This window comes from Plecotus auritus (genome assembly GCF_963455305.1).
Source record: "Plecotus auritus genome assembly, chromosome: 8".
In the NCBI taxonomy this organism is placed as follows: domain Eukaryota; kingdom Metazoa; phylum Chordata; class Mammalia; order Chiroptera; family Vespertilionidae; genus Plecotus; species Plecotus auritus.
In genome coordinates this window covers 28849911-28972197 of record NC_137782.1, presented here as the reverse complement: position 1 = coordinate 28972197, position 122287 = coordinate 28849911, and the positions used below count along the sequence as shown (strand labels likewise).

The following is a 122287-nucleotide window of genomic DNA, read 5'->3' as shown; positions in this document are numbered from 1 at the left end:
AATGTGCTGCTTCCAGGCAGGCAGACCTGTCCCCCCTCCCGCCGTGACCCACATGCTGTGTAAAGGGCTTCTCCAGCAGGACAACCTCCCGGCCCTGATGCCGACTCTCAGACACTTCCAGGACCCCTCTGTGCATGGGGAGGCCCCCAACACTGCCCTAGAGGCTGCACCTCTGCTGTCAGTTCTCCCACTGCAAAGAAAAGACCCACCTGGTGCTTCCTGGGCATCCCCGGTGTACTTTCACCCAGGCCACCTCGGGGGCACAGGAAGGTTGGCTCTGCCCACCGACCTTGGGACAGGGAGCCCAGGGAACAAGCTGCAGACATGGAGGTTCCCCTTCACATACAATTCAGCGCTGCCAGTGAAGATGGTGTTTCCCAGTGAGCTGGAGGCTGTGTGCTGGGCTGAGGGGACCCAGGAGACGGGGCCATCATGAAGCAGGACTTGGGAGAGGAGGCCAGGAGAGAGGGTTTCAGAGGCCCATGAATCCCAGTGAGGTTCACAGGCCAGCGGCTGGCATCATGCAGGAGCTTGTTAGAAATACTGAATCTCAGCATCCACCTCAGAGCTCCTGAGTCAGAATCTAAATTTTAATAAGATCTCCAGGGATTTGTGTGCATGTTACAGTTTTTAAAGATATATTTTTATTGATTTCAGAGAGGAAGACAGAGAGAGAGAGATAGAAACATCAATGATGAGAGAGAATCATTGATCAGCTGCCTTCTGCACAATCCCTACTGGGGGTTGAGCCCGAAACCTGGGTATGTGCCTTGACTGGGAATCGAACTGTGACTTCCTGAGCCACGCCAGCCAGACTGCATGTTACAGTTTGAGGAACACTGGTCTATACACCCTGCCCACCCCACCAGGGTGCATGGTCAGGCCCTGACCTCTCAGAATTTTTTAGGTTATTCTTAGAAATCCTAAGAGATCTTGCCCATTTCCCTCTGGGTGAAGTGTGTTTTCCTTCCTTTGTCTGAATGCAGACTTGATGTGTAGACATCAAGGGCAAAGGGCTGGTGGTTGGCTCTTTGACAAGACCCAGGCTCTGACTCTGACCAAGATGGACAGAGACAGGGCCATGGAGGGGACAGTGGAATCCCCTGGGTCAACCTAAAACCCATCTTCCATGCACACCCTCACTCTATCTGGCAACATTTGGACAGTCATCCCTGATAGGGATTCTTGTTTTTTTCTGGATCCATGAGCACTTTAAGCTGTATACCTTTTTTTTTTTTTTTCCAGAAAACATGTAGATTTGTATATAGCCCCAAATATGGCACATCACCAGGAGGTAGGCAGGAGGGTGAATTTCTGTCTCCAGGATCTTCAGACTTCCATTAGGATGGTGGTGACAGCCGTCTGAGGTGATGGAGTCTGATGTTTACTGAGAGGTTTCTATGCTACTTCATTAGAGAGTGTAAGCACTTGCCGTGAGAGCCAGAGGCCGAGATAAGACCCGAGCCCTGGCCATCAGGCTCCTTGAAATCCTGGGAGGGAACTGTGGGTTTTGTGGATGAGATTGCCGCTGCAGCAACAGCTACCGCGTTCTCCGGTGTAGATTTGACAATGGACATGATTCTAAGTGGACCTTTCTTATAATAGCACTCCTTGTGGGAAATCTATCCAAGGAACGAATCTTAAAAGCAATGACACCTCTGGGCACAGGAATATCCCTAAGAGCCTTATGTGGACACAAAAGGGGCCTCACTGAACCTGACCAGCTCAGGGGCCTGTATGGTGGGCCTTCCAAACTCAGAGGCCAAAAGTGACCACATAGGATGGTCTGAACATTAAAATTCCCAACTAAACATGAATTGTGGCTGGTAGTCCCTCCTAGGCCTATACCTTCCTCGGTAAAGGTCAGTCTCTACCTGAGTGAGTCTGTATTCTCTCCTTTTCCCACCCCCAGGACACCAGAGCTGGGGAGCACAGAACCCCTCGCTGTTATCTTATTCCCCGCACACCATCTCTATGTGCTGTAAGTGTTACTTATTAACTATCCTGTAAGACAAGTGTTCCTCCATTTTACTTTTTTTTCAATCCCTGAGACTTCCCCACTTTGCTCTCTCCCACCCCTTAATGTACCACCAGTGTATTTCACGTAACCCTCCCACGGATCCTCCTTTTATTGTGACGTATAACATAAGCTGCAAAACGGCCGATCTCCAGAGCATTTTCTCAACCTGTTGAGATGTTGCTTCCCAGCAATTATCAATTTGGCTCAAATAAACTCATAAAAATTCTCTGCAGGTTTATCGATACTTACTTGCCATAGTGAGCAGGTTTCCAATGAAGCCCACCCAGAACCACCCTGTGGGCCTGGTGCTAGGGACCAGTAGGGGCCCATTGTGTCCCACAGGTTCTCTTGCTTTGCAACAGGTGAGGTTTTCTTGGAATTCTGGACCTACCTGTTTGAAGGAGGCCCTGACTTTATTTGAGCTGTTCTTAAAAAGAAAATTCTCGCCTTGGCAGGTTTGGCTCAGTGGATAGAGTGTCGGCCTGTGGACTGAAGGGTCCCAGGTTTGATTCTGGTCAAGGGCATGTACCTTGGTTGCAGGCACATCCCAGTGGGAGGTGTGCAGGAGGCAGCTGATTGATGTTTCTCTCTCATCAATGTTTCTGGCTCCCTATCCCTCTGCCTTCCTCTCTGTAAAAAGTCAATAAAATATATTTAAAAAAGAAAGGATGAAAATTCTCAAAGTGGCACTAAAGGACAAGTGTTGAGATAATTCAGCTAAGGATAAGGGTCAATTGAGATAATCCAGGGATTAGGGGGGGAAAGGGTGGCTGGTTTTCATTTTGGCTTTTTAAAATATATATATTTTTATTGATTTCAGAGAGGAAGGGAGAGAGAGATAGAAACATCAATGATGAGAGAGAATCAATGATTGGCTGCCTCTTGCACACTCCCTATGGGGGCACAACCCAGGCATGTGCCCTTGACCGGAATTGAACCTGGGACTCTTCAGTCCGCAGGCTGATGCTCTCTCCACTAAGCAAAACCGGCCAGGGCTGGTTTGGCTTTTTAATTGGAATTGCTTACGAGAGTCTGAACAAAATCTTTTTTCACCTAAATGAGAGTCTGTACTACTTCAGCTTTGAAGATAAGGGGCATTTACTCCCTCTAGCTCAAATTTCGGGTATTCTTAGGTGACTAAAAATCTGTGTGGAGGCGTCCAAGGATACCTCAAAGACTCGCAGGACCCCATAAGGAATTCCAACACAACGGTAATTAAATAATTGACTCCTCTGGGAATGCGCACACGAAGGCTGGCCACCTAGCGCTCTGAGTCCTCATGGTTGTATTACACAGCTGAGGAGAGAAACCAAGACACGTACGAGGGCTGGAGCGACTTGGAGGTGACAACCCCGTAAGCAGCACACTTCAGCCTACTATACAATATCCCTGGAATTATTCAGACTCTGCGGTCTCAAAATTATTCAGACTCTGCGGTCTCAAAAGATGCCTCCAAGACCGTCAAGCCCTCAGCCCCCATTAATACTCCTGCAATGTAGGAAGCCTTTACTTGCAAGTACTTACAGAAATGGTAAGATTTAACAGAAGTGATAGCAACTTCAGATGGCCGAAATGGAGTTCTTTGACATTTAACGCCCCCGGCCGCCCCCTCCCCCGCCCACCCATCCACAATAGGGGGAAAAAAGCAGCTCTAAACTTAAACTGATGAATGGGAGGTTTCCCTCAATTAGCAAATAGAAGCCTCTGAAACGAAGCACAGAGAGACTTTCTTACCTCCGGGAAGTTAATAACAAAATTGTAGAGACTGGCTCTGAACTAAAGAAGGTTCCAGAAGCTGCTCAGTGCCAACACCCCACTTTTCCCTCTTCTCCAACGCCTCCCTGTACCCTTGACTTCATTGTCTAGACTCGCTCTCCCCCGCTTTCTCTCTCTTCTCTATGCCTCCTCCACTGCAGCTCCCTCTTGACCTAGGGGAGACTCAGAATAGAAAACCAGCCGCCTGGCTGGGGGTTGAAAGCAGTGGTAGGGCCAGGCCCCAGCCCCCTGCTGGCAGGTGTCTGCCTGGCCCACGTTCCAGCCCCCCATGTCCCTTCCCCCACCCCTAGCTCCCACAGCGGCAGCAGCACCAGGGGACAGCTTTCTGCTCAGCCCTGACTGTGTGTCCCTGCCTCAGTCTACCCCTCAGGCAGCAGCAGTGGTGGTGACGACGGCCAGAAGTAACTTGGGAGAGCAGCCATTCTGAGCGTTGATGGCTGGCTTGTCTCAGCGACCACCCAGCATGTACGGGTGTGTGAGGCCAGAGAGGTCAGCTTGTGTCCAGAACGTTCCGTGGAGACGCATCATGGAATTTAACCTGGAGATGTAGTTTCCAGGCGAGAGAAATGCACACACAGGCGTGTTCGGTGCAGCACTGAGAGGAGCACAGAGAACTAGGGATGCCCAGGTGTCCTTCAGGGAGAACACGTGCTACCCGGGGAAGCGGTGTGCTGGATCGCCACGTGCCACCACGGCGGGCCTCCTGAGCGGGAAAAGCAAGTCACAGAGCATCATCAAAGGACAACCCGTTTGTTTAAAAAGAAGAGGAGAAACAACTGTTTATGTGCTGGCCTCTGCCAGCACGGTGATGTTTTAAAAGGTAACTCCTGCCTACAATCTTAAAAGAAAAAAGGAGCTTAAATCTTGACTAAAGTTTCTTTTTTAAAAAAATATATTTTTTATTGATTTCAGAGAGGAAGGGAGAGGGAGTTAGAAACACCAGTGATGAAAGAGAATCATTGACCTGCTGCCTCCTGCACGCCCCCTACTGAGGATGGAGCCCGCAACCTGGGCATGTGCCCTTGACCAGAATCGAACCCAGGACCCTTCAGTCCGCAGACTGACGCTCTATCCACTGAGCCAAACTGGCTAAAGCTTGACTAAAGTTTCTTGACAAGGCATCCATTTAAGACACCCAAGCCTCTGAACTTTGTACAGATCTTTCCTAGAAGTTGGCAAAATACAATCTTTGACTTTAGTTTCTAAGTTCATACTCTCAGGAGACCCCAGGTGTTTTCCCCAAAGCCAGCCTGTCTTTCTGTGTCTGTCTGGCCCCGCTCTGCCCTTCCCCGTGCTGACACCTCAGCACCCCTGCCCTGCCCACCCTGCACCAGGAAGGTGCACTTGAACGCCTAGGAGGATGGGGAGGCCGAGGCGGGACAGCTCCTTGCAGGTTCTGTCCTTATGGATGCATGGAGATTAGGGATGGGTATTCGAATAATCCTTGGCAGAGTGACCAGTGGGAATGCTGGCAGACAGGAGAGGAGCGGACCGCTCCCTCTTCCGCAAACACTTGTCACTTGATGGTCAGAGCCAAGCCAAGCGCGTGCGCTGCAGTTCCTCTACTGCACTGCTCCAGAACTGCCACTTGGGGGCGTAGTTCAGCTCCGCATTGGTCCTCAGCTGAGCCCCTCTGTCTTCCCCCCTTTAGGATAGGACGAGCAGATGCAACACACAGGGCCCTGCGGGGCGGGGATGTTGTGTGCCGCACCCGGGGCGGTAAGAGGAGCTGCCCTGAGAATAACCGAAAGACGGGAGGTGACTCCGGAGTCCACAGGAATTTCCCTTTCCTTCTCACCGCTGCAAAGGCCGCCATTGTGTGAATTTCCCAGTCTATTTAGTCAGTTCTCTACAGATGGGCATCTGGATGGCTTCCCCTGAAATAATGCTGCCATGAGTTGTCTTGTGTAGACTTCATTTTGCATTTTTGCTATTGTATCTTTGGCATGAAAAATTGAAAAGCCAGAGAATAGGCTAAGACGGAAAATGCAGATAGAATTTTGCTAGGCATTGGTAAATTCTCCTCCATATGGACTGCCTCATTTTCTGTGCCCTCCAACAGTGTAAGAGCATTAACACTTGGTGATATAAGTTGCAATTTTTTTTCTAATTTGCCATTTGTCTTTTTACCTTATTTGTGTGTTTTGGGACACACAGCTTTGTGTGTGTTTTTCTTATGTGTTTAAATTGTATGTTTGGTCATGAAACAAACCTCAGTAAAATTGAAAGCATTGAAATCATACAAAGTATGTTCTTTGACCACATGGAATGAAATTAGAAGTCAACAATAGATGGAAATTTGTGAAATTCACAAAAATATAAAAATGAAATAACATGCTCCTAAATAACCACTAAGTTAAAGAAGGAGTCACAGGGGAAGTTAGAGCATACCTGCATGAAAACAAAAACACAACACACTAAAACGTGGAGGATGCAGCGAAAGCAGTGCTTACAAGGAAATTGATAGCTATAACCACCTATATTTAAAAAGAAGAAAGATCTCAAATCAATAACCTAAACTTCCACCTTAAGAAACTAGAAAGCCAGGCTCAGGGGTTGAGCATCACCCAGGAGCCAAGAGGTCACTGGGTTTGATTCCTGGGGTCAGAGTTGGAGGCACAACCCCCAGTAGGGGGCTGTGCAGCTGGCAAACAATCAATTAATGATGTTTCTCTCTCTTCTTTCTCTCTCCTTCCTTCCTTCCTTCCTTCCTTCCTTCCTTCCTTCCTTCCTTCCTTCCTTCCTTCCTCTTTCTTTTGTTTCTTTTCTTTCTTTCTTTCTTTCTTTCTTTCTTTCTTTCTTTCTTTCTTTCTTTCTTTCTTTCTTTCTTTCTTTCTTTCTTTCTTTCTTTCTTTCCTCTTGTTTAAATATTTATTGTTGAAAGTATTACAGATGTCCCCCTTCCCCCGCACCATTGCCCCCCTCCACCTGGTTCCTGTCCCACCCCAGGCCTTCACCACCCTGTGGTCTGTGCCCATAGGTGATGCTTAATCTCTTCCCGCCCCTCCCTCCTTCCCTCTGAGGTTCATCAGTCTGTTCCATGTTTCCATGTCTCTGATTCTATTTTATTCATCAGTTTATTTTATTCATTAGATTTCTTTTTTTTTTTTTGCTGCAAAAAGCTTTATTGTTTCATTTGGTCCAATGCATGGGAGAGGGCTTCAGGTGGTTAAAGAATGGCTAGTAGTTTTGGGGAGAGGCTCAGGTAAAAGCCAGACACAGGGAATGCAGAGGGGCCTCTCTCTCTTTTTTTTAATTTTATTAATTTCTTTATTGATTAAGGTATCACATATTTGTCCTCATCCCCCCATTCCCATCCCAAACCCCTCCCCACACATGACCCCATCCCCCTGTTGTCCATGACCACTGGTTAGGCTCATATGCATGCATACAAGTCCTTTGGTTGATCTCTCCCCCTTACCCCCACCCTCCCCTACCTTCCCTCTGAGGTTTGACAATCTGATCGATGCTTCCCTGTCTCCGGGTCTGTTTTTGTTCATCAGTTTATGTTGTTCATTATTTCCCCTAGATGAGTGAGATCATGTGATACGAGAAATACACTATAAAGAACCAAAAATAAGACAAGCAATAATGGTTATGCTGAGAGGCAAATGAATCAGTCTGTAGTGAGTTTCTTTCTGGGCCAACAGTTCTTTTGAGTCCCAATTTCAATGTCAAACAGTTCCTTATGTGTACATGTCAGCAATGATATTTCAGTTCTGGATGGTGGACAAATGGTGGTAATGCAGGTCCGACCCTCTCTGGTTTGGTCCTAGGCAACCTGCCGCGATGCACAGCTGCTGACTGCTAGTATGGCAAGGCGTCGTCAGCGTCTTCCATCTCTGGACTGTTTCTCTTCTGTCTTCATGGCTGGAGCAGTCCTGTCAATTCCTCTCTGTTGCAGGAATCCACATGGTCTTGGAGTTGTTTTCTGAAAATATACCAACATATTCTCGACCAAAAGTTAATAAAGGAATCTTTTCTATAAATTTGACTTGGGGTCCTTTTTCATTTTTTGCCCAAACGATTTTCCTTTGGCTTGTTTTGACACCATGTGTGTTTTTCATGGGTGTCTTGCTGTTAGCATTACAAATGAAAGTTAATTTTCTAAAGTAAAAATTTTCTAGATGTAATTTACTTACAGGATATTTTTCCTTACTTGATATTCTTCTACTATCCCCCCTTTTTTGATTTAAATATTAGGAGGCTTTTGGAAATTTTATAATGCAGTCTTGATAGCTTAAATTTTAATTTTTTGCACTAAAATATAACTGCTTTAGGTTCATTACATGTTACACAATTTTGCCATGAGATGAATTACCAATAAAAATTTTAGTTAACACTTTAGGAACAGCTTTTTGTCCAGTACCATTAATTTTTCTAGAATATTCACTTATTTCACTTAGCCAGTTTAAATTAGTCTGAGAACTTGACTACTATTTTACTGTCAAATTTAATACTCTAACAACAATCTTATTTTACCCTGTAACTATTAGTGGAAAGGATTATTTGCTTTCTTGAGTAGGCCCTGAGCATTCCTGGTGCTAGGTTGGATTTAGATATCAAAAACCCACTTCCCCACACCATGGCTACAAGACAACTCAAACAAGTCTTGTTGCAGTGAGAGGGCAGCTGCTGTTGGCCAAGTCTCTGTCCGTTGCCTGGGTCCCGATTAGATCTGGGCATGGGAAGTGAAGCAGCCATGGGGGCAGGAGACCTCCCTCAGAAGGGGTGAGGGTTCAGGCCCCTGCAAAGTTGGGGGGATGAGGGTCTGTGCCCCACCTCTGTTGACCCCCAAGTTCTCTCCTACTGGCCCCTCTGCGACTGTGCCTGTCTTAGGTTGTTCCTTCCCTGAGGAATCTTACCCGTCTCTGGCTAACCAGCCATCCTCCAGGGCCAAGCAGGGTGATGTGAGGTTCAGTTCTGTCTCCTTGGTAATCTATGCCCCCGTGGCCTCCATGCCCAGCACCTGCCTTGGGATCCCCTCGCCTGCTGGTGGGGCCCCGGCACTAATCACATATCTTGGGGAACCCAGGTTTCTTCTCCAGGGAGGGCCCAGCTCACCCCACTGGGCGAGAGACAGATCCATGGTACCAGCCACCACGAGGCTTCAACCTCAGCATGAACAGAAAGCACAGGCAACAGCTGTGGGCAATTGGATTGTGAGAAGAGGGTCCCGCTTGGCCAAAAGGGCAAGAGAGGCCAATATAGAATGCTCTGGTGCCTTCCAGAGGGGCCTCTCAAAGACCTCTGGGCTCCAAAGGCTCCTGGTCATGCCTGAGGGTGAGCCTTTGGAAGATACTGGCCCAGCCCAGCCTGGGGCCGGCAGCCTGCGGAGGTGAGTCAGATGTCGCTCATCTTCTTGATGAGTTTCACCTCCTCACCAGGAAGTGGTTCTGCAGGAGCCACAGGATGAGGGGCTGTGCGGGCAGAACCCAGGGCCCGCAGCTCCAAAGGGCCTGGTTCAGGTGCCTCTCCAAGGCCAGGCGGCTGCCATGGTCCTGAGATTTGCCCACTCATCTTGGGGGGGCTGCAGCGCGTCCTGGAAGAGAATGCGGCCGCTGCGCCGGTTTTGCAGCTTTAAGATGCTCAGCGCCCTCATGCTTCTCCCCCAACTCGCAGAAGAAGTGGCCCAGGCCCCCACTATGTTCATAGCAGCACAATTCACCATAGTTAAGATTTGGAAAGAGCCTAAATGCCCATCAGCAGATGAGTGGATTAAAAAACTGTGGTACATCTACACAATGGAATACTGCGCTGCTGTAAAAAAGAAGAAACTCTTACCATTTGCAACAGCTTGGATAGAACTGGAGAGCATTATGCTAAGTGAAATAAGCCAGTCAGAGAAAGATAAATACCACACGATCTCACTCATTTGTGGAACATAATGAACAACATAAACTGATGAACAAAAACAGATCCTGAGACAGAGAAGCATCCATCAGATGCTCAAACCTCAGAGGGAAGGTAGGGGAGGGTGGGGGTAAAAGGAAGAGATCAACCAAAGGACTTGTATGCACGTATATAAGCCTAACCAATGGACACAGACACCAGCGGGGTGAGGACATGTGCGGGGCGGGGGGGGGGGGGGCTTGTGGACGGGGGGGTGGGGAATGGGGGGATAAGGACATATATGTAATATCTTAATCAATAAAGAAAGAAAAAAACCATTTAGAGTTCACTTTGACTTTTTCAGTCTGTTCATTGTTCATGGGCTTTGAGATGTAAGTTATCAGTGTCTGCACTTAAGTTTGTGATGTGTTATGTCGTGTGGGTAATGCTGTTTGCCTAAAATTAAGATCCTAAAAAAAAGAAGTGGCCCAGGAAGCCCAGAGAGAGGTAGGTGCAGGCGGCCGGCAGATGCAGGCTGGCCAGGCGGTTGACCGCAGCCTCCACCTCCGTGGAATAATTCTGACGAATTTGGGAGCTCATGGTTGTTCGGCGATAAGGAGTTAAGGTAGAAAAAACAAAAAACTCAGTTGGCTGATCCCGGAGGTGGTTCTGAAGGCGGCGACTGGATGAGACGCAGGAGAGAGGCCGGAGGCGGGAAGAAGGGGCGTCCCTGGGTCTGTTCCGTCCAGACACTGTTGAAGCAAGAGACAGAGCTGGCTGGGACCGCCGAGGGCACTGCTGTTCATTAAATTTCTTGTTCGTTTATTTTGAGTTTTAGATTCAATTGTTGATAGGTATGTATTTATTGCAATACCGGTTTGGTGGTGATGAACTCATTTAGCTTTTTTTGTCTGTGAAGCTCTTTATCTGACCTTCAATTCTAAATGATCGCTTTGCTGGGCAATCATGTGTCTCTCTCTTGTTGATGTTTCTCTCTCTCTGTCTCTCCGCCTTCCTTCCACTCGCTCTAAAAATCAACGGAAAAATATTCTTGGGTGAGGATTAACAACAACAACAAAAAAGAGATAACTCTTGTATCATCAATAACCCTCATTTTATTGCTTATCTTTTGACATTTCAAAGGAATGTTATTACAGAAGGAGGAAAAGGATATATGAATTGTTGAGAGAAGTTAGAAAACTCGTTTGTCCCAATAAGTTGGTTACTTCTGAATGAGGAAAAGGAGACAAACTGAGACGGACAAGGGACGTTGTGGAAGGTTTGTGGGAAAGGAATCTTGTAAAAGGAAATTTATGTGTGAATGATGCTAGAAACCAGTTATGGGAACGTGTTTACCTCCTAACCCAACAAGGACTATTAACTATGTGAATTCAGAGGAAAGCTGAAGTAGCTATAAAAACATGGCCTTGTTTGTTGTTGTTGTTAATCCTCATCCGAGGATATTTTTTCCATTATTTTTAGAGAGAGTGGAAGGGAGGGATGGAGGGAGGTGGGAGGGAGAGGGAGGAGAGAGAGAGAGAGAGAGAGAGAGAGAGAGAGAGAGAGAGAGAGAGAGAGATGTAAGAGAGACACAGCAATTGGTTGTTTTCTGAGTGCAGCCCGGCCAGGGCTGGTGATTGAAGCTGCAACCCAGGTACGTGTCCTTGACCAGGAATCAAACCTGAGACCCTTTGGCGTGCTGGCTGGTGCTCTAACCACGGATCCACACCGGCCGGGACCATGCAATTTCTTCTTAATGAAGTCTACCATTGACAGTGTGTTTTTGTTTTGTTAATCCCTAGCAGAGGATATCTTTCCATTGATTTTTTTTAGAGAGCGTGCAAGGGATGGGGAGAGACACACAGAGAGAAACATTGATGTGAGAGAGACATATTGATTGGTTGCTTCCTGCAACCAGCCTGGGGATCCAGCCTGCAACCAGGTACTTGCCCTTGACCGGAATTGAACCCAGGACCTTTCAGTCAGTGGGTTGATGCTCTAACCCAGCCGTGGGCAAACTACGGCCCGCGGGCCGGATCCGGCTGTTCTATCCGGTTCTCTTGCTCTCCCCTCCGCTCCTTTACTTTGAATTTATATTAGTTCACACAAACACTCCATCCATGCTTTTGTTCCAGCCCTCCGGTCCAGTTTAAGAACCCATTGTGGCCCTCGAGTCAAAAAGTTTGCCCACCCCTGCTCTAACCCCTGAGCACTGGCTAGAGCATTTGACAATGTGTTTTATTCAAACGGTTATTAACGTGAGCCCTCCTTTGTATTTCTGCTCCAGGGCCAGCAGGTGTCAGTACTGTGCTGTGCTCCCCACCACTGGGGCCGTGCCCAATGGTACAGTGATCTCTACCCAACAGACAGCAGATCCTTTGTGGGAGGTCCTCCTTGGGGGACTGAAGGGAGCATCAGGGCTGAAGTGCAGGAGAGGGATGGAGACAGTCGCTAATGGCTCTCAGCACTGAGTTGGTGAGGGCAGTGCTTAAGAGGCCGTCTCTAGAGCCAGACTGCAGGTTTTTTTTTTTTGTTTTTTTTTTTAATATATTTTTATTGATTCCAGAGAGGAAGGAAGAGGGAGACATTGATCAGCTGCCTCCTGCAGGCCCCCTGCTGGAGTTCGACCGGAATCAAACCTGGGACCCTTCAGTCCACAGGCTGTCGCTCTATCCACTGAGCCAAACCAGCTAGGGCTAGACTGCAGGCTTTAAATCGAGCTGTGTGGCCTTAGGCAAGGTTATTTACCTCTCTAAGCCCCAGGTACCCCTCTATAAAAAATGGGGTGTGACGAGGATAATAGTACCTAAACTTCTGGTGTGGTTGTGAGAATTAAAGAGGAAGATGTGTGCAGAGCAAATGCCTTGCACATTAAGAATCCAATAGATGGTTATTACTATCATCATTAATTTGCTGCCAGGTGCAACCACAAAAATGAGAAAGGCTGAACAATGGTTGAAATGGCTAGACTTGCAGAGGTCCTCAAACTTTTTAAACAGGGGGCCAGTTCCCTGTCCCTCAGACCATTGGAGGGCCGGACTATAGTTTAAAAAAAACCACTATGAACAAATTCCTATGCGCACTGCAGGCCCGGGACGAGTCAGCTGCTAAGCAGGACAGGCAGCGGCACCGGGCGGGCCGGATACATGTCCTCGGCGGGCCGCATGTGGCCCGCGGGCCGTGGTTTGAGGACGCCTGGGCTAGAGCATGTAAAGTGATCAATAGGGAAGGCCAGCAGGAGGGGTGACGCTCTCTTTCCTCCTTTGGGAGAGCGAGAGCGGGGAGTTAGACCCGAGGAGTCCAGGAATGTGGAGCTTCAACTCAGAGCCCTTTGAGCTCCTGTGGCCTTGGGTTTGAGGCCTGGCACCTTCCAGAACTCTCTTTGAGGGAAGTAAGTGCCGAGGGCAGGCCTGGAGGGGAAGCGGGCCTTCAGGCAGCAGCGTCCTCTGCGCAGAGCAAGGCAAATGGAGAGGGCAAGTGCCAGCAACCCAAGAAAGCACAGGAAACGAATCCGCTTGAATTGGGCGTTGTTCTGTGACCACCCTAGAATTTCCATTAAAAAAAGATCCCTGCGTTATTTCACCAGAAATTAATTGAGTGTCTGGTACTGAGCTCTAGCTGGGGAGACGCACACAACAGTTACGGTTCCTGCCTTCACGGGCTTGCTTTCTAGCCGGGGAGACGGGCCTCAGACAGACCCCTGCCGATGGTGCTGGGCTCTGGGGAGGCACGGAGAAGGCAACTGAGGAGTTAGTGCTTGGCCCGAGCCCTGGAGGAGAAGCCAGCCATGGCACAGTCTAGGGAGAGAGCATTCCAGGCAGCGGGGACAGCAGGGCCAGAAGCCCTGAGGTAGGAGCAGGAGTGAACTCTAAAAAAGTCAGGGCTCTTCAGTGGTTCAGTAAAGTGGGAAAATGAAGGCAGTTTATGAATTGATGGGAAAGGGGTGAGACTAGGGCAAGAGAAAGCAAGGGCACACTGGCCCCATCAGCATCTTCTCTCTTCCTCTTCATCTCTGGTAGCCAGGTCCTTTTCTCCACTTCTGCAGAGCATGGAAAGGTCCAAGGCATGACCCTGCCTGCTCTAACGCAGGTGTTTGCAGTTTGCACCACGCCGTTCAACTTATAAACAGGAGCCTTGGGACATGAGCTCCTCAGAGACCAGCACTATGTTCTGGTTGATGGTCCCTCCTCCCAGATTGGGTGGTGTGCTCTGAAGACAGAGTCTGGGTCTGAGTCCCAGCTCTGCCACTTCTCACCTCGGTGATCCAGTTACACGGCCTCAGTGGGCCTCTCCGGGCCTCAGTTTCCTCATCTAAAAAAAGGGGGTCTAGCTTGGCCACGGTGGCTTAGTTGGCTGAGCGTCATTCCAAGCACAGAAGGGTTGCCTGTTCGATTCCCGGTCAGAGCACATGCAAGGTTTGCAGGCTCGATCCCCAGTTGGGGCGTGTACAAGAGGCAACCAATCAATGTTTCTCACTCACATTGATGTTTTTCTCTCTCCCTTCCTCTCTCTCTAAAATCAATAAAAAAATACTTTAGCCAAAACCGGTTTGGCTCAGTGGATAGAGCGTCGGCCTATGGACTGAAAGGTCCCGGGTTCGATTCCGGTCAAGGGCATGTACCTTGGTTGCGGGCGCATCCCCAGTGGGGGGTGTGCAGGAGGCAGCTGATCGATGTTTCTCTCTCATCGATGTTTCTAGCTCTCTATCCCTCTCCCTCTCTGTGAAATATCAATAAAATATAATTAAAAAAATATTTTAAAAAAGGGGGGGTCTAATACTGCTACATACTCATAGAGTTGTTTTCACTTAGTGCCTGGAGTGCAATAAACCAAAAAGTGATATGAACAGCCTGCTCATTGTAGTGCCCGAAGGGCAGAACGTTAGCACAATCCCTTCTGCACCAAGAGTTCCTGCAGCTTCCATCGCCTGCCCACTGGCCTCGCCTGCTGGCAGTGCTTGGTTTTTGCTGCTTTTCCAAAACCCTGAGCACTCTGGAGAAGAAAACCAATATGCCATTATTTGAGCTAAAATGCACGTAAGCAAACATATTTACTAGAACACATGGGTATTTCTCTTCTTTAATTTTTTTCAATTACAGTTGACATTCAACATTATTTTATTTTTTAGTAATTCTTTATTGTTGCCCTGGCCAGTTTGGCTCAGTGGATAGAGTGTCGGCCTTCGGACTGAAGGGTCCCGGGTTCAATTCCGGTCAAGGGCACAAGCCTGGGTTGTGGGCTTGGTCCCCAGTGTGGGGAGTGCAGGAGGTGGCTAATCAATGATTCCCTCTCATCATTGATGTTTCTATCTCTCTCTCCCTCTCCCTTCCTCTCTGAAATAAAAAAAATATATATTAAAAAAGTAATTCTTTATTGTTGAAAGTATTATATATATCCCCCTTTTCCCCTCATTGGCCACCTCCAGCCCGCCCCCACCCCCCTGCCTCACCCAGGCCTTCAGCACCCTATTGCCCATGTCCATAGGCCACGCATATATGCATTCACAGTCTTTGGTTGATTACCTCCCACCCACCCACCCACCCTCCCCTGCAAATCCTCTGAGATTCCACACTGTTCCATGCTTCCATGTCTCTGGATTCACTCCATTCATTGGTTTATTTTGTTACTTACATTCCACATATAAGTGCGATCATGTGATACTTGTCTTTTTCTGATTTCACTTAGCATGATACTCTTATTTCACCTCCACGCTGTCTCAAAGAGTAAGAGATTCTTCTTTTTTACTGCTGCATAGTATTCCATGGTATAAACGTACCACAGCTTTTTTATCCACTCATCTACTGATGGGCACTTGGCCTGTTTCCAGATCTTAGCTATTGTAAATTGTGCTGCTATGAATATAGGGGTGCATACATTCTTTCTGATTGGTGTTTTGGGTTTCTTAGGATATATTCCTAGAAGTGGGATCACTGGGTCAAACGTTAGTTCCATATTTAATATTTTGAGGAAACTCCATACTGTTCTCCACAGTGGCTGCACCAGTCTGCGTTCCCCCCAGCAGTGTACTAGGGTTCCCTTTTCTCCACATCCTCACCAGCACTTGTCATTTGTTGTTTTACTGATGGTAACCGTTCTGACAGGTGTGAGGTGATACCTCATTGTGGTTTTAATTTGCATCTCTTGGATGATTAGTGACTTTGAGCATTTTTTTCCTGTCTCTTGGCCATCTGTATGACCACTTTGAAGAATTGTCTATTTAGGTCCTTTGCCCATTTTTAAATTGGATTGTGTGTCTTCCTTTTGTTAAGTTGTATGAGTTCCTTACATATTTTAGATATTAACCCTTTATCAGATGTATCATTGCCAAATATGTTCTCCCATACAATGGGTTCTCTTTTTGTTTTGTTGTTTTTTTTTTGCTGTGCAGAAGCTCAATATTACTTTATATTAGTTCCAGGTCACATGAGTATTTCTTAGAATAAGTCAAGATAAATTATTTAAGCAAATTTGAATTAGGTTAATGAAGAGGATGCTACAGAAGCTTTATGCAAAGATTGGGAGTCTCTGGAAAAAATGAAAATTGACTATTATATAAAACTTTCCTCAAAGACTCAATTGTCAGTTGAGCACCAGATAAGGTCAGCTTTTGTCTGGAAATAGGCATTAAAAAAATACTAAAATCATTTTTGCCAGAATCCTTGGGGCAGCCCCATCCTTTCGTCTTTCCTTTTGCTGTGGGCATATAGTTGCATTTACTAAGCTGGAAACTCCCAAGAAATGACACAAATAATTAACCAAGGACAACTCAGCGGATTTCTTAAACTGGACAACAGGCATGTTTACACAAGTTTGCAAAAATTACCGGGAACCATTCTGGTCCTTTGAAAATGGAAACTTTCTTTTGCCTAAAATGTGCCCCAGTCTGTTGGCAGGGCACAAATGCAGTACAATGCTGAAATTATCTTTCAAAATGCTTAACTAAGTAGCACTTTAAATCAAGTTGAGCTGGTCCTTCCCCAACCAGGGACCTCAGCATGTTTTCCTCCGTAAAATGGGTAAGCAGAAGTGACTGTTTTTAACAGGAAGGACAAAGAAAGCTGAAAGTATATGGCACAGATGGCTTGTAGGCCCCACAAGACCAAGCTGAAGAAGCCTTTTTAGACTTAGAAAAGGAAGTCACTTCAGTTAAGGTCTTTTAGACCTTAGCACTATTGACATTGGGGCTGGGCAATTCCTTGTGGTGGGGCTGTTTAGCACTGTGCCCTGAGGACAGAACTGGAAACCACTGCTCTAGATAAAATAAAGTCCAGGCTCTACCTGCTCTGGCGAGATGCTCTTTAGAAGCCTTTTCCAGAGAGAGCTGTCCTTCTGTAAGCCTTCACCGGGAGCTCCTGAAACGTAGTGCCACGGAGAGAAGCTAACTCCAGCGAGTTAATAAGGATGACGTGTTAGTGGAGCATTTTAAGTACAATAATGATTTACAACTTTAGAGTATTTCAGAAAGAATGGATTTTGTATTCAGAGGCAGTGAAGCCAGGCCTCGAGCTTACTGTCTTCATATGTGGGCATCCTGGGTGAACCTTAGAATTGCTTCCCACTCTGACCAGCTGGCTACCCTGCCAGTCTCCCTCTGCAAGCTTGCCCTCAATGCCAGCAAGAGGGGATATCTGTCTTTTCTTGGGAACGAATACACTAATCAAACTAATTAATGAGTGACAGTGGGTTCAAGAGATAAATAAGAATTGTCTCATGACTGGATTTCCCCCCCTTTTACTGGGTGGGGGGTGGGAGAAAAGGGGAACCGTACTTGAAAAAAAACTCCAAACCCGTAATTAATATTCTCCCATTGTTTGACTGGTGTGGCTCAGTGGCTGAGCATCAACCCAGGAACCAAGAGGTCACCAGTTTGATTCCCAGTCAGGGCACATGCCGGGTTTGCGGGCTCCATCACCAGTAGGGAGTGTGCAGAAGCAGCCGATCGATGTTTCGCTCTCATTAATGTTTCTATCTATCCCTCCCCTTCTTCTCTAAAAAGTCAATAAAAACATATTAAAAATATTCTCCCATTATTAAACTACAAGCTATAGCTACCATAAGAACAAACTAACCCCAAACTATGGCTTGATATACATATGAATTACTCCATGAAAACCAGCTTTACTTTTTAAAACTTTATTGATTTACCACCTGATTAAAGCATGGGATATTTTAACAGTATTATACATAATATTTTTACATAGAAAACTTTACATAGCATTTCATATTATATAATTCTGCTTATTCTTTCAAAAATGTATACATCCATTGGGCAAGGAATGCTTTTCATTAAATTACCAATATTAAATGCACTTAATCATCGTGTATAGATTAAACAAAAGTAGCTATTAACGTTTAGGCATTGTAAGAAGGTAAAACATGTATTTTGCACGTAAATAAATATTTGATATGAGATAAAATTTTTTAAAAAATTAGAACACTGAGAAAAACGACACCTTTGATGAGTATCTTTTTATGACAGCAAGGATTTCCAGATATATTCATTCTTTTAAATACTCAGCTTTGGTTTCTTTGTTTCCCAAACTACAAAGCTGCCGATAGCAAAACTCCAAGATTTCATGTGTGTCCAAGCTATGTTTACCTTAACACAAATATAGAAACAGAATTCAAAAAATGCAGTATTGAAAATCCAGCTTCTGTTTAAACCAATACCAGTTGCATCCTAACAACAAACATCTGAATGAGATGGTCATTCTTTTGTCAACAGGTTCCTTTAATAACTATTAAAGACTACTAAATGTATAGCCATAATCACAAAAGAACCACAAAAGAGTTTTTTTCTTTTTGTGTTTTGTACAAAAGTCACCGGTCAGAGGAAAATGTTTGTTTCCAGATATTATTATACAATTTCCATGATGTATATTCTTTGGTTGTATGTGAGGAGTACCAGGGAAAAAGTGTGTTTGATTCTAAAGATACATATTTGAAGTGAAATTTCCCATCTGTTTGTTGTTAAGATACCAAAGCTGGTGATTTCTATAAAGGACAATGAAGAAGAACAAAATTGCTCAAAGCAGCAGTATTGTAACAAAAACTTCTCTGGAGACCCAGCACATACAATCAACACGTAAAGCATTCTGGGAAAGAAATAAGGCCTTGGAAATGCTTCCCTCTTCTCCTTGGCTTCATTAGTACATGGTGTCCTGGCCCGGCGCGGTGAGCCCACACACCCTTCTCACTAGTGTTTGAGTGGCACCAGCCACGTTCACCACGAGACAGAAGTGGAATTTAGGCTGAATGGCTTATTACTGGAGGTAACGGATTTCCTCTGTAGGTCACGGTCTGAAGACAAGAAAAATTACCCTTAATGGTTTTACGTCCAGTTTTTAAAAGTCCATGCTGGTACAATTCAAATGCCTCATTTAGAAAATGGAATTGTTTAAAAGACAAAGTTAAAAAGAAATGGAAGCCTGAAGTTTCAGCATGTAACAAAATGTACTACACATTTCTTACTCTGCAAAAGGAGGCAAAAATTAAAGAGAAGGCAGGAATATACTGGAAAAGTCTTGCAGTCACTGTCGATGAAGCAAATGTCATATGACAATCTCAGAAGGAAAGGAAAAATCTCAATCAGGGATGCAGCTGTACCGAAAACGTAATGAACATGCATGTTCCCCATTTATGCCTTTAGTACAAATGTCGATGGAGATGACAGACTTGTTGGGGCTGTGACAGACCATAGTACCAGGAGTCAGTCAGTCTAAGAACGGAGCTCCCACGTTCAGTGCCAAGATGTAACGGATTCAAGACAAGCCAGTCCAATATGCTCTCCCGTGTCCCTTCCTGTTATATAGCTCCTCGTAAATGTGTGTAAATAACGTAAAAACATAAACCTGCTTTTTTTCTTTGGTAAAGAAATGAAAACACTTTTGGGGAAAGAAAAAAGTAGACAGAGTACTGCTGGCCCAAACCAAACATTTCTCAAGGCTGTTAAAAAGAAAAACATTTAAGAAATGGGTTTCTCAATAAACAAAAGCACCAGAAATCCTTCTCTATCAAGAAAAAAAATCTGATTTTATAGATAGGTTCCCAACTTACTAACTTCTAAGGCACCAGAGTTGACATCGATACAACCCAATTTACAGGACTAAAGGGCGTAGGTAGAAGTCTGAGTGCTTTAAGAACTCTGCGTAACACTTTTTCTAATGCTGAGTGCTGCTCTAGGGGAGCAGTGGGCGAGAGGGCAAAGCATGAGGCGAGTGTGCTCTTTCTCACGGACTCCGAATAAAGTGAACTTCCAAATATACTGCTCGCAGGCTTTGGGCCGACCGGTACACTGCCCGCTTTTACATAAGGTGCATCAGAATCCAGTTCTACTGCAGCTAAGAATATTGCACCATCATTAACATAGAAAGGGCCTCAGAATTGAACCTTCCAAAGAATTCAGTTCCTGGGCTCAAATTAGCAGAAGCACTGGGCACATGTTGCCTCCTGCAAAGGTCACAGACCAGCTGTGCTGGCCCCGCAACAGCACAGGTCTGCTCTGGCTGACCCGCACACGGGCTGAGGAGGTTCAGAGCAACCGTCTCCCCCACAGCCACTGCCCTCTCTGGAGGACCTTTCACTGGGGACTGTGCAGAGCAGGGACACTAACAATTGGTACACTCACTATTCTGAGGTAAAAATAAAAGGTTTACTCAAATATAAACTAACTCTTAAATTACTACTTCATATATTAGATTTCAATGTGTGAGATGGACAATGTATCCTGGAAATTTAATTTGATACCCATCCACCACAAGTACTTACTTCAAGGAAGGCTAATCATCTTCATTAAATTTTTTCTTTTCCTATAGACTTTTTCTCCCCAAGTTACTAAGACAGGCAGAGCCAGGAGGCACTACTTTTCTTTAACCTTGCACGCTCTTCTAACTTAATCACTAAACTCTGCCTTCAATCAAATCTTTAATAATGTTTTTGTAAAATACTTTAAAAATCACTCAGACATAAACAAAACAGGGAAACACCCTCCTTTTGTCCCCTACATCTCCCCAAACTAATCTATTGAAGCTGACTCACAACTGACAAACATTCGAACTTGTCTAACACACTCAAACAACAACAAAACCCAGCATATTAGGTGGCACTCGGCCGTTACAAGAAATTTTATTAACAGACTCTAATAGTCACGAACCGATACAGCTATGTCCAGTATTTTAAAGGAGAGCGACTTCCTCTGACAAAATGGTTGCAGTCAATCATGGGACGTCCCTAGAGAGGACAGCATGTGCAGCGACAGGTCTGACCGGCAGTTCAGTCAGTGGAATGGAATGACGGAGATGAGAGAATCCCCACCTGCTGTGCTAACTGGGTCTGCAACAGTTTAATACAACACCACACGCCCTATTCAGGGACGCTGAGGGACCAGCGCAGAGGGCAGCTTTATCCAGACCATCCTGAGCTCCAAGATGCCGACTCCTTGTTTCTAGGATCTGCCCCTTCAGGAGAAGTGCCAGCAGCAGAAGTGCGTGGCGAGTGTTCTGCGGCAGCAGGGCCGGGGCTACCACGCTGGTGACAGGCTGCCTGCTGCCTGTGCTGGCTCTTCGGGGATCCATATCTGATACACCACACCTATGCGCAGGAAGAACTTGCGCAGAACCGCCCGGAGCTCAGGGATCAGGTCAAACTGCATGATCTCACACAAGTAGGGGTAGTACTTGGAAGCATGTGCTTTAAACTTGAGGTGGGAGAGAAGGAGAGAGAGTACATTAGACACAGAACTACGTTTTGGCACTCGTGGTACAAAAGTGTTCACCTCACTCTGGAACTTCTTGCAATATTGGTGCTTTTTGCTATTAGAAAGTTGGTGCAAAAAATTTGCCAATTAAAACTTCTTTTCATTATATTTAACTCCAATCACAAATTTAGGGATAGCCTTGCTACAAAAGGCAACTTCAGTTTTAGTAAAACAAGTTCCCAGTGCTAGACCAGTGCTGTCCAATCTCAATCTCTTCCAACACAGCCTCACTGAAGACCAGCACAGCGCTGAATAGCCTGCATGTTGCTATGGCTTCAACGTCAGCCCTTCCCAGCTGGGCTCTGTGAGAGAAAACCCAATTACCTAAGGCTTCCATCGTCTGTAATGAACCAACCTCCCCCATCATGTACATGCTACTAGCTATGCAACCATCCCTGGAAGAGTTGAGAAGATAGTTACCTCGCACTCTGAGTAAAAACCCACCCAAACCTATGTCTAGTGGAGACAGTTTATTTGCTTATACCTTTTCATCGTTTATTTTGAGGGTTTTTGTTAGGAGTAACAGCAGGAGACTTGTCCAGGCCTCCCGATGGCTTTCAGAGTTCACGGTGATGAAGTAGGCGAGAGCCTCACTGCACACACTGGAAGAATCAGAAGGGCACACGGAACGAGAGATGAACAGCTCACGTTCTACTGAGTGGAGAATGCCTTATTCTCACAATGAGTATTTACCACGCACCTGCTCTGGCTGTGCCATCTTGAGCAAATCTGAGCCTCAGTTTCCTCAGCTGTAAAATGGGTATAAATAACTATACCACACTCAAGGGCTGTTGTGAAGATTAAATGGACTACGTATGTTAAATGTTAGCTAAGCTCAGACCTGGCACATAGCTGGGGCTCAATCAGTGTTTGCAGTGCAAAAAGCATGAAAGCTTATTATCCACAGTTAATTATAACCTGCCTTTCTCTTCTCAGATCACATACGATTGCTAATACTTAAAACATGTTATGCTAAAAACATTTATGTATCTTCTTTAGAGAAACTTTACACAACTATGTAGGTAAATCTGTTGGGTTTAAGTTGAAATGATTAAATTTCTGATTAAATTTCTTATCAACTGGTGTGCCCTTTAATCCTTTTATCAGTTTATGACTTGTTAGTTATATACTCTCATTGTAAGAAGCTGAAAAGTGCATAAAAGTAAAAAGGAGGAAAATATCCATAATTCTACTGTCCTGAGGGACACATGACAATATTTTGGCATAGTATTTCCTTCCAACTTTTTTGTTTATGATTAAAAAAAAACCAAAACACTGCTGAAAATCCTAAGTATACAACATAGTTTTACATCTGCTTTTTTTGGGTGAAACTTACTGATTTCCACATCAGGGAAAATATTTTTTAACAACTTTATTTTTAATGGCTGCATATTAGTATTCTATTATAGATTATACCAGGGGTGAGCAAACTTTTTGACTCGAGGGCCACAATGGGTTCTTAAACTGGACCAGAGGGCTGGAACAAAAGCATGGATGGAATGTTTGTGTGAACTAATATAAATTCAAAGTAAAGAAGCGGAGGGGAGAGCAAGAGAACCCTCCGCTCTTTCGGCTCCGCGAGCCAGTTAGAACAGCCAAACGGGCCGGATCCGGCCCGTGGGCCGTAGTTTGCCCACGGCTGGATTATACTGTAATTTAATTTCACAGTTGAGCTGTTTTAAATGTTTTCTTTTTATAAGTAAGCCAACAATTAATATTACGTGTGGGAATACTCATTTCTATATTTTAGAATTTTCTTAAGTAGATCCTGTCACAGTGGATTACTGATGCAAAGGAGTGAACTTCTTTAGGTTCCTGATTTATAACGACACCTGATTTCCAGAAAGGGCCTGTCAGTACAGCCTGACCGGGAGTGCTGAGAGCGAGTCTTCTCACATGGATGCACGGGGGCAGCAGTGCGTACTGCTGGTTTACATTTTATTTTATTTATTTATTTTTTAAAATATATTTTATTGATTTTTACAGAGAGGAAGGGAGAGGGATAGAGAGTCAGAAACATCGATGAGAGAGAAACATCGATTCAGCTGTCTCCTGCACACTCCCCACTGGGGATGTGCCCGCACTGCTGGTTTACATTTTAAAGGAGTAAATGGAGCCAGGCCTGCACGGCTCAGCAGTTGAGTGATGACCTATGAACTGGGAGGTCACGGTTTGATTCATGGTCAGGGCACATGGCTGGGTTGCAGGCTCAATCCCCAGTAGAGTGTGTGCAGGAGGCAGCTAATCAATGATTCTCTCTCATCACTGATTTTTTTCTATATCTCTCGCCCTCTCCCTTCCTTTCTGAAATCAATAAAAATATATTAAAAAGAAAAAAGGTGTAAATGGAGGCTCTGACATAGCATCTTGCTCACAGTTGCCCAAGAAGCTGGGTGGCAAAAATCTACTTTTTCTGTCTGGGGAGCTCTCAATGGCGTCCCACTGTCTCCCCATAGTCAAAGTAAGTGCATTGTGGCATTCGTATGATTCTAATACATTCCTCTTGGAAAGAAGAAATGATAGGATGTTAGGGCTGACAGTGCTCGAAGGAGAACCTAGCAAGGACTTCACTCCAGCCCTGCTGACTGAGTGCAGGGTACTTTTCACTGCCCCTGTTTCTGTACCCTGAGAAAATGACAAATTAAAGAAATTCGGCCCTGCCATCTTCAGGGCATTAAGGAAAGTGAAAATGAAAAGTCACCAAAGAGAAGGAAAAACACAAAGGAAAACACTTTGAAAGGACATCTGCGTATAGGTGCTTCTCTCCTACTCTTCCCAATTTATGGTATTGTGGTGGTGCATTTTGTGTATCACAGATAAGAAATTTAATCAGAAACCAATTTTCTTACTTTAAGAGTCGCTGCTGTATTTCTCCCCAGGAATCCCTGCGGTTCTCATCGACATACATTCGAAACAGGATCCTCAGACAACAGGCCAGGCTGCTGGTTTCTTGTTTTAGAAGGTTGGGTTTAGACTTGCCTTTAAAACCTAGAGATCAGATAGTCACTGAAATTGTGCACATTCTAGGTTACTGCTGAAAATCATCTGGGAATCTAATCTAATCTAGTAAGAAGTACCCAAACAGCTCACATTCTTTTTTTCTTTTTAATGTTTTTATCGATTGTAGAGAGGGTGGCAGCTTGCATTCTTAATATGACTCAATTGTGATACCAGGCAAAGGCAGTCTGGACAGCTCACCTGTGCTCTGTGTAAGACACACTTCGTTCTCACTGCCTGCTCTCTCCTCCCTTAGACTCTGCTCACTGGCTGGTGAAGCCATTTGTTTCAGCTTCTCAAGATTCTAGCACATTGCAAAAATGTTTCTCCCACAAAGCACGGTTAAGAACACATTTTCTTAAACAAAGCAGTACCAATCAACCACAGAGATGTGGAACCCACTCTCAGAGGCAAGACCTTAATACAGGCAAAGACAACACATCTAGATATTTTAAAGTCATAGAGGAAAATGAGATTTAAAAATTGTGAGTTAAAATAGGCATTTGGGGATTTAAGTAACGGTAATACAAAAATTATATAAAGTATCACTATTGTGCAAAATTAAAAAAATGAGCCTCCCACCATCACCCCAGGATTTATGTACGTATTTTTGGAGGTGAGGAAGAGAATGGACCCCTAAAAGCTTCAGAAAATGTATGAATACTTTGTTTCTCCTAGACTACTACACTTATTGTATCATCATATAACCACATAATTTTAATCTAATGTAAAATTTTTTTATTTACTACATCAATTCAATTCTCTTTCAACTTGTTTTTCCATCAAAAACTTACTGAGAATCTCTCACAAGCCAGGCAATATTTCTGGTACTGCGATAAAATCTATGCAGCAATTCCTTTCTTTCTCCCTCAAGCATGGAAACAGTTGGTAAGTTATTCCAGCTATGTGTACAGTATCAGGAATCTCCCAAAGGCTTTAAGGTTTTAGGGTGATGACCACTGTGGCCGCCTGTCCTATCAGCTGTGTGTCCTTACCTGCTCGCCATAGGACAGTTCGCTGCTCGTAATTGGAGTTGAAGGCTTTTGAGAATGAATGGGACTCCTGCAAGCAGTCCAACAGCTTGAAGAGGTGCTGGGAAGACATGCACTTATACATGCCCTGATCCTCCGTCTCTATATGGATGTCTGCATCCAGCGTGTCTTGCTAGAGAGGGGAGGATAGAGAGCTAGGTAAGGAAGATGAAATGGTTTTGAACATGGTAATATCTGGTATAGGGAGTTATACTCTCCAAAAGTCCTATCCTCTGTGTAAGACAGATTGCATTTCTCAACACCCTGAACTACTTCCCCTGTAGACTCTGCTCACTGTCTGGTGAGAGAATATTCTGAGCTCTGGCACAGTGGTGGGCTTTGCTGGCCAATGTTAAGTTTGGTCAGTATTGCCTTTATGGCATGAACACTGTATATTTCTCCAATTATTTCACTACAGGAGTGCATCGTTCTCTTTTTATTTTATAAAGAAATTGGAAAATGGCAAAATCAAACTGTAGTATATGTGACAGAAAGTGTAAGTCTCAAAATATACTCCCTGAAAGACAGAAATTATTAAGCAAAGCCTAACTGGAATCTTTAGCTTCATCAGGTGATCAATGAACTTAACCATTTAACTGCCACGCATCCAAAACGGAAACCCCCGTGTCTATAGACGCTTATAGTGAACAAAGGGTTAAGTTCAACAACTGTGTTTTCCAATGTGAAGAAAACAACACATAAAAACACTTGTGAAATGCTAGAAACTTTTATTGAACACGATGCCTGAGATGTGAGATGTAATCAGGGATTTTATATCCCTTGAGCCTTCTTGGAATGGACCCCATCCTCCTCATAAGGCAGAGGTTCCAAGAGGACAAAAGGGGCAGAGTTTGCAATACTCTCCAAATTGATCTATAGAGTCAACGTCTTATCAAAATCACAGCGACTTATTTGTAGAAATTGACAAGCTGTCTTAAAATTCATATGAAATGCAAGTGACACAGAATAGCCAAAATATCTTGAAAAAAGAAGAACATTGGGGAGCTTGCTTCCTGGCAATGTCATCAGTTTGGCTCAAATAAACTCATATATATATATATATATATATAAAGCACAAAGTTTGAAGACTCATATTTTCCAATTTCAAAGCTCAATAAAAAGCAGCAGTAATCAAGACTGTGGTAATTGGCATAAAGGTAGACATAAAGATCCATGTAACAGAACTGAGAGTCCTTATGAATCTATCTATAATAATAAAAGCATAATATGCTAATTAGACTGGACAGCTGAATGACATGCCGGACGAAGCCACTGCCACAGCTGCAAAGACTGAGCCCCTTGCACAAATTTCATGCATCGGGCCTCTAGTATATATATATATAAAAGCCTAAGCGACTGTCCGACCGTCAGCTATGACGCACATTGACCATCAGAGGGCAGATGCTCCAACCGTAGCTACGATGTACACTGACCACCAGGAGGCAGACACTTAACGCAGAAGCTGCTGAGCGACAGCAACTTTGCAGAGTGCCCTCTCGCACTCTGGGACCCCTTGGGGAATGTCCGACTGCCGGTTTTGGCCTGATCCCCGCAGGCCAGGCCGAGGGACTCCATCTGCTGGAGGGGCCCCGTTCATGCTGCAGATGCCCTTCGAGCCCTGGTGCTGCCCCAGGTGCTGCCGGCCAGGAAGGGACTGCAGGAGGTTGGGTCCAGGGTGTGTCTGGCCCATCTTGCCCAGTCCTGCCCTGCCGGCCACCTTCTAATTAATTTCCTTTCAATGTGCACAAATCCATGCATGGGCCTCTAGTATAAATATAAATTCTTATATTTATGGCCAAGTAATTTCCAAAATGGGTATCAGAATAATTCATTGGGGGAAAACAGTCTTTATAACAAACAAGAGGACCGGTGCATGAATTTGTGCACTGGTGGGATCCCTCAGCCTGGCCTGTGCCCTCTCACAATCCGGGACTCCTCGGGGGATGTAGTAGTGTGCGAAGTGGCAGGCGGCTGCGGGGAGCCTGAGCCTGGGCCGGGCGCTGCTCCCGCTTATCCCAGCCCTGTGGTGCCTGCCTCCGCTGCTGCTAGGCAGCGCTTACCTGGAGGTGAGACAGGCACTGCCACAGCTGTGCTTGCCAGCCGTGAGCCAGGCATCTGGTACCGTCAGTGAGCTGAACGGCGCTCCCACTGTGGGAGCACACTGGCCACCAGGGGGCAGCTCCTGCGTTGAGCGTCTGCCCCCTTGTGGTCAGTGCGCGTCATAGCGACTGGTCAAACGGTTGAGTGGTTGACCAGTCACTTAGAGTTTTATATATTTGGATGGTGCTAGGACAACTGGATATCTATGTGCAAAAGAATAAACATACCCCCCCCCCCATCTCCCATCATAAAAAAAAATTAACTCAAAACTGGATCAAAGACCTAAATAAAATAATAAAACTCTTTAAGGGAAAACATAGGCCTAAATCTTTGTGACCTTGAATTAGACTTTATAAAGGAGAAAATACTTGCAAATATATGTCTGATAAGGGCCTAGTATCCAGAATATATAACAGTTCTTACAATTCAGTAATAAAAAGATAACCCTATTTAAAAGTGGGCAAAGGAGCCGAAACCGGTTTGGCTCAGTGGATAGAGCATCGGCCTGCGGACTGAAGAGTCCCAGGTTCGATTCCGGTCAAGGGCATGTACCTTGGTTGCGGGCACATCCCCAGTGGGAGGTGTGCAGAAGGCAGCTGATCATTGTTTCTCTCTCATTGATGTTTCTAGCTCTCTATCCCTCTCCCTTCCTCTCTGTAAAATATCAATAAAATATATTAAAAAAAAAAAGTGGGCAAAGGATCTGAATAGACCTTTTCCCAAAGATATAATGCTCAATATCATCAGTCATTAAGGAAATGAAAAGCAAAGTCACAATGATACCACTTCACACCCACTGGGATGGACCATAATAAATTTTTTAAAAGACAGTAACCACCATTGGTGAGGATGTGAAAAAACTGAAACCTTCGTACACTGCTGGTGGGAATGTAAAACAGTGCAGCTGCTTTGGAAACAGTCTGTCATTCCTCAAAAAGTTAAACTTAGAGTTACCATATGACCCAGCAATTCCACTTCTAGATATATATTCAGGAGAATTAAAGACATACATCCACATGAAAAATTATACACAAATGCTCATAGCAGAATTATTCTTAATAGCCAGACAATGGAAATAGCCCAAATGTCCATCAACTGATGAATGGGCAAACAAAATGTGGTGTACAATGGAGTATTTTTCAGTTATATATATATATATATTAAATACATTTTTATTAATTTCAGAGAGGAAGGGAGAGATAGAAATATCACTGATGAGAGAGAATCATTGATCGGCTGCCCCCTGCATGCCCCCCACTGGGGACTGAGCCCGCAACCCAGGCATGTGCCCCTGACTGGAATTGAACCCGGGACCCTTCAGTCCACAGGCCAATGCTCTATCCACTGAGCCAAACCAGCCAGGGCTACTCAGTCATATTTAATAATAATAAAGTACTGATACCAGCTGCAACATGAATGAACCTAGAAAATATTATGCTAAGTGAAAGAAGCCAGACACCAAAGCTCACATATTATGATTCCATTAATATGAAACAACCAGGTTAGGCAAATCCACAGAGACAGAAGTAGATTTGATTAGTGGTTACCAAGGGCTGGAGCCAGAAGGGAATGGAAAGTGACTGCTAATGGTTAGGGCATTCCCTTTGGCAGTGACAAAAAATATTCTGGAACTAGACCATGGTGATATTTGTACAACTTTGTGAATATACTAAAACCACTAAATTGTACACTTAAAAAAAACAACAGCCTTTGAATCACAGATGTTTTGTTCATCAGTAATTATAGTACTTAATTAGGTGATTTCCCATATGAAACTATCTTGATTCTGGTTTCTCCTGAAAATTGGAAGACCGTCAAGACTTGCCTCCCCTACAGCAGCACCACTGGAGCTGGGCGTGACTTCAGCTCCAACTGGCCTGGAGCTCTCCGTCAGTCTCACCCAGCCTGCTGCAAGCACTCACAGGATCTGCTAGCCCCTGAGGCACTTAAGTTTGAAACCCATGGTATAAGGTTACTGTCCATATTTTGGACACTCAATTCTCTATTTCCAAGAATACTGGTGTGCATAGAAGATTGTATATGTAAAACAAAACGTGAACTTTCTCAAGGAAAAACTGGTATTATTATCCACATATGTTTCCGTCAGTTATTTGTGGTTAAATTATATACCAATTATGATAAGTAGTCCTGTGATTAATAACATTCAAGGTGGGGATGGCATCTGAGCAGTGGTATGCTGATAAATTGGCTCTCTGGGGAATAAAAAGAAAAAGAAGCCCTGATGTTTAGTATTTGCTGATTTCTGTGGTGTAAATACTTCCATCACAGCCAATTTGAAGCTACCATTATTTTTAAAAAATATATTATTATTGATTTCAGAGAGGAAGGGAGAGGGAGAGATAGAAACATCAGTGATGAGAGAGAATCACTGATTGGCTGCCTCCTGCAAGTCCCCAACTGGGGAGCGAGCCCACAACCCAGGCATGTGACCTTGACCAGAATTGAACCCAAGACCCTTCAATCTATAGGCTGATGCTCTATCCACTGAGCCAAACCGGCTAGGGCCAATATGATGTTGAACATGGGGTTGGGAAAAGACGAGCATGATGGGCCCTTGCAAACCAGTACCAGCTGGTTCCAGCACACCACTGAACCTGCACAACTTCCCCAGGGGCAAGGATGCCCTTCTTGAGGCCTGCTTTCATTACCTGGGCAGCAACCATGTGCTCTGCATCTTCTTTTTTGCTCGTTGCCGGGTAGAACACGATGTTGTCAATGGCCTGTATCAGTTCCAACTGGACCACGCACTTGATGAGGAGGCTGGCAAACAGTTTCTGATCTACATTAGATGATAAAGATTAACCCTAATAATGACTCAGCCAGTATTGGATAAATATTCACTGAGCTCCTACTATGTGCCAGGCACAGTTCTTGATGCTGTGGCCTAACAATGAATAAGCAAGATAAAAATCCCTGCTCCCATGGCAGACACAGACAACAAACAAGGTATTTAAGTGTATGATAGAGTATGTCAAACAATGAAGACATATGTAGGGGTGGGGATAAGGTAAGGATGGTGCAGGATTGGTTTGAAAATTTAAGCAATGTGGTCAGGAAAGGCCTCTCTGAAAATGTAGTATCTGACCAAAGACCAAGACTTGAAGAAGGAGAGGAGTCAGCTATGAAAGTCCAGTATCCTCCAGTCACCGGGTGGGCCATCTTACAGAGCAGCTCAGGACTGTGCCCTAGACACAGGAGGCCAGACTCTCCAAAGAGGTAGTATCTGGGTCTTGAGGGGTGGGGCTCATTTAAGTTCTTAGTTCTGGATCACTTTCTGTCTGCCCTGGAGGCAGGACTGCTTTCTGCATTTCCTACTTCTGAATCCCTCAAGAGTCGTGCACCCCTTCTGGTGGTTATCTATCTTTGACTAGTTAATAATTCTTTTTTTTAAATTTAATAAATCTTTATTGTTCAGATTATTACAATTGTTCCTCTTTGTCCCCCCAATAGCTCCCCTCCACCTGGTTCCCATCCTACCCTCTCTGCCCTTACCTCCTCCGCACTGTCCTCATCCATAGGTGTACGCTTCTTGTCCAGTCTCTTCCTGCACCCCCCACATCCCTTTTCCCCGAGAATTGTCAGTCCACTCCCTTTCTATGCCCTTGATTCTATTATATTCACCAGTTTATTCTGTTCCTCAGATTTTTAATTCACTTGATTTTTAGATTCACTTGTTGATAGTCAATGTATTTGTTCATAATTTTTATCTTTACCTTTTTCTTCTTCTTCCTCTTCTTAAAGAATACCTTTCAGTATTTCATATAATACTGGTTTGGCGGTGATGAACTCCTTTAGCTTTTTCTTATCTGTGAAGCTCTTTATCTGACCTTCAATTCTGAATGATAGCTTTGCTGGGTAGAGTAATCTTGGTTGTAGGTTCTTGCTATTCATCACTTTGAAAATTTCTTGCCACTCCCATCTGGCCTACATAGTTTCTGTTGAGAAATCAGCTGACAATCGTATGGGTGCTCCCTTGTAGGTAATTAACTGTTTTTCTTTTGCTGCTTTTAATATTCTCTCTTTGTCTTTTGCTCTTGGCATTTTAATGATGATGTGTCTTGGTGTGGTCCTCTGTTGATTCCTTTTGTTTGGGGTTCTGTGCGCTTCCTGGACTTGTAAGTCTACTTCTTTCACCAGGTGGGGGAAGTTTTCTGTCATTATTTCTTCAAATAGGTTTTCAGTATCTTGCTCTCTCTCTTCTTCTGGCACCCCCATAATTCGGATGTTGGTACGCTTGAGGTTGTCCCAGAGGCTCCTTACACTATCTTCAAATTTTTGGATTCTTTTTTCTTTTTCAGCTGAGTGTTTTTTGCTTCTTTGTATTTCAACTCTTTGACTTGATTCTTGCGGTCCTCTAGTCCGCTGTTAGGTCTCTGTATAATATTTTTTATTTCAGTCAGTGTATGTTTAATTTCTAGTTGGTCCTTTTTCATATCCTTGAGGGTCTTGCTAAATTTATCAGCCTTTTCTAGGAAATTCTTGAAAAACCTTATAACCATGGTTTTGAACTCTATATCCAGTCATTTGTTTTCCTCCATTTCTTTCATTTGTGATCTGTTTCTTTGTCTCCACATTTTCGCTGCTTCCCTGAGTTGGTAGAGTAGCTTTGTGTGGTAGGTGTCCTCTAGGGCACAGTGGCTCAGCCTCCCCAGTTAATCTGAGGTGGACACTCTTGGTGCACCCCTATGTGGGCTGTGTGCACAGCCTTGTTGTAGTTAAGTCTTGACTGTTGTTGGTATCACTGGGAGGAACTGACCTCCAGGCCAATTGGCTGTGAGGATCAGCTGTGTCTACGCTGGGAGAACTTCTGTGCTGGAGACACTCTTATGAGACAAGACTTGCAAAATTGCAAAAGCCTCTGTGCTCAGCTTGGAAGGGGCGGAGTTTCAGGGCGGAGCAGACAGCCCTGGTTTCCCGTCAGCCCTGCCCTATGAGGCCCCTGGGTCTCAGTGTCCCTCGGTAATCGCTGCAAGCACTTCTGAGAGAAAGCCGCCATCGAGTTTCGCACGCTAACAGATAGTCCAGTTTCTCCCTGAATGAGTTGGGGTTCCCAGAAACTTGCCCGGAACTGGAGTTCAGCGCAGTCTGGAGTTTCTGTCTCCCTCCTGCTTTAGAAAGCCAGTCGCGCCCTCAGACTCCCGTGTATTCAGCAGTCAGTCCTCTCTGCGTGCGCGCGCCTCCAGACCTCTGCCTTCTGCAGCTCCCGAGTCTCAGGGCGCTTTCTCTTTTCCTGACAGTCCAGATTCCCCCCGAATAAGTCTGGTTTCCCAGCGTCTCGCCCGGGACTGAAGTTCAGTGCAGTTGGGAGCTTCCTTCTCCCTCCCGCTTTAGAAAGCCAGCCATGCACTCAGCCACCCCGTGCACACAGCCGCCTGTCCTCTCCGCATGCGAGTCTCCGTACCTCAGCCTTATGCAGCTCCTCTGAGTCTCAATGTGCTTTCCTCTTTTCTTCTGGTTGTAGAATTTCCACTCAGCCAGCTTTCCTGTGGTTCTGGATGGTGTCCGTTTTGTCTTTTAGTTGTAGTTTTGATATTGTTGTGTGAGGCAGCAGTTTAGGTGTTTACCTATGCCACCATCTTGGTTTCTTCAGTTAATAATTCTTTATGTTGAATTTTCCCTGTCCAAATTACTGGTGGGGTTTTTGCCTATTGACTAGACTCTGACTAGTGTTGCAGCCATCTTTTCTTCTAAATTCCTGGGCTCAGGGGCAGCCTATGTCAGGCACTTTATAGGTGTTAACTGACTTAACTACAGTAAAAGTATAGATTTCTATTCAACTTATTGTTATAGAATCAGAATATGGAAAACACTAAATGAAGTGTTTAGTGACAGCAAATAAGGAGGATGGGTCATCTTCAAGATTTTGAAAGTGGCTATGAAATTATTTAAGATCTCCGTGCAGAATTCACTTTAATTAAAGAGGAATATAGTGGAGTTGCAATGTTGTAACGTACACCAATTCAATTATGCATCTTTGACCAAGGAAAGAAAACAATACAAGCAGTGTAAGAGATTCTCCTGCTGCTCTGCTCACTGAGCTGAAGCCCAGAAGGGAGGCTGAGATGGGAGTCTGGGAGGAACCAACACTGCTCCTTGGAGGGATGGCAGGGTCTTGAGTCCCAGGAGTCTCTCAGGGTATAGAGGTTTTGCTGCACTGACTGTGGTTCTGCACTTGCTCCCCATCCACAAGCCAGCCCTTTCCCTGGAGTTGATGAGGCAACAGTGCTCATGCTCTCAGGGACACGGGAGAAACTGGCTGTGCTGCAGTTACTGGGAACAGTGCATCAGTCTCCAGCATGGTGCCTTTGTAATGCATTTCAAGGGGGGTTAGTTTTAATGCTTTCAAAAGATAATGAACACATGGCTTTGTCTGCTGTGCTGTTCAGAAGTTAATGGCAATGCTAACACCTACAGTCTGGCATGTTGAGAAGAGGGTGGGTATGTTAGGAAGAAACACAATGGGGCACATAACTTTAAAAAGAGCAGACTCACATCAGAACAGTTCTGATTTCTCAGTTAGCCAAAGTGTGTCTGAATCACAACTCTACTACATATTGCAGGTCATGCCATGGGTCTGAGTCCCAGACCACACAAATGCAGTTTTACCACCTCAGAGGACTAGCATAAGGGTCACACACATGAAACACACTGTACAGTGCCTGGCTCATAGCAACTGGTATACCTATTTTTTTAAAAATGACAGACAGCAAAAAACACCAGAAGCAACACCATAAGATACAAATTGGTAAAAGTAATTTGAAGCTAATATCCAGAAAAGGGATCTTTAGCACACAAAGAGCTCCTCCAAGCCAATAAAGAAAAAGAGTAAGAATCAATACAAAATGAGCAAAGATTATGAACAAAATAGAACTGGTTCTTAAACACATTAAAAAATGGCTCAGTCTCACTCATTATTAAAAAGCTGCAAATTAAAATGACTCCAAATATACCAAATATCACCTAGGTGTTTCCAGAGATCATGTAAACAGGTATAACCTTAATGGGCAGCAATCTGGACTTATCTGCCAAAATGGCAAATGCACTTATTAGTTAACCCAGCAATCCAATGACTAGGAATTTGGGCCATATGGTAACATAAATTCATAAATGATACACGCTAGGTGATTCATGCAGTACTGACTGTAAAAAAAAACACAGTGGGAATAATACACATGTCTTTTAGTAGGGACCCAATTACACAAATAACATCTACAGCCTGGAATAATATACAATAGTGTAAAAGAATGTGAAAGCTATATAGGTACTGATTTTGAATGAGTTCTAAGATATATTAAGTGAAAAAATAATAATGTATAGCCTTCTACAATTTGCATCAAGAGGAGAGAATTGATACATGTGTATATACAGTATCTATATGTACATATAATATACCTATGTATCTGTATCTATCTGTCTGTCTATGTGTACATACGTATTTGTGTGTTATGGATATGCACTTCTTGCATATGAACAAATGTCTCTGGAAAGGCACCTAAGAAATGGGTGGCACTGCTGGCCAGACAGGAAGGAACTGGCAGACTGAGGCACAGTGTGGAAAGGCTTATCATGTTTACCCTTCTGAATATCTGAACCACGTAAATGTGTTACCTATTTAAAATAAAAAAAATAAAAATAAAAAAGTGGCCTTACTTGCGTATGGTCTCCCTTTCCAGCTCTCATCGGTGGGGTTAGAGAGCTGGCTCTGGCCTCTCTCAGAGGCATTTTTATCTATGCTGCTTAGCGACTGGCGGTCCAGATCCACATCCTAAAAGTAAACCAGAGAGAAATACAATGGTCACTTCTCTTCATCTGAAATTCAGCAGCTGGGCAGAGCGGTGCCTGTTTTAACACTGGGGCTCAACTTAAATGTAAGTGTCTTGCTCAGCTTGAAGTACAATTACACTGCATGCTTAAAGTGATACTTCTCAGAGGCTGCACAGGAGAGATTACGGATTTCAATGATTTCTTCCCTCCATTAAAACTTCCTATTTTCTCATTCCAATTTAGAGGGCATTTCTCGACATATGATTTAACAATGAGCATGACCAAATTTTAATGAGATCAAATTAAAAAGTAAACTACTGTAACAGCTCGCCTTTTTTCCTTTTTAAATTGACTACAGAAGAAGACAGAGTTTAATAGTTATGTATAGTGTCATGGGGATATTAGATTTATTGGGGGGATTACTTTGTAAGTTATATAAGTGTCTAACCACTATGCTATATACCCAAAACTAATATACTATTGTATATGTTGCCCTAGCCGGTTTGGCTCAGTGGATAGAGCGTTGGCCTGCGGACTGAGGGGTCCCAGGTTCGATTCCGGTCAGGGGCATGTACTTTGGTTGCGGGCACATCCCCAGTGGGGAGTGTGCAAGAGGCAGCTGAATCGATGTTTCTCTCTCATCGATGTTTCTCACTCTCTATCACTCTCCTTTCCTCTCTGTAAAAAATCAATAAAATACATTAAAAAAAAAAAAGTTATAAAATGAAAAAAACCACACACACAAAAAAACAACCAGAAAGTTTAAATAATGGGCTTCATTGTTAAGTTGCTATATCCCAAATGCCTTTTGAAATCTAATGCCCTTTTTGATATTTGGGAATAGATGTTAATATTACGAACACTGCCTGGCCGGTATGGCTGAGTGGCTAAGTGTTGACCCATGAACCAGGAAGTCACGGTTCGATTTTTTTGTCAGGGAACATGCCCGGGTTGCAGGCTCGATTGTGTGTGTGTGTGTGTGTTTTTGTGTGTTTGTGTGTGTTTGTGTGTGTGCGTGGTTCCAGGAGGCAGCTGATCGATGATTCTCATCATTGATGTTTCTCTCTCTCTCCCCTTCTTTCCTCTCTGAAATCAATATAAAAACACATTTAAAATAAATTAAACACTTGTAAAATAGTTGTAAACCAAAGTATTTTAAAGTGGGGCTTGAATTAGAACTTTATGTGGCTGCACACAAAAAACAACTACTACTTTGTAGTCTGTATAACTTCTGTTATACAGCTAATGTATTGTTAACGTTTAGTAAGTGCCAACATGCTGCAGCTGATACTAATTAGTCCTTGCTTAGTTGGAAAGCCATGTATGAAAGTATGGCATTACAGAACATTTTTTCTATATAAACGATTAATCCTGAAAACAAACAAATAAACACCCCCCCCCCCCAAACAACAACAACAACTACTACTTCATTGGTGGAGAGAAAAAGTACTCTTTATTTAGGAGGATAATAAACAAAGATAATTACACTCAAGCATTTATAACAGTGAAGTATGGGAACTGACCTGTCCAACAAGGGAGAATTCATTAAATAAATTATAATAATGTGCAGCTACTACATACCTGCAATATGTAGTAGAGTTGTGATTCAGAAAAGGCTGTTCTCAGAGAATATTTAAAAATATGGGAAAATGCTCACAATGTTAAGTAATACATTATGTGCCAAGTAAGCCAAATTCCAAATATGTGGGTTACGTGAGTGCAATCACATAAAGAAAAAACTAGAAAATTTTTGTGTTTTTTATTGAGTGAGGTGACTTATTTTCCTAATATTTTTCTACACTTTCGAAAAACTGTGTTAATGAACATATATCGTTTTTAGATCTTATAACCATTTTAACTCACTTCCCATCAGGAAAGCATTAACTCTTTGGGCTGCTAAATCTTTTACTATAAAATGAGAAAAGAGAACCAAAAAGAAATCTTACCAGATGTTTTTCTGATGAGTCTTCCTCCATTCCTACAGGCCTCCAGGTCAGCAAACTTGAGAAAATGCAAGAGAAGGAAAAGGATCACTTGAAAGGCAACGCGGAGATCCAAGACTCCACTGAACACACAAACAAATAACGATAATCACACTAACACTTACACATGTGGGATGGTTGTTTTGAAAATATCCATCATACAACTGCACGTTTTATCCCAGACATCAGGACTGAATTTCTCTCCATTGGATATTACTAAGTTTTCTAAGCAATTTGTACCTGATCGAGCCAATTGCTCATTATCTGCAAAATAAAATAATATCTATCATTAAACTTCAACTGCTCTCTGACAACCAGATTGCTGATGCTTCATGTTGTGAAGTGGAGACTACGCCATTGGTGGGTTTATAGGCTTTTAATTAATGCAGCATTGCTACAGATAGTATTAACATTTTTATAGTTCAAGTGGGGGAGAAATTATTTGTCATAGCTTTACTGCTAGGGATCGAAAGAAGGTCAACATTTTGCTACCTAATTAACTGGCTTCTTGTATGAGAAATGGTAAAAGAAAATGGAAAATATCTGAACAGTGTTTTTAAAAATGTAGTCATTCGGCCGAAACCGGTTTGGCTCAGTGGATAGAGCATCGGCCTGCGGACTCAAGGGTCCCGGGTTCGATTCCGGTCAAGGGCATGTACCTTGGTTGCGGGCACATCCCCAGTGGGAGGTGTGCAGGAGGCAGCTGATCGATGTTTCTCTCTCATCGATGTTTCTAGCTCTCTATCCCTCTCCCTTCCTCTCTGTAAAATATCAATAAAATATATTTTAAAAAAAATAAAAATAAAAATGTAGTCATTCAAACTCTGTTTTTCCAATTTTTGCCATATCAGTATCAACTGCTTTATCATTTATTTTAAAAATGAATCACTTTTTGAAAAGCTTAAATTAAGCCTCATCTTACGAAGCCAACACTATCTAATGCATCCAGATCTAATATGCTATGTGGGTATTTTTCCTAATACACACTAAAATAAACACCTAAGTACTAAAACAAAAAATGTCCATCGATGAAGCTATTGATCTTGACTCCCACAATACATTTAAAAAACATTTTATCATAAAATTGTAAACAGACAAAAATAGAAAAAAATAGCATAACTTACAAAAAGGCACATCTTTTAAAATATAAATACAGACCACCTTAAAGAAATATAAACTGACTTGGTTGAGAGGTTATTTTTATGTCCTAATTAAAATTTTAAAAATACATTTTCACTAATTAAATTAGGGGTGGGGAACATCCAGCTTGAGGGCCGCCTAAGGCTGGGAAAATCATTTGGTCGGGCCCTGCCAAGGCATTAGGGTGAGTTATTAAATGTTTGACCAAATATAGCAGCTAATTTTTAAGCTGATAATTTTATATGGCCTGCAAATGATGTTATAAATATCCAAATGGCCCTTGGCAGAAAAAAGTTTCCCCACCCTTGAATTAAATGATATAGTGTACTCCTTGGCATTATCGCCATGCTTTTATATGTGGAAAAAATTAGTCTATCATAAAGGACTATGTCAAGATAAATGATGCCTAGAGACATAGAATACCTTGTTTTACACACCACTGCAACTGTGCGAATACATCAGAAAGAAGAACTTCATTCAAAGCTTCATAAAACTGGGTAAATACGTCACAAATAGCATAAAGTGCGTGATTACAAGTTGTTGTCATCCACTCAGATTTCTGGAAAAACAGTACAAAGATAATGTTTAAAGACCACTCTGTCCCATACATCATTGACAAACTATTCTGAAAAGCAATCTAGCATTGTGTATCAACAGTCATATCAGTTCACATCCACTGGTGCAGTAACACTTCTAGGAATGAACCCTAAAGAAATAACCAAAGATTTGTGGGTGAGCTTTATGTTTACCACACTGGTATTTATACAAACACAGATACAAACTAATGTCCAGCAATGTGCGATTAAATTGAGTACATCCATTTGACAGAACATTAAACAAAGTGTTACTTACAAAAACTTTTAATTATTTGGAAAAAATGAATATAAGGTTATGCTAAATACACCATACATCAAAAATTTAAATATTAAAAATGAGTAAATAGGCATCTTTCAAATAAGATATAAAAATGGCCAACAGCCTCAGGGCAAGGTAGTCAACATCACTAAACATTAGGGAAATCAAAATCAAAACCACAACGAGATGTCTCCTCATAGCTGTTAGAATGGCATTCATCAAAAAGACAAGAGATAAATGCTGGAGAGGATGTGGAAAAAAGAGAACACTTGTGTACTGTTGGTGGACTGTAAATTGGTACAGCCACTATGAAAAACAGTATGGAGGTTCCTAAAAAAAAAAAAAAAAAAAATAGAACTACCATATGATCCAATAAATTCTACTTCTGGATATATATCCGAAAAAAGTATTTGAAGAAATATCTAGCCCTGACTGGTTGCTCAGTGGTTAGAGCACTGGCCTATGGACCAAAGGGTACCAAGTTTGATTTCCAGTCAAGGGCACATACCTCTGTTGTGGGTTTGATCCCTGGCCCTGGTCGGGGTGCGTGCAGGAGGCAACCAGTAGATGTGTCACTCTCACATCTCTGGCCTATCAAATTAATGATTAAATAAATTACGAAGAGCTGGAGTGGGTATGGGGAAGCGGTAACACGCATGCATTGCTGGCAGAAGTGTGAAGAGCTATAAGTGTATTTGGAGGTCAACTAGAAGTATGTACCAAAAGCCTCAGTGATGTGCAAGCCCCAAATCTGGCAGTCAGACCACTTCTCCTAAAAGCAAACTGTAGCTGCAAAAATGTTCATTTCATTGCTGTCTAAAGGAAAACTGGAAACCATTTTCCATGGACTATGGAACATCCAGATAGGACTGTTTTGCAGTCCCTAAAAACGTTGTGGAGGACAAGTTGCGGTTGTAGGAAAAAACACATTAAGTTAAAAAAGCAGGTCCCCGTATATGATAGGATTCCATTTTTGTTAAAAAAAAGAAAAGTGTATAACACACACACACACACACCACACACAGCATATCTGAAGGGGTTAACAGTGGTAACTTGTGGAAGTTTTGAACCGTGGGTGCTTAAATTTTTTATTTGTTTTTCTGTTTTCCAATTTGTTTTATAATGAAGAAAAATTTTAATTGCTTTAATGTAAGATTAGAAAACTGTATCTATGCTATGACCGGGTCCATTCGCAACCTTATTTAATCTATATAAAAGACAAGAGGGAAACTTGCCAAAACATTAACTAATTTTGCATTGATTTTAAATGATCAGTTTCTTGTATTCTTAATATTCCATATTAAACATATGTTCCTTTTATATCAGGGGGAGGGAGGGAATGCTGTTCCTAAAAGAAGGTAAAGAAGTTACTCTCCCATCTTAAATCTTGAGCTAGAATGCCTTCTCCTCAGCCCTCTACCTCCAGGGGAGAAATACCAAAGACAACGAGAAACATCTCACATCTTTTATAAAACGGCCTAATGTTTGCTGACATTATCTGACTGCAACTTCATATTAAAAACCCTTTTAAATGTGTTTTTGAAGGGAAAGAGTCACTCCACTTTTTACTGACTGTTCAGAAGTTGTCAAGTGAACCAGTCAGGTGCCCTGCTGATCTGGCAGGTACGATGCCTCGGGGCCAAAAAGGCAGAGCGTGGTGATTAAGGTGATTAAGTTCCTCTCACTCGTCCTCAGACAGGGAGGGTTTCTTATTTATTTATTTATTTAAATCTTTATTCAGATTATTGTAATTGTTTCTCCTTTTCCCCCCCATAGCTCCCCTCCACCCGGTTCCCACCCCACCTTCTGCCTTTACCTTCCCCCCACTGTCCTCATCCATAGCTGTATGATTTTTGTCCAGTCTCTTCCTGAATCCCCCCATACCCCTTTCCCCCTGAGAATTATCAGTCCACTCCCTTTCTATGCCCCTGATTCTATTATATTCACCAGATTATTCTGTTCCTCAAGTTTTTAATTCACTTGATATTTAGGTTCACTTATTGATAGATATGTATTTGTTGTTCATAATTTTTATCTTTACTTTTTTCTTTTTCCTCTTAAGAATACCTTTCAGCATTTCATATAATACTGGTTTGGTGGTGATGAACTCCTTTAGCTTTTTCTTATCTGTGAAGCTCTTTCTCTGCCCTTCAATTCTGAATGATAGCTTTGCTGGGTAGAGTAATCTTGGTTGTAGGTTCTTGCTATTCATCACTTTGAAAATTTCTTGCCACTCCCGTCTGGCCTGCATAGTTTCTGTTGAGAAATCAGCTGACAATCGTATGGGTGCTCCCTTGTAGGTAATTAACTGTTTTTCTCTTGCTGCTTTTAATATTCTCTCTTTGTCTTGGCATTTTAATGATGATGTGTCTTGGTGTGGTCCTCTTTGGATTCCTTTTGTTTGGGGTTCTGTACACTTCCTGGACTTGTAAGTCTATTTCTTTCACCATGTGGGGGAAGTTTTCAGTCATTATTTCTTCAAATAGGTTTTCAGTATCTTGCTCTCTCTCTTCTTCTGGCACTCCCATAATTCTGATGTTGGTACGCTTGAAGTTGTCCCAGAGGCTTCTTACACTATCTTCAACTTTTTGGATTTTTTTTTCTTTTTTCTTTTTCAGTTGAGTGTTTTTTGCTTCTTTGTATTTCAATTCTTTGACTTGAATCTTGTGTTCCTCTAGTCTGTTGTTGGGTCTCTGTATATTTTTTATTTCAGTCAGTGTATGTTTAATTTCTAGTTGGTCCTTTTTCATATCTTCGAGGGTCTCGTTATATTTATCGGCCTTTTCTAGGATATTCTTGAAAAGCCTTATAACCGTGGTTTTGAATTCTATATCCAGTTGTTTTCCTCCATTTCTTTTGTTTGTGATCTGTTTCTTTGTTGCCGCATTTTCACTGCTTCCCTGAGTTGGTAGGGTAGGTTTGTGTGCTAGGTTTCCTATATGGCCCAGTGTGTCGGCTTCCCCAGTTAACCTGAGGTGGATACTCTTGGTGCACCCCTTTGTGGACTGTGTGTACAGCCTTGTTGTAGTTAAGTCTTGATTGTTGTTGGTATCATTGGGAAGAATTGACCTCCAGGCCAATTGGCTGTGAGGATCAGCTGTGTCTACACTGGAGAAGTTCGGTGCTGGAGACAACCTTATAGGATTAGACTTGCCAAATTGCAAAAGCCTCTGTGCTCAGCTTGGATGGGGGTGAAGTCTCAGGGCAGAACAGTCTTGGGCTTCCAGTCAGCCTTGCCCTGGCGCGTGCGTGCCTCCAGACCTCTGCCTTCCCTGGCTCCCGAGTCTCTGCCCGAGAGTCCAGATTCCCCCCGCAAGAGCGTGGGTCCCCAGGAGCTCGTCTGGAACTGGGGTTCAGTGCAGTCAGAACTGGGGCTCAGTGCAGTCAGGAGTTTCCGACTCCCTTCCACTAGGGAAAGCCTGTGGCAAGCTCCGCTATCTTTGTGTGCACTGGTGCGCGCGCCTCCAGACCTCTGCCTTCCCCGGCTCTGAGCCTCCGCCCGAGAGTCCAGATTCCCCCCCGTAAGAGCGTGGGGCCCCAGAGGCTCGCCTGGAACTGGGGTTCAGTGCAGTCAGAACTGGGGTTCAGTGCAGTCAGGAGCTTCCGACTCCCTTCTGCTAGGGAAAGCCTGTGGCAACCTCCGCAGCCTTTGTGCACACTGGCGCACGCGCCTCCAGACCCCTGCCCGCCTGGGCTCCCCCGGGTCTCCGAGTCTCCGGGTGCCTTTCTCTCTAGCTGACAGTCCAGACTCCCCCTGTATGAGCCTGGATCCACGGGGTTTCGCCCGGAACTGGTGTTCAGTGCAGTCGGAACTGGGGTTCAGGGCCTTCAGGGGCTTCCTTCCCCCTCCCACCAGAGAAAGTCAGCCAGGCTCTCAGCCGCCCTTCCTCTCTGCGCGCACAAAGACCCTTTGCCGTACCTCCAATTCTCTGTGAGCCTTTCTCTTTCCTTCTAGTTGTAAAATTTCCACTCAGCCAGCTTTCCTGTGGTTCTGGATGGTGTCCGTTCTGTCTTTTAGTTGTAGTTTTGAAATTGTTGTGCGAGGCAGCAGTTTAGGTGCTTACCTATGCTGCCATCTTGGTTTCTTGGTAGGGTTTCTTATATTAGTTGCCATTGGTAGAAAAGTGCCAGGAAGGGTGTTTCCATTTTTAAAATACATCTCAAGTGACTCAGTATTTAAGACTTCCATGGAGATGAGGACACAACCCCCAGAGGCAGACGAAGGCCAGAGAGGCTTGTCTCCCATCTCATCCTGGTCTGTGCTTTAGTCATCACCTACCTCCGACTGCTGCTCCGGGAGTTTCATATTATCAAAAATCCTGAACACAATTCTGAACAGGTCCTGCCACCAATGCTTTTCAAAGGTGTGGCCATAGCTCTTCATGATCTCGAACATGACCGTGAGTCCTCTGCAGGAAACAAAACCAGGAGCAGAAGAGGGAAGGGGGCGGGGGAAGAGAACAGCAGAGAAGAGAGTGGGAGAGCATGGGTTAGGTGAGCAGGTGACTGAGGCTCATTCAGTGATGGGAGGCGCACCGCCCTGGGACACAGTTACCTTGTCCGCACATCTAGCTTGCACCTATTGATGATGCAGGAGAGCTCAAACAGAATGGGGAACCAGCCTCGGACCCAGACTCTGTCACCAGGAGCCACATTCATGTCATCGCTTGTGTATTCTTGTAGCACCTACAATGAAAGTCACCTCTCAGGTACAGACTATGCAAGCAAAAGGAAAAAGTGAAAGGGAACTACACAGGGAGGAAGGCCTCACACATGTCCTCTCCTAAAAATATCCATTCAGCAAGGGATGCTGCAAAATCTTAGGTCTTTCTGGAATGTTACTACAGTACTTAAAATATGACTTAAAACAATAGCAGCAACAGCTACTATTACTGAATGCTTATTATGGGCCAGGGACTGTGAAAGTGCTCTACATGGTTTAATAATTCTCACAATGATTCCGAGACGCAGGGAAAAAAATAATGGTCCCATTTTACAGATGAGTCAACTGAGGCACTAAGAGGTTAAGTAAGCTGCCCAAGGTCATGCAGCTAAGAGCTGGCAGTCTTTCCATAGCCTGGATGTGAAGCCCTATCTCTAGGATTTCCAGCCCTCTGCTCTGTAACCACTCTTAAAGTGGCATTGTTGTAAAGGAATTTCTTTATCAACTCTGGTTACCTAACATTAGGCAATTTCTCTCTGTGCTTCAGTTAACTCCCTTGCACAATGGGGATATAACTACCCACCTAGTAGGTCTGCTTTGGAGATTAAATAAATCAACACACAGTACCTAGAATGGTGCCTGACATGTAGTAAGTGCTCAGCTAACAGTGGCTCTCATTATCATCATCATCTTCATGAGCTGTTGTGGGGACCAAGCATGTCATCTCAGGGGCTTACAGTTCTGTAAAGAATGCTTGAGAAGAGATCTAGCCACCATAGTTTATGTTTGTTTCCACCCAATTTCAGTGTTTTGAGATTGTCATTTAAACCAAGCAGGCCTCCTTAGATAGGTGAGACATAATAGAAAAACCCAAAATATTTCCAGGAGATAACAAAAGGTGATTTTTCAATGTGACTTCCCAGCCATGTCACAATGGCATAATGTCATTTCCTAAAAGGGAGGTATATTTTTTTTCAAATAGAAAGGTCTAGCTTGTTCAGCTTTGTGAAAATTCAAAACTAAAATACTATTACTGTCTACAAAATAATTTGTAGGATACCAAACAAGTTCAGTTGAATAAAATAATTTCATAAATACAAAATACAGAAAAGGTATAACCCCTACAATGAAAAGCTCTTTGTCAGGAATGAAGGTTTTGGCCCCACAACTCCTTCCCCTCATCGCCCATATGAGCGAGGAAAGGAGAAATGTACCCGAGGCCTCTCGGAGACGTATTTGGCACAGAAACGGATGAGCCGGATGGCTTCCATGCTGGTGTCAGGGAAAGCGGCATTGCAGGCAAACTCTGACAAGCACTTCACAGCATCCTGAAAGGAGTCGATGGCTGCAGGGAAATGGTGCTGGAAAATAGTCGCTGGGGAGACAAAGGCATATAAAAAAAAATAAGACCAGGATTTAGAAATGGGGATTAGACACACACACACACACACACCCCAGAGAGGATTTCTTTTGTGAAAATCTAAGAAAAGCATGCCAGTATTTCTGTAGGACAGTGCTTCTTAGTCAATTATTCAGGAATAAGTGCACTGGGTACAATTCGGGCTAAACTGGTTCCTGAGCTCAAACAATGATGTAAAGACCCAAAAAATCATTCATTCTACAAACATTTGAGTGTCAACTATGTGCAAAGCATGGTTATGGGCCCTGGAGACAAAGAGATGATGAATCAAACTTGCTCTCTCAGGGTGCTCATGCTCCAATGGGCAAGACAGACAACAATCACCTAAGTTAGTGGTCGGCAAACTGCGGCTCGCGAGCCACATGCGGCTTGTGAGCCACGGTTTGCCACTCTGTTGACTTATGAGTTTGCCGACCACTGACCTAAGTCAATTCCTATATAATCCTATAATAAAGAGGTAATATGCAAATTGACCATCACTCCAACACACAAGATGGCCACCCCCATGTGGATACAAGATTGCTGCCACAAGATGGCCGGCAGGGGAGGGCAGTTGTGGGCGATGAGGCCAACAGGGGAGGGCAGTTGAGAGGGTCCAGGTCTCAGAGGGAGGACAGTTGGGGGCGATCAGGCCTGCAGGGGAGGGCAATTAGGGGTGACCTGGCCGGCAGAGGAGGGCAGTTGGGGGCGACCAGGATTGCAGGGGAGGGCAGTTGGGGGGGACCCAGGCCTACAGGGAAGGGCAGTTGGGGGGGGGGACCAGGCCTGCAGGGGAGGGCAGTTGGGGGCGACCAGGATTGCAGGGGAGGGCAGTTGGGGGGGACCCAGGCCTACAGGGAAGGGCAGTTAGGGGCGACCAGGCTGGCAAGGGAGGGCAGTTAGGGGTGACCAGGCTGGCAGGAGAGCAGTTAGGCGTCGATCAGGCTGGCAGGGGAGTGGTTAGGGGATGATCAGGCTGGCAGGCAGGTGAGCGGTTGGGAGCCAGTAGTCCTGGATTGTGAGAGGGGTCCTAGATTGGAGAGGGTGCAGGCTGGGCTGAGGGACACACACCCCCGCACCTGTGCATGAATTTCGTGCACTGGGCCTCTAGTGCATATATCAGATAATCTCAGGTGGGTGAGTTCTAGATAAGGGGCAGAAGGTAAGAGGGGCTGTTTAGGCTAGTGGTCAGGGAAGTGAGAAAGGGTGAGCCATGAGAAAGCCAAGTTGCAGCAGGATGCCAAGGTGTCCATTTAACTGAGGCTGCTTTAGAATGGAGCCTGAGGAACTACATTAAGATGTAAACACTGATCTGTGTTGTGCAGTTGCCCATAGTGGTTTGCCTGCAAAAAGCTGAGCCCTGAGCAAGGCTCTGGCCTAGTATGTGATCCTGACCTCACCGCTTAATTCTCTGGTTGTTTCCTTCCTAAGACCACACCTCTTGCTACCTTCTGAATGGAATCTTGTAAAGATAAATGTCAATCGGCTAAAGGTTAAAGGCAATTTAGAAACCTAAAGTTTTTAAAACCCTACAAATATCACGTGATCTAGGAGAAATATATGTGTAGCAAGAAGTTTACAAAAAGTTAAAAAAACTTAAAGATGAAAGCTGACCCAATGCTTTACAATTTCCACAAAGACCAAGACCAGTAAACATCTTGTTACAGGATCGCAGGCAGGACAGGGACTTCTGGTCAGTCCAGGGTGGAGGGACATGGTGCCAGCTCTGGGCTGGACTGCCTGGTGTGAATCCTGCTCCACCACTTCCTAGCTGTGTGACCTTGGGCAAGTTGTTCTACTTTATTTTTTGATGCCTCAGTTTTCTCTTCAGTAAAGTGGGGAAAACAATGGTATAGTCCAGCCGTGGGCAAACTACGGCCCGTGGGCCGGATCCGGCCCGTTCGGCTGTTCTATCCAGCCCGCGGAGCCGAAAGAGCGGAGGGTTCTCTTGCTCTCCCCTCTGCTCCTTTACTTTGAATTTATATTAGTTCACACAAACACTCCATCCATGCTTTTGTCTGGCCCTCCGGTCCAGTTTAAGATCCCATTGTGGCCTTCGAGTCAAAAAGTTTGCCCACCCCTGGTATAGTCACTTCTCATTAATCATGGTAGTTAGGTTCTCTAAAGTAGCTGTGAATACTGAATTAGCAATTTCTGAACTATCACTTCTAGGGGAAATTCAGGGTTAGGTTCCTGCGAGACTCTGGTCATAACATTTTCATCAACTGATCATTACATAACCTTGCTTTACGTGCATCTATTTAAAGACACTTTATTTAATATATACTGTTGGTTCATTAACAATGAACTCACAGCCAACAAAGCACTATAACTCATGCCTGAATGTTTATGTAAAACACTAGAGGCCCGGTGCACGAAATTTGTGCACGGGCGTGGGCGTGTGTGTGTGTGTGTGTGTGTGTGTGTGTGTGTGTCCCTAAGCCCAGCCTGCACCCTCTCCAATCTGGGACCCTTCGAGGGATGTCCGACTGCCTAAACGGGCAGTCAGACATCCCTATCACAATCCAGGACTGCTGACTTCCAACCGCTCGCCTGCCTGCCTGCCTGATTGCCCCTAACAGCTTCTGCCTGCCAGACTGATCACCCCCTAACCACTACCCTGCCAGCCTGATCGACGCCTAACTGCTCCCCTGCCGGCCTGATTGCCCTTAAATTCCCTCCGCTGCCGACCTGGTTGCCCCCAACTGCCCTCCTCTGCAGGTCTGGGCCCACCCCACTGTCCTCCCCTGCAGGCCTGGTCTCCCCCAACTGCCCTCCCCTGCAGGGCTGGTCCCCCACAACTGCCCTTCCCTGCTGGCCTGATCGCCCACAACTGCCCTCCCCTGCTGGCCATCTTGTGGCCGCCATCTTGTGTCCAGATGGGGGTGGCCATCTTATGTGTTGGAGTGATGGTCAATTTGCATATTACTCTTTTATTAGTGTAGATGTATTTCTTCCATAAGGCACATCACAGCCTTCCTGTGCTTAGGGACACAGGACAGCACTTTAGCACTATGTGCAGGGCCATTTTAAATGGCAAAGTTACCAACAATAAGACAAAAATGCAAAAAACTGGCAGTAAGTGTACTATGAAAAGGACACTTGCTTATTTACAGTAAAAGAGCTGAAACAGAATGAAAATAAGAGAAAAGGGGGCAGAATCTGCCCTGTTTATTCCTTTTAAGACAAAAGCTAAACCTTCCCAGAAACCTCTTCTCCCTAATGCCATACAAACATGGCCTTCTAACCCAGCTGGGAATGTGTACCTTGGGCGACTCAAGTATTTTGCTGTTCTATGCACATGCACATCCACAAAAGTCAACAAAAGTGCCAGGAGTATTAGTGGGGTTACATATAAATTTCAGAAGAAGGTGAATTCACAAACATGGACACTGTGAATAATGAGAGTTGACAGTATTTCCTTCACAGGGTTGCTGTGCACGTGTCAGGAGTATGGCACGTCATTATATCACAGTATAGCTAAACCAAGGAAGCCCTTTTTTGGGAGTAAAAGAGACGGGAAATAAGTGGTCCCTCTTCTAGACTTGTGGGTGGATGTTAGGAGAGAACAGAGACACCTACTGACAATGTGGCCTGTGCTCTGGAAGGCCAGCTCCACGATGTTCCCGTCGTGATCCGAGGCTGCCTGGTGGAACACGGCAAAGATGTTCTTCCAGCCCGAGCGGATGTTGGCCGCCTGCGAGTTCACCATCTGGGCGATGCAGCGGATCACCATGTCCCGGATGGTCGGTGACCTGAGGAAGGAATGGGGCAGCTGTGTCATCTGTACTTTGAATAGTGGGAAGACATACATAGCTTATCATATAGAAGCAGCACTTAACACATTTTTTTAAACCACGCAGTAATCCACATTCACTTAAAAAAATTAGACAATATTTGACCAAAGCTTGGTTATGAATGTATCATTTTGATTGATTTATGACCAAAAGGGGAACTGTGGGTAAAAAAAAGAGATTCTATGGAAAGGAACCTCACAGGATGATTGATCATAAGTTCCTAATTGGGCAGGTCATGGTGGAGTAGTCATGCCCCAGGCAAGACCTGTCCATAGTTTCTGTGCATCTAGGTTAACACACCTTTGAAATAAGAGACCACATAATCTTGTTAACTATTTTGTAATCCAATCTCTGCCTTGTTTTTCCCCATCTCCATGTAATTGTCCTTATGTTTCCTCTTTAATATCACATCCATAAAAAAAGCTGCAAAAACTATTATTCTCTGGAACTTTGAGATCTTGCTCCCCAGCATATGTCGGCAGTTTGCCTCAAATAAACTCTTACACAAATACAAAAAAAAAAAAAATTAGAGACAGTTAGTTGCCTACCCAGAAGCTATCCTCCCACCTCCTTACAAAAGAACTCTCACTGCAGGCAGCAACATGCCCAACTTCAGGAAACGGATCATAAATGGTGTAAGACAACACGGCAATCTTGTTGCATGTGCCAGGTCTTCGATTTCCCAGCCTCTCTTGCAGCTAGGAGAGCTACATGATCTGCTCTGACTAATTAGATGTCAGAAAAAATGTATGGCATTAGGGAGAAGAGGTTTCTGGGAAGGTTAAGCTTTTGTCTTAAAAGGAATACACATGGCAGGTTCTGCCCCCTTTTCTCTTATTTTCATTCTGAACGGCAGCATGTCGGCTGGAGCTAGAGGCTCAGTTCAGCAATCACAAACAATAGGCTCAAGGATGAAAGTGACCTTGTGGATGGCCAAACAAAATGGAGAGAACCTGAGTCCTTGATAACAACTGGGTTATGACTGCCCCGTATAAAGAGTGTTTTTATCCCTATCCCCTTAATGTTCTTTAGAGTAATTACCAATGATTTAATGAACATTTACTTATCTATCCCACTGGAATATAAACAAGGACTTGTTTTTTAATTTTATTATGAAAAACTTCAAACATATATGTAAGTAGAGAGGATAAAGTAATGAATACTGTATACCTATCACCCAGTTGCAATGATTATTGAATCTGGGCCAAATGAAAATATAAATTTTTGACTGTTTTCATTATTGCTGGATGCTTGGCACTTAGAATAGTACCTAGGAGATGGCAGGCCTCTATAAAGCCAAGTGAATGAATGAAAAGGGTGACTGACCTCTTAATCACTTCCCTGGGGCACAAATGCTGAGTCACATAATCCTTGATCTTGCTGGAGGCTGCTTCAGCAGTGACTCTTTCTCTGCCCCGCGACCTCCCCACCAACCCCCAACAGCCTCAAAAAGAAATGTGATGTATTACTACTATTTGCAGTGGTGTAATGTGTCCTTTGGGAAAGGTTACACACCGATTGCAGTGTGATTTACTTAGAGACAATAGGTGCGAATCAGAGTCTGTTCATTTTATTTGCTTCCACCATCAAGAAAGAAAAAAATTGTGTGGTTAGTGGTAGGGGGTCTTTTTAGGGGCTCAATGGGGAAAATTTAAAAAAATATGTTTTTATTGATTTTCTTTTTTTAGAAAGAGAGGAAAAGTGAGGGATATTGAGCCTATAACCTGGGCATGTGCCCTGATGGGAATTAAACCGGGGACCTCTTGGTTAATGGGTCGATGCTCAACCACTGAGCCTCACTGGCTGGGCCCAATGGGGAATTTGACCAAAGCTCTTTCAGAACAATGAACATACCTGTTTTTCTTCATGATATGCTCAAAGGGTCTCAAAAAATCTTTCTGGAAACGGAAGTTGGCTAATTCTCCCTTCTCAAGAAACTTCATGGAAAGTTGCCTTAATGAGTCAACAGCAAAGATAGCCACATCTTCATTAGGGTTACAGCCAACCTGAGCAGAATAGGAAGTGAGGTGAAATAGGCACAGTGAAACAATTGTGGATGTGGGGTGCTGAACCTCAAAAATGGACATCCTGCCTTTAAAACAAATGCTCTGGAAAAACACACCGAAGGAGAGAAAAAAAAAAGATTATTTCGTGGCTAAGACCTGTACAATTTTATTTAAGTTTAATGGTGAAAGTAATGCACATTTAGTTACAAGTTCTTTTAAAATGTGCTAATTTGTTAAAAATTGTGGCAAAATACACATAACACAAAATATATCATCTTAACCGTTTTTAAGTGCAGTTTAGTAGTTAAAGACATTCACATTGCTGTACTACCAGCATTCTCTTCATCTTGCAAAATTGAAATTATACCCATTAAACAATTCCCCATGTGCTATTTAACTTTATACAAACATGCACAACAGATCAGAAGACCTGGAAGTCTCTGTAAAGCCTTTTCATACTGCCCACGTCTGCCGCCTAAAGCAAAACATTACAAATGAATATCGTCAGCCTCAGAAAAATTCAGTAGAAATAGTGAGGCTTTCAATTCCCTAACACTGGACTTGTCTGTGGGTTACCTACTTTTAGGGACTGAAGTTATGGGTGTAAACTTCTCCCTCAAGAAGAAACCCTAACAGCAGAGCAAGGGGATATTTCTCACCAGAACCCCTGACAAAGGATCTGAACCGCGTGCAGGAGCCAGCTCCAGGTGAGAAACTTCACTGCCATGTGTCTGACTGGAAAATGTTTGAATTTTAACAAAAGTCACTATCATTTGCAATAAAAAAAAAGATCAATAGGAAAATGACTACATGATGATATGTTCACATGGAATAACATTTGGCAATTAAAAAGAAAGAATAAATCCAGCCTCATAAAAAGAAGGAAATTCTGTCAAAGTCTACAACCTGGATGAACCCTGAGGACGTTATACCAAGTGAAATAAGCGAGACACAAAAGAACAAATACTGCATGATTCAATTTATAAGAGTACCCAGGCTCATCAAATTCACAGACAGAAAGGAGAAAGTAGTTTCCAAGGACTGGGAGAGGAAGGAATGGGGGTCGTTGCTTAATGGGTACAGAGTTTCAGTTTTGCAAGATGAAAAGAACGCAGGAGATCACCACAATGAATGTGCTTAACGCTTCTGAACTCTACATTTATAAATGGTTAAAATGGAAAATTCTGTTATGTATGTTTTACTACAATTAAAAAAGAATAAACTCATATATTCTAGCATAATTAAGAAGCAAATTATAAAATATGTGTAATACTATTTATGTTTTTTAAAAAAGCAAAACAAACCAAGACAATATTATATTTCTATGAGTACCAACATATGCATGTGTATAGAAAAGTGTCTGAAAAGATATATATCAAACTGATAAGAACAATTAGTTTTGGGGGGTCCTGTTGGGGGTGGTGATGGTCAAAGATGTTTTTAGCTATAATTTTTTTTAAGATGTTCATGTAATGTTTAGGTAATTAGAGACTAATAAAAAATATATCCCCATCCTAAAAATCCAGGAGAATTCAGGAATTCCTGTTTCAGGAATACACACCAGGCTTATTGTGCAGCTTTGCATACCCCAAGACACACATGTGCCCTAGTTTAGAAGAAACATGTGATTGTCCCAATGGCTCTGCTAGAATCCCCAGAGCTAAGTCACAGCTGTACTTAGCCGTCCATTTCTTCAAGCCTCGAGATTCTCATGTGCTCCAGTTCCCAAGGGGAAGCAGACATCTTTCTGAGGTAGTGGAAAGAATAAAAAGCCCCAGGGCGAGCAACTGAATTTTCCAAACTTTGTGCTTAACGGCACCGATTAGATGGAATGAAGTTGACAACCATGAAATGTGTAAGTACTATCTGCCACGTCCCAAGCTTGCCCAGAAATGACCCAGTGATAACTGAGAACTGGCATGTAGAGTCTTGACAACAGAATTGCAGGTCGGAAAGGGAACTTGTAAAATCGACGCTCCCCACTAAAAGAAGTTCCACTGAACATGAAACCTAGACTTCCAGCAAGTTCACATCAATCATGTCAACTGGTCCACTAAGAATTTATTTACCCGAACAGTGGGAAAGATGGTTGCTGAATGAGTTGACTTTAGATGAATGACAGTGTCACCATTCACTCAGCAAACAGTTGCTCTGGGTCATCTTCAGGCTCTTGTAGCTGTTTCCTCACTGAGGGTTCAGATGAAAGGTCACCTCCAGAGAGGACTGACATACTGTGTCACCTGACCCTTTACCATCGATTATTTTATCATAAAATGTGGTGAACTCCCTGAGGGCAGGGACCTCATCTGTCTACTGCCTGGTATAGGCACTCAGTAGTTTGTTAAACAGATGTTGTGAGGTACCCTACTTGGAGCTAATAAGGACACAAAGTAAGCAAGAACTTTGATTAGTTCATGTTCCAAGTTAGACTACACCTGACAATGCCTTATTTCTGCAGGGTCCGGGAGCAGGCTAGCAGCTGCCCGTGAGAGCCAGCAGTGCCCAACTCTTCCTTAGTCTACACATTTAGTGGCATTATATTCCTAGCCTCAAATTGGTCCCTGAGGATGGGGGGAGCACCACAGAAATCAGCAGATGCTACAAATTATTTATCGGCACTCTACTGCTTCTTCTATATTCAATGACAGACAACTTCTTTTTACGATTTTTCTTCTATTCAGTGTAGAGAGTGACTCTCTTTTGGGTAAATTGTTGTTTTACTATTTTTAAGCATCTGTATTATAACTCTGTATTATTATATCTCCAGGCCTGAGAAATTTTTTGTAAATTGTGAAGTGTGCTTTGGTAGGGAACAGTGTTATTAAGCTGTTACTTTTCCCTTATGAAGCAATTAGCATCACAAATACATACCTACACATGTAATACATACATATTCCTCTGATTTCTTTTTCTTTGGTCAATATAGGTGTGCATGTGTCTACCTGTATATAATGAAACCTCTGGTGGAGAGAAAGTTTAGTCTGGCTTTCTCTCAGTAGTTGTCAGTTTCAGAGCATAGAAGGCTCTTGCTTAGTTCTAATTAAAAAAAAAGTGTTAGTTTTCTCGACAAAGGTTTCAGAAAAGTGGTGACAATGGAAGTCAGAATAGAATGAAAGTGACATTTAATAGTGAAACTATATGGAACATAAACTTTTCAGAAAGCACTTTAGGATTTCATAATGCTTTCAAATACCAATATGTTTGTTGAGTGGCTATAATGCTCTTTGTCATGTTAGCCTATATCCTGGATATGGGATATTGAAGATTTTGCACAGCCTGAATTCTGAATTCATTCTCTTTGAGTTCTATCAATATGTAAGTATGCTATGGGTCCTACTGAACTGTCCTTGATTCCACAGAGAAAAATGAGTGATAGGCACCTAAACTCTCATCACTTCACTTCTTTTTAAAATGTAATTGTCTGCTGTTTTGGACAGCGATGGAATAGTTTTGAAATCTGAAGAGTTACCTTATTGAAGTGATCTCCAATCACATGCCATATTCGGGACCACTGCAGTCGGATCCGGTTCATGTTGTAGTATGATATCTCCACAATCTTCTGTAAGCTGAACATGCGGGGATGATGGGGGGAAGCCAGCTCGTCCATGGACACAGCACACAGCCAGCGGACAAAATCAACTACAGGCCAGACCCAATAACACATGCGAGGCCTCGTTAGTAATGGTCAGACGGTCACAACACGAGGCGTCTGCAGTTGTCACAGAGGAGTCACATACATACCTATTGCATTTCCATCCAGTCTAGTAGATCCGGTAAAAATTCTAGGAAGATAATTCCAGACATAATAAAATAAAAATTAGATTTGGAAGCCTAAGTTTCAATCTCAAACAATCTTAGAAAAGGGAGAAAGGAAACATTTCAGGTCTGGTATCTCCACTTTAAAATAAATGCTGAGGCATCAGAGGTACAGAACTGGTCAATGAATTGCATTGTGAACAGAAATGCCTATACTGACAGAGAAAGTGACACATCAAAAGGAGGGGGGGAAGAGTTAAAACATATTAGCATGTGATGTCACCTCAGTGGGAGTGGCTGAGTGAGGACTTCCAAAAAGGTGCTCTTCCATGACAGCAATAAAAAACTGGCAAAAAATTACCAAAATCAACATTTTCAGAACTGAACTTTGGAATTACCAAAGGCCTATAAAAATGTTTATTCAAGAAAAATGGCTTAATCTTAGTATGAATTGTCAACATTATGGCAGTTTTAACTTGTCACAATTTGGTCACAAAGTTGCAATTTTTTTTAAAAGGTCATGATGCAATTCAAAGTCAAAATCGAAATGAACGTGAAGGCTATGAGTTATGGGTCACGTTTGCCACTTTGAACAGTTCTTAGTTTGAGTGATCTGGAACTGACAACATTGACAACAGTCAAACATACTAGGAGTCATTCACCTAGTAAGAAACTACATAGAGCAGCGATTTTCAACTGCTGTGCCCTAAGAATTTTTAAAACATGAACTACCTGACTATTTAGTTAGGGGCACTGACCTCTTTTTCCCTTAGATTGTCAAATAAAAATGACAACAGCCAACACAACAAAAGCCATCTGGTGTAAATGAATCAAAATATTTTACTGATTTTTTTTTTTTGTCAGATCTGCAACGAATAGATTTTTTTGGTGGCCACAGAACTTTAGTAATTGGTTTACATGTGCCATAAGATGAACAAGTTGGAAAATTGCTGACACAGAGCATGCCAAGCCCCTGGGTGGTCCAGCTTCACTGGAGAGCAAAGTCATTACCTGTCTACAGCTACGACCACACTCTGGGAGCTGGTCTCCCCAACCGATTCCTGGAAACTGGCCATCTGTCTTTTATCCACTCCACCACTCACCAAATTACCTGAAACACAATGCGTAAAACCAACAGTGCTTCCAAAACTGTCAAGTATTCAGAACATAGTATCAATATGCAGACAAAAGACACAAATGAGAATGGTTTGCAGGCAAAACAATCCTCAACTAATGGTGGAATAAAATGAAACTTGGGTTTTGGGGTTTGGCTTTTAAAATGAATTCTTATACTTTCCCTTGTTTGTATTAATCATCTCTCTTTCTTCGTAGTGTTTTACATTTTTATAGTATTACATGCCTATATTAAGGAAACAAATTTGAATTAATGGACACTAACCCAGAGCTTCTATAATATGTAATGGCTTACACCTGCTGAATGTTCAATATAATGTTCCAGGATTTCACTCCAGTCACCCTCACATGCACCCTAAGAAGTAGGTACTATTACAACCCCCCATTTTCATAGAGTCCATGCTTCTAACTGCTACTTTGTACTATTCTAACCACTATCTGTGGGACCTAGGAGTCTGCTCTCTGCAATCAGATGGCCTGGGTTTGAAACTTACCTCTGCCACTTGTTTGCAGGGTGGCTTTGTACCTCACTTTACCCAGCCTGAATTCTTAATTCATTCTCTTTGAGTTCTATCAATATGTAAGTATGCTATGGGTCCTACTGACACAGAGCATGCCAAGCACCATCTGACTAAGTGCACCATCTATTCTGACTTAGCCACCCCACCTCCTTTCTACTCTACACAATACACTAGCCTCCCTGCTGTTCCTTTAACTTGACATATCTAGTCCTACCCCAAGGCCTTTTTGCACTTGCTGTACCTCAACTTTCCTCATTTACAAACGGGGGATAATAGTCCCAATCTCACTGACAGCTTAGAATGTGGCCTGGCATATATGTTTGCCCTATTTACTACTATTATTGTGTTACCAGTATATCACTGATAAGAGCCTCTCAATCCAACATATAGCCAGAAATAATTCTATTTTCATAAGAATACCATTTGAAAAAGCCCCCCAAATGAACATGGAAGAGAGGTTGACTCCACCTTTTAAAATCTAGAGATACACATACCCACTCCTCTAATAGGAGGTACCAAAGCTGTAGCCTTTCTAAAGCAAGTGGCTTTTCCTCCCAGTACTAGTATAGTTTTATGTATATAGAGAAAAGTAATGCACCCTGCTGATTTTGATAAAATTGGCATTACTTGACAGTTTCATGACAACTAAGACTGCTGAAGCAGCACTTGCATTAGTAAACATACTGTCAGCTGGCACAGAAGGAAGAGACGGTTTATGAGACAGTCCTGATGAGACAAGCAGTGTTTCATTCCGGTTAACTTGAGAGTCCGTGATGGCCAGCTGTGGGGCGTGGAGTCTTACCAAGACCAAGGCCCATGAACTCTTCTCCCACCAATGTGTGGCCCTTCAGGCTCCCCTCTCTTTCACGCCCAGCCCCAGACAGGTAGCGGGTCTTCACACCAGTTCCTATCAGCTGAGCGAGCTCTAGTTGGCTGATACACTTCAAGATCTAATGAAAAGAAGGCATGAAGAAATGAGGTTCCATTTTATAGCCTAAATTAGTGTGACCTTAAATTAGTCATTAAAGAGTCCTTTGAAACACACAGCTTTTCAGGTGAGAATAAAATCTGAGGGTGTTAAGGGGGTTTCCCTAGTCCCAGAATGTAGGTCTGGACAACAGATTTCACTTAAAAAACAACAACTAATTATTAAAAGGGAAAGAGCAAAATAAAAACTGGTAAAACAGCCCTGACTGGTTTGGCTCAGCGGATAGAGCATCTGCCTGCAGACTGAAAGGTCCCGGGTTCGATTCCGGTCAAGGGCATGTACCTTGGTTGCGGGGACATCCCCAGTAGGAGGCATGCAAGAGGCAGCTGATAGATGTTTCTCTCTCATTGATGTTTTTAGCTCTCTATCCCTCTCCCTTCCTCTCAGTAAAAAATCAATAATAAAAAAATATATATATACATATATATTTTAAAAGCTGGTACAACAGAGTTATGCAATATAAATGTTTATGCAAATTTAATAAGTGCTCAAGACAGAAAAAAAGGTATTTGACTAGAGAAGGAGATTCCATCCACCATGCCACTCAATAAGTGCACCATCTATTCTGACTTAGCCACCCCACCTCCTTTCTACTTTACACAATACACTAGCCTCCCTGCTGTTCCTTTAACTTGACATATCTAGTCCTACCCCAAGGCCTTTTTGCACTTGCTGTTTCTTTTTTTCCCCCAATATATTTTATTGATTTGTTACAGAGAGGAAGGGAGTAGGATAGAGAGTTAGAAACATCGATGAGAGAGAAACATCGATCAGCTGCCTCCTGCATACCCCCCACCGGGGATGTGCCTGCAACCAAGGTACATGCCCTTGACTGGGCATCGAACCTGGGACCCTTGAGTCCGCAGGCCGACGCTCTATCCACTAAGCCAAACCGGTCAGGACTGCACTTGCTGTTTCTTATGCCTGGAACATGTTCATTATACTCTTCCCCTTGGCTCACTCCTTAGATTCTCAGCTTAGGCCTGTGTCCTCAGAGACACCTCCTTTGACCACCCCAAGATCACACACCCTCCCCTGGTCACACACTTTTTAACATTATACCATATAATTATTTGTTTGTTCTCTGTCTTAAGTGCCAACAGGGCATTAACTCCATCTTGTTCACTGCTGAATCCCCAGCACTTAAAAATAGTTGGCAACTATTACTTGGTTAACTGAATGAATGAACATGTGCCCTAGAATGGACGTGCAGTGGGAGAAAAGAGTATCTTCCAGCCCTGTGGGTGGTTCTGGTGCTTGAGATCACATATCTACACACAAGCCTCTCTCACCTGGAGCTTACCTAAAGAAACAAATTAGTTTCAGCTTCTCCTGGAAGGAAAGCTAGCCTCATGAAACTCACTGGAGGATGGAGCATAGATCTCCAGATAAAGCCTCCTAAGGATTTTCATGGGAACTTCTGACTAAAGCTGAGATTTGCCTTTCATACTGATCTTACAATCCAATCCCAGATGACAGGGCTCCACTATACCACTGAGCACTGCTGAGTGTCTTTTTTTTTTTTAAAATATATTTTATTGATTTTTTACAGAGAGGAAGGGAGAGGGATAGAGAGCTAGAAACATCGATGAGAGAGAAACATGGATCAGCTGCCTCCTGCACACCTCCCAATGGGGATGTGCCCGCAACCAAGGTACATGCCCTTGACCGGAATCGAACCCGGGACCCTTCAGTCCGCAAGCCGACGCTCTATCCACTGAGCCAAACCGGTTTCGGCCACTGCTGAGTGTCTTTACTTATAAACTGTCTTCCCCTTGACTGAGAAAGGTACTTAATTCTACCAAAGAAAGCCATTCCCTAGTTGGTCCACACAGCACACTATTAAATTATTACTAGTAAACTATTAATGCCTACCCACTCCCTTTTCCAGAAGTTGGGGATAGCTGGAATCTCAAGTATGTGAATACTTGTGGCTAAAAATTTATTGGCTCTACCTGATTTCTCAAGGTTTCTGACCATCAAATAGGTGGTTAATTCATTTTTAATATTTCCAGGTGCTGCAAATGCTTGGCAACCAGTACAAACCCCACATGGATCATACCTCCCAGGTTAAAAAAAAAGTTGTAGGAGAGAAAGCAGCTATTCATTAATTCACTAGGTATTAAGACACTTCAGAACACAGGAAATTATTTTTTAATTGATTTTTTCTTTAAAGAGAGAGAGGGAGGGAGTGAGGGAGGGAGAGAGAGAGAAAAAGAGAGAAACATTAATTTGCTGTTCCACCCATCCATGCATTCATTAGTTGCTTCTTGCACATGTGCTGTCTGGGGATCGAGGATTGAACCCACAACCCTAGCACATCGGGATAACGCTCTAACCAACTGAGCTACCCAGCCAGGGCAGGGAATTATTTCTTTAAAAAGCACCCAACTTATAAAAAGCAAAACACCCATCCTCCATCTTTTCTAACATGAAATACTCCAGAGTTGTATAGTGAAAAGAAAGGATGGGTGAAAATGGACAAAAGTCTGTGCCATGTTGACAATACAGGTCTAAGCCCTTTTGTGCATATTTACTTTCATCCTCACAACAACGCTGTGAAGGTTGTAGAGAGGAAGAAGGGGAGGCTTAAAGAAGAAGTAACCACTATGCCCTACAGGCAGGCAGAGGTGGACGCCCAGATCAGACACCAGCAGTCTGGCTCCAGGCCGTTCCCCGTAACTATTTGATCCCTGGGTGGGGGAGGAGGCTAACAGCAAATTTCTTTCTTGGCACCACAGTCCCCACCACTCAGTACTCTCATCTCTCTTCTTTATACTTTTCTCTCAAGGACAAAAGTAACATATGTACATGTGTACCAGGTGCCCTCATCAGGAATCGAACTGTGATCTCCTGGTTCATAGATCAATGCTCAGTCACTGAGCCACACTGGCCGGGGTGGCGGGAGGGGGATGTTAACATTTTTGTTAACCCTCACCTGAGAATATTTTTCCCATTGATTTTTAGAGAGAGTGGAAGGGAGGGGGAGAGACAGAGAGAGAGAAACATCTATGTGAGAGTGACACATTAACTGGTTGCCTCCCGCATGTACCCCGACCTGTGCTGGGGATCGAGGCTGTATCCAAGGTGTGTGCCCTTGACCGGAACTGAACCTGTGACCCTAGTCCAAGGGCTAACACTCTTCCACTGAGCAAAACTGGCTAGGACAGGATGTTAACATTTTTATCCTTTTAAAACCCATTCTCTTTGTATATTTGGCACAAGGGATGAAGTCTCACAGTGTTTTATTATGACTTTTTGATATCCTCAGTATTAGTTTTTAATAACATCTTTATCTTTCTTCTCTAAAGTCTCTTTAATTCATAGGTCCCCCACTTCATCTACTATTTTTCTTGCAGGTTATTTGTTGAGGAACCTGGTCGTTTGCACTGAGGGTCCATCATATCCTAATCTGCAGACTGCATTCTCATTATCATCATTTACTGTGCTTCTCTGTATCCTGTATTTCCTGTAAACTGCAGTAGAGGCTCAAATTGATTTGAGTTTTGGGCAAATGTGACCAGGGAGCGCATGATGTCTGGTTGTCTCTCCTTTCTGCAACATCATTTTAAATGGCTACGTAACAGTCAAAAGAGCTGGTGCACCACACTTTTTTTAAAAAGAGCAATCTCTCATTGTTGGAACATTTAGGCTGTTTCTACTTCAATCTTTTCCTTAGAACTAAAATTTCAATGACCTTTCAAGCACACTTGTACACATAATTATGTGAGAATGTTGGGATATTGTTTAGTTAAATGAAAATGTGAACCCACTAGCAATTTCCCTGATGGCTCATTGTAAATGCTGACCATTTTTTTAAAGAAAGAATTGGGAGATAAATCAGGCTCCTAGCTTTGTCCTAAATCTACTCGCTGACGGTTGAGAACTCCCAGAGGGGTGTAAGGACTTGGGGAAAGTGGCATTAATGTGGAGCAAAGCTGTCACAATAGAAGTGTACTCCATGAGGACACTGACCCCGGGGTGTAAGATCACCTCATGAGGTGGTGCATATGAACAAAATCATTTCCCTCACTACAGCCCTAGAGACTGAACTTCAGATGAGGTATTTGTGGATAAGAGAAAACTCAGAGTTAAAGTTAGGCTCGACTTCAAGAAAACTGAGAAGTGACCAAAGAGAAACTGACACTGAATAAAAGGGATGCGGTAGTAACCTGAACTAAAAAAAGGCAATTACCAGGCTTTCAGAGAGACACACACCTCGTGCCAGGAATTCCCAAGGTAGTTGCCGTCAGTGTGAGCCACTGTGATAAGCGTCTTTATGGTGTCAATGTTTTTCTGCTTCATTTCTGTGATGCTGGAGCTGGCTGTCAGCAGGGAGAAGCGAGCAAGAGCCTGAACGTAGGCATCTCGTTCCAGCTGTAATGGAAGTCCAGGAGAGAACATTGACATCCCACCCTGAACATGACCGTCTTCACATCTATGGGGCTGGTGCACTGGGCTTCTCTGATACCTTCTGTACACACGACAGGTTTCATGCACATTAACATGCCAGCTATTCCATGCTGGTGTCCTCCTACTATCAGAACATCCCACTGAGGCTCCCACACACCACATGTTGGGAACTATCCCTCTCCTTTTCAAATGACCTCAAACTTATGTTCCTGTTCCATTCCCTTTGGAGGGAGCAGAGGAGGAATCTGCTGAATGCTAACATTATCCCATAAATTCTGGGATCTGTAACAATTCTGCAAGGTAGGTCTATTTTTTTCACGTTTACAAATGAGGAAATACAAGGTATCTTAGAGAGAAGTTAGCTGGGCCAGTGTCACATGGCTAGAGAAATAGCAGAGTCGGGTATTGAAACCCAGATTGCCTGATGTCAAAGCCTATGGTCTTGGTACAAAAGAAAATGTTTAACTGTAAAATAAATGGGAACAGAAGATTGAGTTTTTCAAAATAAATGGATGCAAATTCTTATTGACTTAGAAAATGAATGGGATTGACAATGTCTTCATTTCATAACAGTTTGAAAATTACATTTTATTTGCTAAATTTTCCAAGATTCAAAAAGTTTACAGACATATTCAGTTCCTACTAAACTATTTGCTCCCTGCAGAGAAGATCTGGAAATGAGGGAATTATAATAAAAGCTGATTTTTAAGCACCAGGGAAGGCAAGTTAGGCAGACCAAATCCAATCAAGTAGCTTGAACTTTCAAAGAAAGTTTTTCAACCGTAAAACCTTTCAAAGAGAGTTTTAACCCAAACCTCCATTTTCCCCTCCCAATGAGGCAGTTGCTAGCACAAATCTGTGGGCTGCTTCTCAGTGGGCACAAGTAAGGAGTTTGCTAAGATTTTAAATGCCTGATAGTTTCCAGGTTTTGCCAAATCTAAAAGAACACAGCCTACCAGCATATCTGGAGCTTTGTTAACTTACACCCACCTGCATTCCAAAGATGCAGGCGATCCGGATTGCACAGCGGATGCCCTCCAAACACAGGGAGGCCACTTCAGTGTCATCACAGTTCTGCAGTCCAATGCTGTAGGCTGCCAATAGTGGCGTCCACACCAGCTACCAAGGAAGGAAGGTTTCAATAATGTCTAGAATTTCAGTGGAAAGAGCACTTACAGGCCATACTGTTAGTTATGAGCACAGCCAGGATGCCAAATTCACTGCTATTTTTATTTCAATCTATTCCAGTTACAATATAAAACAGTTCCTCCTAGACTGTGGTCAAAGCTATCACTATAGAGATACCATATACTACATGTACAGGTCAAAAGAAAGGATGGTAACTATGTGGCTAGTGTGCCACCTCTATGCCTACCTGTGCTCACGGAAGACATCACTAATCAATCAGATCCCACAGTGCAACAGGCAGCATTACCAATCAGAGGTTAGCATGCAAAATAAAACCTATAGGCAACTTATCTCCTTTAACTTAATTGAAAGAGTCCTAATTCAATTATTTAGACTTTACCTGTCCTCCAATTTTCTTGTGAACTCCCTGAAAAGAAAAGCTCACAAAAATCTAGAATTGATCAACTATGTAGCATTAGAACGTGTTTCTTTTTTAGACATTTTAAAAATAGAGAGGCCTCAGGATACGGTGTTGTACTTCCACCTACTCTCATCTGATAAACTAACCCTGAGGCCACTGAGATGAGCTATCACAATAAAACGGTCTCTTGCCTAAATAATTATTAATTCATTAAATTCCACCAGCAGCCTTGTATTTGTCCCCATTTTATAGAAGATGAACAGAGAGAGGCTGAGTAACTGACCAAGGTCACAGAGCTACAAAGTGGCAAAGGCTTGGGGTAAAGGGAAGTGGAGGAGAGTATAGTGGGGGATACAGGATGATGAACGGAGACCTGACTTGGGGTGGTGAATACACAATACAGTGTACAGATGATGTGTTGTAGAATTGTACATCTGAAAACCTATCTTAATGTTGTTAATCGGTGTCATCCCAATAAATTCAATTAAAAAACAACAACAAACACTAAAATGGCAAAGACAGGGCTCCAACCCAGACATTCTGACTGCAGAGCCTATGCTTTTGGCTGATGCTGGCACATCCCCAGCATCATCATAGGGCTTCTAGAAAGGATTCACCTTAGTTACTATTCAGAAAGCAATTCCCAGACTTGGCCTTTCCTCTCCTCAATCTCTTCACCATTATATACTCGCTGGTTAGCTTCCGGCTGGTTAACTCCAGAATTGGGGTTAGCCACGTCCTAACTTCTCAGGATACTCACTTTGAACATTGGCCGGACGTGGTCCAAGTGAGTGGCACTCGTAAATGGGGCTTTGGCGTGGCTCACAGCCTCCATCAGAGCTTTGGCTGTTTTAGCCATTTGCTCCATCTCCAAATTGTACAGCAGCCGTCGCTGCTTTTCACTAGCTACATCTACAGAGAAATAAGAGAATAAGAACTAAGACTCACTGAGTGCTGGCTAAGTGCCAGGCACTGCTTCAAAAGATTTATAATGACTAATTCACAAATCCTCCCAACCATCCTATGAGTGTGTTAGAAATATTATCATCATACAATGAGGCACAGAGGTATTAAGTAACTTATCCAGGGTCACACAGCTAATAAGTAGTACAGCTGCGACTTGAGTGGCTCTGGAGCCTGCACTATAAACCTCTACACTCTGCTGCCTTGCAAACAAAGACACGGGTAGCTTCAAAAGGGCCTTAACTAACAGAATTCTAATCAAGGTCAGTAAAATCACCACTGGTATCAAAGCAAAGTTTTAAGGAACATTTTTGGGGAGTAATTCAGATTAATTTAACCACATTTCTTATTCAGTTATCTATATATGCAAATTAACGCTATCATCCATAAAATGAGCTTAATCATGCATTTGAAAATTGCAGTGAATATAAAGTTTGCCATTAGACCTTACTCTGCTTAGTAGATTTGGTTGCGATCGTGTGCTCCTTTGTTTCTTTCATTGCAATTTTCTTGCCTTCTATCTCTTCATAGATGCTTGAGAGATATTCTTCTGGTAGATCTTTACTATCATTGATGCCCCGATTCATTTTAATATACTGTTCTTTTGTCATTTTATTTTTTACCTATAATTTTAAAAAATTTCAAAAACCATTTAGAAAATATCCAATGGCCTAAATAAAGCTACTTATTGAGCTACCATAATATATAAATCATTAACATATTTTACCTGAGGGCTGTGCAAGTCTGTAGTTAGCATAATAATCGAATATGCTAGGACGTACGCAGTGTCAGCACTAGCAAAAAGTGTTTGCCTGGAAGAAAAGATTCCAGATGTCAGAACAAACATAGAGATGAAGCTGGGACAGTCCAGTGCTGATGAGGACATGCTTCATTGAAAGCAGGCTGACTGCTCCACGTGATGCCAAATGAGTAATGAGTTTTTATGCTTTCATCATCGCTGATGGATAATTAACGACCCAGAGTGTAGAGAAAGGTAGTTAAGAATATGTGTCAGCTTTAGATTTCTTTGAATAAAACAGTTTCAAGTCAGTTTTTTAAGAAGATCCCCAAGTATCTTCCAGAGAGTAGGTTGAGGCAAGCGAGGCACCCTCACTCCTGAGTGTCAACTCTGCAGTACAAGACCCCAAGAGTGAGGCCTCTTCTAGGTAGCACCCTTAGTGCCTCGCTTGCCTCAAGCTGGTCCTCTTACTGTCAGCAAGCACTCCGTGCTGGGCATTGGGCAGAAAGCTGACTAAAACTGCTGTCTAGTTATCAACAATTTACAGTTTACATTACCCACTGTAATATTTAACAGTAGGAATACAAAGGAAATATTTGTGTGTTTTAAACATTATGCCGGTGATGTCTGTTTGTGTCTTATGCAAGGATAAAAGGACAAAAACTGGTAGATGCACAGTTTCTTAATAGGTAAGGCTAAAGCTAGAAAAAACTGGTCTGCCCAATTGCTCCCAATAGGGAAAGGAGAAATTCTGAAGAACACACAAACGGTCTGCATTCTAATTGAAATTTAATTAGGTCACATATTTTCTGATTAAGGGAAACAGACCAAGGTCTCCAGGTCCACAAAGGAAATACAAGCATACCTCAGAGATATAATAGGTTTGGCTCCAGATCACCACAATCAAGTGAACATTGCAATAAAGCAAGTCACATGGTTTCCAAGTGCATATGAAAGTTATATTTACACTATAGTAATTTATTAAGTGTGCAATAGCATGTCAAAAAATGTATATACCTTAATTAAAAATACTTCATTGCTAAAAATAATAACCATTGTCTAAGTCTGCAGTGAGATGTAATCTTTTATCTAGATGTCAATGGCTGCTAACTGATCAGAATGGTTGTTGCTGAAGGTTGGGGTGGGTGTGGCAATATCTTAGCTAACTGTTTGGTGCAAGAGGCCTAGTTTTCAGCCTATCTCAACTTTTGACATACCTTCTTCACTAAGTTCAATTATTTCTAGCTTTTGGTTTAATGTGAGAGATGTGAGATGCTTCTTTTCACATGAAAACTTAGAGGCCACTGTAGGATTATTAAATGGACTAATTTCAATATTGTGTCTCAGGGAACAGAGAGGCCTGAGGAGAGGGAGAGAGACGAGGGAACAGCCAGTTGGTAGAGCAGCCAGAACACACACATTTATTAAGTTCACCATCTTATACAGGTGCGGTTTGTGCTTCCCCAAAACAATTGCAATAGTAACATCTAAGATCACTGATCACACAGTAACAAATATACTAATAATGAAAAAGTTAGAAATACTGTAGATTATCCAAATGTGACACAGAGACACAAGTGAGCAAATACTTTTGGTATGCCTATATATTTAAAGTAAATAACATCTAATTATGTCTTCACAGCAAGTTCTAGCATCCATTTAGTTAGAATGACCAGATGCTCCTTTTGCTGACCATGCCATCTCCAGGGGACAGCTTGCTGTACACTTGGAGGACTGGAACCAATTAATATGAAAACCAAGTTGATTAAAGAGACAAAACTGTTATCAACATGTTTCTACTGAACAATTCCACATCATTTTCACAGTATATCCAGGCATTTTTACCCCAATAACTTCATATTCAGTGGAAAAAGCATGAGCTTTGATTTAGGCCAGTGGTTGGCAAACTCATTAGTCAACAGAGCCAAATATCAACAATACAACGATTGAAATTTCTTTTGAGAGCCAAATTTTTTAAACTTAAACTTCCTCTAATGCCACTTCTTCAAAATAGACTCGCCCAGGCCATGGTATTTTGTGGAAGAGCCACACTCAAGGGGCCAAAGAGCCGCATGTGGCTCGCGGAGCCGCAGTTTGCCGACCACGGATTTAGGCAAACCCATATCCAACCCTGGCTCTGCTATTTACTAGCTGATTAATTTTGGACAGGTTGCTCAATGTCCCAGAGTCTGTTTCCTCATCTGTAAAATGGGGATACCACTCGCAGGCTTACCATGGATTAAATGTAATGCATGTAAAACTCATGGCCTGGCTGACACATAGCACGTGTTTAATAAAGGTTAGTTCTCTTTTCAATTTCACTTTCTACAAAAAAACATGAACTACCTGTGAAAAAAGGCCCTAATATGGAATCACGCACTTAGATGGGTTTTATTAGTTACAGAGCCATTTTTTGTAACCTGCTCATCAGTATGTAATTAAAGAAAAACTAAAATCCTGAGATCTATCCCATATATTAAATCAGGGAGTGATTTTTGATTAGGGAAGAGGTGACCAAGTGCTTCCTCTCAACCCATAATACTCTCTTATCATAATTAACAGCATGGGCTCTAGCTGGGATCTTGGGCAAGTTACTTAGCCTCTCAGGTCTCAATCTCATTGTCTGTAAAAGGGGACACAGTTGCTCTGAGGTCTTACACGAGATAATCCCTCAGTATAGTGTCTGGCACATGGTGAACAGAAATTTTAGTTGTTTGGCATAGACTTAGAAAGATTACACTCAACCCCCAACTAAACTAAGATTAGTGTTCTGATGGAGACAAAAAGATGATGTACAAGGGATTTAAACATGACGCTCACCCCTGATTGCACTCTATGTATCTCGCGGCAAACTTTTCCATTAACCGATCAATCTTCTGGGCTTCCCCAGGTAGGCGGAAACCTTCTAGAAATGTCCGCAGGGCTGAGACAAACTCCTTTTCACAGAAGTCAAGTTGGTCCACATAGGCATACATCACCTCCTTGTTGAACCTCGTGCTGTCTCCCAGGAAATCACCTACTTGGGTCTGAAACACACACATTCACTTACATCAAGAAATTGTCAAATATGAATGCGCAACGAAAGACACTTCAGTCAGAGTGGGGAGGCAGAGTGCCCAGTTCAAGACACTCAGGACAAGAAAAACTGCTAGAAAAGCTAGGTGATTCCCTGAACTGTCCGCCCACCCAACATTTCCAGGTCAGTCTGTCCTGCCACAAAAGAGGAGGAAGCACAAGAGACTTAAAAAGGGAGAAATGATGGGGCACACTAGGGAGGGAGGTTAGTGGCAGATAGAACAGTTTCTAGCAGTGAAGGCACACTTCTAGCTCTGCCACCAAATACACAACCACTTGTCAGGAGGTTAGTTTATTCCCTTCAAAGAGCATTTGGCATCACTGGCCGAATGGAAGAGTAGGGCTGCTATAAGCAGGTGTGTGGACAATAGCCACTGCACTCAGGGTCAGATAATCTCTATGTTAAAACCTGGTACGGTCTTAGTGTCACTTGATAGTAACCACTTGCAAGTGCTCAACTCCCAGTCTTACAGAATCGAGACGCTCCTCCTGGTGCAGGAATTGGGCAATCTCTTCAACTGATGTTCCCAGCATGCTCTGCTCCTGAAGAAACTGGATCCCTCTCTTGGGTTTCTTGTTGAACCTGTTTTAAGAAGAGATGGGACACGGATTGCTCATTTAAAAATCTAAAGGATAGATATACCTGGCATTTGAGGTAGGTTAAAATAACACCATGAACAAGCCATCATATATCAGCTAGGAAGGTTTGGTGTATCCTGGCAGGTTTCTGAATTCCATCTTCAATTTCTGACCTAGCTATACAGCAAAGTCTGTTGGTTGCCACCCAATATCCGTACTCCCCTTCTCCAACATTCACAAAACCCTAGATGTTTATCTGGGGACACAACTCCCTGAAATAAAAACTACATTTCCTTGCCTCCCCCTTAAACAAAGTACAGCCATGTGATAAAGTTCTAGTCAGTGAGGATTTGAGCAGAAGTGTTATGGGTACTTCTAGGAAGGCTCCTTAAACAAAGCTGACTTGACTGGGAGGTATACTCTTTTTGCCCTTTCCCTCTTCTTCCCCAGAATTTGTGTGTGATGGCTAGTGCTCCAGCAGTCACCTTAAACCATGAGTCAACAATGAAGATGCAAATTGCATTAAGGATGGTGAAGCAGAAAGCTAAGAGTAGCCTGGATCTCTGATGTGCATAGGAGCCACTACAAAAGCTCTAGACTGCTTTTATGTATTTCCTGTTAAAGGCAGGCAAACTTCCCACTAAGGTATAAATTCAACTTATTTACCAGGCTGTGCATGGGAGAGAATGACATCATATATAAGCACAAACTGTAGCAAGGGTTGTGAAGGAAGAAGATGAATAGAGTGCAGGAACGGAGAATAACTTGGACCTGTTAGATAGTGTGGTTACAGAAGGCCACTTTGAGGAAGACGTTTTGCCAAGTCCAAAGGATGAAAAAGACACAAGAGCATTCCAATCAGGGGGCACGAGAACAAAAACACCTGGAAGTATTTAAAGGACTGAAACGATTATGTGACTCAGGGGTATTGGCAGGAGATGAGATTATCGAGAAATGAGGTCAGTGAGATGGGCCAGAGGCTGGGTCAGGCTGTGATGAGAAAATGGAAAACCTGGGATGACTTTAGGCAGGGGAGTGATAAGACCTGATTTAAGTTTTCAAAAAGATTACTTTTGAGGGATGTAAGGATGGTGACAGAGGAAATGAAGAGATCAACACTTCAATCACTCAGAAGTTGGACAGGATATGAGTGTGTGCATATGTATTTTTGTGTGTAAAAGACTAGAAAGAAACACATTAAGATTTACCAGTGGTTACGATAATGGTAAGGTTTTCAAAGATGTAGGGCTGAAATTACTTTCAAATGGTTCAGAAGAAAAAAATACATAGGTAACACTAATGTGGCAGATGTTAATTTTTCTGTATGTTAAAAATTTTCATAATATATAGCTGGAAAAAATGTTACCAATGGTGATTTCCTCTAGGAGTAATTTTACGAGCAATTTTAACATTCTTGCTTTATACTCTTCTATATTTTCTAGTGGTTTAATTTTTTTAATTAGGAAAAAAAAAAAAAAAGACCAGGCATCAAACACAAACCTATTACATTTCTCTCTAACACACAAAACGCACTCACTCTGCTGGCTTAATCAGGCTCAGCTGCAAGTGCCAGCACTCGCCTTCTGTAACAGGCATTTCCGTTTGAGGAGCCAGCCCCAGGTCCCCAGAGAAGATGTTGCTTTGTCAGAGGCCCCAAGAGATTCAGCTAGAGTAGCACCCACACTCACAGCTCAATGCCATGTTCAATGATTTCCTTTTGTTGCTTGATGACCTCAAACTGCTCCGGATCATCCTGGATAGTTGTCTGGGTCCCTGAGGACACCGTGGACTCCATGGAGGTCACGCTGCTCCGTCTTGCCATGTCAAGACCTTTCCCATCCCCCATTTCCTGATCTGTGGGCCTCTCCTGACCTGCAATGACATAATAGAAAAAGAACACCGTATTAGCAGAAGGGAAACAGACATGGCTGAACTCAGGTCTGGCTCTGCAATTCCCTTTTCCACACCTATAACAATAAGTTTGTACTGTCAAGATCATAAGCATAAAACTGTGATATTACTCTAATCCTTTACTTAAAAACTTACATTTTTGTGGAATTTGATAAGCTAATTCTAAAATTCCCATAAAAGTATGATAAAAAACAGTCAAGACACTTGTATTGGTGCAAGAATAGACAAATCAATAGAACAGAATAGAAAATTCAGGAACAGACATATACACACAAGGGAATATGGTATGTCATAAAGGTGGACCTTTAAATCAGTGAGGGAGACTAATGAAAAATGTTGGAACAATTGGTCCTCCATTTGGAAAAGTGAAGTTAGAGCACAACTCATACATATCCCTCTTCTAAATTCCAGAAGGATTAAAAAGCAGAACCTTTAAAATACTACAGGTATTTAGCAAACGAAAGTGTTTTTTGCTAATTCTAAGACAACTATAACAGGACAACTTCTCCCACTAGCCGTAAATAGCCAACTGTGAACGTAGGTGGTGGCGGCAGCAACCCTTTCTCACCGAGGCTGGTCTGGTGGTTGGGATTCACATACAGGTCTTTGCTCCACTCCACCATGCACTTGAGAATGGACACGAGGCACTCTAGGCCTTTCTTCCTCAAACTGAGCTCCTAAAGGACAAAAGTGACATGGCACAGAGACTTAGATAAATTAAGTGCAGATATCTATAGGGCTCTTAGGGAATTCTATGAGGACAGAAGATAACCACTGACAAGGGAAAGTTAACAGGTGACATTAAGTATTAAGGGCTCATTGCAAAAACCCTGAAAATCTCTGAAGGTATTCATCACAAACATCCTAGCAGCAAAAATATTGGATGTGTGCTTTCTTAAAATGAACAGTGCTTTCTGAATTTCTAAAAGGAAGTTCATTGCTTGTATAATGTGAAAAAAACACTTAAAATACTTTCCTTTAAAAAAAACAAAAAAAAAAGCCAGGGTGTTAAACCAGTGATCCTATCTAATAAAAGAGTAAAATGCAAATTGACCATCACTCCAACACACAAGATGGTCGTCCCCATGTGGTCCAAGATGGCTGCCCCCATGTGGACACAATATGACCACCACAAGATGGCTGGCAGGGGAGGGCAGTTGTGGGCAATCAGGCCAGCAGGGGAGGACAGTTGGGGGAGACCCAGGCATGCAGGGGAGGGCAGTTGGGGGGGGACTGGGCCTGCAGGGGAGGGCAGTTGGGGGTGACCAGGCTTGCAGGGGAGGACAGTTAGGGGCAACCATGCTGGCAGGGGAGGGCAGTTAGGGGTGACCAGGCCGGCAGGGGAGGGCAATTGGGTTGGCATGGAAGCAGTTAGGCATCAATCAGGCTGTCAGGGGAGTGGTTAGGGGGTGATCAGGCTGGCAGGCAGAAGCGGTTAGGGGCAATCATGCAGGCAGGCAGGTGAGCGGTTGGGAGTCAGCAGTCTTGGATTGTGAGAGGGATGTCTGACTGTCTGTTTAGGCCCAATCCCAGTGGACATCTGGCAGTCAGACATCCCTCGAGGGGTTCCAGATTGGAGAGGGTGCAGGCTGGGCTGAGGGACACCCCCTCCCCCCGTGCATGAATTTCATGCACTGGGCCTCTAGTCTCAAAGTAAGACCAAAAAAATCATGTATTATGCAGCAAATCAGTGATTCTGAACACACTCTTATCTCCCAAACACCCACAAATATATTCCCTTTTTAGGCTCACTCTACAATAAAAACACTGTTTAAAAAAAAATAGCATTTCTTAAATAAAAAATTAAATGTGAATTGCAGATAATCTAAAACAAAAACCAATATTTTAGGATCAAAACAGCATCTAAGGTGGCACAGATCTCTCTATAAATCTAATGACAATATGAACATTCTAGCAAAAATGCTATAGACCAAAATCCTACACATAATTCCAGGCAGCTCACAGATAGTCTGACCAGTTCATTTAGAGGCCCCAGGTTAAGGATCCTATTCTTTACAGGCACACTGATAAGAGGCAATCTCTTCTGCCTTTACTGGAGCCTGAGATCCTGTTTTCACAAGGTCTCTGGAAAGGTGACTGAGAGGGAACTTGCTTCCTACAAATATCAGTTCAAATGTCACCTCCTCAGGGAGACTAACTATGATGACATCATTAAAAAATGACACCACTTCCACACTCCTTCTCTATCATCCCTGTTTTATTCTTCTCTGCAACCTATTTCTTCCTTGTCTGCTTGTAAGTGTTGTGGCGGCAGCAATTGTGTGCATGTACATACATATGTTTGTTTTGTATCCACAGCAGCAAGGACAGTGCCTGGCACATGGTGGCACTTGATAAATGTTTATCAAAATGAATGAATTTTAAGTATAAAGGAGTGTTCTTAGTATTTTTACCTGCAGAGGTGTCATTCCCAGCTCATGTCCACTTCTTCCCTGAGCAATTTTGGATAAATCATTTACGAGGCGCTCAAAAATGTTAGCAGCATTTAAATCACAGTCGTAGTTGACATAAATATCTACAACACACTGGGCATCTTGGAAAATAACAGACAGATATTACAAATTCTGATTGAACGCAAATAATAGTTATGTTTTATTAAATAAGATTTCTTTGTCAAAAAATTTTTCCCAGTGAACTGCTAACTCAAGTGGACATACCATAGTATCACACCCAAGAAATGAATGTCTTAAGTAGTAGGGAGATGGGAGGCCCTCTCTCTAGGCCTGGGCACTACATCTCAAGCAGTTCATTCCAACTTTCCAAGCTCACTTTCCTCATCAAAACAGGAGTAACAATTGCCTGATCCACTTCTTAAAGTTGTATAACTCTTGTTATGTTTGATGACAGAGAAGTAGGATGCTGGCTTTACAGTCACACACTTGCATTGTGTAAGGTAAATCCAAATTTACCTAAACACCCCATCAAGGGTTGGCAGCACCAATACCTTGGACCCTGTGACTAAAAAAGCACATTCAGCTGATAAGCAGGGTGACCAAGTGTCCCAGTTTTCCAGGATTTGAGGGTTTCTCAAGATGTGGAACTTTCAGTGCCAAAACCCCAATATCCTGGGCAACCAGGCTGAGTTGCTCATCCTCTAAAGGAGGTGGGGTGGGTCTAGTCATTAGGTTAGCATTGGCCTAGAAGGTAATGATTTTCCCAGCACTTCATTAAAACTCAAAGAGGAGGAGTTAAAGATCTTCCCCTGGACTTTGGAAAATAAACACATGCAAGAGGTTCCGAGCTAGCCAAAGGGATGAGCACCCTCAGCGAGAAAATACCTGCACAGATCCTTGTCAGAGTCTGAATGACCATCCACCTGTGCTCAAAAGAACTTGTTGATGTTTCTAAAATGTTCAGGAAAATCTCTTTGAAAAAGACCTATGTGACATGAAGACAAAGGAGGACACTGATTAATAGTTTAAATTAGGGCTCAAACCTCAAAGCCTTTAGAAAACAGGCAGATCCAATGAAGAGTGGTGTACACATGCTGCTGAATCACAATGAAACCCTAGCTGCGTGGGAACAGCTGGAGGGCAAGGGCACGGGGAACTGGGGAACACGGGCTCATCAGGGGGAGCAGCTGCTCCCGAGTCATCGCCAAGAGCTGCCACATGGAAACGCAGGTCCACTGTCGTGATTTTTCAAGAGACCAGAAATATGGATTTCCAAGTAGAATCTGATTTCTCCACTTGGCAACTAATTCAGAGTAGTTCAAATAATTTAGACTAAACAAACCTATTTGTGGGGGCTAACACTAGCACACAGACCACTCGATTTAAATCTTTAGTTAAAATGAAAGGAATACAAGATTTTTGGGCAGTAACTTTTCACGAAAAGGTATTCTTCGCTCCTCACTCATTCAAAAAGTTCTTTGGGGGAAAAGCAGCCAGCAGACTGTGTAATTGTAGTTCTTGGTGACCCTGCCACCAGCAGTTAACCATCTGGTACAAAATGAAAAAAATCAATTTGGAGTCCGTACCTCTATTTGCATTTTCAAGTGCATTTTAAAGTTTGAAAGAAGAGTAAGAAAAATGGCCAGAGAGAGCTCAAAGACATCAGGCACTGAAGAGACGCCGTTTTTGGACAATGCCACGCAGAGATATTGCTTGATTGCATTGATGAACATCTCGTGAGTCCTGAAGACTGGGCCGGCGTTCTGCAACACCGAGAGGAGCAGCTGCAGGGAAACCACCTTGGAGCGCAGCTCGTGGGACCTAGCAAAGAAAACAAAGAACAATGATGGGGTTAAAAGATAAAACTTAAAAATCATGTTTCCTGAGAAGGCCTCACTCCTCTACCAGTGAGAATTTTCTGAGAAGCCAATGATTTAAGAACTAGCAACAGCACCTAAATGTCAAGAGAACAAGGGCAGATGACAGGAGATGGGTCCTCCTGGGACCTGCAGATCCTGTGAGAACAAGAACTGCCAGCTTCTATTCTTTTCACCCCCCCCCACCACCCCCCGCCATAAAGTAGAGATAGCAGGAGCAAAGGAAGTGTCAACTGGCCCTGGAGAGCTGGTTCTGCAACTCACCTGATAGAACAATTACTTTTACAACCTCATTCATGGAGCCTAAGACATCTGGCCTTCATAGACAATGAAGGTGGTGCTCTTTATCCACCTGCCTCATGCCCCCTCACTCCGTCCACAGGAATGGTAAGAAATGAGAAATTTCCATAAACCATTTTCCTAATGGTTATATTCTCAACAGAAGAGTTGAGGGTTCTTATTAATGACTAATAATAATGATAATAATAGTGACTATAAAACTCTTATAAAGTGTAAGGCCCTGTGCTTTATATTATTTTATTAAATGGGTCCTGTAAGGTGATTTTCCATATTCCCATTTTCCAGAAACTCCTACAAGCCGTGGAGCTGGTCTCAGGTGTAAGGGCCGGGACTGAATGCAGTTCTCCCTGGCTCCAAAGCCTCTGCTTGGACACTACACAGTACTGCCATCCTTGTGATAGTTCACTCACTACTACAAAGAAAGGCTGGTTTCTCTGGTTTGAATCTGGGTCTGTATCCATGCAACAAAGGCTTTCAACCAGGACAGGAAAATGAAATTTGCTCACATCCTGCTCCTGCCCTCATTAGTACATTAAATTGATTAGTCAGTAAAAAGAGGGTGCATACATGTTCAAGGTAATTATTTTTAGCATATAAACCAAGAAAGCAAAACTGGGCAAAATCTTGGTTGAAGGGGACACAGAGACAATTCATTGTGAAAGAACTGATTGTAGGCACCACATGAATTTAAAAAGCTATAAAACTATCCTGAATAAATTCCTGCCAGGGGCCAAGGCACTGGGTTTCCTGGAATCCCTGAGATCCTCCTGGATCACCTGGGTTATAGACAGCCAAGAACTACTGTCTGCTTACTTTGGATCTGGGGGGCCTTCACCAAGGGGTTTCATGGACAGCTTGCAAAGGGAGCGAAACACAAGGAAGGCATCCTTCTGCAGAATGTGAGAGAACCTAGCAGCCACTTGATGTCCTTGCGCATCTGATTCCTAAATAGAAAGAAATAAAGGTCAAAACAAAAGGATAATTATTTTATTTATTTATTTATTTTTTAAATATATTTTATTGATTTTTTTTTTTTACAGAGAGGAAGAGAGAGGGATAGAGAGTTAGAAACATCGATGAGAGAGAAACATCGACCAGCTGCCTCCTGCACACCTCCTACTGGGGATGTGCCCGCAACCAAGGTACGTGCCCTTGACCGGAATCGAACCTGGGACCCCTCAGTCCGCAGGCCGACGCTCTATCCACTGAGCCAAACCGGTTTCGGCAAGGATAATTATTTTAAAAAATAAGAAATAAGTATCTCATGGAAATGCAAATTATTTTATTTATTCAATGGGGAAGTAAGGGGTGGAGGGGGGGAGAAATGGCAAAATAGGAGCTATGCGCGAGTCATTAAGGCAATTCTAAAACCGTGTTCCTTGTCCTTCAAAAAGTGAGTATGGGTGGTTTAAAATGATAATTTTTAAACATTAAACCATAAAAAAACTAAAACAAATACAGGTAATGATTTATATTAGCTTGGGTAAAAAGGTATTTCTAAGAATACTATTGCAAGATAAATAAGAAATATGATAGGTATTTTTAAAAAACTTCTTTAAATAAGTAAACTACATTTAAAAATAAAAATATTTGAAACCTCTGGCAAGGATTAATATTCTCAATATACAGAAGTTCTTATAATTCATTAAAGAAATATGAAAACCTTTATCTCAAATAAAAAACTGGTAAAAAACATTAATAAGCAATTCACCAAGAAATGCAAATGCAAATCTAAATAACCTTACTACCAATCATTAAGGCAGGATCTTTCTCCTAAGAAACTAGCAAGGCTCTGAATGAACGTTATTGTCCGGTTTCAATGAGGAAATGACAGCTTACAGTGGGCACAGATTCCAGTATTACCTTCCCAGTAGGCTAATTTGATGTTAAGGATCAAAAGCCTTAGAGCTTCCAACTCTTGACCCAGCAATACCACTGCAGGGATTTATCACAAAGAAAGAATAAGGATGTGCACAAGCTTTATCTATAAGGATGTTCATTATAGAACTGTTGTTTCTTGTGATAAAACTGAAATAACCTAAAGACTTAATAGGGACTTGGCTAAATAGATTACAGTAATCCATATGATTGCATTTTACATGGCCATTAAAATATTAGTTAGATCTATATGTACTGATGTGGAAAGATGTCCATGAGATAGTGTTGAGTGAACAAAGCAAGTCAGCATAGTATATAAGACATGAGACCCTCATATGCACTTAAATACATCCCGATGTGCATTCTTAACAGGGATAATATAACCAAAGCGGCTGCTACAGACTGAATGTTTGTGTCCCCTCAAAATTCATATGTTGAAACCTAATCTCCAATGTGATGGCATTAGGAGGTGGGGATTTTGGGAGGTGATTAGGTCATGAGGGTGTAGTCCTCATGAATGGGATTAGTGCCCTTATAAAAGAGGCCCGGAGAGCTCCTTCACCCACCCCTCTGCCATGTGAAGACACAGAGAGAAGACCACTGACTATGAAACAGAAAGCAGACCCTCACTAGATACCAAAACTGTTGGGAGTCTTGATCTTGGATTTCCCAGCCTCCAGAACTGTGAGCAATAAATTTCTGTTGTTTATAAGCCACCCAGTTTATGATATTCTGTTATAGCAGGTTGAACAGACTAAGACAAGGGCAAAATATTGGTTCTTAGGGGGTGAAAAGTTCTTTTTATGTATAAGCAGTACATAAGCAGATATCTAATTTATCAGTAGCTTTAAAATTTCATAAAGGGTGGGCAATGAGCAAGAAAAAGAAATACGTAAAAAGGCTTCTTAAAGAGGTGATAATGAAAAAAGTTTGAGAAACACTAGTGAAAAGGTACAGGGAGTGCATTCATGTGGGATGTTAATGTTATATTACTTCCTGTTTTGAATGTTTATATATAGTCAAACCTCGGATCTCAAACATCTCCCATCTCCGTTCTCGTCTCCCATCTCCGTTCTTGACCAAATGGTTTAGGGAAAAAATGTTCTGGTTGTCCAATCAAACTTAGGTTTTTGACCTGACAACCCTTTCATGCTAACACCTTAGCATAACAAAAAGAGTCTCTCAGGCAACAAAGGAGAGAATGCTTTTATTGCTGGCAAATAGATGAATAGCATAATTTTACAACATAAAGAGGCTATCAAGAGTGCTAATGTTGCTAAGGGTGTGAAAAAACAATGATCACAGGCTATTGAAGAGGTAGACAAACTGTTGCTCATTTGAATAAGTGAAAAGTGGTTAGCCAGTGACAGCATTACAGACAGTGCTACGTGAAAAGAGGGAAGATGCCCATGCTGACTTCCTACAAGACAGCCCTGGAACAAGTGCTGGAAGTGATTCATTTAAGGCTAGTAGGGGGTGGTTTAATAAATTCCAGAAAAGAAGTATTTGTTTATAGATTAAACAGTATATTAGACATGTATTGCACATAACAATGGTTAAAACAGAATCATTTGTGGGTTTGGAAAGTATTAATTAAATTTACATTATTTCTAATGGGAAAAAATGATTCGGTTTTCAAATAAGTCGCTTCTCAAACAGCCTGCTAGAACAAATTAAGTTTGAGAACCAAGGTTCCACATATAACATTTTCAAGAAAACAATAAAACTATTTTTAAAAAAATTGTAGTGAACATATCGGCCTGAAAAAAATGTTCATAATGCTCTCCAGTTCCATCCATGCTGTTGCAAATGGTAAGAACTCCTTTTTTACTGCAGCGTAGTATTCCATTGTGTAGATTTACGACAGCTTTTTAATCCACTCATCTGCAGATGGGCACTTAGGCTGTTTCCAAATCTTAGCTATTGTAAATTGTGCTGCTATGAACACTGGAGAGCATTATGCTAAGCCAGTCAGAGAAAGATAAATATCACATGATCTCACTCATTTATGGAATATAATGAACAACATAAACTGATGAACAAAAACAGATCCTGAGACAGAGAAACATCGATCAGACCATCAAACCTCAGAAGGAAGGTAGGGGAGTGGGGGAGGAAGGGGGAGAGATCAACCAAAGGACTTGAATGCATGCATATAAGCCTAACCAATGGACACAGACAACAGGGGGCTGAGGGCATGAGTGGGGGGGATAGGGTGGGTAATGGGGGAATAAGGACACATTATGTAACACCTTAATCAATAAAGAAATTAAAAAATGTTTATAATATATATTAAGTTTACAAAATAGGTTATAAAACAGCATGCATATTGTTATTCCATTTAAGTGAAAAAATATGTGAAGGGTAGGAAAATTTAGAAGGCTATAAAGAAAATGTTAACAAGGGTTATCTTTGAGTTATCGTATTATGGATGACTTGTATTTCCCTGTTTTTTCATTCTCTACATTTTATTTCCCTATAATAAATGCATATTACTTGGAGAGAGAATAAAAAAGGCAAGAAATGTGTTAAAAATCTGAATAAACAAGGTTTAATAACAATGTTGAATACAACCAACATTAATTAGCATGTTCCAAAAACGGAACCTACTAACAAAGAATATCAGGCCAGGACTCTGACCAGTAACTGAATAGGGCTCACTGGTTTTCATTCACTTCTTCTGGCAGAGATTTAATTCTGCATCTTCTAAAAAGGTAAAAATCGAAATGAATCCATATGAGAGAATCGTCAACATACCAGGTTATCCGCTGATGACAAGGACTGCCTGTCATCTGCTATTCCATTGGTCTGTGAGTTTTCGTCCACTGCTGATGGGACAGTACATTCTTGTCCTTCCTGTTCGCCAAGGGCCCTCTCGGGTTCTGTCAGACTGTGCTTTTGTGCTGCTTCTTCAAACACAAGTGCAAATATCATTACCGAATTAGTACTTATCCTGAAAGGTACCCTGCCATCAGGAAGAAGTGATTCATGTAAACTTCTAGGTACTGCTTTTTCCCTTTCCCTGCATCACGACCCCATGACTGACATAATACGCATTGAAAAAGGCTTGCCCAAAGTGATGCGTAGGTTTTCCATGTGTCTGTTATCCACAGCCCCAACGCCAGGGTCTTGGTTAATACTGTAGTCCATGTCAATGGTATGTCCAGAATTGTGATACAGAAACCCTGCCACCTCCTTCCCCTTCTCAAAAAGATTAGAAAAAGCTAAACATGAAAAGTGCAGATTATTTTTTAAAGGTCTATTAATATAGGGGTTAGAGAAAAAGAGCCACATAAATTAAAGGGTTATGAAAGTTATGATAGTTATGAAAGAAAACCTCAGTTACAAAAAAAAAGAAAGAAAATGAAGACGTGAGCTTCCTGGCAGCCATGTAAACAATGGAAAGAGAAATCTCGAATTAATAGATTTCATCATTTAATGAAAGAAAGCTATACTTGATGATGAGCAGAACAGCAGAACTCCATGAGAATTTACATACAGATGGGACATCAAACAACTTAATAAGCACAATCTTCCATAATGGTTTTACAAACAATATATTCATTCAACCAATTTTATCAAGTGCCCATTATTTACCAATTTCTGTGCTAGGGACTGAGGGATACAGCAGTGAACAAGACAGACGAATGTTTATTATGTGAGGACTTCTTGTATTGGCCCCAGAAAACAATCTAAGGGTGTGAAATAAAATTATTCAATTTTAAAGACATTTCTAAAAGGGGTTAAATAATAAAATCTATGTATACAGTTTGGTGGGTACCTTAAATCAACAAAAGGATAGGCTTAGAGCAGTAGGACACATTTCTTTGATGAAAACCTTCAGTAAGAAATACATTTTAAAAATCATGAACTAGTACACCTGTGCACATAATTGAAATGCATGTTTCATGAAACAATGCTTAACACACCACATGCAATGCATTCAGTTTGTATTCTATTTGTTTTCTTTCATTTAAAAAATGCTCACTGCAATCCACTAAATTACTGTGTTTTTTTTGTTTGTTTGTTTTTTATAGCAAAGGTGGAGATTTATTGAAGAACAGGTACAGACTCCCACTTAGGGAGTGGGAAGAGTCCCACAGAACTGACTCCCATGTGGGGAGGGGGAAGAGTCCCAATTACTGTTTTCTTAACCCACTAATGGTCTACTGGCACTGGAACTGAGCTATACAAATTTAATTCCACTGAAACCACACCGAAAAACTGAGGGAGTTATGAATAAAATGTAACAAAAGAACAAGCTTCCATGTGAATCTGATACCTGCTGACATAGGGACTGTCTGCTCAACAAGTCAATGGCTAGCCATGAAAATTCAGCAGTATTGGACACCACCTCAGGGCTCACAGCCCACTCCTAGAAAAACTGGATGTATATAGGAGGGTCCTCTGTGTCTCTATGTGGAACACTCAACCCTAACATCGTCAGACTGTGCTTCTTGAGCTCAACCCAAATGAGAATAAAATCACCTGCTAAAAACAAGTAATTTGAATTCCATATGAAAGATGAGCAGACATGGGCAGATTCATTTTCAATGGGCTCACTGGGGGTGGGGAACCCTACCACTAAAATATCTGGCTAAGGACTTTTTTGAAGGAATGGGGTAGAAGGAAAGGCTGGGTTATTGGTTCTTACCTTTGACAGCAGATGTGACCACATCTTCTAAGATCTCCTTCACTACCTCCTGGGCTCCATCATCAGTCCCTATACACATACCCAAATACACAAACACAAGCATATACATGTGGGCATTTCTAGGGAAAATAGGAAGGAGGAGATTTTGTCCATGCTCTCTAGAATCAAATTTCAGAAGGCAAAGGGTGCAAATAAATACCCACCAAGGCCAGATCTGATTGTACCAACAGAAGACAAGTCCCATGAAAGCTGGAGATTCTCAGGCAACATCAGCTATGATTTCAACTTTCCTTTATGGAACACTAGTACCCCTCCAACTTACACACTTTTCCTTCCTAAGTTACAATTGCTCTAAGTCCCAGGGTCCTCCTCCTCACCCCCAAGTTGGAGGCAGGAGCTGGATTTTATCCATCTATGGTTCCTGGTAGAACAAAAGAAGACGGGTTCTCGTGTGTCTTCACCTTGGGAACATGAAGCCTAGTGAGGGACTACCTTCTGCTGCCTCGTTTTTCCCACAATGTAAACCTAGAACTTAGTATGAGATTTTCAATGTGCTAGTTGAGGATTTACTAAAATTTAAATGGAATTATTCTGTAAAATGTTAACAGTTTAAGTGGAAGAGGTTCGGTACCATTTGTTTTTGTAGAAAACTAGATCTGTAAGAACTATTAAATAGCCCTTCTAGAAGTAAACATTATAAAACACCCCAATGACCAAAAAGGCCATCACATTAAATAAGCAAAACCAAAATAACCCTTTAAATTCTTCCTCAAGGAGGATTTTCAATCAAGCCACTATTTTTATAAGTTCCATGCTTGGTCCCCAGTGTCCTGGAGTACAGCCCGAAGTGTTTTCATTTCTATTGAACACTTAACCTACCACAAGTATTTATTTAACATGGAAAACAGGCTCCCTTTATCCATGACACTGTTCCCACCACCTTCACATCAGATTACCAGCTGAAATATCTGCTATTTTTTTAAAAACTAAGTCATTGTTAAAGCTGAAACTTATTTGAAAGATAGTAATTGTAAACACTTACATAGCCCTAAGTGCCAGACACTGCTCTCATTTAATTCTCATAAACCTGTAAGATAGGTACTAGTTGTACTCTCATTTTACCGATGAGGCTCAGAAAGGTTAAAGATTTTGCCCAAGGTCAAAGAACTAAGTGGTAGAGTCATGATCTGAACTTAGGCTGTCTGATCAGAACCTCCATATTGGCTGAGAGAGGATAAAGTTTCTCTATTGTATATAGTACTTAAAAATGGGTTATTTAAAAGTGAACTAACCAATTAGTATACACATAGGTAATTGTGTACCTACAATAGCTACATATTAACTATATAAACGCTAATGTGTAATGTTGGGAGTTAAAATGTCAGAATTTCAAAAATGAACTTAAAAGAAAATGGGAAGTGATTGCTAAGGGTGTGATGAAATGTTCCCAAATTAACTGTGGTGATTGTTGCACAACTCTGTGAACATACTAATAAGAATTCAATGATTTTAAATGGGCAAACTTATGCTATATCTCAAACAAGTTGTTTTTTAAGAAACTGACAAGAATGGCTAGGCAATCAGGAGAGGTGTGAATGGACAAATCGAGTGAGGTTCCCTGGGGAAGGCGGTTAGCCATGCCCAAGAATTCATATAAGCATATCTTATGCTAAAAAAATCTAATTTTGTGAGTTTACAAAGAGCCATCTGATCCACTTCTTAGACAGGCAGGTAAGATTGACAATTGGAAAAGGGAAATAGATGCTCAGGTCTTTGAGTGAATTATCTCCACCTACACAAATTTCTTGAGAGGCAAATTATCCCAGGCAGGCCATGGGGAGGATTCCTAGTCAAGCAGGAAAATGTATGTGGAGTGTTCACGTAATGAGCACAGTGCCTTGCACAGTGCCTGGCAAAGCTAGGGGTGGCTATGTGATGGTGGTTTCTATAGGATGGAACCATGGGAGGGGTGGATGTGTGGTCTCTATCACTTCAGCCCAAGGCACTGTCTCCGCCATCTGCCTCAGGTTGTCCATCCTCCTTGCTTCCGAGGCTTCTCAATCCTTTCTTCTGAAGGACCCATTCTTTCTTTAGAGCCACATCTTGAGAACTGAAGCCTTTTGCTCTTTTTAAGGGTGACAGCACACCTCCATTTTGACCTACTATTTGCAAATTTGCGGTTTGTTTCTCACAGGCAATCTGATTCCCACACTTTTGGGAGAAGCCTCATGGGGTGCACCAAGTATTGGCAACGAAATCCGCAGCAACATACTAACTGCAAATCATTCTCACAGAATTTTAAGTTACTGTGTTTCTGCAAAACTATATTCTGGAAATCAAGCTTTCCCCCCACCCCCATTTGTTCAAAATAGTGTATTTACTAAGAGTCTGCCATATGTGTTAGGCATCATTCCAGGTGCTGGAAATATAGTCATAAACAGGGTGGCCTAGGTCTCAGACTGGGCACAAGTAAACATTAACTCAGTAACTTCAAGTAGTGATAAGTGCTATGAAGAAAAGAGGCTAGGGGACAGACATGATAGGGAACTTCAGAGGGTGATCTGTTTGAAATAAGAGACTTGAAGATAAAGGTGGGCAAAGAAGGGATAGGAAATACAAAGGCACCAAGAGCAATTGTGGCACTTCCAAGAATCAGAAATACCATCTGCACATTGTATAGTAGAGGTGAAAGAAGGGGACAGAAAGGTGGGCAGGGGTCAGATAAAGCAGGGCCTTGGAAGCCACAGGGACAGGGTGGACATAAATTTCGCTCTGAATAAGACAGCATGGGAAATTACCAATGGGGTTTAAGCAGAGGAGGGGTGCGATCCAATGCATGCTTTTAAGAGATCACTTTGGCTGCCATGTAGAAATGGGCTGTAGTGGAAGCACTTTCATGCAGCTCAGAGAGACACAGCTATGCTTACTACAGTGTTTTAAAATTAATATGTATTTATTGATCACAGCTTGATAAAGGTTGCAGTAAAAACCTGGTCCTTGCTCTGAGAGTTGAGAAGGCAAAGATGATGACATATACAGAGAGTGGGCCAGGAGTTTCTGAGCATCTTCCCTAAGACACATGACAGCAGGATTGAGTAGACGGCACCTCTGTGCTCACCCTGAGATACATGCAATTCCTAGTGGCCACTTTCTTTTTTGTCCTTCCCTTGAGTGAACAGCACAACATTCCAGCAATGACACTTGGACTGTTCCTACGTATACCAAGCACTCTGATGACTTAGAGGAACAAAAGCTGCTCCAATCTGTACTCTCTAGTAGGGAACACACTATTGACAGAAATCGTCACCAATAATGTGACAGAAGAAAACATGAGAGCAATTATAAAGACGGGTCAGATATTTCATGTAGAATGACCAGCTAGAACAGTGGTCGGCAAACTCATTAGTCAACAGAGCCAAATATCAACAGTACAACGACTGAAATTTCTTTTGAGAGCCAAATTTTTTAAACTTAAACTTCTTCTAACGCCACTTCTTCAAAATAGACTCGCCCAGGCCGTGGTATTTTGTGGAAGAGCCACACTCAAGGGGCCAAAGAGCCGCATGTGGCTCGCGAGCTGCAGTTTGCTGACCACGGAGCTAGAGTAATGAATTATTTGACAGAATCACTTGGGAAGGTACATTCCTGGAAAAAAAAATAAATTTTGGATCTGGTTCATATAAACTGTCCAAGGAAAATAATCTTATGACAACCCAATCCAAGATTCCATGCCTAATACATTATTTGCTTTAAGACTATAAACAGGTGGGGAATATCTCTTTCATTTAAAAAAGCAAACAAAAACAGGTAATGTTCTCAGTCATAGAATAAGAAAACAAAGCTGTCTATCTGTCTACATCTCCAGCAACTGCCCTTATTTTGCTCCTCTCACAGATGTCTGTGAGTATTGAGGACTTGCAGGGCAGTGAGTGAGGCATGGAGATCCTGTGTGTACGTGACAGATGAAGTCTTTGTCATCCTCTGGGAAGATAACACAGACATTGAACAACTAACTACCCAAATAATTAACTACTGGGAGATATGTGCCCCAAACTAAACCCACTGTATTGAAGCTGACATCAAGAAGCAGTAGCCAGCCCTGGCCAGTGTAGTTCAGTTGGTTGGAGTATCATCTCATGCACTGAAGGACTGTGGATTTGATTCCCGGTCGGGGTGCATACAGAAGACAGGTGACTGATGTCTCTCTCTCATATTGATGTCTCTCTCTCTCTCTCTCTTTCTCGGATCAATGAAAACATATCCTTGAGTGAGGATTAAAAAAAGAACACACACAAAAACAAAAACACCCCAAAAAACAAAAACACCCCAAAAAAGACAAAACCCAGCAGTAGCTACATACATTTCAGGAATTACTGAGAGAACACTACACAGGTGACAATGGACATTAGCCATCATGCCTTGATGGTTGTGTTCCACGAGAGGAAAGCAAATAGAAAGTCAAGGGGAAGGCCCAGAAACAGATGAGCTGCTACTAGAGGTTTCCTGCAGATGTTACCATACTCCTGTCCCTCTCACAGCACATGGGGCATACCTGATAGTGATGAGCCTCTTTTTCTGGGTGCATCTCCATTCTCTGAGCTCACTTTTCCAGAACCACTCCTGTCATGTGCACCATTGGTTAAATCTGTCTTTTCAGGAGTTGTTGGTTTGCTCTGTGCCTCACTCTGCTTCGAATGACTGAACTTTGGGGACCCTGCTGCAGCTTGGATCACAGGGGACTGGGGTTTCGACTGGATTGGTTTTTCCAATTCTCTGATCTCCTGAAACTAGAAGGCAACAAAAAAGGGATTCAATCCAAATGGTCCCAGAATTTTGATAAGGAACAGAAAATACACCAGCCTGTTGCTTAAAAAAACTTCCAAAGAGAAGGATAACATTTTAACAAGGAAATAAATCCCTTTGACAAACTCAAAGCAAATTCTGAATGCAAACTTCAAAATACCTGCTAGATTCTCTCTCTTGCTTTTTATAGCAAGAATGAAAACAAAAGTGTAGAGAATTCAGAGGAAGAAGGAATACACTTTAAAATGCTAGTGAATCTTCAGCAGGCACTGAGGCCACACACCAAACAGTTCACAGCACGGGATGCTGTCCCACCCCCAGCAGCGGATGACTGCTCACTCACCACTTGGTTTTCCATGCGGGTGAAAATGACGTTCAGCATCTGAGTAAGGGTAGCCTTGGCAGTGGTTTGATTGATGAGATTTTTGCTGGCCAAATAGATATTGTAACATGTCCTAACCGTCTGTAGGATAGTGCCCTCGTGAATTTCAATATGCGGGGACGTTACTGCAGTCAGAAGAGCCTAAAATAAAAATCCGAAACCTTCGCCTTTACAAATACCCAGCTTGTGCCCAGTTTTCCACAGCCAAACTTTTCCACAAGGGTTGGCTTTGTTTTTGTTTGGTTTGACAAATTTTTAAAAGAATGGCTTTGCAAACTAAACTGGATGCTTAGTACTAAGAGATGACTCATTATTGCTCTGAGTTTAAAAACAATTATTAAATCCATAAAGTCCAAATTATTTAAAGTAATTAAGTTGTAAAGTGGGCTTTCTATCAGCTTACTTTTTAAAAAGATAAACAAACGAAAGACACTTCTCTTAAGAAGAAAAATGTTCCAACTTGATCTCACCTAGATTAATACCAAAATATACATGTTTTGATGGGGGGGGGGGTCCAGTTTTAAGGGAGCGTTAGGAAAGGTGTGGCTAACACGGAGTCACCACTCATTCTGCATCCAGGACTTAAGATACAGAATGTTGGCTACACTCATCTTGATCCTGCTCTTTGTTCCATGCCAAACCATTCCTGGAAGGATAAATGGAACAGGGAAATGGAATGCGGGGCATTTCCCTGTTCCATTTATCCTGCCAGGAATGGTTTAACTGGTGATAAGAGTATCAACAGGAACCTGCTGAGAAATGGCAGATTGGGAATCCAGAAATTCAAGGGGCAGGACCAGAGGACTTCAAGCCAATTTAATTCACAAGCAATTTACATTGTTATTAGTGGAACTGTTTACTTTGAAAACACACCTGGTTCCACTCTTCTTGTCTTATTCCATGCTAATAAATTCTGACACTTTATAAAAGATCTAAGTGATGCTTACATTTTTCTGTTCCAGCTCAGCACCACCTGAGACAACTAACACATGGTAAATCAGAAATCCAAATTACCACAGGGGACTAGTTTCAAATTTAAAATCCAGACCAGGCAAACTCACAGAAATACCTTAATTATTTGTAACTGGACTCCTTCATCAGTCTGAGGGCCCTGAAAACAATTGCAAATGGTTTCAACGATCCTGTCAATCAGCCGCTTCCCTGGAGCTCCACTGTCTGGGGCGTTGCCGGTGATGTGCCCATATGCGATGAGTTTCTAAGCACAGAAAAAACAGAGACGAGATGTTTCTGTCTGGCAGGGACTGAGGCCACGCCCTGTAGCAAATGACAAGCATGGCCTTAATTTCCAGTTCCCACAGATCCCTCTGCACCCCAGGCGCATGATGGGCACAGCCACCCTGAGAGTGCAGCTTTGGTTCTGTTCCTCCCTCTGTGGCAGAAGAGCCCCAAGATGGTGAAACAGTACCTGATGGAAGAGGCAAGTTGCAGAACAGTCCCCAGTACACAACCACTCATGCGAAAAATTGAGGGATTAAAACTATACATAATAGAGTTGGAAGTAGTCAGTGGCTGCCTGGAGTTGAGGGGATTAGAGAAATGGGGAGTGAGTGCTGAGGAGCACAGGGTTTCTTTCTGAGGTGACAGAGATGGTCTCAAAGTAGACTGGTGATGGTTGCACAACTCTGTCAATATATAAAAATCACTAAATTGTACACTTTAAAGGCTAAATCATATACATGTGAATTATGTCTCAAGCTGTTAAAAAACCACATATGTATTTTTCTTTAAATGGAAAAATACATAAAAAACTAATGATAACATAAATTGCTTGATAGGGAACTAAGCAGCTGAGGGCAGGGGTGGTACTAAGACACTTTATAGTAGCAGTCGCCAACCTTTTGGGTCTCACGGACCACCAGTAGTCCACGGACCCCCGGTTGGTGACTACTGCTTTATAGTATACTCTTTCATTCTTTCTGAATGTTGAATCACATCAGTATACTTTTTATTCCAAAAATTAAAGCAAAAAACACTAAATTCCACACCTATGTTATCAAACAGTGCATGTTACCCTCCTGGCTGAAGAGGTAAGTGGCTGCTTGGCCCACAACCTCATAATCAGGTGACAGATCAGCTTGGACAGGGGCCACCTTTCAGAGGCAGCCTGCCTGTCACCTCACTGATGACCTGGATTCCTCCATGGAGAATCAGAGCTGGAAGGGAACTCAAAGGTCTGGGGGCAGATGACTTCCAAGCCTGGCTGAGATTCAGAATCACCTGAGAGAGCTCATTAAAAATACAGCTTCCTGGACCTCAACCTAAACCTTCGGAACCACAACTTCTGGGGTGGAGCCCAGGAATCAGTGTTTTTCTCTAAGCTATCCAGGCTATTTTGAAGGCTGAAAGAAACCACAACTCATCTGGGATTCATGAATTCTAAAGCATCATCTACTTCTAGGGACTTAGTAAAGAATCTTAAAAATGCTATTCTGTTCCTTATCCTTTTTGGTTTTCGGCTTGTCACATTTTTGCCTCTACCTGCACAAAGTGACAAGCATCTGAGGTTATATACAGTGCAGCCACCACTACCCAGGAAGACCCACCACCCTGCAGAGGCCTGACACTGTTTCCCAATGCTGCCCCCCGCCTACCCCCTTCCCCGCATGCATTCCACAGTAGAAGAAAAACAGATTAAGAGAGAGTGGCTGAGGGTAGAAATATGATACTGTTGGATTGGGTGACTGAATGAGCAGGAGAAAGGCCTGCACACACTCTGCTGATCAGATCTCCAGATTGGGGTTGGGTAGGAGAAGGGGTAGGGGACTGAAGTGTGTTTTTGAAGAACAAGTCAAAATGCCCTTTACCTCATCTCCTCACAGCTTCTGTATATGCAGGCTTCCCAAGAGGGAAAAGCTGGCTACCTGCTAAATGAACTCTGGGTTTGGACACTGCTTATTCCTTACTCCTAATGGACTCAAGTCCGATTTGAGCACTGGGAAGAGGGGGATATCTATGAACTCCTAAAATGTGAATGTTAAAAAGTAGGCCCAATCAGGAAGGACGATGGTTGTGAGAAGAATATAATCACCATGCCTTCCAGTGCTTTGACGAAACTTCAGATGCGTGGCCTTCTGGACAATCATCTGTGATTTCATATTGTTGGAGCATTCACTGTATCCCTTGGGATTTCAGCTTTATCTAAGTTTACTGTGGCTGAACCAAGAAAGAAGGCATATGTGGATTTCTACAGAAATTATGATTCCATAAAACATTTTGAGGAGAGGAGAAATGCTGGTATCTTTCAGAGTACAAGCTGATTTTGGAATGTAAGAATTTCTTTGGGTTGAGTTCCATGGAAGTTTGTCACTGACCTGTGTTCCTGAACTATGAAACATGAATTCTGGGGCTAAGGAATAGTTTCTCTTCATAAATAAACAATTAACAAATACTATGGACAGTAAAATTTTTTAAAAATAAAAGTAGGCCCCATAGAACCCAACACTAATGCTGCAAAGCAAAGATGGGAGTGAATTACTGATGTTTAATTCAGATACAAAAAATTTGGAATTATTCTTCCCACCACAAATTTCTTAAAAGGCACATGACCCTTCAAATTGAAATGGGTTTTAAGTATGATTTTACTCCCCAGTCTGTGCAGAGACAGGATCAAAGAAAGCAGAGTTCCTGCATTCTGTGGGTTTCTCTAGTTCTGCCTTCTCATCCTTCTTTGTGCCAGATATTCTTCTGGGTACTGGAGGTACAATAGTGAGTAAGGCAGTCTTTTTTCTCCTAGGGTTTATATTCTCCCGGGTGATAGTGTGACAGACCAAAGCCAAAAGTCTGGACTGGGACACACAGGACTCTGTGTGATTTGTAGTCATCTTTAAAAAAGCAAGCTATAGCAATAATGCACAGCATTGTCTCATTTTTGAAAAATAAAGAATTATGTATTTTTATAAATGCACAGAAGCAAGCCTAGAAACATATCTGATGTCCAGTGGCCTGAGTATGCCTGGCAAACTCCCTGGGGGAAAGTGCTTTGCACAGTGAGTGAGGTAGGAAGCTTCTACTGGCAGGTTTAAGCAAAAGATTAACACAATGTTATACATTTCTAAAGGCTTTCCCTGGTTTCTGTGTGGAGAATAAGCTGAAAGGTAACATGAGTGGAAGCAGAGGACCAGTGAGGAGGACACCTTAGTTGCTGGTGGCTTTGACTTTGGGGGGGTGATAGAGATGGAGACAAGTTCCTGCCCTGTTCCTTGATGCAGTAAGGGGATGGGAAGAGAGAGACAGAGGAGGGAGGCCTGTGGGCAGCTGGGTCACTGATACGTGTATCCAAGGAGGCTGCATGCACAGGGGTATTCACTGTAACCCCAAGTTAATGTCCTCTATAGGGGAAGGGCTAAATAAAATAGTAGCATTAATATACCACATACCAGTAAAAAGGATTGTCTTATATTTGCCTATAGCAGCGGTTTGCCGCTCTGTTGACTAATGAGTTTGCCGACCACTGGCCTATAGCAATATAACTAGATCTAAAAAAGACACAGCTAAACATAAAAAAACTGCAGGAAAACTTGTACAAATGATACCATTTATGTAAAAAAAAAAAAAGAAAAAAGGAAGAAAGAAAGAAAATTATACACCTAAACAGTCAACTGGGTCTGGGGCTAGTGGTCCAAGGGATTTTGGCCTTATTGGTAAAGTTCTAAAAATATTTTAACAAAGAATGTAGTCATATACAATTTATATAATTATAAACTTGCATTTAAAAATCCTAAGTTTTCTAGAAATAAGAGTTAAAAGACAATGTTTGTGGTATGAACAGGACAACTTAGATCAGGACAACTACAGCCTTCACTGCGGTATAAAAAAAAATTAGAACTTTATTTCTACCTATTTTTTTGTCTTATCTTTTTAAAAGTTCTATTTTTATATGTTTTATAATATATATGATTTATAGCAGTAGGACATATATATAATCTTACCATTGAAGAAATATGACTACATTAGGAGGATAGTCTTTAAAACATGTTGTTACTGTAGCTTAAACAAGACTGAACCTAAGGCTCCTTTCCCAGTCTTGGCCTTGGGCAAGTGTGTGGCAGACCAGATGCTGAAGGAAAGGAATGCAGAGGATCTTTATCATTTGGTAGAACTAAGCAGAGGGGAGGCTTCTTCCAATGGGGAGAGGAAACTCTGAGCTAACTCAAACCCAGAAACACCTTTACCACCCATCACCGCTCCAACCTCAAAGGAGATACCTTTATATGCTCAGGGCAGAATGCAGATGTGTCTGCAGCTGGCTCCAATCCAGGCAAAACCAAACTTTACCCATCTGGCCTTCCATTTCCAAGACAGAAGTTACCTCACACATACTGGGAAAAGCCAGTCAAACAGGCTTTGCAAGGACAACCACCAAGAGGAAATTAAATTTTCATTCAGTATTTCTATGTCATAAAAAGGATGACACAGGAGTACCTAACAAATTATAGAGAACTTTCATTATAAAAAAGAGCTAACCATATGTCATAAACCACAAGACAGGAACACTACTCTTGAATTTTCAACTCAAAGTTAAAGCAGGACATCGATGTTTCCAACAGAAATCATATACATCCACAGATTTCCAGAAACAGACTATTTCTAGGATAACAGACCATATTTTTAATTAAAGTGGCCAGAACTACAGGATAATAGTTGGGAGAGGGGGTTGACAACTTTTTCTGTAAAGGACCATATACTAAATATTTAAGCTTTGCAGGTCATATGGTCTCCATTCCACCTACTCAACTCAACCACAGTAGCGGCAAAGCAGCCACAGATAATACATAAATGAACAGACATGGCTGTTGCTATGGACTGAATGCTTGCATTCTCCACAATTCCTATGTTGAAGTCTTAAGCCTAATGTGAGGTGGGGCCTTTGGGTGTGATTAGGTCTAGACAAGGTCATAAGGGTGGGGTCCTCAGGATGGGATTAGAAACACCACAGAGCTAGTGAGCTCTCTCTGCCATGTGAGGACACAATGGGAATTTGACTATCTACAAACCAGGAAGAGGGCTCTCACCAGGAACAGAGAACAGCTGGTACCTTGATCTTGGATTCTCCTGCCTCCAGAACTATGGGAAATAAATGTCTCTTGTTTAGCCACCCTGTCTGTGGTATCCTATATAATAAAAGCGTAGTATGCAAATTGTCCCCTTGACCAGGAGTTGTCGGGGAGTTCGTCCAGGAGGTGGGGCCGGCCAGGGGAAGGGAGGGAGTACTCGGCTGGCAGCCAGTAGCCACTAGGGACCCTACCAGTGCACGAGTTTCATGCACTGGGCGTCTAGTTTGTTATATTAGCCCAAGTATATTAAGGCAGCTATGTTCCAATAAAACTTCATTTACAAAAGCAGGTGGCAGTCCAGATATAGCTCATGGCTATAGTTTAAGGACCCCTGGTTAAGAATACAGATGTGGGGTAGGGAAATCCTAGACACCCACCCAATTCCATCTCTTCTGGGCCAGGGGAATTTGGTGGGGCTTGTCATTTTATTCTCCAAGCCTCAGTTTCCTCGATTCTAAAGTAAGGCTAAGAGTAAGTAACTCAGGGGGTTTGTGAGAAGATTAAACTTGATGATGAGAATAAAGCACTTTGCACAGGGCCCAGCATAGGCTGAGCATTCAATATATGTTAGCCATTGTGCTTAGTATATCAATAACATTAACTATCAGCACCATCCCTGTGCCTCAGCAGACATAACCAATCAATCATGGCACTTTCTAAAGAAACCCAGGTGAGGCTTCATATATGTTTTCAACACAGCTTTGTAACAACCATAGTATAGAACCTATTCACTATTCCTGTTCTTGAAAGTACCAATAAATATGGATCTCTTAAATTTATTTTAAATCTTTTTTCATTGATGTAGGCTGCCCACTGGGTTTAAGAATAAATGTCCTTTGAGGTAATCAGAAACCTCAGGAGTAGATCATTAAAAAAATACAGGGTGGTGAACACATAATACAACCTACAGATGATGTATTTTAGAACTGTATTCCTGAAACCTATATAATTTTTAAATGAAAAAAAAAAAAAAATATAGGGATGCTGGACCAGGAATTAAATCCAAGTTGTAGCCCTATTTCTGTCTCTCATTATCTGTATATCATTGAACAAGTTACCCTAACTTCTCTACTCCTGCTTCTTCATTAGTAAAAGGTAATTTATGACAAGGTTAATGGTGGTCTAAATACAGGTGATCCTCATTATTTGCAGATTTTGTATTTGTAAATGCAACCACTCACTAAAATGTAATCTTAAGCCCAAAATCAATAGTTGTGGTGATTTTGTGGTTATTTGCAGACATGTACAGAGCGGTGAAAAATTCGAATCACTTAATGCACAGGTTCCCAGCTGAGATCAAACAAGGCGACACTCTGCCTTCTTGATTCAGCCCTCATACTGTAAGCAGTATCTTTTTTGTGGCCCATTTAGTGTTATGTTTTTCCCATTTTGTCCTTTTAAAATAGGACAAATGTTTGCCATTTAAAATAGCCCCCAAATGTAGTGCTGCAAGTGCTGTCTAGTGTTCCTAAGAGAAAGAAGACAGCGATGTGCTTTATGGAGACATTATGTGTATTAAGTAAATTTTGTTCAGGCAAGTGCAAATGCTGTGGACTGTGAGGTAACTCTTAATGAATCAGTAATATATATCAAATAAGGTGTCTTTAAACAAAACACCCAGAGAACAGTTACATACTGATCAGCTGATGAACATGCTGAGGCCAGAGGCTCAAGGGAACCTAACTCTGTATTTCTTCTAGAAACAATGGTACAGAATTTACTAAATCAGTGTTTGAAACTGTTGTGCAAAGTGCTGAGGTTCCAGAAAACCTCAGGGTATTGCCTTTGGATTCCCAAAGTCAAGTTTACTGGCACACCAGCTGCCACCAGTGAAGCTGAACTGCTAGGTCCCATCTGGCCTGTGATGGGCCACACTGGAGGCAGTGTTTTGGTGTTATTGTTTCACTGCCACCGAGCCTTTCCCAACACAGGTTTTACAGAGTACAGAAAACAGAGAAAAACAGGGCATGCCGGGGAAGGGGATGGGCCTGTGTAAGATCAAAAATGCTGTTTTCCTGACTGAGGAGGTGGCCAGGCTCCCAAGGTCTCACAGTCTGCTTAACTGATGGCCCTCACTGTCTTCCCACAGAGTGGGAGGGGAAGGTGGAGCATGGGAAGGGACCCATGTTCCCTTTTATCATATAACAACTTTATAAGATTTTTACTACAAATAAGGAGATTTGATTATATCTATTTCTCTACTTGATTTTATGAATTTTAATGCCATCAAGGAAGGGATTAAATAAAATTTCCTTAAGTGCCCATGTGTAGCAAATATTCCAACTAATGCTAAAGGTTTCATTTAGAAAAACATACATAAGAGAGATCAACAAAATAGTATTTTTAGGGAAACGAATTCTTTTTTTAGCTAAGGAGATTAGTCCCCTCTTACTTCCCTTCATCATGAGACATCTGTAAAGAATAAGCTGGGCCCTAACTGGTTTGGCTCAGTGGATAGAGCGTCGGCCTGCAGACATAAGGTTTCCCAGGTTCGATTCTGGTCAAGGGCATTTACCTTGGTTGCGGGCTCATCCCCAGTAGGGGGTGTGCAGGAGGCAACTGATTTGAAGTTTCTCTCTCATCGATGTTTCTAACTCTCCCTCTCCCTTTCTCTCTGTAAAAAATCAATTAAAAAAAAAAAAAAGAATAAGCTGGAATGTTCCTTTTTCTGTCACCCCGGAGAGTATTCTGAGTAGCAGGGGACTCATCAGTGTGGCCTGCAGAGAGCCCCCTTTACACAATTAAGTTTAAACATGGTACCTGTAAGCAGTCGAGAGACGTGCTGACCACCCGTGGGGACTTGGACTGGCAAGCTAGCTCGAATGGAAGGAAATACTTGTCAGCTTCAATGAAATTTGCCTTTGGTGGTGCGGCAGTTCCAAGCCTAGGAAAAAAAGCAGGAGAGGGCCAGTGAGGGAAAATGAGAAAACGAAAAGCTTGCTTTTCCTACACCTAACTCTACTTCCCATTTCATCTGCAATCATTTAATTAAAAATACCTACAAACTGCATGTGGGGCTAAACAATTCCAAGTTAATACATACATGCATTTTGGACAAAATACCCAAGTGCGAGGTCTCAGATTAGTGAGGTGTATCGACTGTGTCCTGGAGTGAATCTTGGCATCGCCATGTCAGAGCTCTATTTCTGAAATGTGACTAACTGGCTTCATTACTGTGAAGATGAGGAACAACCACTTATAAGGGCAAGCTGTCCTGCTTAAGGAAGCATGACATACAAGAGACAAGGGCTTTACCTCTTGTCAAGAAAAGGTACAACAGCATTAACTTGACCTTTCTTATTTCTTACTCTTTCCTCCAAATACACAGTTATTGAGCCAGTAACCTGTTAACCTAGCATCGGTTCAAACACATACAGAGTTCTACAATGTGTCCGGCTCTGGGCTAGGAGAGTGTGTGCTGCCCAAGAATCAGAAATGTAAGAAAACATGTAGAGAAATGGGTTCCCTTAGTCACTACCTACTCCCTCAATACTGTATGTCAGCAAGGAGAAAGTGCCCCAGCTTACCTCTGCTTTTCTATTTCTGCTTTAATTTCATCTGATGAGGAAGAAAGAAAGGTCTGTTAGGAGTATGCAATGTTTATATAAAAGAAAACTTTACTAAAGATATTCATAAACTATTAAAAATATTTATGAGATTTTAAAGTACAGAAATACTGATATGAAGTGATGAAAATCGTATCTAATAAAGAGAGAATATGCTAATTGACCATCACTCCGTCACAAAGATGGCTGCACCCACAGCTGAGGCCAAGTTCCCATAAGGAGCCTTAATGAGCAATCAGCAGGGACCTGAGGCTACGCCCTCCCCCGCCCTGGCGTCAGGCTGGGGGACCTCAGGCTGCACCCCCCACCAGGTGGGGCTTGACGGGGGACCTCAAGGTGCCCTTCCCGTCCTGGTGCTGGGCTAGGGGACCTCAGGCTGCTCCCCCCACCCCAGCACCAGGCTGGGGGACCTCAGAACCGCACCCCCCGCCCGGCTGGGCTTGATGGGGGACCTCAGGCTGCGCACGCCCCCCAAGCAGGGCTTGACAGGGGACCTCAAGGTGCACCCCTAGTGCTGGGTTGGGGGAACTCAGGCCGTGTCCCTCACTAGGTGGGGCTTGACAGGGGACTTCAGGCCGCGCCCCCCACCCCAGCACCAGGCCGGGGGACCTCAGACCTCATCCCCTGCCCGGCGGGGCTTGACGTGGGACCTTAGGCCGTGCCCCCTGCCTCAGCACTCAGCCAGGGGGCCTGAGGCTGCGCCCCCCTGCCTGGCTGGGCTTGACAAGGGACCTCAGGCCGAGCCCCCAACCCAGTGGGGCTTGACAGGGGACCTCAAGGTATACTCCTAGTGCTGGGTCGGGGGAACTCAGGCCGCGCCTCCCACCAGATGGGGCTTAACAGGGGACTTTAGGCCACACCACCCACCCCAGGACCAGGCTGGGGGACCTCAGACCGCACCCCCTGCCTGGCGGGGCTTGACGCAGGACCTCAGGCCGTGCCCCCCATCCGACGAGGCTTCACAGGGGACCTCAGGCCTTGCCCCCCACCCAGCAGGGCTTGACAGGGGACCTCAGGCCATGACCCTCACCAAGCGGGGTTTGACAGGGGACCTCAAGGTGCACCCCCAGTGCTGGGTAGGGGGAACTCAGGCTGCGCCCCCAGCCCAGCAGGGCTTGACGGGGGACCTGAGGCTGCGCCCCTGTCCCGGTGCTGGCCCAGGGGACCTGAGGCTGCGCCCCCCAGCCTGGCAGGGCTTGATGGAGGACCTCAGGCCATGCCTCCCACCCAGCGTGGCTTTACAAGGGACCTCAAGGCACGCCCCCCGCTCTGGTCTGGGCTGGGGGACCTCAGGCCACGCCCCCCTCCTGGCGCCGGGCCAGGGGACCTGAGGCTACGCCCCCTGCCTGGCAGGGCTTTACAAGGGTGGTACTGGCTGGGTCTGGATCTAGCCTAATGGGGGGAGGGGCGGCGGGGTCTGGGTCTCATGTGATTTTGAGGCGCATGTGGGTGGGTGGGGACTGGACTCTGGGTCCCGTGGTGCGCCCCAGACTCTGACAGGAGGAAGGTTTTCATATACATTTTACTAATTTTCTTTCATCTCTGACACTTCTATTATAGAGAAAGGGCAAATAGCAATATTAAATTATTTCCTCTAATTAATCCCTTTTTAATGTGCACGAATTTCATGCACTGGGCCACGAGTGATTATATAAACAGTAATAGCTAACACATAGCAGTTACTGCATGCTAGGCGTTGTTCTAAATTCTTTACATATTTTAACTTATTTAGTACTCATAACAATCCCATGAGGTAGGTACTATTATCTCTTACTTAGAGCAGGAATTCTCAACCTCAGCACTAGTGACACTTGGAAACAGATAATTTAGTTTGGGGCTGTCCTGCCCTGCAGTCTTGATAACCAAATATGTCTCCAGACATTGCCAGGTATTCCTTGGGGCAAAACTGCCCCTGTTGAGAATCATTGGTTTAGACAGGGGAAACCAAGGCACAGAACAGTTAGGTAACTTGTCTCCTGTTACCCATTAGGAACTGGGGAACCAGAAATGGAATTCAGGCATTTTGGTTCCATAGTCCGCGTTCTAGCTACTCCCCTATTGTACAAAATGTATGTTAATGTAGTTATCAATACGGTATGGTAATACAATAACACCTCAACTATATAAAAATATGCATGGAAAACTGCAAACAAAATATTAAAAGTTGTCTAAGTAGTAGGATTATTTTTTTCACATTTTCTATGATAAACATATGTACTTTATTTTTTAAAACAACAAATGTGTTTTTAAAATTGTGGTAAATATTCGTAAGATAAAATTTACCACCTCAACAATTTTCAAGTGCACAGTTCAGGGCATTAAGTACATTCATACTATTGTGCGAAGGCATATATAAATTTTATGAATTAAAATTAACTTAAAAATCTTAACCATGGAGGTTACACTTACGGAAATAAAGTGTCATTATTCAGAAATCACAATGTCAAAGAGATAATCTTATTTACAGAAGAAAAACGGTTACACCACTGAAACACCAGAACACCCTATCTAAATACCCAGAATTCCTACACCCACTCAATCATACATGTTCATATATGTTAGGCTCAATCCCCAAGATGGGCCAATGAAGCAGCCTACCCTGAATGTCATGCACGTATCCAGGTAATGTCCAAAACACCAGCCTTCTTTGCACAATCTTGAGAGCCATTGGTTTGAATATAGCATTAATTATCCTAGCAACCCCAGAACACAGATCTGAAGGTTCCTTTTGTTCACACCTCTACTCTAGACTGAACTTTAGAATGTAAAAACTGAATACCTACACTCACTAGAGTTGGCAAAGTCTAACCTTCAAACCAGTTTTTCAACGTTTTCTTACTGCATTTAGAAAACAGGAGCCAAATACCCACATGATTAATATCAAGTATTTTGCTCATGGACCATAAGGCCTGTGACACAGTTTGTTAAGAGAGCTCTGTGGCATGGTTCCTGCCCTTCATGGATAAGAATACACTAAGGAAATAGTTCTGGCTTCCTCTAAGCTGAAACCCCCAGGCTATGGGAGTGGCCCATGAAATCTAACCCATGAGGCTGGTAGCTAAGCTTTCAGCCTCCAGAAATCTACATCTATAACCTGAAGGTTCTGCTTAGTGGTAAAATTGTCACTGTGTGACATGCTTGAGGAGCACTTTACAAATATAAAGTTTCCTTCCAATCATGGCTACCTTGTTAAAGTTAAGCTTAGTCAGTAAACGTTTCTGAAAGAATTAGGCCTTTGCTAGAGTCCCTGATAACCTATAAGCTTTAAAACAATCTGTTCTGGAAGGCCGCTGGTGCCAACCCACCAATCTGTGAACCTATCATCAGGATTGCTACTTACTGAGGTACCCATGGTTATAAAATCAAGTGCAGGGATTACACACTCAAAGGCCTATGGGAGCCACCAGGTAGGGAACCTCAGGGGGAGAGATGGGTGGGTGTAGGACATTAAGGGCAGGGAGGACCCCTCCCTACCCAACAGGGCTAAGGGTACAGCAGCACCTCTGCTCCAGCTGACTGATACCTCTAGAGACCCTGAGCCTAGAAGTGCCAGTTGTTTTGACTTGGATTTTAAAGTGAAAGTTCTGCAATTCAAAGCAACTTCTTCTATTTAAAAAAAATACACACACACACACACACACACACACACACACACACACACACACACACACGGCTCAAATAAAACTGTTGTGCCGGCTAGCAGGCTACCCTGACCCTGGAGCTACCAGTTTGCAATCTTTGCTTTAAGGGGTAGGGAAGAATCCAAGAAGTACTTTTCTGACTACCAAAAAGTAACTGCAGAGGATAAAAGTGACTTTTGAGGACTATGATCAGCACTGTGAGGATAAAACATCTAAGTTTTGTACAAGTGATATGTTGCTCAGCCTAAGAGCAACGAACAACTAAGAAGCCAGAGGGCCAGGATTCAAGCCAGATCCTGTTAAATTTTATGGATGAAAAAACAAGACCCAAGATACTAAGTGGTGGAGGGAGACTTGAACACAAAATTTGGGCTCCAGAGTCCATGTTCATAACCTCTTAGGTACCTTGACTCTCAAATGAGCAGGCAGAATTACTCTGTAAACTGTAAATGCAGAACAATATAAACGTTGGTTTTGCTATCACTATGTCAAACTGTGAATGCCACAAAACACTGGTTTTTGTATTACTCTAATGAACTCCATATGCCTTGGGGAGGCTTTTACAACTTGGCTCTGGAGTCTCCCAATCCCCTTTCCTGGCCTGCTGTGGCAGGACCACAGTGAAGGTGCACCCTGGTTTTCCAAGGAGAATGAACAAGGGCCAGAGTAACTTGCAGCAGCATCAGTGGTAAGTGAAGAGCAGGGCCAACCGCAGTGAGCAGGAAAGAGAAGACTACTACTACAGAAGCTGTGGCCACAAATCGTTTGTTCACAGATTCTCTTTAGTTTTCTTAATTTATACTTCAGTATTCCCACAAGAATTAGGACTTGTTGCACTCTCTAAACCACTCTTTGTTAAAGGAAAAACAGTAAAATCCTCTCCACTCAGCACAGCAGGGATCCAGATGATGGGCAGCCTGGGGAAGAAGGTAGTGTGGCCTGAGCAGACCTACCTTCTGGCTATTTTGAGGATAAAGGGTAAGAAGGCCACAAAAGAAGCAGGGAAGCCAATGAGGCAAGCAATATGAGGATTTGGACCAGGGTGGAGACTGTGGGGGTAGAGAGAAGTACCAGTCTGAACCACATAAAAGTGCCATTTTTATGGTCAAATATTAGTAGTTTCATATGATCCAACTAAGGGATCTGGATGTATCTGGATAACAATATTTTTTTCCTCATTAAAAAGAGGCAGGCCCTGGCTGGTTTGGCTCAGTGGATAGAGCGTCGGCCTGCGGACTGAAGGGTCCCAGGTTCGATTCCGGTCAAGGGCATGTACCTTGGTTGCGGGCACATCCCCAGTAGGGGGCGTGCAGGAGGCAGCTGATCGATGTTTCTCTCTCATCGATGTTTCTAACTCTCTATCCCTCTCTCTTCCTCTCTGTAAAAAATCAGTAAAATATATATTAAAAAAAAAAAAAAGAGGCAGGAGCCCGGCTGGCATGGCTCAGAGGTTGAGCATTGAACTATGAGCCAGGAGGTCACAGTTCAATTCCCAGTCAGGGTATATGACCGGATTGCAAGCTCGATCCCCAGTGTGGAGTGTGCAGGAGGCAACTGATCAGCGATTCTCTCTCTCTCCCTCTCTGAAATAAATAATAAAAAAAAGAGGCAGGAAAAGGAACAGGGAAAAGGGTTGTGGCAGGCTGGTATGATGGGAAGAAAAAAACAGACTTGTGATTCAGGGAGAAATAGGTTCAAGTCCTGGCATGGAGTTCTATTAGCTGACAGATGCTAGGTGGGTTATTAATTATCCCTGAATCTGGATTTCCAACTCTAAAAAATTAGGATGATAATCCTGGCCAGTGTCCCTCAGTGGTTGGAGTGTCAGCCCATGCAATAAAGGGTCTCAGGTTTGATTCCCAATCAAGGGCAGGTACCTGGGTTGCAGGTTCAATTCCCAGCCATGGTTGGGGCGCATGAGGGAGGCAACCAATTTACGTGTCTCTCTCACATCGATGTTTCTCTCTCTCTCTCTCCCTCCTTCCCTTCCTTTCATTCTCTCCAAAAATCAATGGAAAAAATATCCTTGGGTGAGAATTAACAAAAACAAACAAACAAACAAACAAACAAACAAAAGGATAAAAGGCAGCCCCATGTGCTTTAGAGACTGTGACTAGGCAGTTGGGTGCAGGTAATTTCTCTCAAATACCCCATGAGAAAGGTACTGTGAGATTAATGGCTAAGGCACTATATGGCATACAGCAGGAGGTCAATAAATGTCTTGTTCTTATCTTAAAATAGGAGTTAGCAACAGTGCAAAATCTATAGTGCCATAGATGGAACCAGACAAAGCCAAGGGAAAAAAAGAAAATGAGTGGAACCGAAATCATTATCAAAACAGCAGACATTCACTAGTGGCAGGTGTCCATTCAGTCCTCACCACAACCATGGAAGCAAGAGCACTCTTATCCTTAACTGTCATACAAGTGAGGAATTCGAGCACCAAGAGGTGAAGTCACCTGCCCACAGCCTGGAGGAGCTACTGTGTAGTCAGGATTCACACCCAGACTGGCTGCTCCAGAGCCAGCATTCCAGAACCTGTCGATGATGAGAAGGAGGAGAGGGTGGGTGAAGGAAGAGGAGCATATGGTGGGTCACAGCTGCTCCATTTACTGCTCCACTTCTTACCAGGCATTGCTTTCCCAAAGGCCAACTGGGCAATTAGAAGCAATAAATAAGTAGGCTCGAAAGAAAGGAGACCTAAGTGGGGAGGGGTGGCTTCAGTTGAAAAGCCACAAGGTCTTCCTGGGAAATCCTTTCTGGGCATGGCTGCCATCTATGAACCTCCTGGGTCACACCTCCCCATTCATCAGCGACTTTGGCACTAAGTCACATTCTCTCCTCTACTCCCAAGCTCCACAGTGCCATCACTGGTCAGCTCCTGCAAAGTCCCACAACATCCCTTCAAACCTTTACTTCTCCTCACACATCTGACCTGCCAAACCCCTCTCTAAGCTGCCTTCAATTCCTTCAACTCCCCCTCCAATGATCTCCTTCATTCTAAACCACCCTGGTGTGGCTGGTGACATTGCGAATCTTGTCCCCATGTGCAACGGCGGCACTTCCAGCTCCTTCCTGCTTTCTGCCCACAACCTCCTTTCCTTCCAATTGACCTACTCAACTGCAAGCAAGGCCTATTTTGGGCCTGTCAAACTTTGACAAGGCTAATATATCAGGTTTCCCCTTTCTTCACTTTCCAGAACAGAATCCATTAGCAGGATTGTTATCTGAATGATAGGCAATCAATAGCCTTGACTTTCTCTCTCTCTGACCTTTACTCTTAACTTCTGGCAAAATCCCAAACTTAGATTGTACTACTATCTCCTTTTGACCCTGTTCCCACCTAAAAACCAGACCTCTGACAACAAACCAAGTTGGCGGATCTATAAAGCCATAGTCAGCACCCCTAAATACTACTACTTAAGCCCATCTTCTCTAACGCTCTACAATGACTACTGCACATTTCTCTGCTCTCCTTAACAACCCATCTCTCCCTCCTAATCATCACCACTCTTTACTCACCATTGATGGGAGTGGCCCCTACTTCACACAGAAATTAGAAGCTGCCACAAGGAGACTCCCTCTACTTCCTGTTAGCAAACCTACAAATTGACTTACTTCTGCACCCACCACCTCCACTCCTGCTAGAAGACAGTTGGTGTCCAATCCTTCCAGTTCTGCAGTCCCTACCTGCCTTCTCAAGGAACTTCATGCTTTCTGTATTATATAGAATCTCATCACTTCTGACCAGGCCTCCACCATCAACTCCCACCCAGACCACCATAACGGCCTCTTAACTGGTCTTACTGCTTCAGATCTTATCTGCCCTCCCACCCCACATTTTTCTCCACACAGCAGCCAGCGGGATTCCCTTAGAATGTAAATCAGATGATATATGCTCCTCTGCTCAAAGCTCTCTACTGGCTTCTCATCTCACTCTGAGTAAAATCCAAAATCATGACCTTGGCCTCGAAACCTTTATAAGATCTGGCCCCCTGCTCTCCATCCCTCTGACCTCACCTTCTATCACCTGCCTCCAGCCTACTTATTGGGTTTTTCTGTTTCTGGACCTTTGCACTTACTTTTCCTGCTGCCTGGAAGGCCCTCTCTCCCCCAGATAGCCACATGGCTTCCCCCTCACTTCCTTCAGATCAGTGTTCAAATGTCACCTCTTCAGAGTCCTTCCCTCACCACCTAAGTCCTTCCCTCACCACCTAAAACTGTCATCCCTACCCCTCATCATTCTGTATCTCCTTATCTGCTTTATTTTTTCACTTTATTCTAATTTTTCTAATCTTTCTTCACAGTACTTACCAACCTTGACATATTATGTATCAGTCCATTTATTATTGGTTTTCCTCAGTAGAATATAAACTCTATAACCAGAGACTTTTGCCTGTTTTCTTCACTATTGAATTCCCAGTACCTAGGAATTCCTAGGCATGGAGTAGGCACTCAATACTTGTCGAATAAATTGTCCTTTCTCATTCCTGCATTTAACCTTTTCCCTCAGCGGGCTCCCTTCCCAATGACACTGAAACAATTCAAGCTTTTACCTTTAATTAATTAAAACACACACACACACACACACACACACACACACACACACACACACACACACCTCTACACAATACAACTTCCATGTGAGAGAGTTATCTGTGCTCACTGTCTATTTCCTCATCCCACTCATGCCTCAACCCACTCGAACCTGGCTTTCACTTCACTGCACCACCAAAACAGCTCAAACTAAATTCACCCACATACCACTCAATCTGATAGGCATTTTTCCAGTCTCTATTTGACCTGAGCTCCCTGCAACATTTGACCTTGTTACTGACCTCACCCTTCTTGAAATTTTCTATGCTTCTTCAGCACACATTCTCATCTGCCTTCTGCCTCTTGCCAGACTTACCCTCCTCTACTCAGCCAGAGCGGGCTGGGTTCCTCAGGCCCTAGCTCCCCATGCCTCTCCTTCCCTTTACTCTCTTTCTCTTCAGGTCATCTACCCTCACCTATATCTTCGATCCCCACACAGACTCTGATGACTCCCAAATCTCGATTTCCAGCCCAAGCCTGTTTTATGAACATCAGGCTCATATATCTATCCACTTCCCACTCCACCTGTCCAACTAGATGCTCAAAGGCAGGTAATACTCAACACACCCAAGTCCCAATTCATCCCTGACCCCCTCCTCTTCCCAGATGATCTTCCCACACTCCCATTTTGAAGAACGGAACCAACATCCATCCAGTTGGGTGAGTTAGAAACTTAACAGTCTTAGCAATCCTTGTTCTCACATTCTTACCCAATCCATCAGCAGGTTTTGTTAGCTTTACCTTCTAAGCAAATGGGAAAACCATTCATTTTGCTCTATTTCTATTGTCACCACTCCAAGTCCAGGCCACTAACATCTCTCATTTGGATGGTTGTCAACCCGTCTGGTCTTCCTCTAAGACAGGGGTGGGGAACCTTTTTTCTGCCAAGGGCCATTTGGATACTTATAACATCATACGCAGGCCATACAAAACTATCAACTTAAAAATTAGCCTGCTATATTTGGTCAAATATTTAATTAACTCACCCCTAATGCCTTGGCAGGGCCAGACCAAATGATTTTGTGGGACTTACATAGCTCACGGGCCAGATGTTCCCCAACCCTGCTCTAAGATGTTCTGAACACAATGTCCCAAGTGGTCTTTCCAAAATACAAAACTGGTCATCCTATCACCTTCTTCCCTGTTTAGAACTCTTCAGTGTTGTCTCACTGCTTTTGGTCTAAAAGTCCAACTCCTCACAATGATCTCCAAGGGCCCTGGCCTACCTCTCCTACTTCATCCTCAAACATTCTTCCCCTGACTTTTTTTTATAACTGTAAATTTGCATATAGTTATATCTTTTAGTTTCCTTAACAGGTATACCACCTTGCTGCCACAGGACCTTTGCACATGCTGCTTCCCCATACTGCCAAAATGCCTCTGACCCTGACTTATTTAATTTTTATTTATCATTCAGATCTCCAGACTTCCTCAGAAAAGTTTTCCCTCACTTCTTGTTCACTCCCTTGCAGGACCAGGCTTCTCTCATTCCTGGGATTTCTCAAGTTGCTAGTATGGCCCAGAGAACAAGATCATTTGAACAATGCCCTTCTTCTCCATTAACTGCAAATTCCATGAGAACAGAACAGGGTCCTTGTTTTTTTATTTTTTTTTATTTTCCTTGCATCATAACGCCAGGTGGACACCCAAATAAATACTGTCTAAATGAATTTCAGCCTGGTTTAGTCAACAGGAAAAAGAATTATATAAAGAACAAATATAAACTGACCACTCCCTAGGGCTGAGGGAAAATTTAAGAGTTTTATGTCCTAGCACAAGAAGGCTATTCTCCCTATAAATCTATAAAACCTAATAAAATACCTAACAAAAAGCTAAAAGATTTATTTACAACCAAGACAGTAAACCAAAAGAAGTTTCTTATAGGAAGACTCCAGGATGAACAAACATAAAAACTCTTTTCTAAGATAACCTTGCTGGAAAAAGTCAAGTATTTTCCTGGCAGGCCCCTCAGCCTGGTGAAAATGGTGAGAACTAAATACAGTGCTGAGCTATTTATGTAGGAGACTCCATGTACTTGCTGATTAAGTACACGCTTTTCACAAGTTCACTCTTTTCCATAAAGAATGGTCTTACTGTTTTTCCCAGCACTGCTTACAGAATCTTCCCTGAGATTTACAAGTACAGGACAGAGCTCTAAATTCATCCAACCACTTGCTTCTCTGGTGTCCAAATGTCAGAGACCAGCAAAAAGGTCCATAAACCAATGAATAGGGAAGATAGAGAAGAGCAAGCATTTAGCTCCTTCTCCTTTAAATATGGTAATACCAATGCCTCTGAATTTTAGCAGGTCATCTGTTAGGTGCCAGGTACTGTGTCAGTAATTTTATTGCATTAATTCACTTAATCATTACAATAATCCTGTGGCACAGTTATTATCACCTTTTTATCATCTCAGGAAACTCAGGCTCAAAAAAGCTAACCTATTAGCCCAGGTTCACAGGACTAATGAATAAGCAAAGTTTCAAACTCAGTTCTCAATGAATATTCCACCAATCCAATAAATAAATACCTTTCAATAACCAAAATCCAATTTTTAGATGCTGCTTCCAGAGAGATGACCTCCTCCCAAAGAATCATTATAAAGCTTTTCAACAAAGAGTAATCTGCCAGGCTCCGGAGTCCTGTTATTCCTCAGAACTTTTATATATACAGCACTCATAAACAAAATGTCCAATCAAAATAGCAGAATTTGCTAAAATTAAATATTTTATTCTATATATCAATTTAAAGCCTTACTATATCTGCTATGACAATTTAGGGACTTTTTAATTTATATTTTTCAAATTTTGCACTGAGGTTCTTCCTAATAGTGAAAATAGTTATTTTGAACACATCAAAATTAGAACATCATCATCATCATATGGAGGAAAAAGCAATTTACCATCAGATGGATGTATAAATGTTAAATGTTTTTTGCATATTAATATACAACTAAGATTTATGAATGTACTCCCTTAATTGGCTCCTGCTCAATGACATTTAAACAAATCTTTCATATCTTAAAAAAACAAAAAACAAAAACAACAGAAAGAAAACTTCCCATGATCCGTATCTCCTCCTCCCCTTCACACCACAGCTGAACTCTGGGAAAGAGTTGTCTGAGCTCACTATTTCCTTACCTCCCACTCATGCCTCAACCCACTCCAGTCTGGTTTCCACCATCATCGTGCCATCAAGACAGCTCAAGCTAAGCTCTCCAAAGAGCCACATATCTCTAAATCCCATATATTTAACAGTTAAGTAGAAAATCTAAAAATTAATTTATCATTTATGTCAGGCTAGAGCTGTGTTGTATATAGCTGTTTCCCCATCTGGCTGTGCAGATGTGGGCAAGCTGCTCTCTGGGCCTTGGTTTCCCTTTCCCTACTGGACCCAAAGACAGACATCAATTACAGGCCACAACTCCAGAATTAATATGAGGGAGTTTACTGCTGATGAAGAGAGAGAGATGTCATAAATTATTAGAACTTCATAACTCAAATGAAACTTATGGGAAACCAGCTCTTTACCCTCATTTACGTCTTCTCATTAGTCCATAAATTAAAAGTAAACCAAAGACCTATGCAGTAAAACCCTGCAGGAAAAATAGTTGTGATCTTTTTCACTAGAGGCCTTTCAAATACATCCCAATTATAGAAAATATGGTCTCTTTACTTATTGAGTGGTTTACTTACAGTAACTTTTATCAAAACTTCATTTGCTGCCCTAGCCGGTTTGGCTCAGTGGATAGAGTGTCAGCCTGCGGACTCAAGGGTCCCAGGTTCGATTCTGGTCAGGAGCATGTGCCTTGGTTGCGGGCACATCCCCAGTGGGGGGTGTGCAGGAGGCAGCTGATCGATGTTTCTCTCTCATCGATGTTTCTAACTCTCTATCCCTCTCCCTTCCTCTCTGTAGAAAATCAATAAAATGTATTTAAAAAAAACAAACACAAAACTTTATTTGCACAGAAACATCACTGCTTTCTAATAACTGTTTAAAGACTTCATGTACAAGAACTTTTATATGGAGAAACAATACAGCATTGGTAGTAATAGTTCTTGGGCTCTGGAGCCAGACTGCCTGTGTTCACACCCCAGCTCCATTGGTTACTGGCTGAGTTATGCTGGCCAACTTCTCTGGGCCTCAATGAGGATAACAGTAAGAACTACACTGCATGTAAAGCTCATGGCACCATGCCTGGAACATAAGAAATGCTCAGTACATGGGAGATATCATAGTTACTACATAACATGTGATGTTAAAAAGTCACTCAATTGGGTGACTACATTAATGATAACTTAGGTTCATCAATTGTAATAAATGTACCACTCTGGGGAGAGACAGTGATAATGGGAAAGGGTATGCATGTGTGGGGCAGGGGCTATGTGAGAATTCTTCTCTGTACCTTTATTGCAATGTTGCTGTGAATCTAAAACTACTCTAAAAAATAAATTCAATTTTTTAAAAGTCATTCAATTACATTTGAAAAACATATAGGTATGTTTACTATTCGCTTTACATATTCTTGATAATGACTAAGAATAATGACAGTTAGCAATTTTATAACACTTAACCCTTACTTGGCCATTTGTGCATATTAAATTATTAAATAAGATACTGTATCTCATATATATGTAGAGTACTGTTAGAACAATTCAGTTGAAGTTTTTCAGATTTCCAGACAAATTTTTCTATGCCCAATTTAAAAGCACTCAATTATCTTGTCAAGTCTGCAAACTCCATATAGTTCAAGAGCAGGTACCCTGGCCAGGTGGCTCAGATGTGTTGGAGTGTCATCCCATATACTTAAAGGTTGTGGGTTCGATTCCAAGTCGGTATATACCTAGGCTGTAGGTTCAATCCTGGTCAGGGCATGTAAGGAAGGCATCGATTGATATTTCTCTCTCACTCTCTAAAATCAATAAGCATATCCTAAGGTGAGGATTAAAAATAAAAAAGAGTAGAAATATAGTTAAGGTGAGATCATGGGGGAAAAATGGCTCTTAAATACGACATGAAAGGGAGGTTTAATGATATAATTATGTTACCCAACAGGGGGCTGAAAGGTTCAAGATTACTTATATGTCAAAAATTTGTTAACATGATAAAGAGCCACAATGTCCTTGTGGTGATGAATACTCTGATGGGCTCTTTTGATTTCTCCAGATAAAGGCTGGAAGGACACAAACTCCTACGTGGGAGTCTCTATCTATGCATTTGGCATTTAGTGGAGATGAATCAGTGAGATTACTCCAAACTTTTTCCATCTTGATCATCATAGTTTTTACAAGAGACAACTACCCCATCTTCCTTGGGTTTATTTAGCAATAAACACAATCTTTTTGTCATGTAATTAAATTCTTATTTATTGCACCTACAAACCAAATAAAGCAAAAAGCCATTGCTGAATGAGGAACCAATGTAGGTTAATATACTACATTAAGCCAGAGCACTTATAGTTTCTGTGGTTTGTAGCTTAAAATAATAAACATAAGTAATAACAGCAAGCCTTTATAGAGCACCTACTACATGCCAAGTTCTTTGCACATGTCAACTAACTTTATAATAACCCTACGAGGAAGGTAGATCTCTTCAAGATCACAAAGATAACAAGTGGAAGGCAAGGGAACCCAGTCTAGAGCACACACTCCTAATCCCTGTCCAGCAGCCCCTCTCCCCTCCCGACAAGCTACAATTGGACTCATATCACAGAAGCTGTTTTCTGTTAAGTGCTCGTCTCATTCAAGCATTTCGACTTTGAGTAGTCATTTAACATTCCTCTTATCAAAAATTAATAATAATCCACACATGGTAACCTCTAAAATACTAGCTACATTGCAACCCTTCTTATACACAGGCTCATTTTGGCTACTTTTACTGGAAAGAGGACTGTGTCTTGAGATGCAGAGTGAAATCTCACCAGGTACTTTGCTATATGTTTTCTACTGTTTATAAGTAAAACGGTCATTTTTATTTAACAGCAGTAACACACAATTGCTCTCTTAAACAAGATGGCTGGTTCAACTTAACACTAAGCATAGGTCTCATTATAGCTCCTACTATTCAATTTTATGACGATGAGCCACTGTGTCAATTTGCTATTCACTTAACCTATGGTCGAATTACTTCCTTTACAGGCTATTTCTTACATTCACTACTAACACACTGAACGTGCATTCCACAATTTGGGCTGGAAAAATCTGAACTTCTGAAGAAAGATATGATCCAAAAATGTCTAATAAGCTCTCAATGTTATGGCCCTTTATGATCCATTTTATAAGTAGATTCCAAGAATGAGATATACAATTTGGTGAAAATTACATGTTGTTTTCTGAGGAAGGAATGGAGACTTTTCTGCCAAGTAACTATTTTGAATCGTGTATGACAATACACTTAAAAGTAATAGTGACAGGATAGAATCCAGGCAGATTCCCAAGTAGAGTTGTAAGTACCAGGCTTTTGACCTAACTAACAAACTGCTTTGTAGTGCTTACTGAGCATTCCTGATAAAACGATATCCAACACTTAGCCTTGGTTTTCTGAACAGAAAAGCTTTACTAGGCTAAATCTCAGTAAATTCCTCCAAGATTATCTAAGCAACAACAACCTCTATATCAATCGTTCTTGACCCTTGAGGGAGTCTGACCCTTATGGCAATCTGATGAAAGCCATGGACCTTCTTCCCAGAGAAGTGCAAAGTTCACAAGCCCATTCCCAGGCCCCAAGAGAAGAATCTCAGCACTATACCTTGAGCCAGATAAAGTGAGAAAGGTGATGGCAAACTCAAACTCTGCAGAAAAGAAAACTTTCCATTTACTCAGTTTGTTAGGAAAAATAGGTCTTTTTACATATTCCAAACCAAAGACATAGGGGCAGTGAAGCCAGATCTAGTCAACTGTATTGATCCTCACCACCCAGAACTCTCCCAAACTCCACATGGATGCTTCTTGCCTTTTAGTATTCAGTTCAAATGTTACCTCCTCAGAAAGGATTACTTTCTTGACACCTTATCAAAAGTATTCCTTTATTGCCGAAACCGGTTTGGCTCAGTGGATAGAGCGTCGGCCTGCGGACTGAAGGGTCCCGGGTTCGATTCCAGTCAAGGGCATGTGCCTTGGTTGCGGGCACATCCCCAGTGGGAGGTGTGCAGGAGGCAGCTGATCGATGTTTCTCTCTCATCGATGTTTCTAACTCTCTATCCCTCTCCCTTCCTCTCTGTAAAATGTCAATAAAAAATAAAATAAAAAAGTATTCCTTTATTATCACATCTTGCTTTTATTTTTACAAAAGTACTTATTAGTATTCAAAGATGTCTCATTAATTTTCTTATTTACTTATTTTCTCTCCCCTATTAGAGTATAAGCTCTTTAAAGGGCAAATATCTTGTCTGACTTGTTCCCCACTGTATCCTCAGTGCCCATCACAGTGCTTGGTACACAGTGGACATCTGACGAATATTTGTTGACTTAAACTGAAAAAGAGGATGGTGATGTTGGAATTAACTATTAAAGTTTTAACTAGTTATGAGTTAGCTTTCTCTCCCTCTTTCCGTAACTAGGGGTCTATTCAACCAGTATCTACTATGTGCCAGGCACTGTTGCAGGTGCAGGAGATCCAGAAGTGAATAAAACAGACGAGTGTCTTTGTCTTCACCTACCCTCTACTGGAGTGGACCGCCCAGACTAAGTCTCTTCCACACAATACCTGGGAGACGCAGGATAATAACCCTCTCCATTCCTTCCTGGAAGGGAGTTATGGGAGATCCCCAAATGAAAGGAAAACGTTCTCCAACCCGGCACTTCCAAAGCAAGCCTCAGGGTTTTTCCTGAACCAGCCCTTCCCACCTGCTCCGCTCACACAGAACCCCCAACCGGGTGAAGAACAAACTTAAGGCCAGGACTACTTGTGAGTTTGTGAGGGGAGGAACCAGGAACCAGGAACCAGGACGCCGAGGAGTCGTGGCAAGTGCCCTAAGATTGGAAGCTGGAGAGCCTGCCGTGGCGGTCACCACAACGTGCTGGGTGACCTTGGGCCAGTCCCTCCCGAGGTGCCAGAGCATCAGTCTCCCCCGAGGTATAGAAGCAGGACGGCAGGGTGGGATTCGGGGTCGGGGGGAGGTGGAGCCCAGGAGGCCGGGCTGAGGGCGAGTGGGGTAACGGCCGACGTGGGGAGGCCGGCGCGGGGCCGGGTCGGAGCGGCTCACCCACCGAGCGCCACCTGGCAGGCCCTGCGCAGCTGGGAGTGCTGGGGCCGCTTCACCTCCTTGTCGGCTAGGATCTTCTCCAGGGCCCGGGACACGAACATGCTCTTGGTCTGGCTCTCCTGCATGGCACCAGCCCGGCGGGGGCTGGTAGCCCCGCGGGCTGGCGGCACGAGCGAGCAGGTGAACGAGGCTGCGGGCCCGGCGTCCCGGCCGGCACCCGCCGCGTCCGTCCGTGCCGCCCCGTCAGGAAGCGACATCGCGGCCCCACTGCGCCGCCATGTTGGATCGCGTCACGTGACCACGTGACTGGCGGGGCCGCGCGTCCGTCGACCCCGTGACCCCGGCAAGGCGGGGCCTACGGCTGGGGCGGGGCGGGGCCAGGTGGACGAGGAGGGGCGGGGCAAAGGTGGGGGAAGGAAGGAAAAAAGAAGGTGGGGAGGCGAGTGCAAGTGGGCGAAGGCCGGTAGGGACCTGAAGGGCGGAAGAAAGGACGTGAAAGACAGGAGAGGTGGTGATGCGGGTGTTAGAAAAGAAGGTGAGGAGACCGAGAGGCATGAGGACCGTGAGAGTGGAGTTAGGGGTGAGAGAGAGGTGAGGAAGGAGAGGAGATGAGAGGAGATAGGAGGAGAGGAAGGAAGGGGAAAAAGTTTGGGAAAAAAGAGGATTGGTTAGAGAGTGAGGGAGGTGATAAAGGGGCGAGAGGAGGAGGAGGGAGAGGAAGCCAGGGGAGTAGAAGAGGAGGGGAGGCATGAAGGTAAGAGAAGTAGGGGGAGAGGTGGAGATGGGGTGAGAGGAAGTGAAGGCGTGCAGGCAGGGAGGAGGTAGGAACAGGAGAGTCTAGGAGAAGAGCAGAGAAGGAAGAAAAGAGCTGAGAAGGATAAAGGGAAGAGGAATGAAAGGAAAAAAGAAATGGTGTGGGAGGAGGTGAGAAAGGATGAAAAGAAAGCATGGTGGAACATAACAAACTGTTGAACAAAAATAGACAGAGGCAAAGAAGCATTGAACAGACTGTCAAACTACAGCGGGAAGGTTGGGGGGGCGGGTAAGAGATCAACTGAAGGACTTGTATGCATGCATATAAACACAACCAACAGACTCAAGACACTGGGGGCGGGGGACGAAGACAAGTGCCAGGGGGGTAGGGGAGGCCAGGGGAAGGTCAGTGGGGGGCGGGGGGGAGACATATGTACTATTTGTAATACCTTAAACAATAAAATTTAAAAAAAATTTAAAAAGAAAGCATGGTGGGCGATGGAGAGAGAAAAGGAAATGAAGGGTTTGATGAGTGGATGTGAAGGAGAAATGAAGGGAAGGTAGAGAAAGAGAGACAGGTATTCATGTACACTCTCCAAAACAGGGTTTCTCCGTGCTCTTGGCAAGACACACACCTTCCGCACAACCCTCCTGTCTGCGCAGTAGAGCTGACGCCTGGCATCTAGTATGGAGAACTTCTGTGTATCTAGGGCCACACCTGTGCACACTGCAGCCAGTAAGAGCCACCCCAAGTGCATAGCCCTCTGGAATGTGTCCGTTTATTCTCATAAACGTGTGGTTCCTCCCCGTGCAGTGCACCAGGTGATGTCTGACAGAAGCAGCAGCAGAGGTCACCAGTGTCACACAGCTGCAAATGAGTATAAGAAGACATGTACCCTGGCCCTAGGGCACCTTCCCCCCATCCCACTGCCAGTGATGTCACAGCACTGCAGGTGGTGTTCCTTGGAGCCCTTTCTTTTACACTGCCATCCTCTCCTAAGTGGGGCCATGGTGCTTTGGGCTCGTGCAAGAATATGTCTTTCTTGGAAACCTCAGAAACTTCCCATGCAGGCATGTTCAGATGCTCAGGTCTCAGTTCAAACATCTCAGGGAGGCCCTCCCTGTGTAAATAGCCACCTCTCCCCCTGGCTCATGTGGCTCAGTTGTTTAGGCTTCCTCCCATACATGGCAAGGTCACGGGTTCAATTCCCAGTCAGGGTACAGGCTCAGGTTACAGACTCGATCCCCAGTTGTGGGGCATGCTCAGGTTACTGACTCGATCCCCAGTGGGAGGCATGTAGGAGGCAGCTGAATGATGATGATATTTCTCTCTTTCCCTCTCCCTTCCTTTCTCTCTAAAAAAAATCAATGAAAGCATATATTTTTTTAAAAAGTGCAAAGCCACATGAACTTAAAAAAAATTAAAAAATAAAGTAGCTCCGCTTTCCCTACTTGATGTGTTTCACTGCATTTTCTGACCTTTTTAACTTGTTGACTTGTTTGTGGTCTGCCAGGTATAGGCCACAGAAGGGCAGACTGTATCCCCAGGGCCAGGTCCAGAGCCAGGTAGAATGTTTCATGGGCATGAATTCCATTGCTGTAAATGTGGCTTTATAGCTCTTCCTGTTAAAAAGTGGAATCTGCTTCTTTACCCTCTTGGGGTGACCTTGTGACTTGCCTTGACCAATAGAATGTGATAGAAGTGAGGCTGTGTGTGGTCCAGAGCCTAGGCATCAAGAAGTCTTGGATGCTCAGGAAGCATCTGGAAGAAAGAGCACACGAAGAGAGGCCCAGGCGTTCCAGCTGACCCACCGCTGAATAAAGCAGCTTCAGTAATCCTGGTGAAACCGGCAGAACTGCCCAGCCAACCCACAGAGTAGCAGAAAACAACAAATGATTGTTCTTTTAAGCCATTACATTTTGGAGTAGCTTGTTACACAGCATGAGACACCCCTTAATCCTTATGTGTTGAATGAATGAGTGCTTGAATGTGTGAAACTCTCAGAGAAGTGCAGTGCAATCCCCTGAGTAACAGGTTTTGAGCCACCCCCCACAACAAGGTCAAACTATGTCACTCCCTGCTGAAAACCCTACACGACTCCCCAACGCCCTTGGAATGGAATCTGAGGGAAAGTTTCTCCGGCTAGCTGGAAGTAGAACGTTCCTATGAAACCTTCTGTAAGCTGAAATGGCATAAGGCAAAGACGCAATTACCACTAAATTATATGGGAAATTTTTTGAGTGTTTCCCAGATAACTTAGTAGAACACCACATGTTGTGTAGCCGTCAATCCGCTCAAGCTATAGACTTGCCATTTTATCTATTACTGGATGCTGGCTAATGGCAACCACCTTGCTATTAGCAGAACCAGTAGTAACTTCGGCAGCTTTCAAGATTCTCTCTCTGTGTGTAAGTAGTATGAATGGTGAACACAGGCAAGTTCAATGCCTTTATTTCATTCACCACAATCAAAATACTTAATTATGTCCAGTTTTACTCTAAGCAGAACACCCTTAGAGCTCTCTCAGGCTTTTCTGATACCTTAGGATACATCTTGATGATGGATGCACAAAATAAATGGAGGTGAAGCACAGATGCTCACAGACAGTTCAAAGCTCTGGGGCTTGATGTTGAGCTGCTTGCTGCATGTGGTTCCCGGGGGAGGAGCTTGGTGGTGTCACTTTCACTGCTCAGGGTGTGCACTGCCTCTATAATGGCTCTCATTTTGCTTTTCAGATTTTTTTTGGTTAAGGAAAACAGGGCCCAGTGTAGGTCTTTTGTAAAAGCCGAGCCGAGGAGGGCGAACTTTTGAAAAGCGGGGGATACCTGTATCTCACCTTGGCTGAATTCTCTGCCTGAACCTCTCTCTCCCCTTTTCTTCTCTTCCTCCTAAGGACTCTCAGCCACACTGGATTCCCTTTTTGTTTCCATCAAGGGCTTGGCTGAAACATCTCTATTCCTCTCAATCAGTGCATCTCAGTGAGGGCAGTGCCACTCCCTGGGGCATGTTGAAATGTTGTGGGGGGAGTAATTTTATTGTTATGATGGGGGAGGGGAGCAGGAATGCTTGACAACATCCTGTAGAGAGCGGGACAATCCCAAATAGCAAAGATTTACACGTGTCTCGTGGCTGGACTAGGCATCCCTGTAGGGGAGAAACCTATTAAGAATAATCTAAACCTAGAACCTACATCTGCTTTGCATATAAACACAAAGCACTTCCCATCCTGTTTTAATATATATGAATTTTCCAGGAATGCAACTATTATTGTAATTCAAGGGGAAACTGTGTTTTGTCTGGAACTGTTGTTCACCATTTCAAAACCACATCACTGCCATTTATTCCAGCCGCCACAGCACCCTGGTAAGTCTGCTTCGTAGCTGTCACCATTCAAGGGATTCTCCTTTTAGGTTCCTGCATCAGGCTGCTTTATTGTATCCCTTAGAGGAACTGTGTCTGAGCATTTATACATCGCAATAAAATTTGCAATTTATACATTGCTTTCCTTTTGTTTCATCTTTGTTTGTTAGGTCATTATCTTTTTTTAAAAAATGATGTGTGTAGGAAGATTTAATTGCCTATGAATTTCATTTTTGAATAGTTAATGGAGGCCTAGTGGTTATAAAAACCACTGTGGTGTCTATTGGGGTTGGAAAGCCCTGCTGGCTGGCTCCTTTCCACCATTCTGTTCGAAGCTCAAGGTCACTGGCAAGGGAGGCTGTCACTAACTTCCCAGTCTTATCACCCCTGCTCCCACGACTTGTTTCCACATCATCTTGATTTACTTCATTTGTTGCACTAAATTTAACTTGAGATGGTGGTGTGTGTTTATCTGTGTATTAGGTGTCTTTTGCTGCATAACAAATTACCTGAACGCTTTGTGGCTTGAAAGAGAACATTTATGACCTCATCGTTTCTGCGGGTTAGGAATTTGGGAGCAGCTAGGTTGGTTCTGACTCAGGATCTCTCATGAAGTTGCAGTCAAGCTGTCAGCTGGGGCCACAGTCATCAGAAGGCTTGACCCGAGCGGGAGGAGCCGCTCACAAGGTGGCTCCCTCACAGGGCTGTTGGTTGGAGATCGCAGTTCTTCACCCCTCCATAGGGCTGCTGAGAGTGTTCCTGACGCAGCGCCTCACTTTCCCCACAGCGAGTGACCCAAGAGAAAGAGAGAGAGAGCACTCATAGGAAGCCACCGTGATTTTTATGACCTAGTCTCTGAAGTGGCTTACCCTACAGATGTGGTGCTGTTTTGGCGACTCAACCATGTTTGGCATAAATGGTGGTGATGTGGTTTTGAAATGGTGAACAAAACTTGGTAAACTTCCAGACAAAATACAGTTTTCCCTTGGTTTACATATAATTGCTTTAGAAATGAATGACAAGTTCAGTCCACACTCAAGGAGAGAAGAATTAGGCTCCACCTTTTAAAGGAAAGGTCTGTTTTCACGTGAGTTTGTTCACTTGCCATCTTGTTTTCTCCAGGTAGAATGTGCATCCACGAAGGTAGAGATGTTGTCTCGTTCATAGTTCTATACCCAGAGCACATAGGAGGTGTTTAGTAATTGTTTATGGATGAATAATGAAGGTGGCAGGATTGGAGTCCACATGATTTAATCATTCAATCAGCAAGTTATTTGGAGGACAACTTGTGTATTTCTAAGGTAGGCACAGTCTTTGGTCCCCAAAGATCTCCACATCTTAACCCCCAGAAACCTTAGAGGGCAAAGGGATTTTGTAGCTGTGATTAAGTTAAGGGTTTTGAAATGGGGAAATTATTCTAGATTATCCAGTAGGCTCAATATAATCACAAGGGTCTTTATAAGAGGGACACAGGAGGGTCAGAGTCAGGAGATGTGATGATGAAGCAGAGGTTGGAGTGACTGTGGGGCCACAGGCTGAGGAACACAGGCAGCCTCTAAAAGCTGGAAAAGGCAGAGAAATGGGTTCTCCCTTAGTGCCTCCACGAGAAACACGGCTTGACACTTCTGACCTCCAAAACTGTGAGAGAATAAATTTGTGTTGCTTTAAGCCACTACCTTTATGGTAATTTGTTACAGCAGTTAAATTTTAATTTCAGGTAAATAATAAGTACTTTCTTTAGTCTAAGTATGTCTCATGCAATCATTGGGACATAGTTATATTTTAAAAGTATTTGCAGCTTACCTGAAATAGAAATAATTGCAGTTTAACGGAATATGTTGTATTTTATCCATCAACCCCTCCCCCAAACCCCTCTGTGTCCAGCAGCCTCGTTGGACCACAAGCAATCTTTGACACAGAAGTTTCCTCAGCAGAGCAACAAGAGAGGAGGCCCCTGGGTCCCTAACATTCGGGGGTGCCTACCGATGGACTTTTACTAGTACATGAGGTAGACAGAAGCACCTTTTATTTTCGGTTCCCTACCTCTTGCAGCTGAACCTGGTCATAAGTAGTAAAGTTGGCAACGAACAGTATCTGCTCTGACTCCTGCTTTCCTCTGAGTAATGTCTCAACTTGGTCACATGCACCATCATGTGAGGCCCTTGTGGCCGAGCCTGCCGTTGGCCTTTCCCATTGCCAGTTCGGTTTCTTCCCACTGCACACAGACTCTTTATACGCCTGGCCATGCTGGATGACCCGCCCGCTCCCAGAGTGCCTCTGTGTGTCACTGTTCCCTTTGAAACATACTTACTTTCTGTGTTTACTTTAAGGCAGAACTCAAGTGCAGTGTCCTTGATTCCTGTCAGTAGGTCTGCGGTGGACACATGTACACACACAAGCAGAATCCAATGGCGATGTACATAACCTCTTTTGGAGAGACGCTCCAAAGTCTACATTTGAGGCTTTCCCCAACTATGAGGCCCCAACTCGAGCCCCCACTGCACTAGAAATGTTAACTTGTTCGATGTAAATAGTTAAGACACCACGGTGTGGGATTTTGTTGTTTGCTTGTCCCGAGAAGAGGATCCTGAGACAAGGGTTTGAGTGTGTTTGGGAGGTGAACCCAGGACACGGCAGCAGGGGAGCGGGGATGCAGCCAGCAAAGGTGTGACATCAAGCCAGTGACCACTAAGGGCATCTGGGGCTCTAGCCCATTGGACAACCCAGAGTCAGTGTAGACGTGCCTCAGAGTTCTCCCAGCGAGGGATGAGGGAACTGGGGTAGTTATTCACTTAGTCCCCACCCATCTCTGCTTACGGGCTGCTTCTGGGGACTTTGACTCTGAGACCGTGTCCTGCACACAGGCTGGCTGAGTCCCATGGCCCATGGAAAGCAGCCTCCTCCAGCCGGCATATGGCGGGGGCACTGTGTCTGCCACATGCTGCTTTGGAACTTGCTTTGGTTTTAAATATGCCAGACTCTCAGCCTCAGAGGTTTCTCTGGCCAAAGATGTGTGCTTGGCCAAACTTGGGAAGACCAGAAGTGCCAGTGGGTTGTCACACTTGGGAGAGCCACCCAACGATAAACTTACAGCTCTGGGGCATGCTCTGCAGTCTCCCGGAGGTCCCCAGTGACCACTAGCCTGATGGCAAACCCCGTAGTGGCTTCCTTCCCTTCCCTGTTCTCCCACTGGTATTTCCCAAATAAACCACTTGCACCCAAATCCTTGTCTTAGGACATGCTTCTGGGGAACCCAACTGTGGGGATAGAATGATGGCTCTCCAAAGATACCCACATCCTAATCCCCAGAACCCGTGAATATGTTACTTTACAAGGCAAAAGGGGTTTTGCAGATGGGATTACATTAAGGATCTTGGCATGGGAACATTATTCTGGACTATCTGGCTGGGCTGAATATAATCACAAGGGTTCTTATAAGTTTAAAAGGGAGGCAGAAGAGTCAGAGCCAGAGAAGGCACATGTGATGACAGAAGCAGAGGTCGGAGTGATGCCATTGCTAACTGTGAGGATGCAGGAAGGGGCCATGAGCCAAGGCGTGTGGGCAGCTCTAAATTCTGGAAAAGGTAAGAAAAAAGGTTCTCCTCTGGAGCCTCCAGAAAGGACACAGCCCTCATGACACCTTGACTTTGGCCCAATGAGACCCATTTTAGACTTCTGACCTCTAGAACTGTGAGATAATAAATCTGTGTTGATTTAAGCTACTAAGGCAATTTGTTACAGCAGCCACAGGAAAATAATACATAGACAATGAGTGTACCAGACAAGTGTTAATTGCAAACAACAGATTCACTCTAGATCATTTAACCAGAAAAGGATTTTATTAAAATATACCAAGAAGGAGGGCCAGGGAATCAGTTTTGGAGGCTCCACAACCAAATGCAATGTCCACATTTAACTGCTGGACAGCCCAGAAAGACCCACTGCCACCACCCTGGAGTGCAGGCTGTCTGCTCACAATGGCCAGTGCTGCGTATGAGAGACACTTTCTAGGACCCGGCTTCTGTAGCTGTCTCTGAAAGCTGCAGGCCCCTCTGCTACTCTCACCAGGTGGATTTGAGGTGTGCCTTCTTCATGTCACTCACTTCTAAATTGAAGGCCCATCTGGTTATGACTGATTGGCAAAGCCAAGGCCATACGCCTGCCTCTTGCTGCAAGGGAGACTAGAGATCAGGTCTGACTCCACCTTCCACCTGTAAGGTGGGACATCCCCCAAACAGGGTAGCAAAAAGCATGCCACATACTCCCCACAGCTAACCTTTAGATAAGCCTGAGGAAGAAGGAGGGCCCTTCCAAGTGAAAGGAACAGCATGCACCAAGGTGTGGAGGCTACATTGGGCTGGGCCTGTAGGAAAGAAAATACAGCAGAAAGATGAAGGAATTAGGGTCCAGGGAGTGCCAGTGGGCATCCAGTACAAAGGGGAAATGAACACAAAATAATTTGATGAAGGAAATTAGAGAAAATCAATTTTGGGGGAACCAGTTGTAGGTCAATGTGATAAGTATTGTTCTGTTGTAGCTACAGACTTGTAGCCTGGCCTGGCTCCTCCATGTGAGGTTCTTGGTTGAGCAGCAGCAGAGACAGACCAAGGCAGAGATTCCTAGAGCCTACCCCAGTTGTCATCCCTTCCTTCCTCTTGAGCAATGTAACCCTGATTTTTAGCCAGATTCCTAACTACTCAGTGAAATACTAACCACCCCTGCCTTTCTCACATCTAAGAGTCATCTTGTGATTAAGTTCTAGCCACGAGGTGTTAAGAGAGATGTGTAGGTCTCCTTAAATGGGAGAGGGCGTATCATTCTCCACCCTCTCGTCTTCCCTTCTGGCCAGAATGTGGATACAGTGGCTGGAGCAAGAACAGCTGTTTTAGATCACGAGGCCGTGTGCTAACTGGAGCCAGAGCATCAAAACACAGGATGCGGGGTCTCTGAAAGCCATGGGGCACCTGGACTGCTGACCTCTGCACTCTTTCACAAAGAGAAAATTGCTAAGTCACAGTT

At 43.1% G+C, this 122287-nt stretch overlaps 1 protein-coding gene across 1 annotated transcript; it reads right to left on the bottom strand.

The window, feature by feature from the left end:
• Nucleotides 1-17748: 17748 nt before the first annotated feature.
• Nucleotides 17749-113462, bottom strand: ARFGEF2 (ARF guanine nucleotide exchange factor 2). The gene is made up of 39 exons (XM_080683130.1): nucleotides 113159-113462; nucleotides 96676-96706; nucleotides 95909-96032; nucleotides 88144-88290; nucleotides 87036-87215; nucleotides 86442-86676; nucleotides 81890-81958; nucleotides 79993-80144; nucleotides 76171-76301; nucleotides 74767-75001; nucleotides 74066-74165; nucleotides 73181-73320; nucleotides 71335-71443; nucleotides 70544-70727; nucleotides 68748-68859; nucleotides 68022-68227; nucleotides 65190-65274; nucleotides 64914-65085; nucleotides 64260-64411; nucleotides 62941-63069; nucleotides 61756-61914; nucleotides 57352-57499; nucleotides 55906-56005; nucleotides 54880-54920; nucleotides 54608-54777; nucleotides 50987-51138; nucleotides 48918-49090; nucleotides 45151-45311; nucleotides 43829-43959; nucleotides 43553-43682; nucleotides 38842-38977; nucleotides 37404-37542; nucleotides 37243-37297; nucleotides 35183-35297; nucleotides 30181-30311; nucleotides 25376-25544; nucleotides 24233-24371; nucleotides 21868-21985; nucleotides 17749-21323 (listed from the first exon to the last, which is right to left on the bottom strand). Exons 1-39 carry the CDS (start codon nucleotides 113409-113411, stop codon nucleotides 21147-21149), a joined length of 5490 nt encoding a protein of 1829 aa, XP_080539256.1. The 5' UTR covers nucleotides 113412-113462; the 3' UTR covers nucleotides 17749-21146.
• Between the last annotated feature and the right edge of the window lie 8825 nt (nucleotides 113463-122287).

What these genes read in the sequence shown, in the direction of transcription:
- ARFGEF2 (XM_080683130.1), bottom strand. Translation starts at nt 113,411, where the DNA reads ATGTCGCTTCCTGACGGGGCGGCACGGACGGACGCGGCGGGTGCCGGC. An exon ending in ACTCATCAGAAAAACATCTG is followed by an intron (nt 35,298 to 37,242) that starts GTAAGATTTCTT and finishes GTTTACTTTTAG; the next exon opens with GATGTGGATCTGGACCGCCA. An exon ending in GAAAGGGAGACCATACGCAA is followed by an intron (nt 30,312 to 35,182) that starts GTAAGGCCACTT and finishes CATCTAATGTAG; the next exon opens with ATCAGAAACTGTTTGCCAGC.